This window comes from Chroicocephalus ridibundus, chromosome 4 (assembly GCF_963924245.1).
Source record: "Chroicocephalus ridibundus chromosome 4, bChrRid1.1, whole genome shotgun sequence".
Classification (NCBI taxonomy): Eukaryota; Metazoa; Chordata; class Aves; order Charadriiformes; family Laridae; genus Chroicocephalus; species Chroicocephalus ridibundus.
The window spans coordinates 79,636,558-79,749,313 of NC_086287.1; the positions used below are offsets into that span (position 1 = coordinate 79,636,558).

General features: G+C 38.1%; 2 protein-coding genes across 6 annotated transcripts; one reads left to right on the forward strand and one right to left on the reverse strand.

Moving 5' to 3' along the window:
• The first annotated feature begins 24,025 nt into the window (after positions 1-24,025).
• BRD7 (bromodomain containing 7) lies at positions 24,026-39,110 on the forward strand. Of its 3 annotated transcripts, none has more exons than XM_063334388.1 (17): positions 24,026-24,160; positions 24,480-24,688; positions 25,465-25,594; positions 25,998-26,055; positions 27,698-27,842; positions 29,208-29,318; positions 29,671-29,855; positions 30,699-30,822; positions 31,486-31,561; positions 32,454-32,561; positions 33,119-33,251; positions 34,182-34,293; positions 35,487-35,543; positions 36,295-36,406; positions 36,557-36,700; positions 37,795-37,938; positions 38,916-39,110. In XM_063334388.1, the coding sequence occupies exons 1-17, from the start codon at positions 24,112-24,114 to the stop codon at positions 38,978-38,980; spliced, it is 1,962 nt and encodes a 653-aa protein (XP_063190458.1). In that variant the 5' UTR covers positions 24,026-24,111; the 3' UTR covers positions 38,981-39,110. The 3 variants fall into 3 exon arrangements, with proteins under 3 accessions (XP_063190458.1, XP_063190459.1, XP_063190457.1); XM_063334389.1 differs by lacking the exon at positions 38,916-39,110 and adding an exon at positions 38,722-38,909; XM_063334387.1 differs by lacking the exon at positions 38,916-39,110 and adding an exon at positions 38,425-38,862.
• A 1,170-nt stretch (positions 39,111-40,280) lies between these two features.
• Positions 40,281-108,272, reverse strand: ADCY7 (adenylate cyclase 7). Of its 3 annotated transcripts, XM_063334384.1 has the most exons (29): positions 108,183-108,272; positions 101,618-101,746; positions 86,711-86,863; positions 74,472-75,015; positions 73,046-73,246; positions 70,810-70,974; positions 69,862-70,011; positions 67,458-67,606; positions 67,031-67,142; positions 64,368-64,495; positions 63,959-64,117; positions 60,253-60,385; positions 58,772-58,957; positions 57,799-57,842; positions 56,901-56,981; positions 55,784-55,856; positions 54,865-54,962; positions 54,060-54,144; positions 52,265-52,402; positions 50,975-51,037; positions 50,349-50,387; positions 48,791-48,954; positions 47,496-47,577; positions 46,767-46,922; positions 45,913-46,059; positions 45,395-45,502; positions 44,468-44,582; positions 43,731-43,855; positions 40,281-43,610 (listed from the first exon to the last, which is right to left on the reverse strand). In XM_063334384.1, the coding sequence occupies exons 4-29, from the start codon at positions 74,640-74,642 to the stop codon at positions 43,464-43,466; spliced, it is 3,219 nt and encodes a 1,072-aa protein (XP_063190454.1). In that variant the 5' UTR covers positions 74,643-75,015; positions 86,711-86,863; positions 101,618-101,746; positions 108,183-108,272; the 3' UTR covers positions 40,281-43,463. The 3 variants fall into 3 exon arrangements, with proteins under 3 accessions (XP_063190454.1, XP_063190455.1, XP_063190456.1); XM_063334385.1 differs by lacking the exon at positions 101,618-101,746 and having other exon boundaries at positions 108,183-108,266; XM_063334386.1 differs by lacking the exons at positions 54,865-54,962; positions 55,784-55,856.
• Positions 108,273-112,756: the final 4,484 nt, after the last annotated feature.

Genomic DNA, 112,756 nt, shown 5'->3' on the forward strand with positions numbered 1-112,756 from the left:
CACGAGGGCAGTTTACAAAATTTTTGTTTATACAACTAGTCCACACTTCCTAGTTTCTTTACATGATACATATTGTTTTACTGAGCCTGTCCTACTTATTTGTTGAAGTAAGCAGAAACAGTGATTGTATATACTTAGCAGTTTGAAAAATAGCTAAATATTCCCTCTACTAACATCAGCCTTGGTAGAGCCACTTTTAAGTCAAAAACATATGAAACTTCAAAAAGCAGAAATGTATTTAGCATGTTAATACAAAAGAATTCTCAGATTCTCTCCCTCAATTAATAAACCTGATACTGAAAGTCTTTATACAATGCATGTTATTCTAACTTGTACTGCATGTAATATACGTCACAAACAATAATGCAATTAAGTCTTACTTCTTTGTAGTGGCATTTAGGGACTATTTGGATTAAATATAAATTTCCTAATCACCACTTCAGTGAAAAGATTTAGCCACTGTTTTGACATGGTAGAGCATATCACAAAGTATCTTGATCCTCACTTACTAGATTTACACAGCAATGTCTTGGGTAAGCAATCACGATACACAGACATCTGTTATCTTTCTTATTCAGACAACTCCAGAGGGAAATATTATTATACAGTGAGATTTTTCAAAGGTAGAAAAGGAGTGAAGTATTCAGTTAATACTGATTTTCAGTCAGATGTCTAACTGCCCTTTGTGGCTTCAGGAATTCTCTCATACATACGGTATTTTATAAAACAATGAAACATCCTCATCTGAGGCACTGACCTATTCTGACCAGTATCAAAAAAGATAACAGATACATGAGGGGGTTCAGCAGTGTAATGACAGGGTCAAAGACAGAGGTAAAAAAAGAAATAAGAGGATGACTGGGAATTTGTCTTCAAAAGGAAAGCAATATAGGCTAACATGACAAAGATTTTAAAGTAACGTGGAATGTAACTCAGAAACTGTTTTTTACCCTTTTCTTTCAATGAAAACATTGTCTCTCCCAATGAAATGGAAAGGCAACATACCTAAATCTCCCAAAGGCCATATTTTTTCCAAGCATTTTTTCCACAACAGTGAATTGATCAATACTTACCCTTGACAATGAGAAAATGAAACTTGGAACCAAAGACAGTAACACTATTTCATGGAAGTAAATATGTCATTATTTATTTTTAGTACCACTGTAGCAACCACACATTAGGATTTCAACAATCAAGGAGCTTCAATTTTCTGTACCTTTTTGTAACCTGTCCCCAAAACCTTACACCCTACAGTCACATCATTAATACCATCTCTGTAAACATACCCAACATTGCTTACACTGGTGAGTTCAAAAGCAGATAATCTACCAGCACAAAGCACAGCACAAGTTAGTTAACCATGAAAATATTTACCCTGAACCTCTGCAGGTGCTACAGCTTCCCTTAAGTCCTGTGATGAAAGTAATCAGGCCAGCCAATTTGGACATATCCGCAACGCACAAAAGTCTCTACCTACTAGTCATTACAATAATCAATGACAACTGTATAACACTACTTTAGGTTGTATCATATTTTTGTAGTTATTAGAAGAGAGCTTTTAGCAGAATTCTAAAAACAGAAGGAGGAAAATTTCTAGATGTTTAAAGGGCACACATATCTCCTAATCACAAGTCAGCTCGGAAGAAATCATAAAGGTTACATCAGATTTACTTTATCTCTTTTATGAAATAACAAGTTTTCTTGAAGAAGGTGGGAGGTACAGACATAACACACTTCCATTGCTGTTAGATCTTTGATGAATAACGGCTCTTAATTGCAGTTAATAATTAGTAAGAAAAAAACCTGGCAAACAAATGAATTAAAAACTGAATCATTAGTAAGACAAAATGAATCTGTGGTCAGTGGTGTTTCATGTTTTCAACAGTGACAAAGAAGCAAATATATAAATATTGATAAAGTTTGCAGGTAACAATTGATGGAGAGCTGAATCATAGCAGGAATAAGTCATTTATGTTCAACTAAAGAACAGATATAAAGAAAGCCAAATGTGCAATCATATACATCTGCGAACAAATATAGGTGGTCATATTTATAGGATGAAGTATTCTGGAAAGCAGTAACTCTGAAAAGAATGTTAGGGTCATAACAGCTAGCAGATAGATAACTTAATTAGCATGGGCTCCCTGTGTCATGCTGTGGCTACAAGAGTTACTAAGATAGCTCTTCTGATGCATAAGCAAGGAATAACGGGGTAGGCTCATTTATTTTTAAGGTCACCACTGGAATACAGATTGTGAGGACCTCCTTTTCAAAGGGCTTAAATACTGACACACTTGTCTCTTTTACTTCCTCCAGAGGACAGCTAAGTGTCCTTATTTTGAAGCAAAAAAATGAAAACTCTGCATAAAAGAACAGTACTTACAAGAGAAATACATGTGGTTACATGCTTTAAAGCATTGTGGAATTCTGTCTTTTTGGCTATTCTTAGAAACAAACATGCTTTTACAAGTAAACTTGGTAAGGTGGAAGTTAGGATATGCTTTCTTTAAATAAGAGCAAAACAACTGAACCAACTTATTTTTCACATCTTCAATCTACCAAGAAATGTAACAGTTTGCTGGGAGGTCACAGAACACCTGATATACTCATCTATATAGAATACTGCTGGGCAGGGTGATTACTACTATATACAGATCTAGAGGGTTCCCTGTTGTCAGGCAGATTGTTGTTGAGAATTTTAGGATGCTTAGAGTAGTTAATTAAAGAGAAGCGCTGGGAGCATTGCGAGGCTATAAATTCCTCCCTCATAGCTTATAGGGCTCAGTGCTGGAACTTTCCATATGTCTGTTTTTAACTGGCATAAACTTGTTTTGACCTTAATCAGTGTTTTAGACTAACATTACACAGGGAGGAGAAAGAGAGAAATGGAGGGGAGAAGTTATTAGTCAAAGAGGCTTGCTTTACAATGTATATAATGTAAAGATTAGCACTCCTGATTTATCCACTGGTATGTGAAAAGATTCAAAGCAAAGACAGAATGGCATTTTATAATCTAACTGTTCTACAAGAACATAAATTAATACACATTTTGCAATCAAACCAGCAAGCACTTGAAGAACAGGTTTGTTGTATCTATAGGTATCAAATATCATAAAACACATAAATTAACGAGTCTGTAGATTATTAAATGACAGTTGAGATGCCAGCTTTCCTTTTTTTATCATGGAAGATATTCCCAGGATCTGTGACATCTGTGGTGGCTAATCCCCCATAGAGAAACTGACATTAAAAGGAATTCACACTGTGGTAAAGCCATACACCATTACAATGTTAGCTATGGGTTTCCAAAGCTCTCCTGGATTCTAGGCTGTGGAGCAGAACATGAGTGAAAAATGACAAGGTTGGTTTCCATATCTGCATTGCAAACAATAGCTTTATAAACTGTGACTCTGAACTACTTCACTGTGGTGCAGATTTCCAACATCTTTCACAGCAAAAAAAAGATTCCTATACGCCACTGTTCTCATCTGGTATCCTGAATGCCTTGCATCTTTCAAGAAATATTCTTTCTTGAAATATTATTCTTCTTTTCCACACCATTTTCAGCATATGAATTAAGCGTGATTTTTAAAATTTGATAAAATGGGATATCATCACTGTGAAATAGCACTGCAATCTCTCCAAACAAATTGTGTACTTTACAAATTTAATGTAATTCATAACAACTTTTCAGAGAAAAAGTTACTAAAAAAGAACGAACAAGTCTACTTCCTGCTCCACTCCATCACAGGTAGTTAAGAAGTATGGTCTTGCTTCCATTCCAAAGTCATGCTCTGCTGGTTTTCCACTCCTGTCCTCATCCCTGTTCTTGCTCCCTCTCATAAACCCCTCAAATTTAACCACTTCTTTCATTCCATTTCTGGTAATGACAGTACCGTGATTTTTCTTTTTCTATCTTGTGCTTCTGGGTTGCAAATCTTGAATCTCTGCACTGCCTCATTCTGACTTCTTCAGATCCTTGCTGCACCTTGAGCTAGTACCAACTAGCTCAAAGAGTGACTCTTCCTTTTGGATAGAAGGTTCGTCTCATTCAATGATTCCATCATCATTCTCCCAGAAATACAACCTATGTAATCCTAGTGCAAACTATTTTTCACTATCAGAGAAGCAAAAAGAAGAAACCCAGAAACTAGCAGATCATTTGATAAAAGGCCACTGTTTCAAACTGCAACTTCATTTTTTATTTCTTCACATCAGCTGTAACCAGCTGCCTGCTTGTAAGTAGCTGGGGTGGCAGTTGTAAACAAGCAACTATATGGGACAGGCACTGTGAAGAAAACAGGCAAGTACCCCAGAACAAACTGTCAGTAAAAACACAACTGCTAGGGAACCCAACTGAATTTGCATTCAACATTTGCCTCTGCTAGAAAGATTTCAAATAGGAAGCTATTTCTGCTCCATTACTTTTAGAAATAAAACCCCTTAAAGGGACATGACCTTTAAGCATCTCATACAAGGAACTGTAGGGCTCAAGCTCATTTACAACCCGGGCCTAAGTCTTTATAGTGGCATGGCAGTAACTCCACACATAAAAACATCCAAAATACTTCATTTCTAAAGCACTGATCATACTTTCCACTAGCTTTGAAACACAGCATTCTTTCATCCAAAATAGCATACCCAAATTAATACTACGTACTTTTACTTTGCTGCTGTGATGAGAATAGCAATTAATTACTGACTATGCACATAGTTTCCACTTTTTTAGTCAAAATTACTCACTCTTTTTAAAAAGAGCATTTTATACTAGCTTATAAGATAGTAAAGATATAAATGAGAACATTCTATAGCATAATATTTACCTCATATAAGTTCAATCACCCATTATGTTTACCTGAATGCATACCTGAATGCAACACTGTCGTATCATCATATACTCATATCTCAGTAGACCTTCATCTCTCCTTCAGTATGTCAAATAATGTTTCAATGAGTGCTTCACCATACACTGTATATTATCTAGGATAAAAGCATAATTAATTAGCACCGGGGAGAGAGAAGAAACTTCAACAAAAAGCCCAGAATAATTAAATAATTAAAATAAAGGTTCAAGTTACATTAGAAGAATCACATTTAAAGAAAGGATGACATATGTTATTCTAATAGAATACAAACAATGTAAATAAAACACTGAAACGTTTTTTCCTCCCCCATAATCATCTAAGAAAGGAGATGCCAAGTCGTCGGGTGGTAAACACTGTAACAACATCAGAATTACTGCTCAATCCTAGCAATCTCTTATTTTCTGTATACTGGCTACTTCAACAGTATTCTGTCCCTTACCCTGAACCCTTTAAGATGTCTAAACACAAAATGAACATACTTAGTGCTTCTCAGAAATACGAGATCTGTTGAGTACAGTGGCAGTCACAGTGAATTTGTGGTCCCTGAAAGCACCTGTCTTATGGCACAGAAATGCAACAGCAACCCTGTGCAGCACTACAGGTTCTGCCTACTCTTTGTGTTTCATTTATTTTTAATCCAGGCACATTATAGATTACACAAGTACAAATCTGTGAACAAATGAAAACCGAGATAGAAAAATTTCCTAATTTTTAAAAGCTTTAGCTTTCTAATGGGAGCTGATGTAAATCACATTTTGAGTCACTGAAAATATGATTAGGTAAAGGTACAGGAAAATATTCTGAGCCATAACATCACCAAAATATAAAAAGTTGTGGCTCCATTCTGGTTTGCATTTAGATGGCAAGATATTTTGGACGAGGAACATCTTTCTGTAGGTAGCTATACACCAGCACAATGAAACCTTGACCTCTGTAGCAACAAAGCAGCTGCCAGACTATGTATCAGACAGACAACCTTTTAATGTGTTATATTCTAATGTTCATCAAAAAATTAGGTCTGAGGCTATCAAAATCCATAAAAAAGCAGGAACAGTTGTCACATGAACATGAAATCCAACAAGCTACTAATATCGGTCTGATAATCACAATATAAGAAATTGTTTATTCTAGATGATAATGGCCGTGTTTTCTCTGTGTCATCAATACTGATATAGATCCACAAAGTAGATTCTCCCTACTGTTAAGCAAATGTGTCCCTTGTTGTGGAACTAAGAGAATGAAACATGGAACTTCAGTTCCAAATAGAAGCAGTAGTTCCTGTATTGTCAAATCTGAAATCATGTCAGATATCCTTGCATTTATATCCAAATCTCAATCCCATGCAGTATTGCTGGAAAACCAAGGCTCACCTAAATGCTGAATAATATGCTGAAATAAAATGAGTCAAAAGGGAGGCAGCACAACACTGACATTCCAAGTGGTATAAGCTGTACACAAAAGCCTTCTAGTTGTCTTCCCAAGGTCTTTAGGCACATGAAATAGGCATGTATTTAACCTCTTCAATGGTGTAATGGCTAAAATGTTATACTGAAGATCAGGCAGCTTCCTAGGAATGGGGGTTTGACCTACTGTTACTCTTCTAAATTGCCTTCAAGCCAGCAGGTACAGTAGCCAGCCACCTGCCGTTATGAGAGCAGCTTAACGGCTATTTTTTCATGGTAACAGCTGAACAAGGCAGGTACCATTCCCAACACAGTTTCTGCAACCCTGAAGTTCTGCAAGTTGGGCCAGGTGGACTGAGGTTTTCCTTCATGTTTGAACGCTAAAATCAGCCTGAAGATTTTTGGCAGAGTCATATGCAACTATATAAAAGCAACTTGAGGCAGCCAGAGGCAAAAAAAAAAATAAAATTAGGCGGCAGGAAAGTCCAAGGACACAGGAAGAAAGGCATGGTAATACATCCCTGAGAGAAAGCAAGAGAGCAAGTGCACCTTCTAAAACAAAGGAACTAGAAGCCAAGAATATTTGCTGCCATTTGATCCCAACCATATTTAGATAAGCAGTGCTATATGCATTGTCTGTGAATAACGACCTGCTTTATGTGTCTTTCCACATAAAAATTTCTTCTTTTAACAGAAACAACCTGTAAAACTCTACAAACAAAAAGTAATAAAGCTCTTATGCTATTTATATCCTGCATTTATGAAGTACCAGTCGTCATCAAGAATACTCAGTGTACCAGTCACTTGGAGAGAAACAGACGCATCATAAAAAGTTCAGCAAGTGGTTGCATGATTAGTAAAGGCCAGTGAAACATAAATCTACATTTGGCTAAAAATAAATAGGGAAGAAAGAATACAACCAGATTTGCTAAGGACACCAGAAATTCCTACATCTCTGTTTTGGAAGATGTTCTCCCTAAGCACTCACATAAATGGCCAACAATCTACATGTTCTAATATATTTAGATAATTTATTAAAAAAGAGCAATGTGATTTGTCATTGCATCCACACTGAGAGGTCATTTCAGCATTTTCCTCCAGGAAAATTCTTTTATCCAAAACATATAATATGCTCACTCTAATAGTTCAGATATTTTACGGACTACTCACTAGCAGTGAAACTATCCAGAACTCCTCCTTCCATGCAAACACTGCCCAACCTTCCCTCCTGTTCCTGGGCATTACATTGAGCTCTAAACAATGGCCTCATCAAAAAAATCCTTGTTTGGTGGACATCCTTATAGCCTCTGCATCATGCAGCGCTTGGAGTGTCTGGAACTGTTTTCGTAAACAATGTTATTCTGCATTTAGTTAAACTGTGCAAGTCTTCTGTATTCTTAGGGAACCATATTCCCTTGGTCAAACAGAAAAGATCCATCACTTCCAGTTACACCGACCAGCAGAGTTCTACATAACCAGTCCCCATTAATAAATATCCTTCCACCCAAAAGATAATCAGTGGGACTAACCTGAGAAAGAAGGCTGACATTATTCAAAAGTATTAACTAGAATCTGTGCTAAAATTAAAAAGGAACGCAACAACCCAGAGGTCCAATACAGTTGCCAACATTTTTCCCTTTCGTCTGTCCTCTAGAGGAGGAATCAAAACTGAACTGTAACCAGGAAACCAACATAATAGCATGAACTGAAGTTTCTTTCATCTAAAATGACCCAAAATGCCCTCCTGGAAAAAAAAAAGGCAAAAAAAAAAAAGCTTGCCTTCCCACACTATTGCTAAATCTCTGGGTTAAAAATCCATGCAAATCTAATGCAATGAAGCAATGTGATGAAAATGAAATTAATGTACTTTTTGTACATTTGAGGATTTGGAAGAATCCCCCTTTCTTTTGAACATATAAAATGAAAAGATCCACAACACCCAGAAGGCTGTGAATAATTATTTTTACTAACAGGACTGCCAGAAATTTTTAAACACTTACTAAGCAGAAGATTTCGAGATTAAAAAAAAATTAACTTTTAAGTTTTTTTCCCCAGATTCCTTTCCTCAACAGACTTCACATAAAGAACTTATTTCAATTTTCCCCTCTATTAAAAATAAATGACATTAATCAAGCCAAAAAGAAGGCATTTCTATTCATCTAAATTCTGCAAGGAAGCATATTTATGCAGATGGATGTGGTAGCGAACAGTACAAATCATTCAGAAGTGTGGCTGCGGCGCTTCAGTTTTGGCCTTCCTTGAGAAGCAAACAATGAGCTTGATTCTGCTCTGTTGATTTACTGATTGCATAGGTGTCACTCAGTGGCATATTTTCACAGTTGATACAGAACACATGTCCATCTTATTTCTTGTGAACTTTCAGTAGCTGAAGTTCTGCATCAGTCAGTGGCAAATGAAGGCTATGGAACTGAACTCAGAATTATTTATAATGAAAGCCAACAGAGAGCTCAAGTTCTTCTGTTGTTTGCACTGAGGTAATCCTAAAGTAACTTGATTTCTAGAACAAAATTGAGTTTTGAATGAATTTTGGCTAAAATACTGCAGGAGCTGTGCTAACAAATAACTGCAAAACAGTCTTTTTCCTCTCGTGGGCTCAGCTAAACTCTTCCAAGGAGGCAGCATTTAACTGCTTACGACCTATAGCATTCCTGAGAAGAAACAGTGGTCCTGCCTATTTTGCTCTTCTCTCTTGCTGGTCAGCAAATCTTGCTATCAACTTCTGATCTCTAGAACATGCCAGGCTGGGCTGTGAACTACCAACTACCAAGCCTGACATGAGAATTCAAGTATTCTTAACCTTTGTGAAACCGGCTCTCAGTTCTCTTACATGGTAGCCAAGATGGTGGTATAATAAAAACGGAAGCTCATCCTGGCTGCAAAGTGCCGTGAACCTTATGTTCACAGAACAAGCTTTCTTGGTTTAAGGAAAATAACACAAAGGCCATGGTCAATGCATGTTACAATCTGTTTCTAACACAAAGTGGCTTGAAATCTATTAACAGAGCCTATCAAAAGTCTGACCTTATTTCAAGGTGTGAAGAATCATGCGTTTAACTGAAAAGTTTATTATTTAATTAGCCTCCTGTTAGCTAAAAGAAGTCATCACATTTGCACCCTTACTCCCCGGTTTAGCTGAATCAGACAGGAGCACACCATAGCCCAGTTAAGCCATATGCTGCTTCTATTTGGTTATAAATGTAAAGGCTCCAGATATCTAGCTGGTTTATACAGCAAAACATGCAGAACTTTGTCAGTGAATAGCTGCCAGAGAATTAAAGCAAAAAATGTTGTCTGTAGTCAAGGACAGGCCATGAAACTCCTTCACTATAAAATGAAGTGTACTTGAAGGACATTCAAGTCAACTATTCACCTGTGTAAACCAGGTGAAAATTTCGGCACTGTAATCTGGATTTCAATTCCAAATGTACCCTAGGAAAAAAAACCCTGTTTTTTAAAATCAGTTTGTGAAGGTGTATAAGTAAGAATCCTTGATAGAATGATACAGTTTTAATGAAAGTCTGAGATAGTCTGGGGAGACTGCTAAATATGTCATTGTGCTAAAGAAGTGCTGTATTTTTGTGAAATGCTCCAACACTACAGAGATATTGACAGGACCACAAGAGACTAAGGTAAATAAATATTGTCTACCTTTTGAGAAAGCTGTTTGCTTCATGTTGTCTTCATCTTTAATAAATGCTCAGGCTCACTTTGTGTGTTACACCTTTTTTTCACAAAATAATGCTTATTTTAATCACTACAGTGGAATACACCATGACACCTCCAGGCAGGTAGGATGGTGGTTCAGGCACCATTGAGTCAGGCATCAACAAGCAGCTGTAGAATATCTGCATGTTTGTTTTAAAGACAAGAGCCATACATAATCTTTACATATTCAAAGAACAAGATAAACCAAGAAATGTTGATTTATGTATCTAACATTTTTTTCTGTAGCTCTCCTGAACACAGTATTTGCTTAAGTGGGAAGTGGTAGTAAAAAGCAGAAGATAATCTAAAACCAACTACAATAAAGCTATTCTACTTCTCGTCTTTCACATTTTAGCAGATATTATCATTTCACAGAACAGGCTGTTGCTTTTTGTTTGTATTTAGTGTTACAAGTCTTTCAAGATCACGTACTGAGCAGCAATCTAAAATAAATTAATATACTCAGCAAAAGATGACAGAAAACAAAAATAGTGAAGAGGAAACATGGTGTAATAATAGTTATAAAATAAATAGTTTGTGAACTTAGAGGGGAAAAAAAAGCAGCGTAACTAAAGGTTTATGTGAGATTTGGGGTCAGACTATACTTCTCCTTGAATCGTCTTTTCTCAACAGACCTGCGGCCCCACTGCGTAATGTGGGCTTAAGCCAACCAGTCTCTGTCATTAGAGATGCTCTAGTCCACCCTGGCTCCCTATCCATACTGGGCCTCTGTCCCTTAGCTCTGACCATAAGTTCAAGTTCTCATTCCACAACTCCTTGACAAAGTTGATTCAATATGGAGCATCTTAATGGACTACTGCATAAACACTAACTTCATTTTTATTGTACAGCATAAAAAAAATATGAATTAAAATACCTAAACAGGTATTCACTTATGTAGGAAGCATCATTAAATACTCCAGTACATGTAAACCATTAAGAACTCCATGTAAGAAATCTCCAAAAATTACACACCCTCCTTTCTCCTGTCCCAAAAAAATAACAGCAAACATCATAGCCAATGTTGCATGTACAATTCTATTTTTGAATTATGAACCCCGACTCTTATGAACCCCAACTGTAACTAGGCTGGTACAGCAAAACAAAGATGTGACTGCAACACAGTCCAACAAAAAATTCTGCAGAGACTACAGGTTAATAGTGCCCACATCATTTCTGTCTTCGTTGCTGCCTTTAGTTAGATGTACCAATAACAGGACAGAAACACAATTTCATTCTGGTACAGGTATTTATAGATACTTAATATCCCTTCAACTTTTGTCACCTATGTGTGCTCACGCTAAGTGCAAAGTTACTGATCTCTGCTCCTTTTTGGCTATGAGGTTGGCTTAGCAGTACACTTCTGAAAAACGTAGTTTCAGTTTTCACCATATTGCTTATTGCTGCACTAGTATAATTTCCTTTCCATGTTTTACATCACGCATTATGTCAGAATAATAATGAATCAAATAAAAACACAGAATTACAGTGTTTACCTGATGTGAACATGCTCTGAGAGTGAAATTAGACTCGCTAAAATGCACACGCATACAACTCACATCATTTATATACATCACTTAGTATCCTTAAAAATATGTAAGTACATATTATGAATGAAATGTAGTTCAGCACAAAACGAAACCATGTTGGACCTCTTGTAAGTTCAGTGTCCAACAAAAATTAGTTTTTACATGCTGTGGGAATAACTCTTGTATCATTATTTAAGCCTCAATCAATTTTTTTGCTATTTTATCTTATCCTTTCTCATCAAGCTTTGCTTGCTGGTTTTCTCACAACTGTAAGAGAACTTCACAATTTCCAATTATCTGGGAGGTTTTTTCCCTGTTTGCTCCACATACAAGATATGCTTAGCTATGGTCCTTCTTCCTAAGCAACTTCTACTTAAAGCCTTGCTATTTTCCTTCATTTCTTCCCTGGATAAGGTAAGTTTGTAAAACAAAATAATTTAAGCATATTACCTGTCAAGTTTCAGTTGCTGGTATGTAAACATGTATTTGTATTCTTATGGTTGCTCAAATGAGTGGTAAATTTAGTCAGATAGAACTGAGATCCCAGCACTTCCTAACAACCACAATTAGATTGATAAGAATTTGATCTTGAAATTTTGATTTGAAATCTTGCAGCCTACTGACGAAAACACTCATTTAAATCACATTCATCGCATTGATTTTTGTTCCTTCACCCTATTAAAAGCCAAGCATATAAATGGAGGGAAGGAACTGAGGTAATACAAATGATACGGAAACATCTTAAGATGGTATTCATCAGTACTTCACCTAAATATCTCCCAAACGATCTTCTCATTCACAGTGGTTTTGATGTTAACATCTTTAATAATTTTGCACATCCAGAATACATTCTATGATATTTTGACAAGACAAAAAATGTATTTTAGTAAGTACTATCATAAAATATTGATTGTGATTTAAACAGAAAAATAAGCAATCTGAATGGTAATCAAAACATTAAGACTAATAAAACCACTCTAAACTTTATCTTATTTTATTTTGCAATTCTTCCAAATAATGTTTGTTTATAGCAATAAAAATAAGTATCACAATGTGCTAGATAAGAACCTTTTAGGCTGATTAAATAAACCCGGTGCTATTTTATCTTAAAAAAGCCATCAGACTTGCAAAGAAAATACTCATTAGTAATTTGAAAACCATGTTATGCTACACTTGCATTTAATAAGGTAACAATTTACATTTATGCAGTACCTTTTATCCCAAAGCAATTTACAACTTACAGCCAGAGATTATCACTTCATCTGCAGTGAAACTTGGCAACTGTGAAGTGTTGCTCTGTACTATAAAGCAAGAATTCTGGTAGGTAACAATAAATATAAGGTTTCAGTTGAGTAAGTATGACTCTTATATTTATGCCTCCAATTAAATCAAGCAAAAATGTTAAATTATTTTTCTGAAGTTGCATTGCCCTTTTTATCTAGCATCCACTTGCAAAATGAGAAACAGGTTCTACAAAAAGCAGAAAAATTTTTGCAACACCCCCTTGTAGATTATCTGAAACCAACATTTCCAGCAATTTCCAGCAACGTTTCCAGCAAGGACTCTGAAAGTGCCATCTAATGTATGGTTAAAACTTCTTCCTGAACTGCTTCCTATGTATATCTTTGGCAACAGTACTTAGGAGTAAGCTTGGGATCAGGAGCTACCTGATACAGAAATACCTCTAATGTTCAGATATTTCAATAAAGACAAGGTTTAAGAGAAAAAAAATGGCCAGACCAAGCATTCAAAATGTCACGAATTAGGCTCTTTCCACTAGAACAACCATATTACCTTAAAACAAATATAAATTGTATACTTCAATTTTCTGTTAATTTACTCTCTGAAATACACATTTTCAACTTTTACCCTGCATCAACAAAGATGAAAAATTGCTCCTTAAAAAAAAATAAAAATCCACTGAAAGCGTGAAGTTATATGACTCAATGTAGTATGGTTTTAGGGCAAAAATACTAGCTAGCTTGCTATAAGGTTACACAAAATCAGTTTTGGTTTTCCAAGAAAATTTGGCATGTGACTGAAATTCATGCTTTTCTATATGGAAAAAAACAAGGGCATGTGAATGAAATGACGGACAGAAAATTTAAAACACTGATAAAAAAGAAAACACCTTCTTGCCCAATCAGCCTTTGGAACCATCTGCCATAAAAGAGGGTGAAAAACAAAACATGAGCTTAAAAGTTCAAATAATATTGGATGATTCTGTGCTTAGCATGCAAGATGAAGTCCTTCACAGAATGTAACACCAGAACACAACCATGTCACTACACATTTAATCTGCCTAATGCAACTCTATGTAAACTTCCATAACCTGTTAAGAGAGGCAATTTTTAGAATTAGTAGTCTCCTTTAGCGACAAGAAGACCACAGAAGGGAAAGAAGGGTTTACAAAAATCTACACAAAAAGTCCACTCCAATTCCAAGATCAGAATCTGATTCTTGCCCTGGGGCCTACAGAGTGCTGTAATACAGTTAACCTTCTACTAGAGAGGGAAACAAGGAAATCACTGCAACAAGAGGCAGATCTCCTAAGAACCTGTTGATGACAGAACCAGACAGATCACCGATCCGATTGACTTCATTTAATAGGATACATAAAAATACTATGAGAAGTGGCCATATTGCTGTTTTCATGTTTTAAATTGATACGAGGAATAAGTAAAGCACTAATCGATCATTTACTGTGAAAAGATTTGGAGAAATACTTAAAGCAGCAATGTGAATACCCTGTCAGAATAAATCATAAAGCGTGCATTTCCATATATATCTTGGACTGAATTCTTCATGCAGCCTGACAAGGCCATTTTGAATTGACCACATCCAGTTCTTCTCAGACACTCATGCGTAAACACTTGATACAACAACATTAATGAGCAATGACATTAAGGAATTTAGGTCTAACCAAACAGAGTCCATCTGAACAGTTACATGCTTAAATCCTTAAACTCCTTCCCCCACTCCCTTGAGCAAATGAGTTATTTTTTTTTCTTTAAAGGTGATAAAAAAATGATCATATAGTTGTCATTTAGTACTTCGTTTTTTCAGCAAATCCTCTCAACAGAAGAGCAGCATAACAAAGAGAAGCATAATAAGAGTACAGTGGAGCTGCCCTCCTCCCCACAGATTGCATCCGTTTCCCCTCTTATTACAAGTCAGACTAGTTATTCGCAAAGACTTTGGAAGAACTAAAATTGGTGCAGAGTTCTAGTAAATTAGCATAGCCAGACAAATCTCTCATAGTTTTCATTTAATTTCATTTCATTTCTGCAACTGCCAGCTTTCTGATCCCAACCAATCTATTCTAAAGACTCTATTCTACTGAGGGGTTTCAGAATAAAAAAACTAAAAAAAAAAAAAAGCAGAAGCTTAAACCAAAAGTTCTTAGTAACTTCTAAGTAGTAATTTCTAAGAGATTCATAGCCTGAACTAGTCCTCAATATTTGGATAAATATTTGAAATAGTATTCTTTTGGTTACATATAATCAGCAATCTAAAGGGTCAAGTGACCTTACAGTCCATTCTGTTTATGCTGCCCTTCTCTGAGCTTTCACTCAGAGAATAAAATTGTGGCAGATATCACAGGAGCTATAGAAGTATGCTACAAGTTGTGTATTCCCCATCCACACTACATCTTTGGTCATCAGTACCACCTGGAAGTTTTGTGAGATAATATGTACAACATAAGGAGACCAATTATCTGCCACCCAGCTTGTTATGGGAAAGTTAAAAATATTTCAGGTCTAATTTATGTAAAAATCTGTGAAGCGCTGAAGGTATTCTGGGAGAACATGATCCAGGATGTCATCGCCCCTACCAACAAGCACGATAAGCAACAGATCAGCCATCACTGATGTTGTCTATCTTCTGAAGCACAGGAGTACACTCCAAACCGATTTAAGGAGTAAGTCCCTCCTTACAGCTCTTACAGTCAACATGCGAAGTTCTCACATCAACTATAAATTCTGGATTGACAGAGGAACATATGATGATACAGATAAATTTACCTAAACCAAGGTCCCAGCAGGGGACACTCGGACACTACCCTGGTCACTTGTTCTTAAAATTAGCAAGTACCTGCTACTTATTTTAGTAACTAGATTTGGTACAATCATCAAGAAGGTTAAATCATACCTTCAGTTTGATCTGAACCGCCCAGGCTTAAGCTGTTCTTAAATTTTACTACATTTCTAGGCTGTAGGCTAAAAAGCCAAACCAAACTCAAGCCAAAGAGAAGTCAAAACATCTTTATTTTTTCCTTCCTCAATCTGAAAATGAAACTTAACTGTTATTTTGATGTTTCTGTCAAAGAAAAATGGAAACTTCCTCTTTTTTCCTTTGTTTTTTCTTTCCCTCAGAAAATAAAATTCTGATTACCATTTCAGAATAATAGTTTGAATAAAACTGACATTCTTTAGTGGGCCCCACTTAGCATGGAAAATGTTTACTTCTGCTAGAATTTGCAGAGCAGCATTAAACTGGTTCTTTTATCCTCACTTTTCTCCCTTGACATGAACACCAGTGCATACAGTATAAATTTTTGTCTCTGCACACACTGTTCTGCAGACCCTGTGGCATCCTGCTGAGCTCAATCATTTTATACCTGCCTAAAAGAAGTTTGAACGAAAAGGCAATGGAAGGCTGGACCTTTCATTGTTCTTATTGCATGGAGAAAAATAAACAGGGCCCACCAACCCGATCTTCCGCACATTACCCTTCCTTTTGGTACTCACTGTACAAATGCACACATGTTTCAGTATCACCATGCAAACTCAGGCAGATCTTTGGCAGGTGTATGCATTTGCAGGAGAGGATACTGGACTGTTGGTGCCCACTACCCTTGCTTGCTTCTTCCCGCAGCTTGTGCAGTTCAAGACACCTCCCAAAGCAGTGCAATGCCACAGTTCTCCCAAGCATCTCACTCATGTATAACACAGAGAGAGGTGAGAAGCTGCTGCACTTGTGAATGTGAGGGACGCCAGACTCTAGCAGATGAAAACTAAAGCTGTTACTAAAGTCATACAGGAGGGGCTGCAGATTCCGTGAGGCTCTCTCAATTTTTAAATTACAGATTTTCCACTGTGACCTGGTTCAGGATTTCTGAACCAACTAACAGACCATTAGTTTGAACACAAACACCTTCAGTAAGAGCTGAGCTAAAACCAGAATTTATCCTACAAAATGTACTTCACTGTCTGCTTGAAATTAAAGGTCTTTAAAAAGTAACTGTTCATGGTAATGTCTTGTACTGTGTTTAATCAGATAATAAACAAACAGAAACGGTCTGTTACTTACATTTCCTTCACTTGAATGTGACAGATTCGTTTTCCTTTGCGTATTACACCACCAAGTGGCCTAATGCGCTTATTTTTTTCTGTTCATTGTGTTTCCTCTAGAGACACCACTACACAAAACAAAATAAAATTTAAAAGCTGAAGTGCTACCTAAAATAAAAAAGTATCTGGAGTATAATCTGAGAGATTCATCTAGACACTTCTATTAAACTTTCTGCTATTATAGCTTACAAGTGCAAATTTAATACAAGAGTAAATTTGATTATTTGTTTCTCCTTTTACAGCAACTTAAAACTTACTAGGAAAACATTCATCTCCATCTTTGTCTGGGTGTTACATGTGTTTAATAGCCTGATGCATCTGCTATGAACACAGGTGCTTTCAGATACTTCATTAAATTCTAAATATGACATAAGTAACTAAAATATGTACTACGGAAAAAAATGTTCTAGGACTTCAAACAAAGTCTGGGCAAGTAAGTGAATCAAGGAAATTCGGAACAGGTTTGTAATATCTTAATTGAACAAGCAAAGCTTGCAGGTATTTGAAATGAGCAGAACTACGCACATAAGTGAGGGTAACAGCATCAGACTCAGAATCAATACTAAATATAATTTGGTTACATCTCAAAAAAATACTAGGTTGTACCCATCAGTTAAAACTAGAGGTCAAACTTTCCATCCTCATTTTCAATGCGCAATCTTACTGCTACAAGATGGCATGGCTTTATCTGGAAATCTGCTCCATATTTAGACACTATTTAGCTCACTATTTAGACAATGTTGAGCTAGAATTTTTATGTAAAAATAACATGTTCCTTAAGCTATTTTACTGAGAGAGTCTTATTAAGAGTTAAATACTCCTCAAAGCCAGAGGGAGACACTTCTTTCAATACAATTATAGCAAATGCCAAGAAAAACTTTGGACCTTGTTGTTTCAAGCACTGTAGAAAGACAGTAGCCAGGCTGGATGCAGCAGTCACATAGATTTGAGCTAGACAAGCACAGAAGTAGAGCTACTGCCCCGCTACATGGACACAAGTATACGGCAATCACAGAAGGAAGCTTCTGTTCCTTATTTGTTCTAGGAAGTCCCCCCAATGATAGCTGCTGCCCTAAGCAGCTTAGAGTAAGCTTGAAGCAGAGGAATATAACTATTAAGCAAAGTGAACACCACAATGGGATGCAGATTTCAACTATACCCACCCAGGTATACAAGCGTGATTTGCGTTCAGAAAGTAGTAGCTAAACGGAAAGAAGGGGGAGAGGGAATGAAGATGAAACAGGCAGGGCTGGAACAAAACACAGAAGACAAAACTCTGCATTGAAAAAAGGCCTCTGCCAGTGACACCTCTCCTCACTAAGTAAATTACCTGCTGCAATTGCTATTCAGGTTTCTCCCTTTTTTTGCTCCACTTAACTAGGAAGAAGCAGGGCTGATGGATAAATCCCATTTGTCCATCCATCTCCACTCGTGAGGGAAGCTATGTGGACCCAGCTGAATCCTGTTTAATTTTCCCAACCTGTGCAGCAATAGCAGCCAAGAACCAAAGTCATAAATGTTTAAATTTCATGCAATTTCATGCATGTCTAGCAAAAATTTTGCTATTTTAGTTCAGAGGTGTGCAACAAGGTATTTCTTCAGGTGTATGAAATCACTTCAAAAGATAGTTATTAAAAGAGGTGCCCACAGGATTTGGACAGGGTTCACAGGAAATATTTACAAAACACAGGCTTATGCAAATATACATACACATCTAACAGCATGATCGATGTGACTCCTCTATGGACTATAAGGTAATCATCCATAATTATGATTGAATTACAATCTTATAATAAGTTTATTACAGTCTTAAGGATCTTGGGGTAGAAACAGATATTTACCTATTACCATGAGTAAATGAACTAGGTTTACTTTTCTCAGACAAAGTAAAGTGCCATGTCTTTACCACTAATAATTTACGATGCGTTTCCAAATGAGACTTACCACCCCCACAATATGCAGCACTTCAGTGCTAAAGTCAAAAAGAGAAAATGCATCATAATGATAAGATGATCTATTCAAACTACGGGAAAAACTTACATCTGCCACACTAGATTTTGTCAGGCCATATACACATGGAAAATGACAGTGTTCCTTTAATACTCCCAGAATCAAGAAAATAGAATCATAGAATCATAGAATCATTTAGGTTGGAAAACACCCTTGGGATCATCGAGTCCAACCATCAGCTCCACTCTACAAAGTTCTCCCTTACACCATATCCCTTAACACCACACCTAAACGAGTCTTAAACACATCCAAGGATGGTGACTCCACCACCTCCCTGGGCAGCCTATTCCAGTGTCTGACCACTCTTTCTGTGAAGAATTTTTTCATAATGTCCAGCCTAAACCTACCCTGCTGCAGCTTGAACCCATTCCCTCTTGTTCTATCGCTAATTACCTGTGAGAAGAGACCAGCACCAACCTCTCTACAATGGCCTTTCAAGTAGTTGTAGAGAGCGATGAGGTCTCCCCTCAGCCTCCTCTTCCTCAAACTAAACAGTCCCAGCTCCTTCAGTCGCTCCTCATAAGATTTATTCTCCAGGCCCTTCACCAGCTTTGTTGCCCTCCTCTGCACTCGCTCCAGCACCTCGATATCTCTCTCATATTGAGGTGCCCAGAACTGGACACAATACTCAAGGTGTGGCCTCACCAGTGCTGAGTACAGGGGGACAATCACCTCCCCACTTCTGCTGGTCACAAATAGTCATATTGAATCTTTCAGCTAATGAATAACTGATTTAAAAGTCATATTGATAATAATACATGAATCAATAAAATACTGACTACATTCTTTACTTCAGTCCTATGCGTTTGGAAAATTTTAGAAAAGTGTGCTAGAGTGAAATACTGGTTTTAAAAACATGTCTGTCACAAAAACTGTTTATCCCAACGTTTCTGTGTGTCGTAGACTACAAACCAAACCTGCTTATGAAAAACTCTCAGTGACTTTAGCATCCCAAGCTTCTACATGCTTGTACACTCATGGAAACCTTCCAAAGGTTTTAGCACACTTGTCTCCTGTGCTTTGCAGTGGTCCCTGCATCTTTCTGCTGTTACCAGAATCCACCTATTCCTCCTGGACTATGCTAGTGATTAAAGCAACAGGGTTTCACCAAGTTTTTTTATCTCTCTGTTAAGATAGTAAATTCTATTGATTATGCTATATACACACTGATCAAAGACAAACCCACAAATGACTGTGCTTATTGCAGCCTTCTTTGCTTAATGTTTTGGAAAACAACCATGACCAATTTAAATAATTACATTATTTTATGTCTAGTTAAATGAATATACTCTTAGTATGATCTTATGCTATCCATAGGCCTCAATCCAGGTTCTTTAAGAGATGGAAGGTACACATGAAAATACTTGGATGTCGATTTCCAAACGTTTTCTCCATTACTCTTAGTGGCTAACAGTGACTGCAACACACATTATTGTCTCTCACTCTTAAATGCTAGTTGCTATAGAAACTTGACACTGATTAAGATGAGGAACATGATCCTCAGAAAATATGCAGTGAACTGAAATTATTAATCCTGCACATTCAACCAATAGGAAGGAGACCTTGCATTTCTAATACCACACAGCGATAAAACTCTTCATAGACTTACAAATGGCATTTTGGAAATGATGCCCAAATGGACTTTTTCTGAGTAATATCATACATGAAAACAATGTGACGTGAAGCATGTTTTTAGACGCTGACAGTACTGCCAGCTATTTGATTGCTAACGAACAGTATTTCAAAGAGCATAGGTAAGAGCTTTCAAAGTGACTATTCGGAAGCAACTATTGACACAGAGGTTGTTATCCTAGCCCAGCTCTGGTTTTGCGTGTACATAAGATGCAACAACTTTCCTTCTTACTCTGTGATGAAACTCTGGAATCCAGTCAGTTGACATCTAAAATATCTCTGTTCACATCAGCAAAACACATGCACACTTTACACACTTCAACTTCCAGTCACAGTAAGCATTCTACCATTTTACTGCATTAGCAAAAATCACACAGCTTCAGCTGACATGGAGATCTTGTTTCAAAGCTACATGTAGGCCAAGTAACAATAAAGGCTGTTAACTTTCCGAGGTGACAACATAATGTTTTGAGGTGCAAAGTAATATTGTCTTTTTTCTTTGTAATTAACAGAAGTTTCTCTATTTGCATTCCCTCAATCAGAGAGTGTATTTTGCTCAAAAAGCAAATCATGCAGGAAGGATAAATTTACTTCAAAAAGTCGCATATAAGAAGTGATAATCTTTATCATCAACTCCCAAAACCAAATTCTTCAAACCTAACAAAAATTTCTGTAACCTTTAGAAGAAATAGAAGACCTCTCATCTATTTAGTCCTGCTACAAGGCTGTCTACACTGACAGCTGTTCTGCTATGGCACTAGGCATACATTGTACTAGCAAAGCTTTGGGGATCTTGAGTTAGCTCTGAGATCACCAGCTTTCACTTTTACTGGGCAAAAGTATCATTTGAAAACAATGTGATTTGTTGTTGAAAAATAACATCTTATTTGAAAATATGAAAAAACATTGCTGGGAAATAGGAGATCATAGTAAGGCCTTTTTTTTTATGGTGATGTAACAAATTACTTTTCAAACATTTAAACGATAGCCGTTCCAAGTCATATCCAGCCTCTGTGTTGATCTGTAGGACATGACTTCCATCTTTCCTCTTTGCACAACTGAATTCCCCTGAAATTAGAAGGACTGCCCCTGATCAGGGCTAAGAAGGCACGATGTACTGGAAGAGGATACGATTCCTTTAGTTTTCCTCTGGTGCTACAGGTAACAGCAGAGCCAGCTGAGTATGAAGGAACATGTGCTCATTTCTCAGGGAAGTGACAAGACCCAACAGCAATGCTCCTGAACGTTGCTGAGAAATGCAGCATCTTCTCTTTCCAAGCTTGCCCAAGCTGAACCATGCTTTGAAAGGCTTCTGAGTGTTTTTGAGGGGAAAGAAATACTGATCTTTTAATTGTAAAGGAGAGCTAGAGATGAAGATGGCAAAATCTAACTATATTCTATATATATGTACTTGTGCTAACAGTTGAGAAAAAGTGTCTTTCTCTCATCCGGGGATGTTATTCAACGAGATGCCTAGAAAGGGCAGCTCTCAATGTTGGCAATATCTCACATTACTTGTGTATAATTCTCTCAAATTTCATTACATTCAGGACAAGATTACTCAAGAAATTTCAGAATAACAATTGAACAAATGGCCTTGCCATATAACATTTAAAAGAAAAAAACTTAGAAAATCTGCCAGTTCTCTCGTGGGAATAGAGGATATAGCAACTTTTTTTTCATTCTATAAAACACGTCCTTTAAATATTTACTAGTCTTGTATTTTCTACATGTGGCCACATCCCAAGCAAAACCCCTCTACCTCTCACTACAGTATGCTTAAGAACATTCACTGCATATGTAATAGGAGTAGTAAAGGATCCAGATGTGAATTAGAAAAACAACCGTGTCTATTATAGCTGAATTTCAAACTACTGGAGTAAGATCAAGCAGGAAAGTTGTGGTTTATTCCAGAGCACCACCCACACAATTCTCTGAGTAGGTTACCAAATGACAGTAAATCAAACCAGTAAAATGCAAAACAAAGCTGTCACATCTGATTAAATTCCCAGTGACTGAATGGACAACCAACTTCTCTAACATCTCAAGCTTTCAAAATAAAACTTGTGTAGATGTACAAACTCACATATAATAAATTTCTAATTAACGATTATTTTCTTCTTGGGCTGTAAAATATCACATATGAGTCAACAAACTTTAGGAATACAGGATTATTGTGTGGGAATAAAATTAAAGCTTCTCTTTTGAAATAGACGCAGTTTATTTTTGCAGTACAAACTTCAAAGAAGTGAAATTTCAAGACTCATTGCAGAATAGGCACAGAGCGTTGTTGAAACAGCAATGACTGCAGTTTAAGTGATATCAGCAAATAAACTATTAACTTTGAAAGACTACATAATCAGTGTTAATTTTGAAAATAATTTCCCTGCTTTGGGAAGTACTGCCAGACAATGCAAATGTGTTAACTTCCACCATTTCTAAGAGGTCCTAATTCCTATCCAAGTTATTTTTAACCTCTAATGGGCAATACGCATATATTTTCCTTAAATTTATAACCTGATTATAAAGGATTTGCTTTCAAGACTGGCAAGCAAGTTTAGGCACTCGGTCTGTAAGGCTGAGCCTGTCCCGGACTGCGCAGGACAGGCACAACCACGATCACTACCTTTTCATCAGTAGAGACCCCAGCACACCCCTGGAAACTCACGCATATACAGCCTCTGCTCTTCTCACTGGTAGAAATCGGGGTACAGGTTCCCAAAATTTTGGGACGAGCGGGCCTTTATCCCGGACTGAGGGTCTGCCGCAGGCTGGAGCCCTGCCTGGCCTGCCCGCCCAGGGCACAGCCCCCCCCGCCAGGAAGCAGGACCCTGCCGGCCCCTTTGCGTCGAGTCAGGTACAAAAACTACACTTTCAGGAAAGCAGGCTTCCCCAGCACCTCTTTGGCTAGTTACACGCTTGCCCCCTGGCACTTATAGCCACTGCAGGGCAGATTCTGCAGCACAGGTTGGAGTAAACGCGGGAGTATTTAGGCTGAATCCTGCCAAAGACACTGAAACGCTGCGCTACCCGAGACCCAAGGGTGGGGGACAAGAGGGACAAGGCTGCAGGCACAGCCCACCTCAAACAGGGCCAAGGGAGCTGGAGGGGGATCACTGGTGGCTGTGCGAGGGGAGAAGGCCCGCGGCGGGAGGCTGTGAGGGGTAAAGAGGGCGGCGGGCTGTGAGGGGGAAAAAAGGGCGGGAAGCTGTGAGGGGAGAGGGGCCGCGAAGGGAAAAGGGGCGGCGGGCTGTGGGGGCTCTGTAGCGCCAACGCCGCCCGAGGAATACGGCTGTGCCGGCCGGCCAGCACCTCCCCGCGGGCTGAGCAAGGCCGGGGGCAGCTGAGGGAGCTGCTCACGACGGAAAGCGGCTGCCCTCCCCACTCACCGGCGCGGAGCGGAACGCAGCTCCCGCCACTGGGATGCCGCCTCCCGCCGGCCTCTGCGCCTGCGCCGGCTGCGGCGCGGCTGGCCGTACCTCCAGCTCGCCAGGGGGCGCTGCGCTGCGGCGTTGCCCCTCCTCCCGGTTGCGCGCGGGGCCGGTCTCCGTGAGACGAGCGCGGCCTACCCGGGCCGGCCGCCGCCGCCGCCATGGGGAAGAAGCACAAGAAACACAAGTCGGACAAGCACCCCTACGAGGGTGGGTGGGCAGGGGGACGCCGGGCAGGAAGGCCCCCGAGCGGGCGCGGGCCCTCGACGCTCGCTGCCGGCCGGGCCCAGCCGGCGGTGCGGGTGTTGATAAGTTGGTGGTGAAGCTGAGGGAACGGGGCGGGGAGAGAGGCGGTGGGCCCCGGGCTCGGCCCCGCCGCTCTGCCGGTGTTCGGGGTAGCGGCAGGGACTGGAAAGAGAATGAGGTGTGGGTTAGTGCCGGGCTGTGCCAGAGGGAGCCTGCGCCCTGCCGTTCGGGGTGCGTCCTCGGCGGTGGTCACTCACAGGGCTGGTTTCTCTGCTGGTTGTAGAATACGTAGAGAAGCCCCTGAAGCTGGTGCTGAAGGTTGGGGGAAGTGAAGTCGCTGAACTGTCTACTGGAAACGCGGGACTCGATTCGAGCCTGTACGAAGACAAATCCGAGCATGAAAAACACAAGGACAGGAAAAGGAAAAAGAGAAAGAAAGGAGAAAAGCAATCTCCTGGAGAAGAAAAGGAGAAAAGGAAGAGAAAAGTTAAGGTATGTATTGAAACTAGTGCATTCTAGCAAAAAAAAAAAAAACGCTTCAACTTTTTATAGTCTTCAAATCAGAACATGAGCAGGTATGCCTGTAAGTTGTATCCTTAAATTGGAATACATTCAAACTCAGTATATTAGTTTTGCCGATTCCTTTTCTCCAGGTACTTTTATTAGAAAAAGATGAGCAAAGTTATCTGAAATTTCTCATCTTTCAAAAAATATTGGTGAATGTAGGAGCACAGAAAATTAAAAAGGGGAGAGGAATCTGTGTCTAAATAAATCCATTTATATACAACAGAATGAAGACTTTACAAGTTCTTAATTTAAAAGAAAAAAAAAATTATTTCCCTCTGATGGTTCTTAACATGATAAGTATTTATAACACATTTATTTGAAGCATTATGGGTACCTCTAATTTTAAATTTCCTGACTCTTACTATTTTTTATAAAATCTTCAAAGATCATCTTAGGGGCTTCGCTGGAGACAGCTCTCTGTGCAGAGAACAGTGCAGAGTTGTTCCTGTCATGCTATAGTGGCTGGCTGTCACATTTTTTAAAAAAATAATTCTGTGATACATGGCATTGTACAGCTGAATTACTTTATTGTCCAGCAGATGGAGACAGTACATAAAGAATACAAGGTTTTTAAAGACTTATAAACTATTATTTTTTAAACTATATGAGGCTGTTTTGAAAAATCTAGAGAGCATTACGTACAGGAATAATGCTGGCTTTGGAGGTTCTCTAAGTTTCTGTCACAATCTTTCTCTTTCCAGGAGGATAAAAAGAAACGAGATCGAGACCATGCAGACAGTGAGGGAGAACAGGAAATGAAATGTCAGACCCCCATCAGATTAGAGTTGCCACCAGAGAAACCATTGACAAGTACTTTATCAAAACAGGAAGGTAGGGAAAAAAAAAAAAGACATTTCTTTTGTTAATTCCACTTTTCTTCAGTTGACTGACATTTTATTGATCTTTGTTTCTATAGCAAGTGACTTGACGTTTTTTGCCTTCTCAGTGTTTTTCCCCATCTCATACAAGAATTTGAAATTATGTTACTGTATACTACTTCTGCAGAATGATACCTGGTACCTATGTCAGAGTGAGCAAAGTGTCAAGTCAGGCCAATGAGAAAACTAGATCCCCTGTATATGTTGTGGGTTTTGCCACTGTATTATTTTCATTTATGATGAATTCTCAAGTTGCATCAGTTTTTTTAGTTGATTTCTAATATCTTAGAAGTTTAGCGCCTCTTGCAGTCAGTTCTGTTTCACACCTTTTCTCCCCCCGCTTCTTTTTGGTCTAGAGGTGGAGCAGACGCCACTTCAGGAAGCTCTGAATCAACTCATGAGACAGCTGCAGAGGTAAATGTCTGTGCTACAGGCTTTCAGAGCTATGAAATGAAAATAACATGCATTAAGGGAAGAGGCATATAAAAACCTGAGTGAAAATAATACTCCTAATTATATTGTTAACAGGACTATTTTAGGAATTTAAGTACCAGTTTAAGAATGCATACTTATAACTTCTCCTCAGCTTAGGCTTCTTGTAAACACCTCCAGTTTCAATTTTAAAGTATTCTTAAAAAACTTTCAAAAATAGGACAATCTTGCAATAATGTGATACTTTCTTTATAAGAACCTTTTTTCAGAGAGGCAAAAGAGTTTGGAATGAACTTGTCAAATCTTCTTTTATCTTGAGTTCTTCTTTTTTTAGCATTATTTACTATAAAAAGGAAGTATGCACTTGAAAACTTAAACCAAGTTTTCTTACTGTCTTACTAACTAAACGTCTTTTGATTAAAATAATCAGATTTATAGAATTTGCAGTTCTTTCAAGTAGTCTGAAGTTTCAAGTATTCTTTCTTGACTTTAAGAATTAAGAGTATCTGTATGTCTTTTATGAGAGTGGTCGAAAGATCTTTACCTTTCTCGCCAGGTTAAGCTTGAATCTGTTCCCAAGTTTTTTCTTAACCTTAAATTCTCAAGACCTTGGTGTCAGTTTCGAGAAACTAAGAACCAGCTATCAAAAAGTGTGTGTGTTTGTTTTGGCAACTCTTCCATGCATACAGAAAAAAGCAACCACTTTGGGTTTTGAATCCTGTCTTTCAGTTGGAAACTGAAGTGCAAGTGTTCCACAGGTGTTGCAGAATATCTGCGCTTTGCACTTCTGCAGTATGGATAGCAAAATGCTTTTCACTGTTCTATAGCAACTTGGAGTAGAAGTTCGTAAGTCATAAGTAAGCCTCAGGAAAAAGGCCTGAAATGCCAAGAGTTTCACGACTGTGTGTAGTATCAACACTGGCGTAGGAGGCCAGTCTGAAACTACAGAGTTTAGTGAAAAGAAAAAAAACAATGGTTCTGAAGGAGAGATTCTTGCCAGCTTATCAACTAAGCCTGAGCCTAAGGAGAAAGTACCAACCAAGTATATTTGATTTTAATGCTATTAGAAGCACCCAGGAACATCGGTGTATGTCAGAGATCACTGAAAGACTTAAAAAATTTTAATGTAAAAAAAATTATTAACATTACAGAACCTGAAAATTAACATAATCATAAGTACCCACGTTCTATCACAACTTTTAGCAGCAAGTCTTCCGTTCTGTTAATTTCAGAGTAAGCGATGAATGACAAGTATACATTCTTATGACATTTGTTGCCTTTATTTTTCAGTGACTTAATTACTATAAAACTACTTTTTGAAAAGCCAAAACCTAAAAAAAAAAGGGTGTGTTTTTTTTTTTAATCTTCTTGGGAGCACAGGTAGTTATCAAAATGTAGAACTTAACTTCTAAAATATGTTTGTGGCACTTTTTTGATATATGGGTTTGCTTATGGGATCTTTTCAACCTTCAAAAGTGAAAGATTATGCTGACACAGGCCATTTCTGGCTTTATGGTTTTGATTCTTCTTCACCTTAGTCCTTTCCTTTCTATTTAATTCCAAGCTCAATATGTTCTTTCTTATAAGTGGAAACATAAAAAACCGTCCTTTCATTTCTTAACAGAAAAGATCCAAGTTCTTTCTTTTCATTTCCTGTGACTGACTTTATTGCCCCTGGCTATTCCATGATCATTAAAAACCCAATGGATTTTAGTACCATGAAAGAGAAGATCAAGAACAATGGATACCAGTCCATAGAAGAATTAAAGGTAATTCTGTAAATTTTATTTTGGCTACAGGGACGCATTATGCTCAATTGACTTAGAATTCTAGTATTTTATGAGAATGTGAAGATGCCAAAAGAACTAGTATTTCTGCCGGAAGAAACATTTGTTGTTGAATTTTTGCGAGCAAATAAGTTCTGGAAGTGAAAGAGAAAACCCTTCTGGTTTGTAAATATGCCTCAAAAAGATGTGGAGAGTTTCATGTTTTATGCTGGATTCAATAGAATCTGTCAGTTTGTCCTTCAGCGTGTCATTTGAGATCTTTACTTAAGAATGAAAGCGTTCGCATTTCTCTGACTGCTCTTTTTTTTTTTTGAGTGTATTACCTCTCAAAAAACAAGGAGTCTGGTGAATTTATTGGCTTCGTCTGTCTGTTACTGCTTTGTCGTTTGCCTCCTGTCCCCTCTGTGCTAGCCAGGCTTAGCTAGTCATGTACACCGACAACTAGTGCAGGCAAGATGAGCTCAGTCCTGTTGGCAGCAACCGCTTAACCCTGTGCTGTAGTGTGTCTAGTGGATTTGAGGACTTGTTTTGAAGACCCCTAAAGCTTTTAGAAGGTGGGGGGGCTTCTTTTGTTTTGTTTTCTTCAGCAGAAATATGCTCTACTTTACTGAGCTACATGAGGACCTGAGAAGTGTAATTTGTATGTAATTAATAGTTGAACTTAGGCAGACATTAGTTAATAGTATTGGTTGTGTTTTCTTGTACATTCTTTAGAGCGCCAAAACTTAAGAAAATTCCCTGTTGTTTCAGCTGTTTCTTGTTAGCTTTTCATTTTAACTTTTTGTTTTTGTAAATAGCTGAGAATGTGATAAAACATACCTACCTGTAGAGGCTCTGCAATGAGTAGAGAAGTGAAGTTTTAGCTCAGTCGTTCAAGAAATGAACTTGAAACAAGCATACATTTCTTCATTGTAACTGAAACTTTGGCATGTTCCTTATAATGATTTAACTTTGAGTTGCAGCTTTTCTGTTTTTAAAGTTAGCTTTATTATCTTTTTTACGTTGCTTCACTTTGTTTTTTTTTAATGACTGCTGACTGGTCAGGGAAGTGGGTGGTTTTAACTAAGAGGACTGCCATTAGAACTTTGAGAACTACAAACAATACTGAACACTGAAGAATAGTTTCAGGATGTTTTTTGGGGTGCTAGTTTTGAGACTTGAGTCTAATTTACATATTTATTACTGTTTAAATTTTTAATTAAATGGATTTCTTAAATTCATTAGTTAAAAATGTTCTTTGAAGTTCTTTTTCCTGAAAGCTCAGAAGACTGCATTTGCAACAAGGATTTTGATACCGTATGCTATAAAATTTTAACTTTCATTCCAAAATTATTAATGTCTGTACAGGATAACTTCAAACTGATGTGTACTAATGCAATGATTTACAACAAACCAGACACCATATACTACAAAGCTGCAAAAAAACTGCTGCACTCAGGGATGAAGATACTTAGCCAGGTAATAGAAGATACAAATCAAAGTATTAAAAAATATGCTTCTTCCTTTTTGTGACCTCTCTTTCATTCCACTTTTCTTACAGGGATCTCATGAAAATTAATAAAAACTTGCCAAATATTTGTCAAATACTTGCATATTGGAATTTAAATAGTACATTGTTTTAAGGCTCATGCTTTGGTACTGCTACCAGATCAGTTATTGAAGAAATATTTGCATTTAATAGTTCATTTTCTAAACTGACCTTATACTTGCTAGTGTAAGAAAGAAGGAACTGAAATAAAATCATCCTCTATGGGTAGGTTAGGCAAAAACTCATTGAAGTAGCAAATAAAAGGATTCCGGTGTTTTTTAGGAGAGAATTCAGAGCCTGAAACAAAGTATAGAATTCATGGCAGACCTGCAGAAGACGAGGAAGCAGAAGGACAAGATGGAACTGCAGCAAACGGGGGAAGATGAAAGTGGCCCTGGGAAAGACAAAGGAGAAACTGTGGATGGTGACACCAAGGCGTTCAAAACACCTAGCAAAGAACACAAAAAGTGAAGTATTATCTCAATAATATTTCTAATCATACATTACACCCTTTAAATGCTACTGAAACAAGATGACTTTTAGGCACCAGAGGGTGTGGGTTTCTCTCTTTCTGGTGCTGCATGTACACTAAGACTTCTTCATCTCAAGGGAGCAACATTTCTATAAACATCCTCATATACCAAAAATAAATAAGTTTAGAATCTTTTATGATAACCATCATTTTTGTATGTAATTAACCCTGTACTGCTCATCAACTCCATTCCTTCAATTACTTTCTATTTCAGTGTCAATTTCATGTAAGTTTTGGAGGAAGTTTGCAAACATGACCTTTTAAACATTTTGGTACAAATAACTGTATAGCCAATTTCACAAACCTTTTTCTTTTGGGGTAGTAGTTGCATTTGAAACATGTAAATGCATAGCTACAGAACGTATACTTCCTGAAATGTCTTTTAATATCTAGAAATACCCCTTTCAATGTTCTGAAATACTAGTGACTTTATTTTCATGAATTTGGAAATAGAGATATTAAATTCGGAGTATCTAATATTTTATTTTACCAAAAATATCCTTGTTAGTTTTGTGGGAGTGACCACATAAAATCTGGCAACAGGCTAAACTAGGACGTCAGTACCGCTGATATGTAAAGCTTCATCACATATTTTCCCCAGCTATTTTAAATACTTATATTAAATGGCTGATCTTTTTTTTTTTTGTTAGTTGTTTTGTCTACAAAAACAGTTTGCATAGTTGGCAAAAACAATATCTTCACTGTGTCCTTTTGTGTGGGTGTTTGTTAAATCTATCTGTTAAAGTTGGTAACTCAGCATTGTGGGTTTTACTCACAGGAAGGACAAAGATCTACTTGAAGACAAATTACGAAACAATAGCTTGGAAAGGGAACAAGAGCAGATTGATCGTATTGTTAGAGAATCTGGAGGAAAGTTAACAAGACGACTTGCAAACAGCCAGGTAAATCTTGTGTGTGTTCGGTAACTCCTTTCACTCTTTCATAAACCAGGCTTACTCAGCATCTTACAGCAGTTGAAACTCAAGTTATTCTTTTCCTACAGTTTACACCATTTTACACCTGACTGATTGATCATCTGTGTAACAGCACAAGGTTAAAAAAAAAGGCATATCAGTTGAATGCATGCTGAATTTCATCAGCAGAGCAAGTTCAGCGTGCTTAAATTTTCAGAAATTTTAGATAAAGTAGTAGAAAAGGATGAATAGTAGGAACCTCAAGAAAATATCTAAAATCTGACCTGCAAAAAACCCCATAGTTCTGAAAGAGCCACATACCTGATCAAAGGTTATTAGTGTCACAGGAGAAGGAACCCAGTTTGGTAACGGTGGGCCTATTTAACTTTGTACATGAATTACATGTTTTATCTCTTAGCTTTTGCAGAAATCTTAACATTTATCATAATTCCTTAATTCCTTGTGCCTATACCAATAATAAAGTTACCTAGTGAAAGTAAAACAGTTGGAGCAGCACTCACTTCTGAGTCTGACTGATCTTTCCAAATCCTTTTCCGATTCCTATTGATAGGACAGTTTCATTAGATGTTTTTATTAAAGACCATGAATTTCAACTAATAGGTAAATTAAAATAGTCTGATATTATTTCAGTGTGAATTTGAAAGAAGAAAACCGGATGGTACAACAACTCTGGGCCTTCTTAATCCAGTTGACCTTACCGCAGGAGGTAAGTTGGCATGGTTCAGGTAACAAGCTCCTTTTACCTACCTGGTCTGCTGCTTTTTTGCTGATTACCAAATGGTGGCCAAGAACCTAATGCTTCTTCATAGTCTGATGAAGATCTGGATTTTAAAAGCTGCAGCTGGGGGAGCACGTAGATGAGGGCCAGTTGCAGCTGTTGTTGGGAGCAGCTGGAGGGAGCCCTCAGTGGCTGTTGCTTCTCCTTTGTGTCGGCCGTTTGTGGGAGCTGCAAGGGAAAGGTTTTGCCATTGGAGAAGAGACTACCGGCCGTGTGCCATGTCCTGCCCATGTACAGAGTGCAGTGTCTGCTGACCCAGAAGGTCACAGATGCTCAAGAATTGGACACTGGGAGCTGTCTGGGTCCCAAACCATTTTATCACGTCAGTGCCACCTGTGCAGTGACACTCACTAAAAGAGTGCAGGTGCAGGTACCTGCCAGCTCGTTACAGAGCTGAACTGACCAGGTCTAGAACACACAGAAACCAAGCTGAAAACTTGACTTCTCCCTTCCCCCATGTTTGTGCAGTAGGAAATGTCAGCAAGAATACATAAAGTGCGGGTTTTTATGTTAAGAATCCGTTCATCTTCAATGATGCAGCCTCTGTTAGGGGAGGACAGGAAGGAAGAAAACAAATAGTGAAAACTTAACATTTAAATTAAATCTTCTATACTTACCCAGTATTACTGCTTACTGGATTCACGTTTAAGACCACACGCAGTCTTTAGCATGAAGCATTTAGAGAAGAAAACACCCTTTGAGAGTTGTATCATGTTTATTCTGAAGTTTCTGGCTACAAGTATTAAATGAGTTTGGACAGCTTCCTGTGTCACTTACTTATGCCTTCGTTATTCCTGTATTTTGATATATCCTGTTGCAGAACCGGGTTACTGCCCTGTAAAGCTGGGTATGACAGCAGGAAGACTTCAGTCGGGAGTTAATACATTACAAGGGTTCAAAGAAGATAAAAGAAACAAGGTTACTCCAGGCAAGTGCTGATTCTTTTAGAAAATGTAAATCCTCCTCCTTATGTAAACAAAATATGTTGATCTTGTTACTAGCACACAAATACTTTGGAACTAAGTTTTTTTTTTTTAATGATAAAGCACATTATTGCATGTATCCATCACACAACCTAACAGCATATCACAAAGTCTACCTTAATTTACACGTGAGAGGGGAGACGTATTTAATTAAACATTCATCGATATTGAGAAGAGGAACTGTACCAGATAGATAAAAGGTTTTTGCCAGCTTTGGAGGAGCGTAGTGAGGAGCCTGAGAACCTCTTACCAGTACCAGGCTGAATTTCCATGTGTTAAGGCATACAGTAGCATTAATACAACATTCATAAATAAAAATGCATTTGATGTAGATGTTACTAAAAGGTGTTAGAGTGTGAGCAGATGGTATTCTGTGAAAGCTCATTTTCACCATAAGAAATACGTTCCTAAAAGTTCCTTTTTGGGGATTGTTTTACAGCCCCTTCTCGTTTTTTATCTGATACACACAGAGGTAGTAATTAGTACTGTTGTTATTCATTAGTGACATACTTGAATTACGGACCCTATAGTTCCTATGCTCCAACATATGATTCTACGTTTGCCAACATAAGCAAAGAAGATTCTGACTTAATCTATTCAACGTATGGGGAAGACTCTAATCAAGGATCTTTCAGGTAATCAAACAGCTGGGATGTGTGTTACAGCTTCCACGTACCGAAGCAGTTCTGTGCAGCTCCCTGCAGCAGGGCTTTGGCCATGCTCTTGGGTGATGCCACTACTGTCTGTAGCCTACTGGGGTTGGTTGGTTTGTTTTGAGAAACAAAAACTTTAATAAGAGAATTTACCCGTCAAGTGAAATTAGTAAAGATTGAAGGATTTTGATGCTACTGATACATAGGAACACACAATCTGAAATTTAAGTATATTTCAGACTTCTGACTAACTCTGACTCGTGTTCAAAGCTAGAAAAATGTTGAGTGTGGTACAAATGCTTATACAAACTGCATTTTTTAACGTTAATGAACTTAATTATTGCCTTGAGTGAGACGTGTCTTTGTTAATGTCAAATACTGACCAAACCGCTATGGCCATAGTGGGAGACCTGAGTGCAGAGACAGCATTTCCCAGTTCATTCTTAAATAGTGTGTACACGGCTTGATTTTCATATTATTTGCTACAGTAATAGTAATTAATTCTCTTGTTGTTGTTGTTGGTTTTTTTTATTCTTGATTATAAAAACTTCAGAGCTGAAGTCCTTTTGTTTTATAAGAATCTCAAAACCAGAATACGTGGTGGTATAAATTTGTATGAAGTGTGGGAATACTTCGTAGGCTGCAACTGTGAAGTGGCTGTGGAAGTTTGCTTTCAGTTTGACGCAGCTGCCCAAGGCAGGACACTTCGCGTAATTTTTCAGATTTTGTTAAATATCTGAGTGGGTTTCTCAGCTCCAAAAGGCAGGGATAATTTAACTGAAACAAGCAATTTAGATCAAATTCTGTGCTATTTTTTGTACGCTGAACATTTTGGTTTGACTTTATGTAACTTTTTTTCCATTGAATGTTTGGTATGAAAGTAGCTACCATAACTGTCTTTTGATCTTTTAGCATTCATGATTTTTTGATGAAATCACAAGATTATCCTCTCTTAATGGCTGATAGTTTGCTTGATGTTCTAACTAAAGGAGGACATTCTAGAGCTCTCAGAGAACTAGAAACGGTAAGAGGGGCTTTGTGAACTGTCTGATTTTTGGTTTTTAGCAGACAAGCTATAAAGCTAGAGAGATGATGCTGGTGGGCTCCCTTTTAATTGGTAGAATTTGAAAGCGAAGACTGAGCTTTGTCTCCAGTGGATGGATTTTCTGGAAAGGGATTATTCTTACTTCTTAATTAGCGAAACATGAAAATTTACAAAGTATTGTACATGGAGACGGAGTCACACATCCTTTCTCTGCCTACTCTCCTACTCCCACTAGCACAAACTCCTGTTCTATTTAGTAAGAAAATAGCAATAAGCAGTTGTTTAGAAATGAGGTGATGTGGACAGGTTTTCTTGTTTCCATGAAAAGATTATCGTGTTCCTTGCAGCCACTGTTTAGTTCAGGAGAATTAGCAACTAAGTTTTCCCTTTACTTGGCGCAGTGCTTTTAAACTCAAAGATGTGCTATGTAAAAATACCAACCAGCTACTCTTCCAATTCCGAGGAGATTTCAGTACCTGCACATGCCAAACATGACTGGAATCAAAGGGGCTGATTTGATGATCTTAACTTAATTGACAATCCAAGAATTAGTCAAGAATCTCCACAAGATGATTCCTGTTAAGTACAAGTCTTGATTTGAGTTTCACATTAATGTAAACTATTGAAATGAACAGATCGTAGCCTTTAACTAACAGGTCGAATATTAGCGAACCTAATGCTAGAAATAGTTCATGGATCAAAGCTCGCCCTTTAGCCCCAGTTCAGACCTTTGCTTGGCATTACTAGTTTAGCTCTTTTCTAGTTCCCAGTAGTGACACTGACTGGCGGGGTTCAACCACTGCTCTTGCAAGAATTAAGAGAAATATACTTACGTATAGAAAGAGAGGACATTCCAGCCTCTAGCAATCATCCTTCCTTTTCTTTCTGCCGCCCAGTAAATAATTTCTGATGTGACATCACTGGGGAAAAGCAGGTGGATTTTGCAAAAAGCAATAAAACATATGCTGTAAAAATGTATTTTAGTAAACATCAATATCTGAATTAAGCCCGCTAAAAAATAGCTACTTCGTAAATTGGTTTACAGAGAAAGCTCATTATGACATTGTATATTTACCTCACTTTTAAAATATGGCATTTTGTAAGGTTTTTACTTTGAACTTAAAGAAAAGATTAATTTTAACACCTTCTTTAAAAATCCTGTCTCGATTTAGCCATTGGAGGAAGCTGAAGGCCCACATGAAAGAAGTGACACAATAAAAGATATAAAGGTAAAATTTTTCTCTGTCGATTAACTATAACCTCTCTAACCCTCCGGTTACAAAACTGCCTACAACTGTAAGGCCTGTGCAGCCACGCTGAGATTTGACAAGCTGTACCTACTACGTGAAGCGTGACAATAGCGTGCTACTTTGTAGAAGAATCATCTCCAAAAAAGTCTTAAATGAGACTATATATCAAGAGAACAAGAAGAAAATGCTTATATATTTTTGTTTGCAATCGTTTAACCACGTGTTAGATCTGGTTGGCAGCTATAGTTTTATTGCTATCTTAATCTGATCTGTTTTCACATGAACTGGTAATACAGGTGTAAAATACCACACGATACGTAGCTATCTTTGAGAAGGTTTCTCAAATACCTTGTGCCCCTGTAGGCACACAGTATAGTTCTGACGTCATTCCACCCAAACTTGGGTCAATTAGGAGAAGCAGAGCAGTAGTTCTAGGGAAAGGGCTGCTCTCCCGCAGCCGTCATCTGCAGCCACTACCCAGGTTGGTTTGGAATTTTGGCCTTGATCTCAGATAAACTCTGGTTTAGGTGAGCTCAAGGAGTAACTGAGTAACTGTTGTTACTCAGTTTCACAGGGTGTCTTGTCAGCTTTCCCTCTGCGTGTTCACTTTTTTTGTAGAGCGGACTGATTTTAATTAGCTTTTTGTACTGATTTTGCCCAAACAGTTTTGTTTCAAGGCTGTTCTAAACACCATCTAAATTATTACTTGCTGGTTTTTGGTTTTTTTCAGATTATGGAAATGGATGTTGCTGCCAGGTTGGACTCTGCTAGCAATGACAGACTTACAGCGCTAAAAGCAGTCACAACCTTCGGCATGCCCATAGAGGAGTTTGATTCCGAGGGTGAGTTTTCTTGGTACTTGCATTTCTGGTACGTCTGTAACAGTTTCAGTTTCTCAGTCCCTTTGCATAGTCAGCCTTACCATATTTTATATCATCAAGTAAGTAAAATATACTGTTGCTAGTTAGGACTTTCTTTTCTTCATTGAACAGAGGCTGAAATCTTCCAGAGGAAACTTGATGAAACAACAAAGCTTCTGCGAGAGCTCCAGGATGCTCAAAATGAACGACTAAGTACAAAACCACCCCCTAACATGATTTGTCTTCTGGGTCCATCTTACAGAGAGATGCACTTGGGTAAACACACTTTTTCTCATCATTCTTGCAGAATTGATCAAGTCCCAACTTGTATCAACTCCAAGAAGGACACAGGTTTAACAGTTACAGTGCAGAATACATGCCCTGTTAGGCGTAGAAGAGTAGTTTAAGCTTTTTCTGTATGTAAAGCCAGATGAAAGTTTTGAACAGTAATTACAAGTATTTCCTCTTTATTGGTAAATTTCTCTAGAACTGATTAGGAGCTTTCTCTATGCCATAGGGCAGACGATAACCAAACACTTGCAACTCCAAGATCTTTAAGGGTTGCTTAAGTATTACCAAGTTCTTATTGTAAGGCTAGCTTTAGTCCAGGTCTGGTCTAGTGATCAGTCTATTTTATCATATGAATTAATACCAGTCATACATTCTTTAATTATTTGAGCAAATCGTCTTGTCTCACAGGTGAGTTACACAGCCTGTGCTAATGGCAGCCTTCTAAGATAGGACTGCGCAGGGTGTCTGTTTTGGAAGTAACACTGACTTGTGCAATATCGACTGCAGTCTGCGTGGTCTGACAGAACAGCTTCCATGTGACAAGATAAATTCCCCTTATTGCAGAAATACCACCAGGCTGGTATTATACCAAGTCTAAGCCAGACCAAGTATTGCCTTCCTTAAAAGGTTTAAGTACGTACAGCTTCCTTCTTGAAGGAAAACTGCATTTGTAGCAACAAGAGCAGTCTCTACTTTATTTACAGAACTAAATGCTGGATCCTGAAAGCCAGGTATTACCAACCCAACTGCTGCAGGGGCGCTGCCAGGTCTCTCCCAGCTGCTGCATTAGTGTCACCCAAGCGTCACTCGCTTACCCTTTAACCTGCAGTGTTCCTTAATGGCAGCCAGTCTTGGTCAGCAGCTATTTCAGCCCTCCTGTTCTTAACCCTCTCTTTTATAGTCCCCAGTATGCCCGGTGCGATTGCACACAGGACAACACAACTCTTCTGTTGTAGAAACATTATTTAACATAGTTCCATTTGTAGTTAAATAATTGAACTCTTTACAGGGTGAAGGGCTCATTTCAGCGATTTTGTGTGTATATATAACACACAAATACATCCAATTATCTTTTCTAGCGGAGAGAGTAACCAATAACCTGAAAGAACTTGCACAACAAGTGACGCCGGGTGATATTGTCAGTACGTACGGAATCCGGAAGGCGATGGGGATTTCGGTTCCTTTACCTGACACAGAAGACAGCTGGGTAGATCTGACAGAGGGTGAGTTACAGAAATGTCTCGTACCATCTGTTCAACTGACACAAACCCCCAGCTGCAAGTCATTACACTGGCTTGTGCTAGAACTTGCAGTACCTTAGTTCCAACTTTCAGTTCTTCTCCCCTTTTTAAAATCCTGTTTTTAACGGAAAGTTGCTGTGTTTGGTCTCAGGCCAAAATTAATCTTTTGGATGTATGGAGCTTTGGTTCAACTAAATAAAGGAGTTATTTTACCATTCATTTTACAGCATTGCTGAATTTTAAAACTTGGCAATCCATTCAGTTTTAGTTTTTACGTTTAGCGTGAAATTGCAAGATAAGAGTTAAAATTCCTCACTTGCTAAAAAGAGGACATCATGCTTCCTTCTTCTCCGAGCTGTTGGCTGCACACTCCTTTTGCTTACTGCGGCCAGCTGTAGTGCTCTGTAACTTGACAGCAGCACTTCAGCTCCTCCAGCCAAAAGTAACTACTGGTTTTGGTGGATTAAGGAGTCCCGTCGGCGGAAAATCTCAGTGCCAGAACCAGCTCTCCCCCTTGTGGCACACAGACGGTAAGAGCAGACCCAGAGTTTGTGTTCATCCCCAATTTTTAAGGCAGGTAAGAATTTCCTTTCAAGAAATGTAACTCATGAAACAAATCTACTCAATCTGTGGTTTATAAAAAGTTTCAGTTAAGATGTTATTTAATGAAAAGAGCAGGATTACATCAGGAATTTACTTATCTTTTCAAGTAAACTGCTCAAGAAATCTCAATTTCAAAATTATTGAGCAGTACCTTTTTCATAGCGCTGTGCAAGAGATGCTGTGGAACAGAACCAGCTGAAACATAATCTTTCCTTGGACCATCGCAGAACAGAGAGCTCACGCAGGACTATCTGCACGAATAGCAAACGCCTTTAGGAGCGCTCTATTGTCTATGCAGTTCTTTCATTTAGAAGTTATATATGCTAATTGACCTGCTGTCTGTTGTGAACTTTCAGACTTTCAAGAACCTGAAAAGACTGTCACCATCCCAGAAAATGAGTGTGGTCCAGTTGCAGTCTGAAGCTCGGGTAGAGTTTACAGCTGTTTCTTTGATTCTATTTAAGAACCAGATAAACTTCCTTCAGGTGCATTCACCAACCATGTGTATATTGTGTGTTAAACTGCTTTTGTTTATTAAATTTTGGAACTGATGACATTTGAAATTGAATGGTTTGTATCAGAGTTACTTTTGCTACACAAATGCACTAAATTATTCTGTTTGCATTCCTTATTATTTTAAAGCACCTCTCCAGCATTTCAGTTTTCCTGGATTGTTAAATGTCTGGAAAAGTCAAAGCATAAGTGAAAATGGGCCTATATATGGTGCAGGGACTCAACCAAAAGTTTTTAGAAGCAACGTATATCTCTGTAACTCAGCCTGATTGGGGCAAAAATCATTATTATGTGAACATGCAGTTTCCCTTTTTAAAATTACTGTGCAACTCTCATGATCATGAGGCAGAGAAATAAACTTTTTAAATAAAACTGATGTAGCCTGATGAATTAACAAAAAAATGAGCTTTGTGAGACTTTGGACGTGGTTGAGTCTCCTCTTAGAGAACCAAGGCCATCTGCTCATAGCACTCTAGAACTCGAGGGCAAGCTTAGAAACATACCAGGACAATATCGTAACAAAGCCACTTCCTGCCAGTAAGTAAAAATACTACATTAATACATAAATACAGTCAGCTCTGAGACACTCACATAGACAATTCTTACTACTACTTGTGAGGTATTACCCAACACTGTCTGGATGATGATTTTAGGCGTGCTTATCAGAAAGGAGAGCATATTTAGAAAACTCCCAGCACTAAAACTCAATTCCCTCTTCATTCCCCAGAAGCGCAGGCAGAGCAGACCACCAGTACGGCTTTCAGGCACAGAGGACTCCAGCACGTTGCAGCATTACGTACGGAGCCAGTGACTCTGGTGCAAGTCAGCCTTTCCCTCTGCTCGTCTGTTACTTTCACACAGTCACAGAGGGCTACAGGCAGGTTCTACCACAGGCATCCTTAAGTATTCTTAAATGTTGCTCCTTGTTGCCCCGTGGCTCCAGTATAACCTTGGAGTGGAACAGGGATGCCGCACGGTGTTTCAGCTCCATCCCAGGAACACCTGCTCACATGCACAGTGGCACAGAATTGAACTAAGAGGTAACTTAAAGGCAAAGCGTAATTGTGAATTCCACCCTCCGCCCCCACTCTTACGGCCAACATCATCCTTGCACTCCCTTCCTTCCTCCTAAGAACGGCTGCAGAAGTGTTTATTGTTCCTAAACTTTCACAATTCTTAAAATTCATTCCAAAACAGTTGAACTGTCAATCTGGATTTTTCTCCAGTAGTTTCCATTGTCCCAGAATAGTTCTAATAAAGTCGCCAGTAGAATTTTTTACAGTTCTAGGTAATTGCAGCTGAAATATTACTCCAGAGAATTAATTTTTCCATTAATTATTAAAGTCATTTCCGTGCTACAGGAGAAGACAAGATGCACAACCACCGTGCCAGCCAAATGGGTACTGGCTCACTCTAGAGCCTCTCATTTCCCATCACTTACCTTCCATAGAGTAGGAGGCCAGAGATGGCAGAAAACCGAGTGTTGAAATGATTCTTTAGCCGTTGAATGCAAGTATGTCACTGCGTATTTTACTGAGTTTACTTTATAAGTAAACCCACTGTCATTAACTCTATAGGGGCATAAGAAATACACTTCCTTTTCATGGGAATCATCATCAAAATAACTGCAAAACCAAACATGTTTACAGAGTTTTTTATTTTATGAGTAAACCCAAAAGTTTGTTCTTTAAAATAGATTGCTAATTCAAGACGTTACTAGCTCTTCAAATTAGATACAGTGCCATTTTTTCCTCTTAACAATAATGCTATAAGAAATATTTTTCTAACAAGGTTATTTCCTCAATCTTAAATTTCACAGTTTGCTCTCCAAAGGACTGCTGAAAACAATTACTTAAATACAGTTGCTTCTTAAATTGAACTTTTTCTGTGGTTGAATATAGCTCTCATATTATACAGTTCCAGTTCCGATGAGAGATTAGAAAGTCATCCTCAGGTAGGACCCCTTTTTCACTACAGAGTTTCTAAGTTGCCCAAGTACGCCGTGCCCAGGGCACTAACATTCCCTGAGCAGCGTAAGGGCCTTTTCAAACTGCAGCAAAACCCTACTTCTGCCAGTTGGAAAGCTACAGCTCTCTACGCCACTTCTGTAAATGAGGTGAAGTTGAAGTTATGCCCAAGCAAGTTACTGGCCTGACAGGCAGTATAATGTAAACAAAAGCGTTTCCAAATGCTGTTACAGACAGCGAATTTTCTTTCATAGCTAACCTACGTTCCACCAGGTCTGTGAGCAGAAACACTTCAGAGCCAGCTCCATCTACAGGCATAATGCACTTCCCAAACTATATTCATGAGGCAAACAGTCACTTTACCTAACATACGACATCAAAGACTGCTGAAAGGAGCCTTTGACTCCTTACAAGCGTGGTCCTTACAAAATAATAAATAAAAAATCTCAAAACAAATGAGCATCTGTTACTACAAATATACAACACAGAAGAGTAGCAGAAGCTGTTTGGAAGTTTATTCAACTACAACACTGACCTTATACTGACAAGACGCCAAGTGTGAAACGTCCTTCTTCAGCAGAGTCCATACAGGAACCGGACAACCTCAAATTAAGGTTTTCTAACGTGCTATTTTCTGTTGGAGACTTACTACAAACACAGTTTTGACCTACCAAATTGACAAAGGCTATAAGCACAATTTTTAATCCACAGCTGGACAACGTTTAGATTTGTTCCTGTCTTGAAACATAGTCACTTCATCTTCTAAAGAAATTACACAGTAATTAGAAAGCGGCAGTGATGCATAGGACTGCTTGTTAAACACCTTTCCAGTGTGGTTTAGTACTAAACCCAGAAATATTAGTAAGTGGTGCTTTGTACATTTCTACAGTAGCTGTTTGCTACTGTAGGGAGAGTAAGGCTTGACAAACCAGATGCTGAACTCGTTAATTGCTGCGCCCTTCAGTCATCCGACATGTGGTGCATCGGGGAGGGGGAATCCATCCTTAGTTAGTACATATAATTGGGTACAAGATGTTAGCCTTACAAAGTACTATCAACTCCACCAACAGAAAACTGATAAGCGATTGCAATACATAGAGAAATGCTAATTTAGAAATCAGCAAAAGTCATTAACAGCTTAAAAACCTTATAAACTAAACTAACTTACAGCAAATTTCCATGACCTCATGAGGCTCTGCTGAAACATTTCCATTATGAATATGGTTTTTCCATACATCCTTTTGTAACCTTCAAAACCAATTTGTTTCATAAACGGCATTGTCTTTAAAAGGCATAAACCAGCCAGTGGCCGGTCAAATTGAAGAAACAAGAACGGAAAAAACAAACCCCAAGCCCACCTCAGATGCAGTTCTGTTTACACCGTATCTGCTGCTGTTTCTAGCACTATCTTACTAGTTCTGTTCTTCAGTTTCCAAACAATTTGAAACAGACTATTTTTTCTTCCATAAGTGCCCTCAAGAACACAGTCCCATGCAGGATTCCTGCCGGCTGTCAGCGATACAAGCTGTTAGCGGAGCCTGGCTAGCCAAGCGTGCAGGATAAACTGCAGGTGCTCAGTGCTCCCCAAGATCAGGTCTATTTTTTGAAATTTAAAGCCAGAATTTTATAGATATTCTCTTATGTGACTGTATAAAATGTACATGCAGAGGCACAGAAATACGAAGGGGAAATGTAATACAATGTAAACGCTCTGAACTAGATGAAGGTTATTTCTGAACAGTTGTTGGCCATGAAAACATTTGCGTAATACAAGGTACGACTATGGAGGAGGCGAAGATAATAAAAAAGTGATCCGATACTCTGCAATTAATTTTTTTCCAAGGGGGTTCAGCACAATTATCATATGATGTATTTGAGTTTACTTCCGTTCCTCTTTCCATTATTCAGCCGCTGTCTGCTCTGAAGTCCGTTCAGCATTAAGAGCAGGACGCGCAGTGCCCAGAGTATCATCATCTCGCGTGTCTGTGACAAAGGCGACACTGTCAGCAGGCGTGTGCCAAAGGCTGAAGCAGTGGAATGTTTTAACGCGGTAATGAGTTCTACAGTGCATCCACAGACGCTCTTACTGGAGCTGTTAGGGCTCCCCCAGTGCAAGTAAGTGAAGGAACTAAGTGAACGTGTTTCATGGCAATTCCAGGGAAATCCTCAAATTATTTCAGGAAAAGGTAGTCATTTCCAGACTGGTGGTTGCGTGTCTTCTAGGAACTTTTCAGAACTCTTCTTTCAAAAAAAAAATAAAAAAAATAAAAATCATTCTCCTATCCTGAGGTGTAGAATAAACGGGAATAGCATATATATATATATATGTTTTTAGAATAAAGTCCTTCACATAAGGAGGGAAATTCTAAGTCTTCACAGAAGGGAGGCAGTTCTAAGTCTATTCTCATTAACTTCATCACAGCCTCAGTTCAGTCCCATTCCTTGGAATTTGGCAGTCTCGGTGCAAACAAAGTAAGTCCTCAGTTCTCCCTTGCCTTTGACATTAATGAGTCCCCTACATTCACAGGAATATCCCAGCTCCTGTAGTATTTTACTCGTTTCTTCTGTGACCTTTGTGTGAAAAGAATTAGAAACTCGTGAATTTCTTCTGATTATTCACATCTTAAAAAAAAAAAAATCCCAAACCAATGAGAAATAATTTCTTAGACATTCCAAGGCTGATATGCTTACCTGGATTTTCCCAAGTTCCCCCGTACTCTCCATTCGGCTAGCAACATTAACAGTGTTGCCCCAAATATCATACTGAGGCTTCCGGGCACCAATCACACCAGCAATCACAGGGCCATGATTTATTCCTGTATAAACAAAAGCAGGTATCATTACTGAAGTAGAAAGTTATGTGATATCTAGCTTCATTATTAGCCATAAGTCACAAGCTTCAGGGGAAAAAAACCCCAAAATTTAACCCTGCAATACATTTCTAGCAATCGGTATTAGCGCTGTTCTATAAATATTAGTACTGAGAGTCAGGAGACGTGAAGTGACTCATCCGTTGTAAAATGGGAAAGCCAAGAAAGAGCTAGGGCAAAGTTCATGCCAAAGCAAAATTCTTCCTTTTCTACTTTTAATATATAGAAATAAACATGTGTATAATGACAATACTGTCTTTATTCAACAGTTAATAACAGGGTACTTCACTCTTCATCCATGCCTTTAATTTTCTCCAAATTCATCCAGCTGCAGTCTTTGTATTGCTCCCTCCAGTGACTGGAAAAGCCCATCCATGAAGGAGCTTGGCGTATTTCAAAAGCTAGACTAGACAACACTCCCTTCAGCCACTCAGCATTTTATAATCACCCAAATACTGTGCTCGGTGTTAAGAAGGGCTCCCCAGCACTCACCAAAGTCATCCTACCTCATTTTTAATTTTTTTTGCAGAGTTCAGGTTCTTCATGAGCTGAACTTACCAATACGTAGGCGGAAGTTGTTAAAGGAATGTCGGTTGATGCCATCCAGTTTACTCATCAAGGCAATTCCATATTCCACCATAATCCCAATGTGAGCATGCTGTCTTTCCTTCTCCTATGCAATTCATACCACAGGTTGATGATCAAATTACAACACAGAAGGCTGCCTCAGGCTACTATTGCAAACCAGTACTATTAGTGAATAAAGTTACACGTTTATAGGGATAAGACCACTCATCCTTGTAGCTGTGCAGAATTGCATAGCTCAAACATTCCAAATGGATTTAAAAAAACACATTAAATTGAACTGGAATGGCTAGGAGGCAACAAGAATTATATGATTAAATTTTCAACGAGTTTATGTCTGTCCTTGAGGATTCCAGATTTAATTTTACATGTTTTTTATAAAATACGTATGTTCATCCTGATGTCATACATGAACCTGCTATAGTGAAAATGAGCCTGAGCACAGAAATCGGTTTTAATTCTTCCGGGTGACAAACAGTTTCAGATTAAGATCTAATGTGGCACCTGAGGATTCTCTTTTTGTGCCAGTTCTCAGGCATCGCTTACTGTCCAGTTCTGAGATGGTCTTTTCTTTGGCAGCCGTTCTCTGACTTCTCTATTATTAGAGCTATTCTGTTACGCGTCTAGAAATGTTAAGCTACAGGAATCAAAGATCAAAAATGTAAAAAGTGTGCTGGGGTTACAGACTTAATGCTGCTTAGGAAAAAAATGGAACTAGGAGATAAATAGTGAATTCAACAGGAGCCAATACAGTTTTATCATCTTTTTCCACGTTTCAGAAAGTCACTCTTGGTGATTTACTTTCTCTTTTATATCATGTTACATTCTGTTACTTTGAGACACACCTACGTACACACAGAATACACAGAACACCCAAGGCAGATTTCAGAGACAACGTACCTGGTTGTTCTCCTGGCCTGGCGTAACGCTGAGGCCAGCTGCTGCCATGTAAGTGCTTCCAATGGTTTTTATTTTCTCAACACCACTAAATTTAGGTTTTAACAAGAGCTGTTTGAAGGGAAGGAAAATAGAAATTTGAGACTTTAATACCGTATTTCAGTCTACAATAAGCATGAAACATCTCTAGGAATCCTATCAATCATATAAAGGTTAGATAAGGAAGTACTGAGGATTAGTTTCACAGTTTTGCTCTACCTGCTCATAGGAGAAATAAAGCGCTGAAGTTCTGAAATAAAGTACTGAAATTCAGGACTTTCAAACCATACTACTAATGCATTAAATGATGTAACTGAAAAACCCCATCAGATGTGACTATATATTTCAAAATTGCGAGGCTGAACTCAATGTTAGTTCAGCTTAACAGCTTCCCCTCCCCACCAACACTCACAGATCTGCTGAAACATTTTATTTTGCAGTAAACATGTCATCCAGTCCATTTTTGCCAGAAGCTTAATTACCTCATCAAAATCAGCAATGATTTCATTTAACAGTCGCAAGCATTCCAGGCCTTCTTTATTGACATCGCATTCAGTATAAAACACCTTAAAATCTGGTACCGAGGCAAACATGACACAGACACAGTCATAAGATTGATGGTACCAGTCCTGCAGGAAAATCAAATACATTCACACGTGTATTGTGCAGTCACCTTCCACCACAGGTTTCAAAACTATGACTATTGTTTGTAACCAGTAATCAAATTACATTTTCCTATGAAGTCAACTACAGCACAGTGGGAATCTCTTATTTCATCAGAAACATTAACAAACTTGATTTGCCTAATGAAAAGCTGAGATATCTATGTCCTAAAGATTCTCATCTATTCTGGATAGTGCCAGTCTTCTGACGCTTACCATGGCTTTGAAATCGGCAATATTCTGATTGTATGCTGGTAGAATAAGATGGATGTCTTTAAAAAAAAAATAATCATTATCGATGAAATTCTCACTGGGGTTGTTACCAAGGAGATACTATCTGTTCTGCAACTAACTTCTTTAAAAAGAAGGCCAATCTTCTCTGGTAAAATATGGTCTTTGCAAAGCAGTAAATCCTTTTTAAATATTTGCCAAGCTCAAACTGTGTCCTGAAACCAAACTACCAATTCTGAAAACAGATTTCAGAGACTGACACTAAAAGATGGCATTTTTTGAGGCCATCTGGATAGCAGATTCTTGGGTTTAAAAAGGTCTTGGGATACAAACAAGAGGCAAAGAGTGCAGAACATTATAGTCTTCTGTGTGCTTGTTAGCATGACATTCTATGTCGCAGAAGTCCAATTTACTGTCCTTCACATAGCAGAGATTAAACATACCTCATTTCGTTTTTCACCAATGAAATATGCAGCAACGTGTGCTGGAAGTACATTTTCCAGTAAAAGCCTGTTAACATTCTCCATCGTCTCAAACTGTTCATGTTCTTTTTTAAACTTATTCTTCCACAGACAATCCAGTCGACAATAATAGTCAATCTGCAAAGGGACCAAATATGATAAATTAAATACATATAATATCTCACTGAAAAATATTAGTCCACTTACTCAGAAGTGTAGCAGCAATAAAGTTTCTTCAAGGCCTTTTGAGCCCATATAGTTATGAAAAATGCACTTTGAGAACAAAGGTCACAAAAATAGAAAGCAGCCCGTATGAATGAATGCCATCCGTGTACCGTCAGGTGTATTTACCAAAATTACATTTTAATAATATGGTGATTATTTTTTTCTTTAATTATTGCCTTGATTTAGGATGAATATTGTCCTATAAATACAGACAGATCCCAATTGGAAGAATTTGAAAGTTCGGACTTCTGTAATGCAAACACTATTGAAAAATATAAAAGTTTTCCCACCCTCTCACAGTAAAAATTTTTGCATTATCTGTAACTAAGTACAAGTACATTATCTACATCTAACTACAAGACTATACAAAAAGACAAAAATATGTATTAACTTAGAGCACAATTTCAGTTGAAAGCACTTTTGCATTTTATTTAAATCAGTTTGCTGCAAGTAAAAGAACTAACCTATTGCTTTTTAAACACATACCTGTTTTGCAAGTAAAATGAGGGTTATGTAAAACAGAACCAGATATAAATTAGTCATTATCCTTGGCTCTTTGATGAAAAACCTGAAAACAAGAAAGCAAGACAAAGTTATCTGTATCCTTTAAGAAAATCCACATGATTAAGGGTTGGAGGGAGCAGGGGAAGGGAAGAAGAGCATAGCGGCAGAGGGTGTCTTTCTTCAGACATAAACCACCAATGCCATTGTTCATTTGTGCCAGTGGCTGTCTGGTTATAGGCCCTATCCTAATAATGAGAAAGGATTTATCATTCAGTTCAGTACATGAACCATGTTTCATGTAACGACAAAACAGGTGCTGAAACCTTGATTAGCTATTGTAGTGAGATACTCAAGTAAACATGGCTTTATCTTAAAGGAGCCATCTTAATTTCCACTGCACTGAGTTGCAGTTTTCCTCCCCACGCTGCCCCACAAAAACACAGCCAACAAAACCTTGAAGTAGGGAAAGAAACTTTCTTATTTGTGGAAGGAAAGATGATAACTAATAATAACTGGAATTGCTAAAACAAAGACAGCCATTAAATCACACCTGTATACAATTCCATACAAATCTGAGCCGCCACTCATATTTCATAGTGAGATCAGTCTGTCTGACCACATCTATTAGTTTTCACAAATGCATCAAACTAAATTTACATTATATGAATAGCCTGAGATTAAGAGGCTAAATTAAGAGCTCATTTAGGCTTTTTTTAAGCTGTGCTGACAGCTCACAGTTGGCCTCTGCAAAATAAATTTATCCTAATCTTCAGCTATGACACTATGCTGGGAATTTGAGAGAGACTTACAAATAAAGAGTAAAACCCACATTATTTCTCTTAAGTATGTTTTAAATTTCTTCAATTAGATCAGGTAAATTGCTCTTACTTTTCAAAATAATGTGAGGTTAGTAAGGTAAATTCACTACCCTATTGACTAGTGAGGTCTCACAAGCACAACTTGAGCATCAGACTTTTAGCAAGGCTTTACTTCATACCTTATTATGAGATTAATATTCTACCCCCTAGTCTTTAATATCAGCTAAGCTTCCAGACATCTCAGAATCCATACTACAGATTTTTTCAGAAAACACACGCTTTCAAAAAAAAAAAAAGTTTATATGGTCTAATATGATGTCCATGTCATTAACTTTACAGCAAGGTTTGTAATGTCTGGATTACATGATTTTGATATTTCAATATTCCAGTAAGCGTTCAAAAATCTAACGCCTCCTTAATGAAACGTTATTGTCAATTACAAGAAACTTTACACTGCACCTGGTACTGTTGCCACAGAAGCTCGAGTTTCTATGCTGAAGGGTATTAAAAATGATGAGGTACACAGTCACAGCAACGGACAGGAGGAGAACTTTGAGTTCGAAGCTGATTTGAAGAAATACGGAGCAAGCAATGAACCCCAATATGCAGCAGTAAGCATAATACTGTAAAAGAAGAATTTAAGAGCGTTGCGTTATTCAGGCTTTATGCCTAAGAGACTTTCAAACCACAGCAAATGCTCGAAGTTCATGATCATTGTAATTTAAATAGAAGAAATTACAATCACTTGCTAAATACACTTAAAGCTTACTTTTTAATTACACTAAAAGGCTGAACCTAATACTTTTTTATGTTACTTTTTAAATTTGTTAAAGACAAAAAGATTTCAACAAAAAGCATCACACCAACACACGCAGTGTCAGATAAAAACTGAAGAGTGTTGAAAATTTATCTTCTCAAGTCTATTCATTTAAGGAATTATTTATTTAAAGTTGAGGACTGACCTACAGTAGGTTCATAGCCCAGTGAACAGGCTCTAAACCAGGAACTCCAGCATCCTGGTCCGATTTTTGACAGTGCTCCCTCCCTTGCAACCTTAAGCAGATTCCACATTCCCAGCTCCCCCAGCTGTAACACGTGAAGACCATGACCTGTTATCCAACCTTAGACACAGCTCCTTCATAAGAACTTTGATGCTAATAAGCATTATCAGGCGAGGGTCATTATCCAATGGAATTACTGATAAATTTCCCAGAGAAGTCACAGTTCAGGCATGGCGTCCAAAGGCAGCAGGCAGCTGGGCGCATTAAAACTGTCAGGTGGTACAAAGTGCGTTGCAGAGACAGGATTGCTCCCTCCATCCGCATGCACAGGTATAAGATGCTGAGCTCACATACTTTAGTCTGCAAACACCTCTAAAATTACCTCAGCTTCTGCTCCTCAAGAGTTTATTTCTCTTTATGTACAAAGCAGAGTTTTTCACCCATAATAGCCCAGACCTACCATAGGTCTGGAGAGTCTTAGCTAAACAGTTAATGTTTCTGCTGAAGTGAATAAAACCACAACAACTCAGGATCAGAGCCTGTATAGTAACATATTATATCACTTCTATCACCTTAAAGACATTGAGTCTAGCCTACAAAAGGTAACGAACACTTAGAGTTATAACCCTGAAGCCAAACCTCTGAAAAGAAACCCCTACGTGGAGAACACTGACACAGGTCTGTTGGCCATTTAAACCCTTTCACTCTATCAAGATACTTTACTGCAACACTTGCCAAGTACAGCTCTCACCTCCCACACTTGAACATAATCATCATCCTGTTCTACTGCTTTCTCCTCAAAGTTTTAGATCTAGTCTGAAATTTCAAAAAATTGCAAAGCCATACCGTATTCAGCACAGCAACAGCAGATGAAACATCTTGATTTCATTAAGAACTCTTCGGCTGTCAGATGCCTAAAAAAGCTGTTCTATAAAGCAACAGAACCTGCCAGTTGCCAGCAATATATACAATATTCAAAGATTTGGGTTTTCACGTAACATGTATTCACTACTTACAGTTTCCTCAACGCAGGATTGAGTTGTGTTTCCAAAAGGCTGATTTACAGACATGGAAGAACAGAAAATTACCAGATGAGTACAATGTGCATTATATATGTGTAACTTATCAATTGTCATAAGGACTTGAATGAAAGGGTCCTCACACAACCTCATGGTTCAAAAACGTGTCCGTCATCTAAAGGGGCGGCCAGGTGAAAAAGGGGCATCCCAAACATTTGGATGATCTCAAAACAGAATGCTACTTTGGAATTAAAGAGAGAAAAAATGAAACCCTCAGAAATAATCCTTTTGTGTCATTATTAAGTGCTGAATCTATCCTCATAGAAATGCTACAGAACACCTTTCAAAGCTGCTGAGAACCAAAATAAGCCAAGACTTCAAGCTTTATCCATGAGTACTCCAGACCTTTGAAAATCCCCTAAAAGTAAAGCCATAGCTAATGATAGAAAATATCCTTAGAACTTCCTTGTGGCACAAGTCAGTCTTTGTGTTCAATGATTTAAAAATTCTATCTGTATAAAAAAATTAAAAGATATGAAAATGCTGCCATCCATCTATATTATACACACCATCCAAGACGCATTTAATTTTAATCTTAGAAATTAAGACTGCACTCTACTCACATAAGTGGTAGCACACAGCTCATTTGATCCAGTGAAGTTTGCAGGTTTGTTCTTTTCAGTAGTCTTGATTTATTTAGGAAAAAAAAAAGAAAACAACAAGAAAATCATCATACAAACTTGTTAGCAGGTAGTCACTAATTTTAAGATTTTTCTCCATATATTACACAATGAGTCCTGATCTGGTTTCCCTTTCAGTGCTACTGCAATATAAATGTTGAAATACAATGATATCCCATATGGTTGTATTAAACATATATGCACACACAAGGTAAAGAAAGTTAAAATTGTGAAGTATTTAGTTGCTCATTTTTAAATTCAGGGTAAAGCTTCACATTATGGCTACGTTAATGTAACAGCTAACTGGAACAAACATGTGGTTCTGTCTCAGCCCCCCAGTTTCACAGCTGCTGTTCCTGTTTTCTTTTAGGCTGTCTCTGGTAGTGTCCACATGACACCACTGTGAGTCAACTCAAGGACCTAAGCCAGCAGAAAAACAACCCTGGAAAAGAAAATTAAGTATTTTCTGCAGCATAGCTTTCAGAATAAACTCCCCATGGCATCATAATAACGGCAGACCGAACATGTGGGATCAGAAGGACATCACTTCTAGCAGCTAGCTATCAGACAGGTGTAACTGTTAACATGGTATCTCATATAAAGCTCGTTTAAAAAAAAAAACCAAAACCAACAGAGTGGTCTTGAGCATGAGGTTACTCCAAAGGGTTGTTTTTCAAATATATGTACCCCACGTGCAATACAATACGCAAACTAAAGTTAAAAGACAGACTCTGTCTGCATCTTAGGCTAGCAGTAACTACCCATAATGTCTTTGGTTTTAAGAGTCAAGCTATATTCTTTCCTCCTTCACCTGCAATATTACTAGCTAGTGCAAATAGCACTGTAAACTGCTTCAAACTTCTACCCACTGCAGCCAAACATTTATACCCACATTAAAAAAAAAAATGGAAGACAGTCTTAGTGATGATGGTTACAATCAACAGTAATTATAAATGCCATCCTGAAAGCAAGAAAAGGTGATATAAAACAGAACTCAAATCTACCACAGAAACTTTTAGTTCTACAAACCGGGAAATTTTACTTTTAATGCTTTTACGTGGCATTGTGCATTATCCTTGTGGATATCCTTGAGGATATCCATTATCCTCAACTCATGAATCATACATTAGGAAAAGCAGCAAAAAAGCAAGGTACTTGAAAAGAATACAGGAAGTTACTTAATCTGTGGATGTTACACAAAATTCACAGAATAAACATAATGTGATTACTTACCAAATTAAAAATGGCTATAATCAGCAAGGCACCTATAGTGATGATTGCTAACGGAAGTCTAAGTAAAGGCATTGTTTCCACCTTTTCTGAGATGGCACAAAGATGGCGCAGGGAAGGCCACCGTTCTGAGCAGCACTTCTGTAAACAAAATTAATTTGTTTCAGTAACATGGGTAACACTTTGGATACATAGGAAGAAGTATTTCTAAATATAAAATACTTTTTCTCTGCAGGAGAGTATTAAGAGTCTTCATTGGAATCCTAATTTAGAACTCAATCTAGTCATTCAGATTAAATGCCTAATGCCTTTCCACCGCTGAAAATGGAGATAATGCTTCCTTATTTCAATGCGGCTGGGTGCTAAAATTTTCTGAATTTATTCTTTAAAAATACAATTTATGATCTAATTGAAAGTTCTAGAACTATATTAATAAAAATATCATGTCAAGCTATGTTGTATTTTTTAGTTATAGAGCTATAATGTTACATTTGAACTACATTTTCAGATGACTAAATCAAAACCAATCATAGACAGCCCCCTTTCTTGCCATCCTCCATTTGTTGCTATAGACAAAAACATCTAGCAAAGCATATACTGTTAACAATTGCAAGCATTATTTAACAATGCTATAGCAAAACATTCCCAGCTAAAACTCAAGTCTGATGCAATTGCACTCTTGGAATTTTTTTTTTCCATGTGTTTTTTCATATGTAGAAACCATACATGCCTATATACACACACACCTCTCTCTATATATAGACATATATACATGCACATATATAAAAAAATCCATCCACTCATATATATATAAAAAAATATATATATGAATATATAAATATATATATATACACATGACCATACATGCTATCTAACTCTACTTTTAAATTAATCCTAAAACTTTATCCCATGTGCAGACTACATTTTTTTTTTCTTTTCTCTTTTACACAACTTGAACCTGGCTCTGTAGGAGACTGTTTCTTTCTGTGGCCATTTTCCTGGGAGAGCACCATCACCACTCTGCAACAGGAGGATGGTGGCATGTTCTCAGCAGAACTTCAGAATTCCCTCTCACCCTTGCTCTAGCACAACCTAGATTTGATGAGTGTAAGGAACTCTAAAATCCCTTCCCTCTCCCACCCCTGCCTCCAGACAGTTCTTGGAGTGGAGAAGGAGTTGTTTTTTTTTTTTATTTTGTATCATTGAACTCTATGTCACTATGGGCTATCCCTAGGTCACTACATTTTTTTAAACAGTAATTGCATGCATTTAATAATGCAAAGAAAGAGGAACTACAAATGCAAAGTGTCCTAATTGATATAATGGTGAATTTAGAATTCTAACAGCTATGAAACTGTTGCCAATAAATTATTCATATACTTGTAATTTTCATGGGGCTTTATAAATGACTATGAAAACTAATCTTGCATTCAAACGTATTTTGATTTTGTTTCTGGTACAGAAAATATCAGGATTTACAACCAAAATTACTATTATGGACAAATATAAAAATAAAAATCAATTTAAAAAACCCAACCCCATTCAGCAAGTGTTAATATCTTCCTCCCCCCTCCTACCCATCTATTCTGGCTCTCAAATAATTCTGAATTATAGTGAAAATTTTCAGACATGAAAATCTGTTTCAGGCAATTAAATCCTCTAGTAACCTGAGTTCAAGGTTCAAGGCTCCTATAACTCCTGTTGAAATTAACAGCATAATTCATCATCCTAGAAGATAGACCATGTCGATTACATCCATCCACTTTTGGAAACAGGAACTATTTTTAAATAAACTTACCATACATTTCTCAGCAAAGCACACAAACAAAATAAGTACAATGATGACTCCAACAATGCCAAAGGAAATTCCTAGTTTTGCAGTTCTAAACAGAAGGGAAAGCATCAAACAAATCAGTGTTAAATGAAAAACATTTTCAAACCACAATTCAGACTACTGTTTGCTAACAGTGCTTCTCTAAATTTAAATACAATTTTTCTTCTAGTAGCACTGGATGACCATAACATTGCACAGGTTATTGTTGCTCTGCTGCACAAATATGACTTTAAAATATTCTACACCTCCCTGACAGCCTGAACCACTACCCCATGCATAAACCACATGGAAATTGCACTGTACCAGCCATGAAAAACAAATATGGCATAACATTCAGAATCAAACATCTGCTTTCTCAGAGGTATGAGAAGCAGCTCAAAGTTCCCTCCTTGTATCTCTACAGACAAAAGGATCACTGAGCACGTTTTAACCAGTTAGTCCCATTTTCTATTGCTCACTCAATGTGCCTACAGCCAACTATTCTTATGAAATAGTATTTCTCACTTAACTGATCATCTCCCTATGTGTACTAAGCAAACACAATATTAAAGAAATATTTCTATTTTATTTTCATACTGATATCTAGGCTCTTATGCCAACAACATAAATGCATTCCTTTATTAAGGGGTAAATTACTCCTAAGAGGTGTATGTTGCTTAAATGTAAATCCTCAGGAACTCCAAAAGACTTTAAAAAGTTTTATGCATATGAGTTTCACTTTAGCTATTGGTTAATTTGAATTATAACTTATAAAAATACTGACACTTACTTTGGCATTATAAACATCTGTATTAGAAATATACAGAGGAACACAAAACTGGCACATGCGAAGTAACTCTTCAGTTTTAGAATAGGAATGGTGCGATACTGAAACACAGATTACAATAAATCTTAAGGATAAGTCCAGGGGCTTTTAAAATTTGTTACATTTTTGTGATGACACATATATGCAAATTTATACTGTACTGTTAAAAATATACCTAGAACTAAAAAAGAACAAAAGAAAAACCACCAAATAAAATTCACTTGAACATCTGTCATGAAAAACAGACCAGTCCAAAGGATAATTTTAAACCTAGAGGGAAATCCACCAAGTATATAAATCAGCACTTCACAGATGCACATAGTCAAAATCCTTATAAAAAAAAAGATATACACAGAAGTAAACCTAAAGTGAATACACACACACACCCCAGTAGCTACAGACAGTACACCACAGCACAGTAAATTAAAGGACAGTTATTCAAACAGAAAAAGTGCACTGTACCTAACAAATAACAGTGTTGTAGTTGTGCACTTGCAATAAAGCAACCAGAGAAAGCATTGTATTTTCATGATGGATGCAGAAATACTTTTTTTTTTTTTTTTTTTTTTAAAAAATACCAAGTTACTTTTAAGAGAAGTTCTTACGGGAAAGTTGCCAAACTCCTACTAATTCCCTTATGGCAAGAATTTAACCACAGATTACAGACAATCTCCTTTAATCTACAGAATTAGCATTCTCAGGGAAAAATTACCAACTTGAATCATGAGATCTGCTTTCCATTAGTTACCAAAACCTCTTTGGATGTGAAGCCACCTCCCGAATCCAGTTTCAGAATGAAAAAAACAGACAGTTTCAAATATATTCTTATGTTGCTCTGAAGTGCAAGTCAGAGACCAAAAAGGATTATTTTGCTCCTACCAACCTCTTTTTCAAGACCAGGTTCTGCAAAAATCAGTGAAAATCCCCAGAAGTCATCGGATTTGCCACACCACGGACTGCATTCAGAGAGACACACGTTACAAAATATATGCACCAGGCCAAGGAGGATATGCAAAAGCATCGCCATAGTTGAGGCTCCACAGTATACAGGGTGAGAGTGCCACTGTTTTACACATATTTGACAGTTCTGCAAGGTCTTTCTGTTTCATAGCATAACATATGAATGGTTATGTTTTTCTGTAGCTGACAGACAGATCCAGAACACTCTCACAGACAGCAGCGTCTGCCAGTTACATGCATAATGTAACCCCAGACCCTCCCTAAGGTTTACAAGTAGGAAAGTACAATAGCAGATGTTAGAGATGGCTCACAGACTCCAAAAACTTCCCTCAAATAATACCAGGCCCCTATGAGGAATAGCTGAGGTACAGTGATAACGGTCTTGTTATAATTTAAAATAAAGAAAGAAAATTAAAGAAAGGGTTTTTCTTCTCAAATGCACAGTTTTACTTTTGACAGCAATTTAAATATTGTATTTTCAATTTAAAAACAAACAAACAACAACATTGCCTGTGTTTGTCTGCTTTCAAATGCAAATATAATGCCAAATGTACCACCTGCTACTGACAGACCATTTTCCTTCAGTGAGCCAGACACTAAAGCAATTTTATTATTACCCCCAAAACTGTGTTTTGACTTTATACGTAGGTTTTGTTCAGGACTGCACCCCATTTCCTGACAGTTATTTTAATAAACAGAACACCAACATTAACTTCCTATCCCATCCTACACTGCAGTTTGGCTCGTTATTTTGACAGTCACGAGAAACAAAGCAATAATTTTGCTATCTCATAATACTATACCACATTGAACAGCTAGACTAACCATGGCTTCTTGCTATAATAATGCAGTAATACTCTCACTATATTCAAATTAAAAACAAAAAGGAACTAAAGTAAAATACAAAGACCAAACAAAGGCAAGACAAAAATCCTGGTAACTTTTCATTTTTGAGAAGTAAATTTTATATTTAGACTTAAAATTGAGAATGCAGATTGTTCTCAAAGAAAATATGAAGAAAAAAATAAAAGACTGCATACTTAGTTGAACTGAGGCCCTCAATGGTTGACATCATTTCATCATAAATATCTTCCTCTATCCTTCCCTTCTGGGATGAATTTCTGAGAATGAAACAAAGTCCATGTCACAAATGCTATTCAGAAACAATTAATGGCTACAGAGGACCAAACCTTCTCAATACACAAGTGGGGTAAGCTACCAGGGGAAAGTTAAACAAGAATGCTCCAAACTGATAAACATATACATCCATAAGCAATTTTCTAAGCATTCCTCTAGTTAACTCAAATCATGCATTTTTAAAGACAATATTTTGATAAACTAAGAGACTGTTACGCAAGTGAAAATCACCTACTTAGTTAACTCAGTGGTACAGGTGCCACTGTATATAGGGCCAGTTTTTTATTACCCTACAATGGCATAAGTGAACACCACTAACCAAAGACATACCTTGTAAAATATATTACATAAGTACTTATAATATTATGTTAAACTGTATTTATTTTGTACTATAATATTTACAAACAAATCTAGCATCTATGAGCAAGAGAACTAAAAGCTGACGTAGCACAAGCGGTCACAATATATACACTTATACAATATACGAGGTGTTTTAATGTGTTTTCCACTGCTGTTGAGGTCTCTTACTTCCCTACTCCCCTCCATCCCACTACACCCCATATAGCAAAACGCAGCCCGAATGACTGAGGGGCCAGTGAGATGAAGGGGGAGCTCCTTTTAGAGTCTGCTAACACTAACAAATGTGAATTGAGAAGGCCAAAAATTTAGCTTAACATTTCTAATGCAGGAATACCATACATACAGTGATTAATTGACCAAAAGAACACATGCTTACAGTACACTGAACTGCAAGAGGAGCACAGGATCATATATGTTAAAAAAAGAAAGTACTTGACAAACCTGTCAGAAGTTCTCTGGCGCCCAGTGGTACACAAAGGTATTTCCTAAATCAAATAAGGAATTAAGAATAAGTTACATACTCAGTAAATGGCAAAAAACTATTGAAAATAAACTTCATGAAGCTGCCAAAACCATTTTTATTCACAAATAAAAATCAAGAACCACTCTCAAATAGAAAAATTTATCAAAATCAACTCTTGCCAGCAATGTTTTCTGCTTTAACATGTGAGCACTTTCTGACCAAAAATACTGGTAGAAAACAATTGAACAGATCTTCCTTCTTGTTTTTCTCCACATGCTGAAATAACTAACATCAGCAGAGGCAAGTAGACTGCAAACCAATTCCACAAACCTGAATGGATGGATACTTAATTTAAAATTTACTTCAGCTATTTGTCCACAACGATCAGTACAGCCTTGCTATGCCTCCAGGAGCACACCTAAAAGCATGCACATCTCCTCCTTTCAGCTTTTGGGAAGGGCAGATGGAAGGAAAAATGAGTTTTCTTAAATTTTAAAATCTTAAAATTCCTAACAATTCTTAACCTTAAAAATTCTTTTCTGATAAGATCCTGTTGCAGGCAGAGCATGTGGAGGGACTGTTTATTTTCTATACATTTTAAGTAAATGTTAAGTGCATCTGGAGGCTGGGACAAATAACCATTTTTCCAAAACCACATGTAGTGAGCAGGACTTCAAGATGTAAAAATATCAGAGAAAAAAGTTTCAAAATTTTACTTTGAAGGTTTACTATGATTACAGCATGCTAGAGATTGGCAGAGTCTGAATATTGTTAAGTTCTGGCAGAAATAGTTGTTGCACAGATACCTTCTCAGTTCCACGTACACATTTAAGACCAAGAGTAATAGCAGAAAAATCCACCACAAAAACCATATCAGATTTCAAGTTTCACACCATAGTCACGAGGAGCAGTTTGCAGCTGTAGGATGACAATCATTACTTCAAACCTCACCTTTCTTCGCCTTCCTTGCGAACTTGAAGAGTCACTGCTCACACTTTCTCTGTGGTTCAGGTGGGCAAAGGGCCTGGCTGCTCCCCAGGACTCTAAATAACGTGTCATCCGAACAGATGCCCGCATCTTCAGCCCATCATTAACTCTTGTTTTAGGGAGATGATTATTTGATACGCACTGTTTGGACTAACGGAAAAAACACACTCATTTAGAAAGCAGAAAATTACACAAATTGCAAAGAAATGAAGCTTTGTGTACTTGAATAGTTTAGGACTATACAATCTAGCTATTTAGTAGGACTCTAAACACGTATCAGCAATGTGTCAGCCAACTTCAATTCCTTTATCTCATTTAATTAAAAATGAGCTAAAGCAAATCATGACATGATGCATTTGCTTCAGCTATCTTCACAAGCCCTCACTTGTAACACTGCAACGTTCAAACTTCCTGCTTTATTTACGATGATGCGAGAGATTGCAGGATCGCATGAATCGATGCAAGTTCCTTGCAGTCAGCACAACGGTAGGGGAAAACGATTCCCAATTCCTGAACTAGGCCGTATCAAAACAGTGGTTGGGAGAAGATCCCACAAATTACAGGCTCAACATTAGATTTTATCCCTACATCACAGGTGAAGAGTCAGGCAGTATATACAGGGTACACAGCAATACCCCTTGTGGATCTAAAAGGAAGCTAAACCTACAGAATAAACCAATACATCAGTGACTGGTTAATTTTTAACACTTCACAGGAATCCTCAAGTGAGCAGGGACCATTTTAATAGACCAGATCCCCATTCTGAGATGTGTTGTGTACATGAGGGGTTGCAGGGTTGAGTACATAAAACATGCAAAGATAAGACTGAGTTCTTGCTAATTAAAAGTGGCTCTATACTGTTCCTTCCTGTAAAGATCCTGAAGGAATGAAGTTTGTAATTTTAATTCTTTCTTCTTTTGAAATAATTTTACTCATCAACCACAAGCCGATTCAAAATAGCAATACTCCAGGTGTTTGCAGTTACCAGGCTCTAAAGGGGCAACCAACAGTTGCTAACTGTACACCTTGAAAAGAAGGTGAATTTCACATCTAAGATAGTGAGGAAGATGATGCCAGAAGCTATTTTGTAGGGAAAGTGGCCACACAGTACGGGTATTCTTTCATGACTTCATCCCATCTTTTGACCTTGGTTTGTGAGAGAGACACTTCACACAAATAAATAGTCAAATATGTATATTTTTGCCTTATGTGGACCACATAAGAGGTTTCAGCATAACACTTGCTACCTGCAAACTAATAGTCCTATCATAAAACAGTAGGATGTGCTTTCAGATCTGAAGTTCCAAATCCAGGCTACTCAGATGACTCATACCATCCTTTAATTCTGTTCCGGAATTAAAAAGGTGTATGTACCACAGACACCTGTGCACTTTAAATGTATGTATATATTTGAATAAATATAAATGTTTAAAACATACACATACCCTTGGATCAACCACTAAGTAGGTTTTGATATTCATGGATTCCAGGTAAGGATCCCTCAGGTGTCCATTCCCTTCTTCTACTTCGTAAGCTTTGCCTAGGTGATTTAATGTTGCTTCAGTGATGTGTACACGGCTGAGAAGGGGAGAAAGAACAAGAGACCCAAACACTTAGAGAAAGGTCACATTAAGCATTTCATTTACATTTCAATGGCCACTGCTGACATTTCTGCTTTTCACCCATCTTGTACTTTGGCAGCCAACTGCAAAATCCTGCCAGTACTTAAAACCATATTTGCAATCCTTTACTGCAGTTCTTTGTCGCACATCTTTCATAACACGTGTGCTAAAAAACACTTCCCAGAATGAGACAGTTATCAGTATAAAATTAAATTGAAATAAGCAGAGACATATAAGAAACAAGAAGAAATGTGATCACGGGAGATCTGATGACTGACAAGACAGACAGACTCACAGGTAGGTTGTTTCAGATGGCAAGATCTGCAAGGAAAGCTCACAAACAAAACACAAGCGAGGACCGTCTCATGCCAGAAATGCATGACGGGGGGAGGAGATGGTTACAAAGTCTGGGGGGAAAAAAGCTGGAAGAGGTTTTTTGTCACATAGGAGGATAATTCTGAAAGTCTGTCTTTTCTGACTGAAACAGAGGAGAGCATAACACAGCAACACACTTCTAAGGGGAGCAGGTAGTATTTTTCTGTACCCATTCACGCTTTCCCATAAACATAATTTAGTTCAGTATCCCAAATCATGTATTTCCATATAACCTACAAGTAATCTATTTCCATAGACTTTCTCAACAAGAGACTTGAGTGTGTTCATAAAATAGCATTTCTTTTCTGATATTCTGTTTTCTCATTGTTCATCTTCCCACAGCTTTTCTCACTTTTCTTTGACTCGGAGGGGTTAAACACTGTGCTGTCGGTCCTACAAGCCATCAGCACAGAGCTGGGAACAGAACATTTCCAGAATGGAAGCTGACAGTGTGCATCACTCCTGCCTAGCTACAGAGAGCAAGGGGATCCCTGTCCCATCCACCTCTACTTGTGTTGCCGTAGGTTTGCCTAAAGAGAATTCAGCCAAGACCTGGAGACCATTGGCTGTGGCTTCCCAAAAGGAAGGGCAAAAAATTCCTCAATCCTTTTGAAGCCAAAAGGTAAGAGTTTGGAATATATAGGATGCATGTTTTTATTTGTTTACTGGTAATTGTCTCAAAAACCTGGGCTTTTTTTATTTGTTACCTTGATTATGCAGTTTTGCAATCGAGGTGAACCTTCAAATCTGAAATTTTAAAGCTTGCTCTAAGGCATCATTTTCTTCCACAGGGACTGAGGCATACTGGGTGATGTCTGTATTAACTGAGCCTTAAAATAGTCATGTACTGCAGCAAGTTTTCTGTGGTTTTCCACTTATCTCAAAAGGCAGTGTATTTGTTCACTATGTACCGTTTTCCATCTTAGCAAGCTTCCTCTTCCCCAAATCACACACTGCTGTACATCTCAGATCATACTGCCAACTTTTTTTCCATTTAAATTACTATGCTGATGATTTCTCAGCAGTTTCTAATGCTTACTGGATTCCAGGATCAGCACATAACCAAAAGCTGCTACCGCTGAAGCTGCCTCTCAAAGGCAAGCTGTAACATGCACTATTGCACTTACCATGCTAGGACAGAATACCTAATGCACAGCACTCAATTTCCTATGCTAACAGGCCTGAGAATAACATATTCTGATCTTTCAGGTACATACATATTAGAGAGAAATGGCCATAAATGCATTTTTAATTTGGTTTTATGCTAGTCCTTTCTGCTTTACTAGCGTACTACATTGTTATGAATGCAAATAATTTTTAAAATCACAAAGATAAACAATAATACTCTGTCAATGGAAATAAAATATTTATAAAGCCAGAAGTTTCCCTGCATCCTTTCAAAAGGCTTTAGAATTCCTTCATTTACAGAAACCCAAAACATACATACTTCCTATTTTGAATAAAAAACTCAAACTGCTCCCAGTGACAAAGCTTCTGCTCCCAAAGGAGCAGGATTAGCTAACATTGGAATGGGAAATCCCAGACACATCATTTTTCTGCAGAGCAGGAAACAAATGTAACATAACATTTGCATGACAAATAGAAACCTGTCCTCCCTGTAAGGCTCAGTCTTCCACCAATGGAAGGTTTCCTCTGGCTAGTTCTGAAACACATGATAAGCGAATGCTTGGCATGTATGAGTATAGGAAGTATTAAGTGTCATGTTTCAGAATCAGCAAGCCAACCTACACCAGCTGTATTCTTTTAACAGATTATCAAACATAAGCACAAAGAACATAATGGAATAATGAAAGTTTTCAAGATTAGGCAATGGTCCTAAACGTGACTAAGAAAAGTATGTTTTCATGCCATATTCAGTCATGTTGTTTGCTTTACCAACAAAAGAAACTTTACAACTGTATTCTTGTTTAATCACGCTGAGTCAACACACTAGAACACTCAACTTGCAACTGTTAACCGAGTTCCAATTAGTTTTCTTTCTGTTTCGGTTACCAATGCAAGAAAATAATTTGACATTCATATCCCCTTGTCACTTTGCAGAAATTAATTTTTAAGTTACAAGCATATACCTAAAAGCTGTCCGAGGCATAGAAATAAGAAACCCTATAATGTCACTCATTAGAATCACTTTCCAAGAGAACCAATACTTTAAGGCTTAAACATATACCCACATGAATGCCACTCAGTTAATAAGTACTAACTTGCACAGACTACCAAGGACGTATAAAATCATGGTCTCATTTGGGAATGGAAAAAGGGAAAGGGGAAAAGAGGAAAAAGGGAAAAAGGAAGGGGGAAAAAAAGTTTCTTAGCTGAATTCTAATCCCCAAGTTCAACTTAGAAAATAGGGGGAAAAAAGTATAATTTCCTAAATGAGGAAAATATAATGTTTTTAAAATACATCAGGATTTTGTATTTGTCCTTTTCAATAAGCCTCTTCAAAAAGGCAGCATGAATATCAACCTCAGACCCAATCCTCTGCGCTGCAGAGCAACACATGGCAAGTTCTATTACTGTTTTGCCTCAACTCTTCCACTCAGGAATACTCGCTTTGCTTCCCATTCTGCCCATGACAAATGCTATACAGAGAGATTACGGAACAACCAACAGCTCCAAACTCTCCTTGCTTGGATGTTCCTCATCAGGCTCCATTTTAATTTCTGAGTTGGGTTTTTTAGGGCAGGGGGGGTGGTGGTGGTCATGAATATAGAGCTAATATAAATCAAGTGGAATTGATGGATATATTAACAGAAACAGTAGCTAAATATGCAGCCTTGTCAACATAAGTAGCATAACTATTATTTAGCTGAACTTACAAATATAATATTATCCCTATGCACAACGTGAATTAACTAAGTCAACATAATGCACCGTGGAAGTCACGCAAGTTTCACCGATGAAGGAAAGTTCCAGCAGCAATCACTTGCCTACGAACAGAATTTTGTAGTTCACTGAAAACAGAATCAGAAAATATTAACATTTTACTGCTCTAGTAAGTACACATTTGTCCTATATTCATCATCCCATCATGAGGACTTGTGTCATGGCACAGTTACAAATTCCAGACTCATAAACCAGGGTTATGAAAAACATGATGACAGAGTGAATCAGCACCGAGAGGGAAGATCCTCACCCAGGTACACCTGCAGACTCCATGCGGTTCGCTAAGGACACGTCATGCGACCAGACGTCATACTGCCACTTCCGGAGGCCGATCACACCGCACAGCACATTCCCAGAGTGAATACCAACCCTCATGTTGATATCCACTCCTGTGGCCTCTCTCACCTGCCTGTGGAGGGAGGAGGGTATCAGAGCATAAGTTACACTTTTGATTGTCTCTCCTCCTCCTGGAGATCTGTTAAGGTTTAGTCTCATTATACACTTAGTGCAAAGACAAAAGACAAACTTATGACCTGATGCATAACTATCCAACCACAGCTAATAAATACACTTTAAATGTTGACAAGAAAACTAAGAATTACTTTATTCAATATCTTCATAGCCTTGATACATTAAAAAGCCTTCTCTACTATACTTACTTTATTGCTTCACACATGTCGAGTCCCATTTTAACACAGTTCCTGGCATGAACCGGTAAGGACACAGGTAGGCCTGAGACACAGTAGTAGCAATCTCCCAGGATTTTTATTCTCATGCATTCATTCTCCTGGGAAATTACGATAAACATATTTAACAGGAAAAAAAAAAAAAAAAAAAAAAAAAAAAAAAAGAACTGCAAGTAGGCTAATGACACCAAAACTGGGACTTGTCTATATCGTTTTAAGAAAATCAGGCTTCGTTCAATCCTTGTTGAAGCAAAGCTTACTTCTCCTTTCCCACATCCAAATGACTGGATGTTACTCACTGGAGGGTAACAGAAATAACCACTTCAAGCATTTCTGAAATAAAATCATCTTACTAGTTTCTGACTTTATTCTTGGAACTGTATGCAAATGAGAAGCTCTAAACAAAAATCACTGTCACAGAATTTACCATCTAAAGGATGAAATTATTTATGTATCTTTTAATCTTCATTTTTATTAACACCTGAATTACAGGCAGTTTGTTCACCTTTTACTCAGTTTTGCATGGCAGCCTCATAAGTAACTCAGAAGTAAGATATTGCTGCCCATTACTGGCTGGAGAGAAGAAAGGGGAAGAGCAAAGAGCTCCTCCGTACTGTCTTTTGTTAAAACATTACTGAAGAATTTTAACTACAAAGGTTGCAAGCAAGCCAGGGCTAATTCTGCGAGGCTGTATAGTGTTTGACTGATGAATAGAGATGGCTTAATTTGGGCCAGCTGACACCTTCAGCTGCCCAGCCCTCCCTGCTGTGGGAACAGACCACCAATTCTTCAATCAACTTTAAAATACCCTAATTTACAACCAGCCCAAATCAGTGACAGTTTACCAGACTAAGCTGTTCTCCCTCATCAATGAAAGCCTTAAGAGAATATCCATCATTCTCCACCATCTTAAGCCACCCAGTAGGTTCTGAGCGTTGCGGCAAGCAACGAGCTTAGATAGCCCTGTGCTTCAGTTACAGAGATAAACAGCGGAACCTACCCTAGATTAGAGCTGTTAGACTTCAGTATCCAGCTCAGTGGACAGGTCATTAGGTAAACTGGAACCTACAACGTTTTTACATTATGGAAAAGATGGCTGAGAATACTCCCCGGCAGAACAATAGCGCAAAAAGCAGGAATCTGTTCTTAGGGCTCAACCACAGAGTTGCAAAAGACCGTGACTTTAAACAGTGCAATTTGCAGACAGGAGTCAGAAATTAAAACATATATAACTCAAAATCTGGAATATTTTCTATTTTTGTATCTGATGAACAGTTGCAAAAAATGACCAAATGTCTTTAACGTCAGCTTCTACTGTGGCATAAAAAGGTCATTGCAACTAAGATGACATGACTTATTCTGTGTGTTCTTAATAGCTGCTTCACAACAATACAGTTACAATACAGTTAATATGACTCCTATTTGCCAGTACTTGAAGTTTTAACAGCAACTGAATTCATATAAATACAAAGATTATTCAATGTCATTTAGTCAAAAAGGTTAACTAGGGTTTTATAGCCAGGTTTTAATCAGCAATATATTTAAAAATTTATTCAATGATATCCACAAAGGTTTAATTTAAAGCAATTTCACTCCTCTGCTATATTAATAATTTTAGTTTTCCCACTTTTTCTTAATAATTTTTAGAATTTCACAAAACCAAGATTTTCCAAGTCCATTAATTTTCTAATTGGCATTCAGTATATCCAAATGTAGTCAATTATGAAATCAAACCAACATCTTTAAACCATGGAAAGTTTTGATAGGTAGTCACTAGTCTTGACTTAGACTTTACCAATGCTAAATTTCTAGAACCAGAATTTGGGTTGGTATTTGTTTTTTGGTGTCACATAGGATACAACAATACTCAGCGTTTATTTTCCTAAAGCCATATTTGCCTCATAATACTAACAGAAAAATCAATGAATATGACAGAACATATATCCAAGATTAGGGTCAGTTTTAGCGGGTAACAGAAATCGTCACACAGAGTCAATTATGCAAACATGTATGTATGTACACAATACAGTCCCTGTAATCTGAGAACTCAAAAACTGAATTTGTGATTACAGTTGCAAAAAAATGAACCTCAAGCATCACTTGGAAGTGGTGAGAACTACTGCCAGCCTGAAGGGTCAGTAGTGAGGGTATGTCTTAATAGGGACCATTTCAACCTGCTTCCCATTCTTACACTTTTCTGTTAAGTATCCATTACTAATTATTACTCTTGAGCTAAAGTTGTCCTTGATCTGATGCAAAATGACTGAATTTATAAATTTAAGTGTGTGTCTGAGAGTTCCCCATTTGCAGAGCCAACAAATAATCCTTCTAACTGAACACAGCAAAGCTCCTCAATAGAGCTTGTATACAGTACCTCTTACAGCCCTATTATAATTATTTATTGCCATCAGACCACCCTGAACAATACAGATAAACCTCCAGACTCACAAATGGAATTACACTAACAACTTGGTAGATTTCCTATTTTTGTTTTAAAATTTTGTTTTAATGTGATTTTGCTAGTTAGTATTAAAGCCAAATTAGTCTTTCCTTCCTGACTTCAGAAGCACTCACACCAGCTGCCTTCTCTCTTGCAGAAAAGACTTCCCTACCACACAACAAACTGCAACACCTACCTTTGCAATCTGATCAAACTTTCCAAAAAGTTCATTCAGCATCACTACTAGCTCCTTAGGAGAGCAGTCACTGGCAAGGCGAGTAAATCCTACAATATCTGCATAAAGAATGCTAGACAAGAACAAAAGGAAAAAACAACATAACTGAAATATGAAGATATGCCTATTCCACAGTCAACTTAAATATTAAAATGCATTTAATAGAAAGCATCTCTCTTTGGAAAACAATTCTAGAAAAAAGGGTTCGGGTATCTCAACTGATTTAGACAACAGCACATCAGTTCAGGACATGTTATCTTCCCACAACAGGAAAGAAGCTCACTTCAGCCTGAAAGTCTTCCTCCAAATTTTAGTTTTACTGGACCATATACACTGATAAGAATCAGCAGCTTATATTAATACAATTACTGCTAAAGTTTCTACTTACCTAACATTTTGGTGCCTTTTTACATATAGACTGTGGAAGTTGTTGTCATGCATTTGCCTATTATCGTTAGTTTCCTTTAGTCTCTCTATGATTGCTAGCTTCATTTCCATAGAGATATGAGCTGGCAGTATGGATAAAAGCAAATTTTCCTAAAAGGAGAGCAAAAAATGGATGATGCAAAATTCTTAAGAGCGTAAATTTAAAACAGAAGGATTTTAGTGATGGCAAGAAGGAATTAAAAAAATAAAATGCCTTCATTCAAATAGCTTTTTAGTAACGCACGTCAGGTTTTCCAGAAAAGATTTTTACATTTCTATTCTCAAAATCACTAATTTTACAGTTAAGCAAGGGTGTTGCATATTTTTTCTTTTGTTCCTTGTGACCTAGATGTGACATCTCTCTAATGATGAAACACGCAAGAATTCAGTAGTCAGTACTACAATTGGTGGAAAAAATAAGTTTTAATTTATACAGAAATGTCTGTGTTATGTTAGCATTGTCTGATAAAGCTTCTGGTAAATGCTTATGTTCCATAACAAAAACTATGCAGTATTAAAAACCCTTGTGATTTTTCAAATGCTGGAAAAGCAGGAACGGATACCAAAGTGTTGACAACATGCTGCATAGCTTAAATGAACCAGGAACTGATGCCACTGAAACAGTCTTTTGAACCGAGTGTGAATACAGACTCTTCAAAAACCACTTACATTGTCTGACTATTCAGCACACTGTTTTACACTGGCTTTGACTTAAAAGCCAGTTCTTCATAGACGACCTTGCTAAGTTGCTGGGCAGAAGAGGAAGACAAAAAGAGAGTACTTTTAACCCAAGAAGAGCTCTACCACTCCAGAGACAGCCACCACAGAAGAGGAAATGTTGCGTGGAGCAGCTACAAGCAGGAACTTTTTCTGATGTCATTGCCAGCAAGGTCAACAAATTGTGTAACTGAGTAAAATGCTGTTCCCCTTTGGACCAAATTTTGTCCCCTTTTCCTGAATACCTGATGCAGCAGTATACAGATGGCAGTAAGTTGGCCAGGTTACTTAACCAGTGCCTGCCACCAAAAACAAATGCCTTAGGATCACAGTGGGAAGAAGGAGGCCTTGAGCATCATGTACTGGACTACAGTAGGTGTAGACAGCAGTTTAGTTTGAGACTGCCCCCAGAAACACCCCCTTCCCCTCCTCTAGCATTTTAATACTAGGAGAGTCAACCTTAGGGAACAATTTAAACTGACAGCAGAGCCCCAGTGAATGTAACAGGGCCATTTGAGGCTGCCACATTTCAAGGAAGTGATGATGAACCCTGAACTGCATTTCTCACATCTTCACAGAGAAAAAGTGGGTGGCAAAAAGAAGACTCAAAATTGTGTGACAAATTACAACACAGATGAAAAGAAAGCTGTCCATACATTTAAGCACATCTACACTTCAAACAAGCAACCATAAAAAAAAACAAACCAGCCACCATGCAAGTTACCACATTGCCCAAAGAATGAGAGCACGCTGCCTGTGTAAGCTGATTAGGTGCTTCCCTGTCTGCTGCGTGGGGAAATTCTGCCAGGACTTTCATGCAGATTTGTCATCTCATCTCACAAGATTAGCATCAGAGGACAGATCACACTAGCTGTGTGGCATTGTCTTCTTTTCAATATGATCAAGTCAGTCACTTCTCAGACCCTTCTTTTTATCTAACAACTGGTGGGCAGAGAATTCCGTACACATCAGCCTTCTAGAGCTGCTGTTCTTAACCCTACTTATACCAGGATAAAAGAGGAAAAGTGCCCTAGTTTCAGCTTTGATACTTCTTTACAATCCTTCCTCAGTAAGAAATTCACGTTCCTTGCTTATTCTTTAAATACCACTGGAGTTTATGGAAATAAACGATGTCATGCTTAAATACTGTAATCTATTATACGATTTTTTTCTCCCTTAGGCTCCAATTTTCTCCTTCTAGCAAATGAAAAACAGTTTGTGAGACAAGAAAATACAAGAATAAGTAATATTTTAGAATTCAAAACAAAAAAAAAAATGTGACCATAGGAAGCATAAACTAACTGCTGAAATTACAAGTGTTTTTCAGGGCATTAAGGACATGTTCTTTTAAATTACCTTGGGCCAGTCCCAGTAACATTTTATACTAGGAAAAAAGTAATTAAAATAACTGGCAATTACATTCCTGTTACAAATACTGAGATTTTCATATAGACAAGCCACAGAGAACAGCTTCCTCCCTTTAACTTCCTTCTTTTGTTACAAATGGCACAATTTTTATTTTTGACACTAGGTGGGTATGACAAAGATTGGACCAAGCCTTTCAACATGCATTAGTCACCAACTTTATAAAATTATACAGACTTAAGAAATTAAAACAAGCAATTCATAACACGAATTAGTTCACTCACTTGTTGCCTCTTTTCAATCTTCAATTTCATTCGGACCTGAATGCACTTTAAAGTGTATCTATATAAATCCCACGAAGCAACTTGCATTTGGCGTTTGTGAAATGCACCCATCAAGTTACCACAAAGAAAAATCACAGCATTGGCAAGTAGCTGCACAAGAAGAAAAATATTTACCTACTGCAGAACTACTGTATTCACTAATACACATACTAGTCCCTTAAAAACACTCAATCCCAGGCCACGTTCAATTTTTATCTTCCCCTGTCACACGCCAAATCAGTGTTGCAATTAGCCAGGCTGTACCTGGGAAATACAAGCTAACTGTCACAGTCACAGGCATTCCTGTATGAACATACAGTAATATAATGAAACAGAACATTCTGCTATATCATTTAACATTTGCAGGCACCAGTGTTTGATTTAGGGAAAAACCAGTCTACAAACTCCTGCATCAGCATGCTGTGTGAAGTCTGACACACACCTGCATCAAAAGAGCTGTGGTGCTCCTTTGAACACACCCTATTAATAAGCGTTGGGAACCCTGAAAGCACCCAGTAGCACTCCCAAGCCCTCCTGATTCCTCAGGGCAGCAACAGCCCTTTTGATCCACCCTGTAAGGCAGCGCCAGGTGAAGTTACATAGACCCATCTGAAACTGCACAGATTTTGAAAAATGACTGTGACAAAGTTTGTCATATTTTCAGTAACTTAGTTAAAAAATTAAAATAATCATTCTGCTTCTTTCACTCAGGTCAGAAAACCAATGTGCATTAAAATAACTGCCATTTTATGAAAAGTATGCAAAACACATTGGGCCCAAGCTCCAAATCCATTAATTCAGAAAATCCATGTAGAATTTTGGAACTTATCTAAACAGATTTGTTATGCCAAGATCAAATGGTAATATGACTTGGGTATTTAATTACTTAACCAAGTAGTACTTCCTTACCTGAAATAGAAAGGATTCCTTATTTTCCTGAGAAGTCGTGTTTACCATGATGCTTAGAACAATAATATGGGAGAGAGCAGAAAGTACACTAATTATGACAGCACCTCTCATCCCAAAAGGTAGCATGGTATAAACTGTGAAGATTATGAATAGAAAGAATGGCACCTTGGAAAGAAAGAGAGAGAAAAAAGAAAAAAAAAAAGAAAAAATAAAGATGTTACATGTTATAAGTTATAAATACATGTTATTAAGTGCCTGACAAGAATCACTACAGAACAAAGAGGAAAGCAGCAGGATTCTTGCTCATTTTCAGGCTGGATGTTTCAAAAACACAACTGAAAACATGACAGTGGTAGTCCTAAAAGCTTTGAGGGAGTTAGCAGCTCTAGATTCATAGATAAAACAGTTTAAAATGACATATCACCTTTAAGTTTTTCAGTTGTCCTTGCCCTTCATCCTTAATTTATCCATTTCAGCTGAAAATACACTTTGTACATCATTTATCAGGAACAGTGTATTGCAAGGATAGTAATATTGAATAGAATCAGATTTCTCACCTCCAAGTTATTCTAATTTTAACATCACCCAATCACATGTGTATGTTTACTCCATATTTCATAAATACCAAAAATCCAAGCAATGCTTTCTGGTGCTGACACAAGAGAATAATCATTATTGCCACTAACTACGTGTTCAGCTGCACAGATTTTACAAAAAGCACAATGGTCCACTAAACTGCTAGGCATCAGAGGCAAGGTATATAAAACTTACATCAATATTTATAGATGTGTTAAAGTGTTTAGCTTATATATATATGGAAACTATCAACCCTGATCATAGGAAAATATTGTGGCATTCCTGGCTCAGCTCCATCTCCTCATTGCAACTCAACTTGTGCCGCTCCAGACATGAACATCCTCAAGGAAGTCCCAAGGCCCAGTCTGCACTTAAATGTTTTGCCAGAATAGATAGCTTGGTTGGGACAACAATAAACAAACACGCAAGCAAATAAAAGTTTTCATTCAACAAAAGTAATCTTTTCATGTTCACCTTTACTATTTTAGTGGGACTAAAAAAAAAAACCAAACCTTTTTCTGCCTTACGTACAACCCCTACCACACAATGTTCTGAACACTGTGTAATAGTTTTATAAGCATGGACAAGCAATGGTCATACCTGCATTTAACTAGTAGTTTTAATTAGTGATAAATTCGTAACTTGAGATAAAAGTCTGAAATTAACTTATTCAATTCTACTTTCTAATCTAGGGTGTCCTTATATTTTAAGGCTTTAAATTGACATTAATTAGTTATTACCAAACGCCAGCAACACAAGATTTCAGCTTGCAGCACTGAACGCAGCAAAACCAAATCTTGCTTCATTACATGTTTGTACTTATAGTTAAGAACAGTAAATTTTCTTTTTTCCTAGGGTAATAGCTTCTTCCTTAAATTAAGAAATACTGAATAGCAACTGTAAATACACAGTGCTGGATCCAGGCCACAATACAAATCAGATTTTGGTTGTTTAACTGATAATTTATATCTATCTTTATTTCAAATAAAGAGGGGAAGGGGAAGAGTCAGTAAAACAAGATAAAAAGTCATTTTTATTTCATTAAAAACTCTTCTATTTACATTATGAGAGCCTAGGAGGAGTTTCCTACAAATTATGATATTTTTGGCATCATGAAATCGCCCGTCTTCTGATCAGAGATACTAAGCAATGAACTTTAGCCACACCCAGCTATGCCAGGATGTGTCATTAATTCTTATTGTTCACTTCACCTCTCCCACTGATTTGAAAACATGCTCCCTAGGGCACACCCAGCTCCAGAGTGCTTTATACATTCTTGAACACCACTTTGACCCATATAAATTAAAAAAGCAAGTATTATCAATGAAAAATTCTCTTAAAGATGAATTCATAATAATTAAAGTTTAGTAAAAATCTTAAATAAAAATACAATTCAATTACAACTTAAAGATGTAATTCCTGCATAGATTTATGCAGCTATCCAATTTTCCCAGCTGAACTCTATTTTCCCTGTAATAAAGAATACAAACTAAAATTGACTATAATAAATCAATAAAACCAATTTAGGAAAGTGAACCTAAATCTCAAGAAAAAAATATTATGCAGTTATAACATTCAGAAAAAATAAAGCACAAAACCACATTCATATATACTGACTACTGGTTTTATTTAAGTACCTGAATGAACAAGATATACGTACCTGTTCCCACAGTTGATAATTATTTTCTTTTTCAAAAAGAGAGATATATCCTACAATTAGGAAGCAGATCCAAATTGTAACTCCAAATAAGGTTAGCCATCTCCGAAATAGGGATTCAATACATAAAAGTAAGTACATGACTGCAAATATGACAAGAGCAGCACATACTGCAATAATGAAGGCAAGATGATAACGTGCTTCCTGCAAAAGCAAAACAAAGTGTTATATTTGCTCTAAATGCCCCCTTTAGAAAAAAATGGAAAATGCATCTATACTGTCCTGGAAACAGCTTAGATAGCTTTAAAATTTGCTAACCTGAGTTCGTAAGTAGTTTAGCTGTGGCAGGGTTAACACTTTCTGATATTCACACATACAGAGGTAATAAAATAAATATTATTATAGATACCCAGTCTACCCCAGTTCCACCATTATTATTTCCCAAATTAGTGGTTTTGTCTTTTAAGCTAACTATACTACGTTGTACAATGCAGATGCAAAAAAGAAACACATTTAAGGAGTTCAAGCTTTGCTAAAAAGAGTGTAACAGTTCTTTTCGTAAGTTTTACAGGACATGACTTTTAACATACAAATAGTGTTGCTACTTCTTTCCTTTTTTAAGAAATAAAAGCTAAAAGGGATAGAAGTGCAATTGGTAAGATTAGTTCTGGTGCTAGAGAGACACTTAAAGACACTTCATCATGAAGCACAGTATTTGGAAAGTAGCTTTAAAAGGCAACGAAGAATTGTAACAGCTTCCTTATTACCTTTTTACAACATTATCTTTAAATCAACTCGCCTTTTTTACCAGTTGTCAACTGGGCTGGCTTGAAGAAAACCTGATTTCTTTACAGAGAATCATATTATGCTACACAACAAAAAATTATTTAAGCTGCATCTTTCCTATGCCTATAGGATCCCTGCTCTTTGCTAACTAACGATTGATTGAACAGATCACCTGTTGTACCAAGAGTATCTACAAATCCTTAAAAAAAAAATCACCTCAGGTATTCATAACCAATGAATCACTATATTATTTTACATTTCTTAGATTTCTCTAAAAAGAAAATATGAGAAATGCAGGACATTTTAACTTAGGTTCCGGTTCCTTCCTTTGCCCCATTATTACTTATTTACTATTGTAACTACCATTTTGCATAGTTTATGATTTGTTCATAATATATAGGAAGGAAAGAACAATCTTTACAGTAACTGTGCATGTGCCTAACAACACTGTCTCCTCTCTTCCCTGTCCCTTCAAAAACATGCAAGGCATTACATACACAATTACTTGATTTCTTTCAACATTACAACTTGGATACCATGTGGCTGAAAAAAATTATTTAGCCTGAAAGGTTTTGTGTGCCTTTATAGTGATTCCTCATCAGCTTTGAAAGCATCAAACACAAAGAAAAAAAAGTATACTCACATGACTGACAAAAAAGATTATAATTAGAGTAGTCCAGAAGATGGTTGCAATGAAGAGCAGCAATAGCAGGAGTGGATGCTGCTGGCTTGTGTAGCGGTACTTCTCATAGAGGGGGTCTGATATCTTGCAGTCATCATTTTCGTTGAAGAAGTATTTACCTTTAGCTGGCATTTTCTCCCAGGTTGGCTGCTATTTCTCTCAGTTCCCAGTGCACACAATAAGACACAGCTGAAGCTACTGCTTCAAAGAGAAGTTTTGTCTTTTCGCTACTGCCTCTGCAATCTTTAGGCACATCAAGTAACCCACGTTCTCCGATTTTACTTCTCATGAGCATTAACTTCAGGTTTCCAGTGCAACCAAAAGCAAAAGACTTAGCCTCCCCAAAACCACGGGCAATTCATCATCAGCTCTACGCATCAATCTCTAGATCAACTTGTATTTGTGCAGCTAGGAGGTTTTGGCGTGGTCTTTTTTTTTTTAATTATTATTTTGCAAGTCTCTAACTCCTTTCTATAAGCTTGAATCTCACTTCCTGGGATGAGCTCTGCAGAGAGACAGTATTATTAAATTAATGTATTCAGTTAACTGTACACAGTGTTTCCCAAGGAAAAAAAAAGAACAAACCAAAACAAACACAACAAAGCACATTCCTTAAACTTCCTATCTGCATGCTCTAACCAGCAAGCAAAAGCTGTTTCTTGCTGGCAGGGTGGAAGCCCAACAGCCCCGTGCGTGGGCAACGCTGCCCAGCAGCCGCAGAGGCAGGGCTCGGGCAGTGCTCGCCAATGGCTGCTCTGCGCACACCACTGCACCCTTCTCTAGCAACTGAAACATTTTCATATGAAAAAGATACTAAATTTGTTTCCTTTTGAGCAAATGACATCGTTGTGTAACTGAATACTAACAACTCTTTTGAAGTCATGCACATGCCTGTGTGGATGTATATATATAAAAATCTTGAGTCACAATACACATTGTTTTTATTTTTTTCCAAAACATGCATTTGGAAATCCGTTTTTTATTCCATTCACACTTGGATTAGAAGGTACAGAAAATGAGAAAAGAATACTGCTGTCAAAATTCATTGAGCTTTTTTTTTTTTTAAAAAAAAGATACTTAATATCTAGTTCTATATATTTCATTCAACTCTAATTAATAGTGTTTCCAAGGCAATAGGTGCATTCTGTCAACAATGAACATTAAGGAATGAACTGTATTGTTAATTACTAATGACCAGTGTTTTTCAAATAGGTTCATGAATACCGTTCTCTCAATGCCAAGAGAGATAAAACAAAAAAAGCAGGGGGATGGGATGGAGGGAAGCATGAAAAGCGGGATTTCAGAAGTCTTATTAAAAGTTGATAACAGGACAACAGCTTCTTTGCCACTTGACTGCTGTCACCATGGTGCACAAGGCCATTGCTCTGAGGCGAAAGAACCTGCCAGAAGACTTGTAGAGAAGCCAAATCCTAGCCAGTTACTCTCAAAAGGCAAAACACTTAACCACACACGTGTTTAGTCTGCATTCACAATACAACCAGGAGTGTTAAGGAAGACATTTCAGAAACCATACTGAATGATTTAGCCTAGGTAAACAGAGCCAAACACTAGCATGCTACCCAATTATTAGTGACAAGGCAGGCAAAAGCAGATATACCAATACTGACACTGGAAAAAAAAAAAAAAGTTAATTTTTGCAGCAAAATGAATAACTAAAACTTGGATTAATCATAAAAAAAGAAAGACCATCTTGCGTGTCTTTTATTCATTAACACCCAGAATAAACTCACATATGTATTAAAAACTGCAATAAAATGGAAGACATCTTTCAATACATCTTTCCTGTGTATAGTTAATGGTACACCTAATATCTCACCTGTACTGGTTACTACCGAACTTTTCTTCATAAAAGGTTTCCCATTTTTCACCTGAAAAAATTATTTGGTTACTCATACCATCTGCATGTGCATAATAATGCTCTTGCAAAGGTGTGTGAATGAATAATAGAAATCACTGGGACTGAAAGTAAAGGAGATGCCAAGAAGAAGCTGAAACATTGAAATCACGCCCAAATGCATTTTCCAAGTCATACAGGTTTCTGCAGAATTACTTCACTTGAAGTTTTTTCTGAAGAGGAAACTATCAGAAGGTGTGTACAGGGACAAGTATTTTAATATGAATTTGTCTTTCAGTAACAAAGACAACTCGCTATAGACAGTGGGAAGGTTACAATTGCGATGCACCAGAGGCAGACAACTTGCTTAACAGCCTGAAGAATTCCTTTACCATCATGATGGGGGTGCAGGAACACACTGCCTGTGTGATCCACTATACATGAGACGACAGGCTTGCCATCCCAGTTCCCTCTAAAAGTGTATTTTCAGAATAAAACAATGAAAAGGTTCTTTAATATGCTTGCAGGAGTCTGATTTTGAGGGTAATTTTTATGATAATAGGTATTTTGAGAGGCAGCTCTATTTTTCCAGTTAGCAGAACCAAATCAATTTTCTAAAAATAACTATTAATTAAGCAGTAATACATTTGCAATTATAAGAGACAAGTAATCCCGTCTTGGGCTACTTAATATTGAAATCCAAGAAAAATAACTTCACGGCTTGCTTCCTGTAATTTATTCTTCTGACCATGTTAATGAAAAAACAACACCAGGGACAATCTCTATTTTACAGAACTATACTGTGTGGCTGTGGTTCAGTTATCTAATGTTGAAAAGATGAAAAAGTTGTCAAATGGCAGCTTGGAACTATCTCTGAATATTATTTAAGAATTTTACAGGACACCAAGTTGAAGAGACATATCTCTTCACTAGTTTAATCCATTTTAATAAAAAGAGATTGCTACCTTATATTTTTTTTTTTTATTCCTACATTGATCTTCATAGAATTATATAAGTAATTATGAATTACTCCTAGGTCATAGCATTTTCTTCACAAAACCCTATTAGGCAAGGAAACCCCCAAACAGTACTTTATTGGTTTACCAAGAATCTATAGTACACTTGCATAAATGCTACTTCGAGATGAGTAATTCAGCTCTGAACTAGTTTCAATTTGCATCCCATGTCCCCCTACCACTCCCATTGCCCTTTTTAGAAAGTACCACAGAGCAACTTGTGCTCCTTCAGTACCAGTTAAATATTTTTTAAAATTGCAAATTACTTGCAACACACAAAATTAGCTATTTGAGAATCATGCAATTACACATTAGTTGAATAAACGCATTTTTACATGTGACAAACGTAATAGCCTGCTAATCATCATCATATAATTGAAAACAGAAATACACACACACACACATTAGTACAGGAATTCTATTTCAGCTCCAAAACCACTACAAATACTTAAAAAGCTTTTTGCCCCCCTCTTTTTTTTCTTTTATAAAAACATTACTGGCATTACCTCTTTCCATTAACATACAAGAAAATCTTTTGCTTAAGAAACTGTAATAGACTTAGCTGAAAATCATCAGTTTTTGTGCCCTTACCCCTTCTCTGAATTTTTTCTGGCAACCTTCTGAAAATGTAGAAAACAGACTTGAGAGAGAAAAAGATTCTGTTTCATGGATGGCATCACACATTAGTAAAATCGTCAATTTAACACACTCCTGTTTATATATTTAAGGATCACGTGAGCACTGTGCACCACAGCATCACTTTTGCTTTTCTGGGTCATTGTTTCTTGGCAATTTGCCGTTCTGACACCACAAGAGAGGTGTAACCCTGAAACGGCAACAGGCCACAAAAACCAAACAGCACTCCCAGAAGCACCAGTGCCAAACACCCCAAGCCAACTGGGGAACTAGATCTGGGCTGCTGCCATAAAACCATGGAGCTCTGATCATCGGTTTATTGTAAAAAAAGCCTAATTTCTTTAGAAGCCTTCACTGTGTTCTGAAGAATTGGAAAGGAGAAGGAACAATGTGTCAACCACATTACTATATATATAAGAAACAACCCCAGCAGTATGGGTTGGAAACTGTGCTGAGAACCTACAGGAACGTCTACCAAAAAAACGAATACACTTTAGTCAGATCTGGGTGAGTTCCACAGCCATCTGCAGGCCAATTAATGTGAAAAACATTTGGTCAGATAAAGAAATTTGCCCAATCAATATGTAAGAACAAACACTGGACATATGATAGGCATAAAAAAATTGGACAACAGGATTCCTTCCAGAACATGAATCAGAACAGCTACAGCCTTCCAAATCAACTCTGTTTCAAGGCACTGGGAACAAGGTTGTGTTCAGATTCAGCAACAAAAACTTATCTAGGTAAGCACTGGGCAAGACCTGGCGCACACGCACAGACACATTTCCCTTGCAAGCAAAAAAGACATTTCTATCTTCCACAAATCTGGGTTTTTCTGACTGCTCTGTGCTTGCCTTCCCATAGATAGGAATTTTCAAGCATTGTTAAACTCTCTGGTTCCTACTGACAAAGCCATTAGGATTTTGTTACAAAAAAAAATATGAAGCAAACACGTCATTAGGCTATTAGGCTTGCACTGAAGCTCTTTTGTTCTCCTGGGCTAGTTAAAACTGTCCACAGTGTTTTGTGTCAATAAGCAACTTTTCCTTAAGAATTGGCCTGGATTCAACAGTTGCAGAATAGACATGAGCATACTACGGATCCTATAGAGATCAAGTGTTTTAAAGAAAACTAACTGAAACATGATACCATGGGCTACACTAACAAGTCCTATTACAAAAGCCAGAAAAGCTTCTTTCTTTTGCAGTTTGCTCAAGAGAAGTAGCTACAAAAAAGCAAGTGTTTTCACAAGGAAAACTAACCTGGGAAGGTGCATCGCACAGACCAACACTTTACTGAGGCAAACAAAGTTCAGGGCAGACGAGGCAAATCTGCTGATGTGGTGAGAACACAATTCCTTGTGCCTCCAAAGCAGCAAGGACTCACCTCATTTGCCATTTCCAGCCTTGTCATAAAAAATACACAATGTATCACTAGGTAACAGCCTTCCCCCCACGCATTTGCATTGCAGGCATATTTTCATAATATAGCTAGTTACTAAACGGACCATTCTTCCATCTTATTTTCTAAATAGGCTGTTACTACTTTCCAAGGCGCATCAGCACTGTATTTTCCATTCTAATAGCCAACTGTCATCCCAATAATTTTGTTAGCGTGTCAAATTTCGTTCTCTGGGCAGGTGATCATCTGTGAAATAATGTACATGTTTGTGAGATGGAGGTGAATTTTGCCTCCCTGCAATTCATTCAGCCCTACCTGTGCATACTCCAACCAGCACAGATGAAGCAAGCATTTTTCTATCTCTTGAAATAGAATCACATCAAATTCTTGCATTTCATAAGCCCCTTGAAGCTTCTGGCTGCAAAGGTTTTATTTCTCTGAAACAATACTGAACAGGCAAATGCTGTGAAGCTCCAGGCTTCTCAAGATGCCTCTCAAAATATATTGAGATTAAAACTTTAGCTTGAGTCTTTGTCCTGCTAATAATTAAAGGGTCGTGCCCTTGGGCCCTAGCTCTTTCGGCCAGCAGAAGTTAGTAATCAACTATCCAGCAGCTCTTTGTTTCCGTTCTAGCAACCTTTCCTGCTATCTGGACAACTGTCTCGCCTCCAGAAAGCCCCTAGTCCCCACTGCCTGCTTGGAGCCAAGGTAGGAGACACTTTTCTATGCACATCTGTCCCAATTACCTCTTGGTCACCCAGTTTCCATCTAGAGCGTAAGTTAGTAGCCCATCAGTTTTCCCTCTCAACATGGAGGTGCATTGGACAACCCCCCCCCCTTTTTTTTTTTTTTCCTTTTTTTAAAGCACTGCAGGTCACACGTCAGCCCGAGAGATTACTTGGGGTAACTTCAGCACCTTCCTCCTCAGCAATCGTCTGCAAGGAGCAATGCGAGGGCAGATGGAAGAGGGAGAAACAGGAGAACACTGAAGGCACTGAGACAGGAGAGCAGAAAGCCACTCATCACAGTGACTTCTCTCTTGAACTGTGGCACAAAGCGCATTCTCCCCCAACAATGCAAGGTGAAGTAACAAAAAGAATGATGTGCTACCTGAAAAAAAAAAACAGATTGATAACAACAAAACACCTTGTGGGATGGCCCTCTTTTACCCTCTGTATTTGCAGAGCATGAACAGTTTTCGGGTGTTAGCTTGGTTAGAGGCTGGGGAGTGGATCTGGTAAACCTGCACCCTCTCCTGCCCACTCTCTCACCCACACAACTGGATGCACAGTCGGACAGTGATCACGTCTATTCTCCGCTCCCTTAGGAGAATTATTCACAGCAGCTACTGAACAAGTTAATGCCTTTCCAAATGGGACCCAAGTATGTTGCAGTTCTGTTCTTCATTTCAAAACTACTGATGTATTCACAAACACATCCACAGTAACCTTCTGTGTTAGTATTGTCAGTAACAAATTGTTAGTAACCTCCTAACAATTTTTAAAAGTATTTATTCACTTAGCTGTTCATTTACCAAGGACTCAAGTTTTGCTCATCTGAAGCTGTCCATTTACTAAAAGGCAGTCTCACCCATGAAATATTTAAACAAACCCTAATAGCAAGAACCAAGTGAAGTGATATTCATTGCCTGATTCCTCTCAATAACTGCTGCACAAAAGCAAGCAGAACCAGTTTTTCCATCTTTAACTACTACAGCACCAAAGACAGAGGTTACAGATTTGATTTCCATTCCATCGTTTGTTTCACACAAACAACAACAGTGTTTCTGAAATTACTTTAGCAATTTCCATGACAAGAATGATTGCTGACCGTAATTACCCATTAGTAGATATTAAAAGGGAATCAGGAATCTATAAACATGCAGCAGAATAATTGAAGGAGATTAGTAGATGAATTATGAATCTCAGGCAAAAATAATCTACAGTCTAGTGGACTCCACAACTAATTCAGCCTAGGAAGTGAACAAATGAACTTTAGCAATCCAAGTGTATACCACAGGAAATACCATTCAAGTTAAAGACAACACTTCTTCCTTTTACGTTGTGCTTTCAAATGCTAGCCTGCAGTCACCTTAGCTTTTTCTACTCATACAAAAACATTAAATGGAGAAGAGATGCGTTTTTAATTATCTATCTGTTAGTAGTGGTAAATACTACTTGCATAAGTAAATTTCTTTACAAAGATAAACTTTTTTTTTATATATTTTGAAGGTTTTCATGTGAAATTTCACCTTCCTTAATTACATTCAATTTCTGAAGAGGTCCTTCTGCAATACAGAAAAATCTTACTTATATTTACCTTCTATTTTCTCACAAAAAGTGAGCAGCTCTGAGGAGAAGGACCTGGGGGTCCTGGTAGACAGCAAATTATCCATGAGCCAGCAGTGTGCCCTTGTCGCCAAGAAGGCCAATGGCATCCTGGGCTGCATAAGGAAGACTGTGGCCAGTAGGTCGAGGGAGGTCATTCTCCCCCTCTACTCTGCACTGGTGAGGCCACAACTGGAGTACTGTGTCCAGTTTTGGGCTCCCCAGTTCAAGAGGGACAGGGAACTACTGGAGCAAGTCCAGCGTAGGGCAACCAAGATGATTATGGGACTGGAGCACCTCCCTTATGAGGAAAGGCTGAAAGAGCTGGGACTCTTTAGCCTGGAGAAGAGAAGGTTGAGGGGGGACCTGATTAATGTTTACAAGTATCTAAAGGGTGGGTTTAAGGAGGACGGAGCCAGGCTCTTTTCAATGGTTCCCAGCGACAGGACAAGGGGCAATGGGCACAAGCTAGAACATAGGAAATTCCGTTCAAATACACAGAAAAACTTCTTTACAGTGAGGGTGACAGCACTGGAACAGGCTCCCCAGGGAGGTTGTGGAGTCCCCTTCTCTGGAGATTTTCAAGACCCGCCTGGATGCAGCCCTGAGGGATGTGGTTTAGGCAATCCTGCTCTAGCAGGGGAGTTGGACTAGATGATCTCTAGAGGTCCCTTCCAACTCTGAAGATTCCGTGATTCAATACATCATCACTCAAAACTATATTTACATTAAAAAGCCAAACCAATACAAAAAAGTAGTCTGTCATTTGAAAAAAATTAGGAGGCAGAAGAAATCCCACCATGTGTCAGAATAATCAGGCTAAAATATGACACTACATCACCTAGACTGTGCCCTTGAACACTGAGAGCCACGGCAATGATAGCGCTAAATATATTGCAAAGAAATTAAACTTTAAAAATTCACACTCTTATATCACTAGATTCTTATTTAATTAGATTGCTTCTTCTTGTGACATATTTTGCCCAGACTTTAAAATAGGAATAACAAGTTTTTAAATTTGTAAACAGTTTTTCAGTCACTAGTAGAAATGGAAGATGTGGAATAACAGAGGCTGTGGTTTCACAAACACCTGAGTCCAACAGCTGGCTCAGGCCACCCAAAGGAGGTGGTTTCATCCACTCTGACACCCTGTCTTGTGCCAGCTGCACCACCTGCCTGCCCCGGCAACCAGATCCTGCACCCACCAGGCTCTCTGATGAGCCTATTCACCAAATACAACAACAGAAAGCTATTTTTGGCAGGTTGCTTCTCTGTCAGGGTGGTGCAGTGTGACAGCCAGCTCTGGCACTGGCCCAGTGTTTGGAAAGGAAAGGCAAACCAAAAGTAGGAGAGCAAGGGCAGCAGTGAGTTGTTAAATTGATTCATCACTTCTCACGAGTCTACAGCCTAAGAAAAAGAATATCACTTCCAGGGTCTGGGGGTTTGTTGCTCATTTTTAAATATCACTATTATTACAGGATGTGCTTTGAGGAAAGAGATTACAGTCATCGAAAGAAATCTTTATGCTACTGATCCAGGTACAACAGAGAAATGGTGACAGGAGATGGCTCAGGAAACTGAAGATTTATAATTTAAGACTAGCTCACAAATTAAGATAGTAAAAACCAAGAAGAATCCATATAACCAGATTGGTGCAACTGAATTACATGGGAGGGTTTACTACTGTTCTAAAGTAGTTTATTGTGCAAACACATGATGGTTCAACCATCAAATCTAGTAAGCCTTATAATTAACTGCTGAGCCTGGCTCAGCAGGAAAAAAAAGTAAAAGGAAAAAAGTCCTTTTATAATATTAGTTTTCATAAGCAGCACACTCCAGGGTGTAAAAAGATGTATCACACCAGAAGGGAATGAAGCTGTACTTTGCATCTTTCAAAGTCCAAGTTGCATGATTATTTCATGATTCTTAGACTCCCTGTCACATCTTACAGATAGATTTTCTGACTTTAGCTGATTTAAAATTGAACTTACCGCTACAAAAGTCGATATTCCACTAACACTAAGTTTCAGTGACCTATTTAAAATTCACGTCTTTGAACATAGCATCCTCAGAAGTCAGGATAGCTTCGCATTATGTAATTTCAGTTTAATTATATCAAAATATAATTGTGCAGTTATTTATAGTAATAGAACCTGCAATATTAAGCTCTATAAACTGTAGGAAAAAAACACCTGAAACGTAGAACATTTAACTTGAACACTATGGGGAAAAAAGTAGTTTTCAACTGAAATAGGAATAGGGATGGAGTGTATGTTTTTGTAAGCCGCAATAATTTCTACTAGAATACCCCTGGTGTTTTCAGAAGATTTTTTTTTTAAGGAAAAAAAAAAAGTATTACACTAGGTAATACTCAGCCTATATTGACATCAGTGATAAGAAAAAAAAAAATCACTTCAAGAAAGTTATGTTTAAACTGTCATGAGGTTTTTTCGGACATAATTTAGGACACAGAATTATAAGCATCTGGCAAAAAAAAGTTCTCAGATTGCAAAACTTCAATATAATTACTTAATTACATCTAGAATTAAATCTCTGTCATTTGTATGGCAGTATTAGCTGATGTGACAGAGACAGAATAAAAGGACATACCTTGGCTCTTCTAACTATGGCTAGATATACCAACAGAGGTTCAAAAAGAAAAAAAAGAATCAAACAAACAAAAAAATCACCACTGTGAACAGGAGTGTAACAGGCATCACACATTACTCTTATTTCTTCCCTGTCTCACTTAGTTATTTAGGGGGAGTGTTACAGTTCAACATAGAAATGCATCTTTCCCACCTCTAGGGTAAATAGTGTATTTGCACAGAACGGGTGCAATCACAATATGGCAAGGGATAAGGGTCACGCTATGGGCGGGAAGAAGATAAAACCTGACCAGAGCAAGATAAGAAATCACTTGCTATTTAGGCTCAATCCAACTAAAACCAGTAAAACAGAGAAGGAGGCTCAAAGACAAAACCCTCTCTTTCCTACCTACAACACTTCTACGCTACTGGAGTGAGTAGATATACATACAGGCATCTGAAATTCAACTAACGCACTGACATGAACAACAACTTCAGTTTCTTCAGCTTTTTTTTTTTTCCCCAGGCTCTAATATTTCATATGAAATAACACTGACATGTACACGGAAAATGTGTCACTAAATAGTTGGTAACGGACCTTTAAGGCTGCTCAAAGCACAAATCAGCACTACATTCCTACTGTACTCTGTTATCAGTACAGATTTCTATTACAGAACCAAGTATTTTTATAAAGTGATTTTGCCAAACACCACAACCAAAATGCAAGAGTAAACCATAATGTAAGAACAACATCACTTGTGTCTGCTGCCAAAGGCCAAAATGGTTGTTTCTATCTGAATTTTTGCTTACTCAACAGTATCATCTGTATCATTCTTCAGATTAGCATTTCTGCCGAAGTGATCAGACCCACTGACAATATCACTTTGGAAATAAACCTCAGCCCAATTCCAAGAGGCAGACAACAGAAAAAAAACACAATTCTGTATCAGTACCCAGAGCGGTGTACTGCAGGGTGATATTACAGTACAAATATTTTTGTTAAGATATAAAACACTTTTTAAGTTTCAGAAAGAAAAGCCTTCATACTGTTAATGAAGCAAGGGGGAATGAGAGGAAACAGATTAAATCCAATCCCCCCCTTTACTTAATGATTACTACTTCAAGAGTAAGTCCTGTCAAGTACATGTTTTAAAAATCTTATTTCTATATGATTTTTATTACAGGGGAATTTTAATGTTCCCCAAACTTCTTCACGTGTCAACCGTGCAACATTTGTTACGCCACCACATCCGTACTTCACAGCCAAAGAAACTAAAACTAACACTTGCAAATAAGGAAGTTCCCTCCCTTGGAGGTTAAATATTAAAAACACCACCACCAAGACATAGCTACACTTCTAATGGAAGCAGTGTTTCTACAGTCATACCCTACCTCAGGACACAACAGCAGTCAAACACACACAACTCTTTTTAAAAGTTTCCCAAAATGTAACACTGGGTTTAGGAAGGGTCCTTTGCAGATTCAATCTGAAATAAAACAATGATAATGGGATGCAAACCTCTGAAATCTTGTCTTTTAAGTCCTCCTTGATAGCAACACACACTTCAAAATTGTTAGGAGTTATACACGTATTTTTCACTGACCCAGACAACATGCCACATGAGCTACACATTCATGAGTGCCTGGGTAAAACCTCCTGGATCACAGAAAAAGCCAGCTGTGCAGCAGCAGCGAGAGCTTTCCACTGACAACCAACACGCCTCACGGGATTATTTTTTTCCATGCTAAATTTTGATTGTCTACTAAGGTAATGGAGTGTCTGAACACAGACCTAATTGCTATCATTCTTCTTGTTTCATCTTACCATTTTCAAAAAGTTTTGCTTGACAGCCAGCCCTACTGTTCCCAACTCCAACAGGCTACTGGAAACCTGCACCATGTAAAGCACTGACTCGCCATGGTAAACATGGGTATCTCAGCTGGCAACAGCCAAAATGAAGCAGACTTTTAAAATTAAATTCTCCTTAAGCAGATTTATCCTTTGTATTGTCCATTTAACTAGTATTAAAACAGAACTAGTTAATACCAAAAATCTGAAATAATACGATAGTCACAGCAAAACATCACAATATGGCAAAAGTCACTTTTCTAAAAAGCTGTGCAATTACTGCCTCAGAGCAACATGAAGTCCACAGAAGAACTTTCCAAAATAGTGAAGTATGCAGCCGTGACCCTAGTGAAGGTTATCGCTGACCAGTATCTGAGCACTCCCCAGGGCTGTGTGCAGCCATTGAGAAAGCACTTTTTACCTGGACTGTAATGCTGAGCTGGGCATAACAGATTACTCTGGGGTTTTATGGTCCTATATCTTACTGAGACTACTGATAAAAAAAACACATGCTTGTTGTTTGCTTACCGTTACAGGCCACAGGATTCACTGGAAAAAGTTATATTTCTCCACTCCACTATGATCTGTTTGATCATTTTGAAATTCCTGCAGTAGAGTGAGCACCATGCACTCAGGTATGATCCTTCACTCTGAATCTTTCGACGTATCACAGGCACCAACCTGCAACAAAACAAGGAATCTTTACTCCAAGGACCACTGTAAGCATTAATGATGCTTCTATTTCTTCCCCTCATAGTTCAAGGAAGAAAAAACTACTCAATCTCCATCTCCAAATATTATAAACATTTTACCCAGACAATCAACAGATCAATAGAAGAATACGTACTTAAACATACTGTGGCAAGCTGCAGCCTGAATGTAACTTGATTGAAATACTTAATGATAGATGGAAATGGCTGAAAAGAAGGCTGAAGACTAATGAGAGGTATCATCTTTATGCTAACTGATCCCAATGGTTTTCAAGCAAGGTCTGTGTGACAGCAAAAGATACTCTGCTAAAGATGGGAGAAGAGTGTTTCACTAACTTTTACAGCATTCTTGATGATGAAAACCCTAATATTTTCAGTAAGTTTTATTACACACAAGATCAAATATCAGCAATTAAAAAACCACCACAAGAAAACTGAATAAAATAATGTATAATACAAAACAGCATAAAATATTTTTTAGGATCTTGGATTGCAGATTGACAATATGGCAGGAAAACCAGCTAAAAAACCCAAAACATTCCCTCCCTGCACCTTGCAGCTCTAGAGAAGACTTATCTAATGCTAGGGTGGAAATGAAGAGATTCTGACCACTAGATTTTCTTGGAGAATGAGAGGGACAGAAAGGAACATTCCTAGGATAACATGAACAGAAAATTGTATCTCCAGGTAGGCACATGATCAGAAGACATCATCAGGTTATCATCCCTGAACTTAGTGCACCAGCTCTCCAGTAGGTGAATCCATATCATACATAACAGCTCCTAGCTTTGTTGTCCTCTCTTCCTGCCTTATCATCTTCACATGCATTATGGGAACAACTGTTTAGATGTGACAAGATGCCGAAGTAGTTCAATACCTCACCAAAGTACCAGGCACCGGTAGGAGGCATGGTTGCTAACTATTCATTGTTGGAATCCAGTACACACTCACCAGGGACAGGAACCAAGAAGGGGAATAAATGGTTATAGAGCAGTGTTGAAACAATGACCCAGAGTACAAGTGGCCCAGGACAGGAAATCAAAATTAAGATGTCAGTGGGAAACCTGATACAAGTTAAATAGGTGTGCTGGGAAGGGAACAGATCAACACCTACTTTGTTGTTCATCCCAAAGCTCCATCACTAGAGACCCAAGCTAAACTGCCAAATAATCTGTCACAAAATCAGAGTGGATGCGAAGTATTTTATTGCAAAAATAATTCAAATAAACCTATAGTAATTTTCTGAAAATCTTTTCTAGGATATACAAATTACTTAAATCGCCACTCAAAATAGGCACTCCATTCTATTACAGTGTGTTAAATGCCCAGTTCATACACAAGCCCTGGGAGAGTTGCAACCAAGTCCCATTACCTTTTGGCCAGGAGTTAGCTCCACCTAGCCCAGCCCAATGGGCACCAGTATTCATAGAAGTTAGGTGGAAACCAGAGATGATTCTTAAGAAAAAGATAAAGATCCTGACAAAGCCTTCTGGCAGTCTTGGAGATAGATGAGAGGAAAAAACAGTAAGACATCATCTGAAAAGGCAGATACAAGTCTGCTGTGTCTGTGCATACACAAAAGCAGAAAAAAATAAGGCTTTGTTTAACCTCTGTTACATGTTCAGTCTGGAGTGCCCAAATAAGCTGCTTCTTTACTTTCACCTTACTATGTATCCAGTATTAAGGATGAGTCCCTGGTAATCAGCAGAGAGATGCCTCATATTGCTTTGAAACAGACCAGCGCTGTCTGTAGAGCAATACTCGGCAGCAGGTTACTTGTATTCAGTTGGGAAAATGAGGACGCCGCCGAAATAATTTAGGGTGTCCCACAAATTTCGTAATGCCTTTTAGAAAAATATATTATGACAGTTTTAAAAATCATCCCAGAAACAACACTGTTCAGAGATTTTAGAAGAGGAGCTAAAGGATGTAGAATTGTTGTTTTCAATGTTTATGAAGGTGCTTAATTGTAGCAATTCAGACTTGCAATGTACCTAGTTAGCTTTTAGAGAATTAATTTAAGGACTATGCCAAACTCACAAAGTTCCACTGTTTTTTCAAAAAATTGTTTTATTTTATAAACTTGTGCCTAAAAACCTAACTTTCCCCAGAGCTCCTGATAAAGTTATATGCTAGATTTACTTTAGCTGCAGAGGGATCAAGCTGCTGCTCCCCCAAAAGGGTTCTCATGACCAGGTCCTGAGGGCAGTATACTTCCTATCATACGCAGACATTATAAACAAAGATAACAAGTGAGAGAAGTACTTTACATCAAAACGGAGGGGGGGGAGAAAAAAAAAAAAAAAGATTCTCTCTATGTTTGTAACTGAAGCTTCTCAGAGGCACAGAGACCAGCCTGCTGATAAGCAGCAAGTTTCCGGAAGTAAAGTGATATGCAGACTAAGTACCTAAGTACTTTGAGCTATTTTTTTGATCTGCAAGAGAGACAAGCCTCTCTGCATTCAACACTAACCACAGGCGCCTATTTTCCCAGCAACAGCTTGCAGGCCATTTTCATTTTGACTGAAGAACATTTAACCAGTTACATTATAAGCACCACACCTCGCTGCTGTAACAGCAGTTGCTTTTCACACCTACTAAATTGTTATTTGCGTAATATTGAGCTGGTGGATCAATGCTGCACCTGTAGCACAGACCTGCTTTACCATGTTTTTTTAAAAAAGAACCTAAACTTTACCAAGCTAAAACTAAACTTTATCAAGGCAGAAAAAACCCTACAGTACTAAAAAAAAAACCAAAAACAAAACAACTCTTCCTTTTGCTCCTTAGTAATGCCTCTGTCTGTGTAACCTAAAGCAAAGGAAAAAATCTTGAAAAATTCAAGTATTATTTTTTCAAGATTTTTCCTTTGCTTTAGGTTTGGAGTATTAAAGCACAAAGAAGAAGAGAACATGACAGTAGCTCTTGGTGAGTTTTAGGGAAACTTCATTAGCTTCAAGAAACAACAAATTTCACGTAACAAACTCCAGAATGGAAGGATAGATTATTTTTGTATTATGAAACCCCAGATTTATCATACTTCACCAAAGGTAACATTTTTTTAGACCAAAGACTTCCAAAATGGTTTGATTCTTCCCAGTTTTATTCAAGACATCTGTTCACTGACCATTCACCAGCATATTAAATAAACTGTAGAAATCTAGATTTCACAGTGATTATGGAAATTATACAGAAGTTAACGAAACACCAGTTTTGATTGACTCCTTTTTCTTTTTCAAAAAACCAGCCTCCTTCATTTTTTTTCTTTTGATCCAGTTATGAGATACACTTTGTATTCTGACCAATAGTTGCATTTTTTAAACATCAGTAAAAATTATTAATGATAATAGCTTTGGCTACTATTTTCAAAAGTGTTTACACTATCCTTACTCAGACTTTATGACTGGTTCAGTGGATGCTTCCACAAACCTCTGTAAAGAAACACTGCAGTGCACCAAGGGTTTCTGGTTATCTACGTAGTTTATTTATTAACTTAAAACTATAAAGTTGCCATGAGTCTCAAGAGTTCACCCTCCTAGTGGGCATAACAGCAGCACCAATATTGCTGGAGCCCTAATCTAAATGTTCATCTTGAATATCCACAATTGTAGAAATATCTTAATTCAGTTCAAATTAGTCAAATTTACACTAAGAAGTGAAATATTTTACAGGAAATCTCTTGTACCATTTTTGACTGACTTCACTAATAAATATTCTGAGCTACTGACACTCATTCAAAGTCTTTTTGGGCAAAATATAGTGGCATAATGTGTACCTGGTACAGTTTTGGAAGTATTCCATATCAAATCCGTAAAAACCACATTTCATTACAGTAATTATAACTGAAGAAAATGATCATAAGACAAAAATGTGATTATTAAAATATCATGCAATACTTCAGCTATATCTTAACAGGCAGATCCTTCAGATACCATTGTGTAACACTGCGAAAGTTATTTCCCCCTCAGCTACAAATAGTCTGTATTTAAGAACTCTCAATATTTTTCAGAAATGTTTAAAATAGGTTTCATGTTATCTTTTTAAAAATTAACAATAATTTATAAATCAAACTAAAACTATTACAAATACTAAGATGCTTCTTTCTACTGCCTGGCTAACACTTAACAGATCTTCTAAAAGTCACTTCCATGTTATCCTAAATGACAGTATAAGGAAATAGAAATTGAACTGATGCTTAGCTTAAAGTTTACTTTATTCAGAAACATCCAAGACAGTTTACAGTTTCTACATTTATATTGTAGAAACAACATAATTGCTTAGGAACAAAAAAAGAAACTCAGAACAAAGCAAACAATATTAGGTAAAACTGGCACTACTTTCTCTCCCATACCACCTTCAAAATTACATTGAAAACCACAAGAAGAGTCAAGAGTGTATCGATTTCTCTCATAAAAGGGATTTCAAAATTCCTAAACTACAACAGGAAGGAGCATGCTGACTGTATGTGTTACAACTCGCTGAACAGCCTTCAGTTCCCTTCTCCATTTTATCTCTTGTTGCATTTGAACTTTGCTACCACTGTCTTACAAACTCCCATGAAATGATGTCCTCTGGATACACCTAGAAAACTGGATTTTTACACAAAGACTGGTCTCTGGGGAGTAATATTTAATTAATGCAGTAACTATTCCCTGAATGCAGGAAGTTTGAAGAACACACACATGCAGAGCAAATCTTAAAAGTACTTCTAAGAAGCTCTCCAGGAGTTTCAGGTACAATCTTTCTTGCTCTGACAGGTCTAAAGGTTATGTAGCACTGCTGGATTGATTTTCAGTTTCAGTAATTAGAGTTTTTCTACCTGGTACAGGAAGTTAATTAAGAACTTAGGAAACAGTAGTTCATATTTAAACTATTTCACATCTTAAATTGCAACTTACTCCTTTAATAAGCAAATGCAACAACAGAAACATCATTACTACAAGGCAGTTTCAAAGAATACTCTTGCAGCAGCAGCTCTCCAGCTTCAGCGGAAGCTATTTGGCAAAACCTAGCGTGGGTCTATCTGAAGCTCTGTTTCTCTCAGCACATTCATACTGCTGTCTGGTTTACACATGTACCTTGACAAGGCTGGTAGTGACAGCCATTTACACCCAAACTAGCTTGAGTGAAAAGCGCTACAGAGTTGAAACCCTACAGGATCAACCAGACAGAAAATGTTACAAACTAATAATGCAACAGCTCAACTATTCACCTATAAGCAGAACAAATGGCATAATGAGATAAAAAATTAAAAGTGACAGAAATTCAGAAATTACAATCTAGGAGGTAACTATTCAAAACTGAGAAAAAGCAATATCCTTTAATGAAAATGTAATTAAACTATACAACTAAATTCCATAAAATCACTGAGTTTATATTTTAATGTTGGGAGAGGATATAATAAGTTTTTATGAACACTATACACTAACAAAATTCAAAATAATAATGGACTTAAGCCATAGCCCTAAGATCTGACCTGCTGGTAGTTTCCTAAAAGAGTCAAAGACTTCACATTGTACATAGAAACACAGTGCTCAACCAAAACCCATGCTATGAAGCATGTCAAGAGCAGATCTGGGAAGAAAACCCAGACTCGGTAGTTCACTGGCCAAATCTTATCTGGTAGATCAGGGAGCTCCTACGGGAGCATAAATCACTCATTTAATTAGTGTCACAGCCATTTCCGCGCTTTTCAAAATTCTGATTACTTTTAACTTTCACTGAAGTTGTTCAGCACAGTTTAAGACCAGACTTGAAATCCAAACATTGACAAAAACCTAAGAACGATATTTCAACAACCACATCCTCTGGTTAAAGCATAATAAATTCCAGAGGTACTTTTCTCGCCTGTAATCCCGTCTTTCCATCTTGTGCACATACAAATTCTCAAAACCTTCTGAAGCCCTTAGCCCCTGATGAGAAGGATGACCACTGTGGTTAAAGCAAAGAACACAAAATATGTTTGCTAGCTTTTGGCTCTCCCACAGATTTCCTGCTGTTGGCCTTTGAGCATGTGGTATCCTTTTTTCTCTCCCTGAGGAACTGATCTAATACCATCATCTACCTACAAAAGATGCCGGCAAAATAAATGAATACTCACAGTTTAGGAATAAACAAGTCCCAAGCTGATAAGACACACATAATTTTGGATTATAACAATGCATTACAGTAAACATCTTTGTTGGCACTTAAATCTTTTGTTGGCCTTGATTCTCATACTCCCAGAAACTGATATAATCCATGGAGGAGAATGTCTGTTCAGCTGTGGCAGGAAGCACAATGCTGGGCTTTAAATATCCCATAAAATAATAATTAAGTTATTGTGTAACATTATTATATTAAAAAAACAAATATATAATTAAATAAGAATGCACGATGTTAAGAGTAGCAGAACATCAGTCCTTCAACTCCCACTGACAGACACAGCGGTTACAAAAACAACACAGCAAATCAGTGCTGTAAATTCAGTTACAGAAGAGGGGGGAATCTTTCATTTAACACTGTTTTTTTCAGTAGCAAATGAAATCCGTATCTCTGAGCAATGGCAAGACAGAACAGTGGATGAAATCATGAAGTTCCTTTCATTCCTTTCACACGGTTGTAAGACGACCACTACTTTTGTTACGTATGGTTCAAGCTGACACATGCATCATTACCACCACTTCCTTATTTCTCAAGCACAACTCACTGCTCAAGCAAACAAACCTGAATATAACGGGGGAAGGGCCTACAAGTGAAATGAGAGGTATCACTAACAGGGATGCATTCAAATATAAGTACCTACTACAACAAATGCATGTTTATTCATAAAACACCACCCTCCCCTCCCTACACATGGACTTTAAATTAGTTTAATGAACAGAAATCTAGAGAGGAAACTTTTGCTGCTCATTTTAAACAACTAAACCCACAGGTCTTGACTACAGCTCTGCAACAGGGGCTTCTCCAGTAATATTTGTTCAAAAAGTTTCTCCTCCTCTTCCTCTCTCCCTCCTCACCACTCGCTCCTCTCTTGTCACCATACCGCACCACTCGTTACATGCATGTCGCAGTCAGATGAACTAAAAAATAACCATTTCTGTCTCCTAGTTTTTGTTTCTTTTTGCCTAATAGGCAGATGGGGTCAGTGATTGTGGGCAGTGCAGCTTTGTGGGCAGTGCAGCCGGCAGAGCTGAGAGTGGCCGGCTGTGGAGCAGAGGGCAGGAAGATGCTCCTTAACCTGAAAATGCTGCTGCAGCCATCATGGGAAGGAATTGTGCTCCCACATGTGCCCCGAGCTGAGGGACAGCCCAGAGAGATGCTAGGCAAGAGCCAGCAACATTAAAGATCAACTTCTCAGGGGAAAACAGACCTCTTGATGCCTTTGCTAAACAAGTAGTTAGGGTGGGCTGTAATTCTCTATTTTAACACCTGAAAAAAAGCCATTAACAGTTTAGTTATACCCAATCTATAATCTCCAGGAAAGAGCCAAGAATTTAAAGAACAGGGACTGATAAATATACACCAGCAGGGAAGACTCACCCCAGTCAGACAGGCTCACCACATCTCTGAAAACTGGAGCTGTGAATGAGGAGATCCAAGATGCTTTCCCAGACTAGGGAGGAGAATCGTAATTGCATCATTTTTCTAAGATGAGCAGTGTCAACGATTTAGGCTCTGAGTCAGTACTGAGCCAGTCAATGCCCTGCGGTGGTCCCTGGGGCACTGTGCTATTAGAAGTGATGACTTTCACAACAGGCTGCCGAGCAGGATCCAAGCCAACTTACACTTATTTAAAAAAAAAAAAAAAAAAAAAGAGAGAGAGAGAGAAAGAGAGAGAACTGCTACTTTATTTTTCAGTAAGAGCAAGACATACTGCCAGTACTTTGGCCAACTTCCAGCAGCCAAATTACTGTTAATGTCCAGAACACTTTCCACTTTTATCTGGGGCCCTCCAAGATGAGTAAATAAAACCTCATGTACTCTTATTTCTACCAACATTCTGCAGAAAGAAAAAGCCAGAAACAAGGCTGACTTCCTAGAATCACCCTGCAAACACCATCCACATCGTCTGACTGCCCAGTTTATGCTTCCATCACTAAATCACAATTCGTTTGCTGTCTAAAAAAACCAATCCTTTCAAGGGGGGGGGGGGGGGGGGGGGGGGAAGTGCTCTTTACTTCCGACTTACAACTGTTGCATGGCAAGACGTGCACCAAAAGTATCTGTGTTCAAGTGCAGGAAAGGAAGGAGGATTAATCAAAGGAGTTTCAAGATACAAAGAACTATTTAAAAAGCTTAGCTCATGCTTTTAGTCAAAAGGGAGTCAAGCACACCAATAGAAAAAATATCAATCATTTTGCAGTTCATAATATGCATTTTATGTATCTTACACACCCTTCCCCAGACAAATCTCAAAAACAAGTATTTTCGCATGGGATTACCAGTCTAGAAAGACATACAATTTCCCAATGAGAAAGAAAAGAAAAAGCCACAAACATTTATGTGTGTGTAGAGTGTTTCTGAAGTAACACACTCCCCAAATATTTACAGATCCAAAAGCCAATTTTACACTAACAATTCCCTCAGACTATTCTCTTGGTTTTAAATTAAGTCATTTAACTGACTTTCACAAAGTTTTGCTATGAAATACCATGATGCTTGAAAGAGAAAGTATCTCAAACACAAAAATTTAACAAATGAAGCAGAAATCACTGAAATACAATATAATGCACAATATGACAAAGCCTGTATTCATATCTGTCACTAAGTCAGCCCACTTAACCAGGAGCTAAAAGCCAAGTGTTTCAGGGTAAGGAAAAACATAAACCATATGCAACCCTTCAGTGACCTAAATCATGCATAAAACAGGCACATCTACAGTTTTAGCAACTCTACGTATTACACACAGACATAAAAATGCTGTAACATTTATTTAAATCATAAAACACTGGTTTACACCCAGACTTCTACTACTTTATCACCATGTTAAGCCTACGCATACAGACACTACAAGTCAGAAATGAGGAAAGGAAAAGACAAAATGTAAGTGAAAATGTCTGGTATGTATTTTTGTTAAAAGTTCTATGCAACTCCTTAAAATGACTGTAAGTAGTTACTGTTTGATGACAGATGTACTCAGGCACATGTATGTTGGATTATACCAATACCATCTCTTTGCTAAGTATACATATAAGCATATTCAAGAACATACAAAAAAAACACGTAAGAAAATAAGTTGAAATTAAATACAAGCAAACAGTCAAAGCTTAAATTTCAAAACATTATGATCGCTCCACAGTGTTTTTACAAAAAGACACAACTGCTTTAATAGGTTCAGTGACAAGCATAGAAGGAGACTGTCTTTTGAACTCCACCTAAAGCTGAGAGTTTGTGTAAACAAAGTATGTGGGGGAAACACAGCAGATTTGCAAGAAAGCTACTAACAGGTCAAGTAATGTTCCAGAAAAAATCAGTAGGATAAAAGAAAAAAGCATCCCATTAGAAAACAAATTGTACACTGTCAGTAACAGACATCAAGTACAAATTAAGAAAGCATTAAGGAAAAGTTTTTATATTTATACAATAGCTAGGGACAATGAACATAGAAACTAACATTCACTGAACTCTCTACCCTAAACACTGATTTATGAAATCCTGATTTCTTAGACAGGATGACACACAAAAGTAGTAAAACAAAGTAAAATCAAAGCTGCAAATCAAGCATCCCAAGAACAAGACATATTTTACATGTACTACGAATACTAGATGTCTGCTGTATCAACATCATGGCTGGAAATAAATCTGTACTGTGAACATAAAGCAAGAATTCAAGTCACCCACAATAAACAAATATTAAGATTTACAGAAAATTGCATTCATGACAGATACAATAATTAATACATCAATTCTTTTAAGTGTTGTTTGATTATAAATTTCCCTGAAAGTATCCTCCCTTGGATGAGATAAAGCCTGGAAGTTAGCACAAAAACATGCTTAGAAACCTATAATTTAAATAAAAAGCCATACGTACAAGTCATAACTGTGAGAAAAAAGGCTGAATTAAGTACCATTACATATGTGTGTAATTCTAACATTTCTTCCTGTGGTTTATACTGTAAAGGCAGATTGCAGCACTGCAGTGGAGCTCTCCCCACTCCCAAGGAACTCTGATCATGGCCGTGGATGACCTCCCCAGAGCTGATACAGAGCAGATCAGAAGTCTGATCCTTCCCCCTTACAGACAGGGAGCAGCATTTGGCCTCATGACTGCTCCTCCTCCAAGCACCTGAGTGCCTTCCCTAGTCTGCCCTTCTTTTATGACCCTACAGAAAACAATCAGATGAAGTCAGTCTAAGGAACAGGGACGATTCAGTGAATGATGCATCAAGGAACTCAGGCTACATGGTAAATGCAGGTCAAGAAATCTCAAATAAGAAAAGGCATATTCTTATTCTGGCAGAAGTCAAACAAAAGAAAAGCCAGGAAGCTCATCAATAAAAGTAGACGTTTGTGTCAGTACTCCTACATCGAGAAGGTTGTACCTCTAATTCTTGTTCAGAAATTAGTCTCTTGCACAAACAAGCTATAGTGAAGTAGAAAACCAAGGTAACTGCACCAATACAAAATCATATGGCATATTCCAGAAGTATATAATCTTAGCCATATATTTCTTCATTTAATGTGCTTGAAATCTAAAATTAATATTTCATTATAGGGAAATATATGTAAAAGTGTAAGTCACAGGCCCTAGGAAAGTGCTTAAAAGTTTGCTGACTTCTCCATTAAGACAGGAAGGAAGTTATAAGAATGATTTAGTCCACTGGCTCACAAGGTTAGTGATTTATCAGAATATTAATGATAGCAGACAGTTTTAGTAGACACTAAATCACAAAATTGCGTTTTAAACAAAGCTTTTAGCACTTGACCGCAGAGAAAAACTCAGCTTAGGCCAAAAATAGATCAAAATTCATAAGGAAAGTGAAAGATGAGCCTTACAGTTTTGAAATGCCCTTTTTTTTTTTTGAACGACTCATAATGAAAAACTGTGTTTGCCAATATTGCAAGGAGGGTGCTCCCCCCAGGTTACTATCTCATAAAAAAAAAAAAAGCTTTGTTTTCTTTTTAAGCAGAGAAAGGGTAGGTGCATAGAATCACTTTTGCCTACCTATCCATTCTGTTAGCTATATATCAGCACACAAAAGAATTAATAATAATGAATAGGGAATACAGGAGCTTAAAACTAGACAAAACTACATCTTGGGATCATTCTGACACAGGTATTATTTCCGACCAAAAGGCATACAACGCAGTTTGTGTTCTACAAACGGTCTGTCCGAATCATCAAATTATCCAGATTTTAAAGATTTTTTTTTTTTAAAGGCTACCATGCTAAATAAAACTAACTACCTAGTTACACAAATAAATTATTAGTTGATCAATTAAAACGTGAGGACTAATAGCATATAAAATCTCCCATAGTAACTGACAATGTACAAACTCATAGCCCTCCTGATAAAGGAAAGTAGAATAACCTGTCTCACACTTGCCTTCTGTAGGATAACATTATATACAGGTAGTAACTAAAGCATTTTACCTTGTTCCCTGGCAACATTTTGTGCAATCATCCTCTTATGTTAGAATGCAGACCTCTTACCTCCCCAATTATTGTCTAAAAAGTAGCGTGGCTGTAATTTACTGAGTTCCTCCCCTGATGTAAGAATATATGTTTATGTTAGAAGACATACGTGCAGCCTGACCGCATGCGCCTCTGAAGTGGTTGAGGAAACAATGCTATCATAAGCAGCTCTGCTCTTATGACTATCACTGGAACCTACATAAATAATCTGAAGTTCAGCTGGACATTACTAACACTCTTTAAACATAACATTTTTTTGTTCAAGAAAGGAACAGCCTTTGTTAGGAAAGGCTGCTGAACAAGACATCATTAAAGATCATCCACAATTACTTGGGCCGTTCCCTAGCAGAACAGGTGGTTAGTGCTTACAAAAACCAGTTTTTCAGGTCTGAACTCAAATTGTGTGGTAACCATGCAACAGACCACCTAAGGGTTTGCAACAGACCAGAGGGTCACACAGCAGCAGAGGGAACAACAAGAGAATGGAAATCTGCTTGGATCCTTCTCATGAAGAAAAGAAGAGCCGGTGCTGGGGGCGTCAAGTAAAGGGGTACTTGACGTCAAGTATGTCAAGGAATGGGGACATGGGAACTCTGAAAAGCATTGACCAAATCCCAAAGAACACTCCAAAGAACGGAGATACAGGGAACAGCATGCAGTATAGTTTGTTTTGTGCTGACCATCAATATGCAGCATCACCTGGAAAACTCCTTTAAAAATTCCCCCCACAGCTAGCTATGTATTTTTGTGACTGTCAGCTATCTCATGCCTCCCAGAGCTAAGCGCTCCTAGCAGATGGGACTTGGGAGAAGTTTACTTCAACCAGATGCAGAAAGTCAGCAGCGATTTTAAGGTCCAGGGCAGCTGTTCCCAAGGTCCAGGCTCAGTGAGTGAGCCCAGAGAGGCAGCACCCAGAACCCCAAGGTGCTTAAAGCACTCACATATGAGGTGAACACAAATACAGCTAGCTGGTGTCTAGAAGAGAATGCATGAATCAGGGTGATAACACCACTAACTAGCATACAAGTGGAGAAGTTATTAAACATAAGCCACAACACTGAAAAGAGAGATGAAGTTGTTCCCCACTCAGGGCCTGCCCACTGCTAGGCCACTGCTCTGAGAGCAGGGTTCAGGTCACAGCAACTAAAAAAGTATTTCTGGACAAGTGATCTCCAACGGGTTAGGTAGCTGCATGCAAAAGTGCTTTTACAGTGCACCAGGTTTCCAGAAAACATGCGCTGTCTTTCCCCTTTTGGTATCTCCAGAGTCCCCATCTCAATGTTATCACTAACCTCGCCTGACTCTGCATCGGGGCAAGTTTTTCCCAGGTCCACCATAGTATTATTATACAATATAATTAGGTCTCTTCTGCCTGCAACCCACAGTTATCCCATTTCTGTGAGGGCAGTTAAAGAAATCCTTCCTCATCCTCCCTCTTGAAAGATCCTCTGTTTCTAAGGGGAATGTTTCTCTAGCATGTAAGAACTGCAACACCGCACGCTCTTTCCAACTACTCCAACTAAACTATGTTTTTCAGCGTCCTGAAAGCTATGGTGAATACACTGCACTGGAGAAGTACTGCCTCACTCCTTGCCTTGGTTTAAATGAGAAAGCAAATTAACTGATTCCCAGCTTTCTGATTCCCAGATTCCCATACTTTCTACAGCCAACACTCCTCATACTTACCAGCCAGTAGTAAGTTTGGTTATTGGGGTTTTTTTTGGCAAGTGCTTCTTAAAACATTGGTTATCCATTTGTAAATGCACAAGCCCAAACAGAGATGCCTGGGATACTGATACACAAAACGTGATAAGCAGCATACAGAAAGATAAAAAGAAACAAGCACAGTATCTTTTAGATTCTGCAGCCTCCAGAAATGATGATTTAGTTCATTTTCTTTATTTATAGATATACATGTATATGTATCTTTATATATACATGTACATATTTTCATTGGCAGCAGAGACAACTGCAAGAAAAGCCTAACCATCACTGATTAAGGATCCATATTTCAATGCAGTTCAAAGTAAGTACAGCATAATGCATTTCTAAATACAACAGCCCGCATAAATGTAGGCCAAAAATTAATTCAACATGTAAAACAAGTGTTTAGTGCTAGTCTAGCAAACCAGTTTAGCTACAACTACATCCAAATTCCCTGTGTAAACATGCTTGATAAACAGTTATGGAACACAGCCAATATAAGAAAAGAACAGCTCTTAATTCTTGCCTAAATCTGCCCAGAATCTTGAAAAACAAAATTTCCCGCTTTGTTCTTCCTATATAGTATTCATGACTTGTAATTTAAACTCCTTTATCTAGCAACATTGTTAATTTATTGCTCTGTACCTGACCAGAAGCAATTAACACCCGCATGTAGTTCTGCTCACGCTGACAACCTGTGGCACTAAATCATGTTCTGCAACTCTGCAAGTGAGCTCTGAACATGCAAGTAATCAACATGTCAGCTCGCCGGGGAAAACAAAACCGCCTCTGTGGAATTTTGCCTATTGTGGCACTGCAAGAACTGCATGAAATATTCTTTACAAAGTAACAATACTGGGTTTTTTTCCTATTTCTTTAAAAGCTAAACATGGTGTTTATACTGCTATCAGATTAAATTCTCACTTTCTCAGAGCAACTCCTAGCTTTGACTACCTTCCAGCAGCTGTGAATTTTGTATTATATTACATGCAATAAACACTGCACTTTCTTAAGTGAATCATAATATATGCCAACACAATTATCACTATAGTGCTGCAATGCATTTTCTGCCTTATTTTAAAAGTGCAGCATCCTGAGGAAAAAGGGAGTTGGGGGGCTTGTAACTGTTATTGTATTACAATCAGTAGACTAGAAATAAAAAGTAAAAAGTACTAAATCCAAAACAGCATACTTCTCAGGAACTTGCAAAAAACTATAGGTGATTTTTAAGAAGTACTACTGTGAAATATTTTCACATTCATTTCCTGCTGTACAAGTAATGCAGAGGAGCAGAGCTCTTTCGTAAGAAGTACTGAAATTGGCCTAACAATTCAATTGGCAACACCTCAAATCAAAACACAGTCCAGGTCACTTTTCCAGCATGTCTATAGAAGTATAACTTACTACTTGTATAACTAGGAGCACAGTTTTATAGTGCAACCACTGCCGAAGAGGAGGGAACTGTCTCCGTCTGTCTCTCAAGAAGTTCAACAGTATGTTCTTGTCACTTCCTCTAGCCTGGCTGTTCTGTTCCTACAGAGGGGAAAAAATAATAATAAAATAAATAAGCAGACTTTAAAAAATGCTTATCCTATTAAAAAAATAGCTTTTTGTCCTTTTAGTTCCATGAATCAGTGCACCAGCAGGTCAGATGGATACCAGCGCTGACTACAGGGAGGGTAGGGAGCACAGGGGCAGGAAGAGAGCAGCGCTGCCCACTTTAGTGACAGCTGCTCGTTGAGCCAGCTTAGCTGCACCATAAAAATCATACCCTTCATGGCTTTTACTCCTGCATTTATATTCAAAGTCATATAAGAATATTTCTATAAAAAAATAATATTTTACACAGACATTATTAGTCATTTTTACATAACTACTGAGTAGAAAGGATTTTAAAGTTCTCAGGACATTCCCAAAAGAAAGCTGTGCCCTCCCATACATACACAAGCCCTTGCTGAAAAAAAAAAAAAAAAATTGTTAAATTCATGAACTACATGGATACTTCACAATAGAGCAAAATCAGGCCCAAATCAGCCCCATTGGTGGGCTGAAATAAACCAGGCCATTAATCTTCGAGTTGTAAATCCAAAGAAGTATGCTTTGCCTCCATTTTTCTCCTGTCTTCTAACAAACTGCATAGTGCCTACATATACTAGTATATGTACTACACACAGAATAAGCAGGACAGTAAGAACTTGAACAATTACAGCTCCAGAATTGATTCACTGGCTTTATCCATGATAAGAATTTTTAAAGCATTTTCACCTCAAAACCCAGTTCCTGAATAAAATGTACTAGTAGTGACTACATCCATTTCTCACGCCCTCTGTCATTAATTCTAGTTTATTCCAATAAGTGTGTATCTCACAAATATATAAATATTTGTTTCCTTGGCATTGAAAGGACCGCTGCCTTCATGGCTGCAGGCTGAAGCCACCAGCAGAGGAAGAGCAGAAGATCAGGCAGAAAGTGTCAGGAAGTGAAAAAGTTTTGATAGCTGTACCCCAGCTTCCTTTCAAATGAGGAAATTGAAACTGAAATTCTGCTCTGCTACTGGAATTTATTTTTTTTATTTAGTCACACATAAGTTCAGTAGCAATAACAGAGAAAAAGATGCAGACACACAGAAAAGCCCCAGTACAAAGTTTACCCTCTCTCAACTTGATCGGAACTGTTTTTTTTTCCCCACAGCCTGACTAAGTTTGAGCTTGTTTCAGCAAGCAGGCCCTGCCTGAAATATCGTAACAGATGGGACTCAGGTTGACATGAGCCAGGTGCTAAGAATATCTGGCATTTAAACGATCAGAGTTTTATTGCCCATTTCCATCAATTTCAGCTGACTTTGAATAAATGCCAGTGAGCTTGGTCTGCTTGAATCCACCTCTGATGGTTCCTTCCCAGCTGCACTCAATACTCAACCCTTCCACGCACTTTGTCATTCTATTGGCACCCTCATTTCCTCACCATTTTGGTTACTTGGAGAGAAAACAGTATCTGAGTAAGAATTAGTCACTGCTAGGTGGTTTGATCATCAACTAGTTCTTTAAAAGAACCCCCTAGTATGAATGTATTATATTTTTGTATAAATAAAGCAGAAAACATAATGTCGCAGATTGGACATTAAATAAATAATGAATAAAACCTAGGCTATATTAAAAATTAAGAGCATCTTACTAAAATATTTTATTCAACTCATTGAAATGCTAACTCGCCATTACTAGTCATAACATAACTTCATAAAGTGAAAAGTAACAAATTAAAACCAGTTATAGTCACATGTAGATTATTTCTACATTTATCTACCTATAAAACACTTACAATATTGTCTCCTTCCTTGAAATAAAGCATGCACTCTTAAGACTTTGCAACTTAAAGTCCTTTTAAAACACTTTCGTATTGATTATATTACAATAGTGTGCTTGCAGCTTTATAACCAGCTATTTCCAAGGCAGCATTATTAAAAAGAATTTATTGCAATACTTGCTGAACATAACAAAAAACCCCACATTCCTTTCGTTGTTGGCTGAATGACAACTCGCATGTCAAACTGTACTTGTTTCTATATCACACAGATCAGAAGATGCTACAAAGCCCTATCACTACTCTTAAGCAAACTGTGATGCAGGACACAGGAGAACAAGTCTGAAAATGATCTCATTCAATTACCTTTACCAGAAGGCCCTGCAAGCTACCTGAGCAGTGCACACATACGGACACGACAGCACACACAGACATACACATAGCACTGCGGCACTTCGGGGAGAAGATGCCAGAAACAGCCAGCCCTATTCAAAGAAAATTGTCACCTTACTCTGACTTACACTGTTTGTTACAGCCTTGGTAATCTTTGTTATTTCTGTTTTTAACTAGAACATGTTACTTATTCACTTAGTTCTATGCCCAGAAACAGAAGTTAAACACACCCTGTTTGTTCCTTCTCTCTAATTACAGACCAGAAGCTACTTTTAATGCTGAAAGGAGGATTGCAGAACAGCTGTTAAAGAGAGGAACATTTTGGCCATTAGCTGTAAAGGAAGCTCTTAAGAAAAGTGGTACGTGTGGCTCCACGTCACGAGAGCCAGATTCGTCTTTGTTTCGTCTCTAAAGCACGAACAGAGCTGCAGCCCCTGAACTGCAGGGCCTGTGCTGTAAAAATCAAAACAGCAGCCTTGTTGCCACAGAAGAGGTGGTTTATTTGCCTTTTATAAAAATGCTCCTAAAACAGGCTACACAAAATGAGTAAGTTTGAAGGATACATTTTGATACAAACTCATGTCATAACTCCAAGCAACTGAGGTAAAGCAGTGCCTTGATTAGCAAAGGAACAGCAGCCCTGTGTTCTACTTAAATTTTGCCATTTATCTTTGAATAACCCAGACAAAATTATTTCACCTTTCACACCTTAATTTTACTAACTCTGAAGAAATAACGCTCAGCAGTAGCAACCTACACATGCTGTGCAGGAAATAGTATTACAGCATATTTACACTATTGTATGTTATGCTTATTAAGCAAAGAAAAACTCTTCCAAAGGAAAGATCAGATGCATTGGCTGCTCCTCTGCCTCCATACATGAACTACCCCGCTGCTTGGCACGGCAAGACAGAGCCTGGATCCTGCTCAGGGTGACTCTGGAAGACAGGATGGTATCAGAGGCAAAAGGCAAGCAACAGCAGTAGTTATTTAAAGTGATTTGCAAGTCTCTGGCGATAACAATGATAATGATATTTATTATGAGATAAAAGTTTTATAAAACTATTTTTTTAAAGAGAGCATTTTTTCCAGGTGAAAATTGGTGTTTTTTTAAATAGGAGTATGAGGAAATCCCAGATCAATGTCCCTACTGTTTTCAGAATGCAAAATGTAAAATATGTTTTTCAGCAAACACAAGATATCAGCTACTCATGAAGTATACCATAATGATCTAAGGAAGAAGCTGCACTTCCGTATTTTAATACAAGATGATCTAACTACACAGTGGTTACAAACTATTTCACGCTGTAACATCCTGTCAGCTTAGCAAATAATCATCTTGAAACTTCGCAGATGCTATTATCTCCCTATTTATGCAGTATTCAGTCTTTGAAAAAACCGTTAGCTCTTCAAGTGGCTCTTTACAGAGACTGTATTTAAGAATTTGAATACTCATTGGGTTCTAATTAGAGAAGAAACCAGCAATCTTTGGCTCAGCCAGGTCCCATTTTTCATCTGAAAAACTTTTTTGGTTTAAGTAAGGTCTGTAACTCCACTTTAACAGCATGCCTAAATCTTTGTAACTGCTTTCGAACACAGATGCTTCTCACAGAGAGCACCAAATCCATCCCAAAAGAACAGCAGGAACCAGCGCAGACAGCAGCCAATGCTCACACACTGCTAGTGGAGGCAGGTCACACCTTGGTAAGCCAAAGCGGCACTGAAGCACACAACTCTTTGTAACCTAGACGACAACACCAATTCCACTGGCTATCTGCTCTTGCACACCTCCATTACCAGGTTGATTTCTTACAATAACAAAACAATCTTTGATTTTCACACACACAAAAAAAATTCTATACAGAAAAAGTCCCAAATGATACTTTCACTATAAAAGCCCTGCAGATGCTTAGTGAAGTTTGACTATTACATTTAATTAATCTGAAACACCAAATAAATCCAAGTAGACTGGATCCTTTTCCAGAAAGATAAAATGTAGCTTCAGCACAAACCATGAGAATGAGAAAGCAATCACTGGGTGAATCACTGCAGCCTAAGTTTTACAGCCTTCATAATAAATAAAAAATCAGAACCAGTCATTTTGATAAATTCTGTAATGTTAAATCCAAGTCAAAGATGTAACCCATGAATAAATCTACGAATTCAATTTAGATTTATTTTTTTTAAATTCCACAGGGAATATTGTCTTTTTTTTAATCTAAGAGCAACTGGCAATTACACAAACACGCACATTAACAGAAGACAATGATCATCTGTCTCTAAGCTAACACCTAAACTAATTAGCTCTCAACCAGCACCTGCTCTTTCACTTAGCACAAACGATGAGAACATAAATATCCACATACATTAGGGAATGAAGTATCTTCCTTGTTTGCTCTTAATGGTGTTGACGTTAGCTTCATTAAGAAAAAAATTAAGAAGTTTAATGGCTGCTTTACAAGAACCCCCAATGACCCTAATTGCTGTTAGTAACGGCTTATGGAAGCATAAATAACATGCTATAAGGGCCATTAGAAATCAGTATTGGCTTACTGTTTTCAGAGTGGTATTTCACATACTCCTCATTTTCCATTCTACATTTCTGGATAGGGGGAAACTGACAACGCGTCAGTGACTTTAGCAAATACCGGTTTTAATGTCAACCACTGCAATGAAGATTTTCTTCAAAAGTACTTAGTACACTACACACACGAACATGCCATAAGTACACTGACTGTACTTATGGTCGTACCACAGACCTGCAACACATTCTTCTTCCACCTACAGGAGATCGTATAAAAACTTCCAGATCAGGACTTCAACATTTGAAAGGTCAGGATACCTGAATAAGCAAACAAAACCTCCTAATACACACAACCACACCATCACACTGTTTATTTATTTCTCACCTAGACACAATCATTAAACCCTCCTAGAAACTTTCTCCCCTGGAATCCTGGTTGCTTAAAAATAATGATAAATGACACCACCACATCGTTCTTATTTATCCTCAAAATATATAATAGCTATAGAATTTCTTTGTGATACTTTTCTTTTTTAGACATAAAGTAAACAAGTTCATATCTCTTTTTTTTTAAAGGAGAGTTCCTTTTAAAAAAAAAAAAAAAAGAGACCCACACATCATGAATCTTAGCACAAAGCAGTAAGGTCACTAATGCAGGTACAGTGACACACTATTTCCCACTATGAAGATGTTTTCATACTGCAGTATCCAGCACAGGACACTTTATTTCCTATAATAAATCACAACCACCTCAGAATCAAACCCACTTTTTAGATGCATTGGCATGAATTTCCCCTCCCTTCTATTTGCACAGCACTTAACATGGTGTGGTCTTGTGTCACGACCAAGTACGTCAGGCACACAGCGATACAAATAAAATATAACACACCTGACAGGAGAAAAGGAGACTTCTATGCTGAACCAGCTTCAAACATTACACCGCGTATTTACTTTGCGTGTCCAAAAATGTTTTCAAAGTGTCTTCACCAGTCTTCAGCACTTCTGCTGATCACATCCTTACTGGTCATAAAAGAAGTCTCAGGTTCAACAGACTTTAGCATGCTCCTGGGTCATCGGTGACAATATGTCCCTGCTATATAATATACTTTAGCTGCACCCACAAACGTAAGATCCTAGCAATAATGGTCAAATGCTGTAGTATATGTATTAAAGGGTTTTAATCCCTTCATTAACACAGAGCACTCACTTGTTACAGAAATGCCATAACATGTCCTAACGAGATTAGAAATGATTTACCTATTCAGCAGCATAAAAGACACAAACCAGCCTTCTGCAGATATTTCAAGTTCCCCCTGGATATTTAAGCATCTCTTTCAGCAATTTAAAGCCCTATCACACTAAAAAAGTACAAAAAGGACCCAAAACACTCTGTAACGGAAAAGTTGGCTTTTGAGCACATTACTATACAAAAAAAAAAAAAAAGAACCCAAACCCAAGCGAATAACTTCTCCATTCATCCGGCGCGCAAGAAACGGGCGTAAATTAGCGAGGCCTCCGCGACTTACCAGATCTGCCTTTTCTAAAGCCGAACAGAGTTTGGAGAAAGGTTTGCGGGCCTGAAAATCGGTCCGCTGTGCCCCCGAGCGTATCGAGCGGCGTAATAAGGGGTGGCAAAGAACCGTGATACAAGAAAGTTAGTCAGTCTTCGAGGCTTTCGTCTCCCGCCGCCCCACTCCGCGGGAGCGGGCCTGCCCACCCCCCAGCCCTCACCCTCCCCTCACCACCTCTCACCTGAGGCCGGCGGAAGAGGAGCAGGCAGCGGCGGGACAGCGGGTCAGGGCTGGGGCCGAGCGTTCCTCCTCCTCCTCCTCCTCCTCTGCCGCCGCCGCCTGAGGTGTCTCTGAGGGCGGGACGCGCGCGCCGGTGCCCGCGCCCCGCCTGCCCCCTGGCGGGTGGCGGGGCCGCCGCTGGTTGCGCCCCCCCCCCCCCCCCGCCTTCAGAGGCGTCTCTGAGGGGGCGCGGGACGATCGCCACCGCCTCAGCCTCCCCTCCAACACTCGCCGTGAGGGGGAGACCCTCGGCTACGCTACCCCCCCTCAGGACGGAGGGGCTCCGGGCCAGCACCCCCGTCTGTCCTCCGTGTGTCCCCCCCCGCCTCCCGACCCCATTCACACAGGGGCCATCCCCCCTGTAAAGGTGTGGAAACAAACTTCTATCCGCGAGCCTAAAACACAAAGGTTTACAGCCAGCTGTAAAAAAAAAAAAATAAAAAAAAAATCTGGCCACCGTTTGGGCATTCTGGCAAGGCTCCGAATCTCCCCGCAGCCTGCACACAGGGACAAGGGACCTGTCCCCCACAAGACATGGCTGAGGCCATCCTGCAGCGTCAGTTTCCCATTCCTCCATTTATCTACCGCTTTGGTCCTCCCAGCGCGTTTTGTGTGCGTTTCACCAGGCTGGCAATGATTCCTCAGCGTATCAAGCCTTGAACATCTGGCCACTAATTCCGAGCCAGCCTGGCTCTACCACGCCTAAGTCCGACCCAAAGCTCATTGCGGGTAATGGAAAGAAATGCTGATTTCCATGGATTTTTGGATTAAGTTTATCTGGGGAAGCGTTAGTCACAGGGGACCGCACGCAGCCCGTGGCAGGCAGGTGCCTACCTGCAGCTACAACCACATGTTAGTCATCCACGGTCCTACCACTACTGCGATAATAACGTTAGTAACTAAATACAGAAATTTTTATTTGTGTACTGCCACCCAGCTGGTATTTTCTATTCTCTGTAGGCCCGAGTTACGTGCTTGAACGGGCCCTCTCGGAGGGAGCAGCAGTTCAGCACACACACCACAAGCACGACGGCTTCATTTGACCCCCCTAAGCTCCTGCTTGAGTATTGGTGGGCAAATAGGAAATGTGTTTTCTGAGGCTGCCCGGCCATTAGGATGCCTTAGGGCTGTTAGGACTGGGAATCTTGGAAAGGAATTTAAATCCAGTTTCAGCAATTTGGGACAAGTATATGAGGAATACAGCCAGAGAAGAAGTGGTGACGTACCTGAGGCACAGGACTGGGCAGCAAGCGAGCTGGACTCTGCTCCTCTGCTCCCTGCCCTGCCGCACTTTCATGCGCAGTCTTGAGCAAGTTACTTAATCTTACATAGGTCTTCCTGCTCCTGCTCTGGACAGCGTGTATCTGAAAAGCACTAGGAAATTACTGGAGCATTCAGATAGAAGTAGTGCATAGGATATTCATACCATTTCTTGGGGGAGAGGAGAAAAAGGATCTTCCAGTAAAACAATTGTTAAAAATAATTCCTTGTCTTCACTGAGAGTTGGATTAGATAACAAGATTTAAAATCTGCAGGAAATGGAAAATACATTGTTCTGCTGAGATCATAAATGGAGTCGTTTCAGAACAGATGGACTCCATTTACCACTTCATCAAAATTTCGTGGACCTTCCGAGTACACAGATTGCTTAACACCATTTCTGTATACCCACAAATATTTGCTATCCCAGAGTAAGATCTAAAATTCCTGCATGATTCAATGGGACCGACACTGTAATATTTTTTTTAATGGCAGCAGTTTCAAAACACTCAAAATAAGTGTTGTATGTACACTGTTGTGCAGATTATTCTTAAGATATTGGTAATTACTGTAACGCATTTCTAGCAAAAGGGATGTAAAAGGAAAAAAGTAACATAAGGAAATTAGTATCCAGTCAATTAGCTGCTGTATATGCTATGTATAGACTTCCTCTTTTCTTTTTCTGCTGCTTATTTCTCTCTCGAGCTAAGTACAGTCAGGGCTGATTTTTACAACACAGATGCTACCACCCCTTGCTGGAGAGCACCTGACACTGCTGGGAGCCCTGCTCAGTGTGACTGCCCAAGTGTAAGGTTCCGTCTTTGGTGAGAAAAAGTGATAGCACCTAACCTGTCATTTTAATGGCTTATCTTTTTGCATCTACAGATTGTTCTAAAATAAATTTCCTGTGTTTATGTCATAACTACAAATGTTTGATACTGTGAAAATATAGCCCATAATCAAAGGTTCATCTGAAATGATGTCAAAATTACAAGAAAGCAGTCCCTAGGGTTTCATTTGCTTCTGTGCTAGCATTCTTCATAGACAAGCAAGCCTTATTATTTTCGAGTTTTTCCTTAGCAAAAAGTCCAGCAGCTCTACTATGATACATACATATTGAATGTATAAAACCGGAGTATTAAACACACAAATCTCATCTTCCCAAAGATTGAATTGGATACCTATAATCTACCATAAATAATTTTAGATTTTTAATTAAAATAAAATGCAACACATTAGGTGATAAAATCTAACATAGAAAAATGAAAAATAATTTTAATTTTATTATTTAAATTATTTGTAGATAGGGCGTTTATATCAAATATACTTGCAATGTCCTCTACAAACTGAGTTACAGAGCATTACAGAAGTCTGTTTTGTAGAATGTGGATGTGTCCTTCAATGTGAATTGCCATAGTACCCAGTGCCATGAATCATTATGAAATAGGGGAAGATCACTATTTTTAAAAGAAGCAGAAACAGAAAATCATAGTAATCTTCAAATATAATTCTCATGTGGGGGGTTACATTTTCCTCTTAGTAAGCCACTGTGGGTTGAATCTGCCTTCAGTATATGCATGCTTGTACTGTTCACAGTAGTAAAGGGGATGGCGGCATTTGGTCCCAGCAAGTTACTTCTAAATCATTTTATTTGCAAAATGTTTTCAACATTCAAGATTTTCAGTGGCTCCCACAAATGAGTCAGCTAGGATTCAGAAGATGGCTGCTGACCAAATAAATATGTGACAAAAGCAAATCAGAAAAGCAGCTGTAACCTCAGAAAATATTCTTTTAAAATCCTTAGGAATAATTTGAAAATGAATATACAGTAGACTATTTCGCGGGTTGGACGTAAGATCATCTTAAGCAGCAGCACAGTATGTTAAGTAGTACTTTTAAAATTAGCAGGTAGACTTTTAAATATATTCAGTCCTTTTAAATATCCTTTTGACATCCTGCAATACCATACCAGATAGCGTTTAGGAAAGCATGATTTATCATGCTGCCTTTTGGCAGTTCCTCAAATATCCAGAAGGAGTGACCAAGACAACCTTAACTTCTGCTTTTCTTCACTAGTTTCATGATTCTGATTGAGAAAGCCAGGAGTAAATTGTTGTCTTTAATCAATGCTACAGTAGGAAGTATTTATTTGATCAATTTTTTTGTTTTGGATGAGATTTAGCATCAGTGTGCATACTCACACACTACTCTCTGTGGCCACTGATCAATTTAGAGAATGAGACAAATCACTTGAGTAAATTATTTGCTATTTCTTGTAAATTTATGAGTTCAGAGATATCTAATAATAGAACAATTCCAAAGTGCTAGGCAGTACGTGCTTAGGAAGGATGTAATGAGAAATTATTTTGAGCTGCTACATTGCTATCGCGCTCATTTACAGGACAATATTAAAATCAACTGCTGAAGACCATTAAGTTATGCTATTAAATGCATACGTGTCTTACTGCATCAGCCAGGCTGAAGAGAAGGTAGAGTTTCACTGCTGTTATGTAGTTAGCATTTATAGGCCCTTGCGTCAATTGAATGGACTTTTGGGAATCATTTGCTGCTTTTCTGTAAACAAAGAAATAAATGCCGTACATGTTTCTTTCAGGAAATGAAAAGTCCTGTTTGTTATTTCTTTTAAAGCTGTCCAAGAGTCTTAACTGACTTGGATTGATGATCATATTTTCTAGCATTCCAGAGTTTGTGAAAGTCAGTGGGACTTAATTCTACAACAGTAATTTCTCCAAAGAAAACTTCAAGCCCAGTGCAAACTCACAGCACTGTGAAATGGTAGAAGAAATAAGGAAAAATACTAACATTCCAAAAAAGGATGTGAGTGGGGAGCTAATATGCTGTTTTCTAGAGGAACCGAAGGACTTAAGAATTCAAGTCCCGCTGCCTGCAGCTCCAGAGCCTGGGCTAGGAGGTTTTGTTCGACTTCTTGGATTGAGAATCAGAAAAACATCTCCATCTCCTCTCCTGCTCATGCTTAAAGGTCTTTCTCCAGAGCGAGAACACGCACCGTGCCTCAAAAAATCAGTGCCTGGCTAATTGCTTAAGCCTTTTACCTGTACTTGTGGGTGTGATTTGGACTGCAGTAAGGGCTACAGATCAGACTGGGTTTATTATCTTTCTATATACTCAAGTTGACCTGTATTTTTTGAATTTCTTCTAGAAATTGAATTGAAGATATGGTCTGTGACTTCCTAGAAAACTGTTATGATGGTCTTATTGAGGAGTCACACTTTCTTTTCGTTAATTGGTAAGTTA

Bases quoted from the DNA above. Each gene is read 5' to 3' on its own strand.
- BRD7 (XM_063334387.1), top strand. From the start codon at position 24,112: ATGGGGAAGAAGCACAAGAAACACAAGTCGGACAAGCACCCCTACGAG. The intron at 30,823-31,485 runs GTAAATCTTGTG...ATATTATTTCAG, and splicing joins GACGACTTGCAAACAGCCAG to TGTGAATTTGAAAGAAGAAA. The intron at 36,701-37,794 runs GTAAACACACTT...TATCTTTTCTAG, and splicing joins TTACAGAGAGATGCACTTGG to CGGAGAGAGTAACCAATAAC.
- ADCY7 (XM_063334384.1), bottom strand. From the start codon at position 74,642: ATGCCAGCTAAAGGTAAATACTTCTTCAACGAAAATGATGACTGCAAG. The intron at 51,038-52,264 runs GTAAGTAATCAC...AAATAAATCAAG, and splicing joins TTATAGCCATTTTTAATTTG to ACTACTGAAAAGAACAAACC. The intron at 44,583-45,394 runs GTACGTTGTCTC...TGAATTGCATAG, and splicing joins CAGGCCAGGAGAACAACCAG to GAGAAGGAAAGACAGCATGC.